At 41.6% G+C, this 144179-nt stretch overlaps 1 non-coding gene and 1 pseudogene across 1 annotated transcript; one reads left to right on the top strand and one right to left on the bottom strand.

The window, feature by feature from the left end:
• Window positions 1–34756: 34756 nt before the first annotated feature.
• LOC142447515 (U1 spliceosomal RNA) lies at window positions 34757–34920 on the bottom strand. The gene has a single exon (XR_012784212.1). It is a non-coding gene; the product is annotated as a U1 spliceosomal RNA (small nuclear RNA).
• Window positions 34921–46309: 11389 nt separating this feature from the next.
• Window positions 46310–107933, top strand: LOC142446126 (heterogeneous nuclear ribonucleoprotein C-like; annotated as a pseudogene).
• The last annotated feature ends 36246 nt before the right edge of the window (window positions 107934–144179 follow it).

Below are 144179 nucleotides of genomic sequence, written 5' to 3' on the forward strand. Positions count from 1 at the left end.
GGACAGTGGCAAGGACAGCCCTGGTTAGAAGTGCATTTTAGAAAATGCAGGTTTTCAGATAAGATACTGTTCCCATATCATGCTCAAGGCCCAACAGCAGGGGCGAGGAAAAAGATACCAGCTTCATAGAGAAAATGAAAGCCTGTAAGAAATAAGGAGGAACTGTTAGCTACACATATGTATCTTTCCTTTCAGATACTGATATGTCTCTGGATATTTGGGAATTCAACCACACACCAAAGAGACAGAAAATAGAACCACGTGTCTCACGGTTGAAAAAAAGTTGAGTCTAGCCTGGTGGAAATATAACAGAAGAAAAAAAAAGATTCCGTGTGATGACGCTGTTATCTAACAAGATTACATAAATATTTTCCTCTTTCCCCACTGATCCCTTAGCTCAGGATCTGCGCTGAAGAGCGCTAGTATTCTTGCTGTTGAAAGCACTCAGGTCGGTTCCAACCCACAGCGGAAACACTGTCGCTTTGCTGTGGGGGCTGTTGTGGCCGCCCTGTGTCGATGCATCTCCTGGAGAGTCTTCCTGGGTTTGTTTTGCTTTGTTTGCTCACCCCCCCCCCCAAGGGATTGGTGTCTCCTGAAAATAATGTCCTAAGTATGTGAGATGAAGTCACTCCATCTCCCCAAGTAGGAGCATTCGGACCACACTGCTCTCCATGCAGATTTCCATTCGCCTGGCACGGTTAATAATATTCTTTGCCAAGAGCACAATTCAAATGTATCATTTCCTATCGGGTCTTCATTATTCGCTGTCCAGCTTTCACATGCCTGTGAGGTGATCAGGTGCCCTCTGTTCATCAAAGGGATTTATTTGCTCTTTAACACTTTGACTCTGAAGATCCAAACCAAATCCACCGTCGCCAAGTCAATCCAACTCACAGCAAACTTATAGAGTGGTAGCGAATTGCCCCCGAGGGTTTCTGGCAATCTTTGCAGATGCAGAGCCTTATCTTCCTCGACTGGATTGGCTGGTGGGTTTGAACCATCGACCTTGCAGTTAGTAGTCCAGTGCTTACCCAACAGTACCATCAGGTTTCCTTATTCTGCGGATAATCTCCCACAGTAGTGCCCCAAATTACTCCATGAACCGGTTAATTAAACGATGGGAACACCGCCTAGTTAAGTGACTTGTAACTATACTATTCTCTTGATCTGGACCCCATTATGTGGAGTGACATTAGTCAACCACCGCAGGAGCCCACTGCGGTAGAGACATGCACTAGGATGGGCTCGGGCTTGCTCAGGCTCGCTGGTCATCCACTCTGCTGGGTAGAGAGCCTGACTGGTGCCAATGAGCCCTGCACCATCTTCTCTATGTGTGCAGCGTGAGGTCATGTAGGCAGAGGGGTCCTCATATCACCTTCGGTCCGACTTTTGAGAGAGGAGGATGACCACCTAGTGGCTGCTAGGCAAAGAGATGATGAGTTCCCCTGGGACTGGCAAACATGCTTATCAGAGTGATTAAGGATACTTATGGGAAAGCTTTTTTTTTTTCATATTGGGGTTTATTGGTATTGTATTTTGTCATTGTAACCTTCTTGAATCTTCGCTATGTTTTTCTATATGTTTCGACATATGAAGCCCAGGATAGATGAACCTATAGACAATTAGAACAAGGGCTCATGAAGTTCAAGAAGGAAGAAAACGTTTCGAAAATCTTAGCAATTGTACGATACTGCTTGATGTGCTTAAACCATAGAAGAGTACAGTATCTGGATTCATTCCTAATAAAAATGGTTTAAAAAAATAAAAGAAGATAAAGTGATTACATATCAAGAAAGCATCCCACACAGTCCAACTCAAGTCCGGGAGCCCGATACGAGTGTATTCGTCCTTCTTCAGACTCACACAGCCATTCTCAATGATGCAGATACAGGAAGATGACAGCTTTGTGGGTCCCGAGTCGTGTGGGTCCAAGGTCAGTGGACACATGGCAGGGCTCCAGCAGCGCTCAGGGTGGCCAAGCCAGCAGGAAGGTGAAGGGGGAGAAAGTGAGAAGGGGGTTCCACAGTCCTCCATAAGTGAAGGCCTTCTCCAGGGGACAGCATCAGGCTGTGACCTGATGGACAGGTCTAACTCTGCCCCTAGCCAAGTGTCTAGTTCACAGAAAATCATCTGCTTACCACAGTGGACAAATTTAAATCATAGTACAAATCTATTTTTAATTTTCTTAAGTGTAAGAATGAAGTTGAACTTATCTAAGAAAATGTCTATATTCTTACGTGATCCTGGCTACAGTATTTAGAAATGAAATGTCATTGTATATACAACTTAATTTCAAATGGTTCCACAAACACTTATTACTACACATATCATTTTCCTATCTATCTGAAAATATTTAGAGTAAAAACTTGGGAAACTATTAATAAGCTTGACAAGAAATTGAAGATGACTTGAAAACTCTAAGGACATGAAAGAAGTCTTAAATATAGGGGAAAGTATCCATTGTACTAGGACAAAAGACTCCAATTGTAAAGATATCTATTTTCCTTAAACCAACTTTTAAATTGAATGTACCATAATTCTAAATAAAATACCAACAGAGCTTGTTGCATTTGTTGCTATGATGCTGAGAATTTGGGAAGGCGGGTGAAGGGAGAACCTGAGCACAAAATGATACTCTGTTATAACCTGTTGGTAGAAAAATTAATTTGTTCAATCATTTAAGAAAACTATTTGTTAATATCTAGTAAAGTTGAGCCCTGGTGGTGTAGTGGTGATGTTTTGGGCTGCAATCTACATAGTCAGCAGTTTGAAACCAGCAGCAGCTACATGGGAAAATGCCTGAGCTTTCTACTGCAGAAAACAGTTACAGTTTTGGAAGCCCACAAGAGGTCACAATGAGTCAGCATTGACTGGATGGCTATGAGTGAGTGAATTTTAGAAAGCATATTGCCAACACTCTAGCAATTCCTTTTATCAGAAGCTTCTACATGAATGCAATAGAAAAACATGTTTCAAGGACATTCATACAGTAGTGAAGATAGTTAAATATTCGAAAAAGATCTGGAATGTGCATCAACAAAAAAGATAAATAAATTCTGACATATTCACCTAAAGAAATACAAACTAGTCAAATAATATAGATGAATACCATAAGCATAATATTTAGCAATTAAAAAACACTAGGTCACAATACAATTCATATAATGTAATTTTACACACACGCTTCTAAAATAAGTAATGCTAAGTAATCTATTGTAATAGATATAAATTTATAAATGTATTGAAATAGTTTTTTCATCTGGAAATTAAACCGGTAGAGGTTATATTGAAGCCTTCTAAGTATTGATGATGTTCTTTCTCTTAAGTTCACAAGGATGGTGGTGTTCATTTTATCACCTTTAGTTTGTCATACATATAATAATACATTATGTTATCAATTAAAAATCATTTTAATTATATTAAAACTCATTAGTAGATTATTATTTATATTTAACATGAAAACAATGAAAAATTTGTATAATAAAAGATCGACTGAATTAGGAAAAATATATTTATAAAGAATAGTAATTAAAAATAACTTGGTTTAGGATAAGAAATAGAAAACTCAATGGAAAAGTCTAGATAGCACATCAATGTCCTTAAAATCATAGAAGGTGTTTAGAATATGATGAAAATAACATATTTTATAAAAAATAATACTGGGAAATTGGCCTATTTATAAATAGAAGGATATTGAAATACTACTTCAAACTTCATTCCAAAATTAATTTCAGATAAATTACTAGTTTAAAACTAGTAAATGAAGTCATAAAGTTATTAGAAATATTCATAACTGATTTTTAAAAGATATTAAAGTGAAATGCCTTTGAAACTGAAGACAATGAAAAGCTGGAAAAGTAATTTAGCATGCTAGGTACTAGGCAAATATTTTAAATTATCCTTTTATTAGTAGTAATGCTTAAAAATATGTTGAATAAATCTTGTTTTTCTGATTATGAATAACGAGAAAAATACAAATACAATTGTTATTTTAAAAATCAACAGGACAATGTAAAGACAACACTCATCAGGAACACAATATCCCTGGAAACCAGACAGTCCAGAGTTAAAATAATTAAAAGCATGAATGCCCTTTGAGGAAGGCAAAGAAACATGGTCGCATCATGAGGTGATCAAAAGTGTCCATTAAAATAGGCAACGGAGTGAAGACAGCGTTTATTGAAAGAGGCTATTGTTTATTACTGAATCCATTCTGCCTGATAGGGATCCTGGAGGACAGAGCACAGCAGCCCCTCGACTGTAATCTTGAAGAGAGCAGGCTGCCAGGTGGCTTCTCCCACAGAATTCCTGGTGGGCTCTACCTCTGGACCCCTTCAGTTAACGGCCCAATGCTCAACCTTTAAACTATACTGGCTTCTTGCGTATTGCAAGATAACTCAATAAAACTCAACAATAAACTTAAAGGCAGCAAGAACAACACTACAAATTGAATCAATGACTTAAAGAATAAACCTGAGAAACTCTTCTGACATAGAGAAAAAGAACAGAAATGTAAATAAAGATCAAATATAAATTTTTAAAAAACCACTGTCATCGAGTCAATTCCAACTCAGAGTAACCTTATAAAGAGTCCCAGAGACTAAATTTGGGCTTGAAATGCCAACCTTGCAGTTAGCAACCAAGCACCTATTGCACGGTGCCACCAAGTACCTTTTCAAATCTATACAAAATACAAATGAAATAGAATAGGAGAATTCACTCAATGCCAGAATATAAATAAGTAATATCTGCAAATTTCTTAAAGGATTATGTTATAAATTTTTGGTATTAGAGTGACAATTTCATGTACATTTTCCTAAAATGGTGACAATTTCCATATACCTTTCCTAAAATGACAATGTCTCCTTTCATTTATGCACCCCTCTTTGCAATGTGGTTTTGTAGCATTTCCTTGTAAGAGGTCGGGTCTATTTACTACTCCTTCATCAGAGCTGGTAGCTTCCGCACTAGCTCTGGACACAGAAAGTGTGGGAAGACACTCTATGCCAGTTCCAAGAATGGGCCTCAAAGGGTCTATGCTCTCTCTGGAAAGCCTGTTCAGCTGCAACATGAATTCTCCTGGGCTGGTTGCTGTAGGATGAAGATCCTGGACCAGAAACAGCTCCAGAAGAGGCCCATCTTTAGCTGACCTAGCGGCTGACTACACATGTATACTAACGAACTACCCAAGCAAACAGGCCAAATTGCCAACCTGCAAAATTGTGAGCTAAATAAATGTTTTAAGCCATGAACTATTATTTCAACTTGCTAGGAAGCAATTGCTAACTGACCCATTCACTCTTGCTGTCCTTTAATGTAGGAAGGCAAAGAAAAACATTTGCAGGTGTTATAAAAATATATCTCTTTAAAAAAAGATATCTCTTTTTAAAAACTGCTTGGAGATAAACAGGAAACCATGGAAACAAAAAGCAAAATAAAAAATACAAAAAAGAATTCAAAGTATAAAACTACTAGTAGAGCATATTCATAGTAATTAATATAGTTTGGCTACGTTCTGTTAAATATGATTTTAAATATAAATATGAAGAATATGCTGAAAGAATTATATATCAAATTATTATAAAAGAAAAACTATATAAATTAGAGTAAAATATTGTATAAGGAAAATTTAGGAAATGGAATAGGAAAAAACACATGATTAAAAGACTTTCCTCCTCCAATCAGAAACACCATGCCATGGAGAGGCACCCGGAGAGGGAGCAACAGAAAACCAGAGCCCAGCCCAGAACTACAGGGGAGAGTCCAACACACTCACACATAGACATACAGACACATTCATCCAACCCAAGAAACGCGCTTCCTCTCATAAGCTGCAGAAGATCTCCTTCCAATTAGAAGCACTGGGAAGCCTAGTCTGAGCTCTTTTCAGTGTTCTCAGGCAGCACCAGCAATGACCAATCGCAGTACCAGAGGTTCAACATACATCGAATCACACTATGCCAAATGCCTTCCGAACACTAGGCTTTCAACGGAAACATGATCTACAAAATAAGCCAAGATCTGCTTGCCAAAATGCAAAGAATGACTGCCTGCTAAAATAAAATATTAAACCTTAGGACTTCTGGCAAAACAGCAATTTATCATCCCTCTACAGCAGTGGTTCTCAACCTTCCTAATGCTGCAACCCTTTCATACAATTCCTCATGTTGTGGTGAACCCACAACCATAAAATTATTTTCGTTGCAACTTCACAACTCTAATTTTGCTACTGCTATGAATCGGGCAACCCCTTGTGAAAGGTTTGTTCTACCCCCAAAGGGGTTGCAACTCACAGGTTTGAAACTGCCGCTCTGTAGCAAAGACCCAAGAAACTAAGTTACCCTGAATAGAAGACAATCCTGGAACTGTAGGTATCAAATGAAAGGACAATGAGCAAGGTCAAACACTGATGAGAAGAAGACACTGACTGAAAACAATGAACAAGAAAAGATAGAGCAGAAAGTCACTGCCAGCAGGCTCGGTACAAGGAGGCCACCTTGAGAGAATGAAGGCATCGATCTCAAGTAGAGGGTAAAGAGGGAAACTTCATGGAACCCCCCCACCACCCTACAGGACATGCAGCAACTGGTGCTGCTAGCCTGCTTTGGTATGTTGGAATGGTGGGACAAGACCTAGAGTAGACAGAGAGTCACTCCCACAAGACTGAAAAAAAGGGCCTGATAACTGACTCCAACCAATGAGAAGAACCCAGGCAACCTTGCCTAGTGACCAGAGGATGATACTCTCCCACCTTTCTCCTGGTGATTGGCAAAAACTCAAGAAACATCCCTACAACCTTGCCTGCCAGAAATCAAGGTATGAGCCTCCCTTTCCTCTCCCCGGTGTCCTGACTTCCAGTCTCCCGCATCTGACAATCCCACCAAGCAATGTCAGGCTGCTCTTGTAGGACACCAGCCTCTTGCCTCCACCATTCCCACACAGCAAACCAGGCAAGCAGCAGCAGGCCACCTGGGTATCGCACCAGCCACTTATCCTAACTCTACTACCTTCCAACCCACCTAAGCATTCGCAGATAACTCCAATGTGAAGTCAGCCACTTGGCCTTCCCTTCATGCCTACTTGCCCACCACTCCTGCCTGAAAACAATGCTCATGAGATAAGATTGCTGGTGTGAGGTGCTGTGAAGTCAATTCTAAATCATGGTGACCCTGTGCACAACACAATGCAACACTCCTGGGCCCTGTGCCATCCTTACAATGGTTCTTAGGCTTGAGCCCACTGATACAGTCATTGTGTTCACCCATCTGGTAGAAGATCTTCCTATTTTTTGCTGCTCTGCTACTTCACCAAGCATGATGTCCTTCTCTAGGGACTTCTCCCAGTAGCATGTCTAAAGTACATCAGACTAAGGGTCTCTATTCTTAGCTAGGCTTAGACAGGACAAAGGTGTGGTATATTTGGAGTCTCTATATTAACAGAGGGTGTAACTGAAGTCACTATTCTTTGTTTCTTTGATGGGTCTGGTCTGTAGAAACAAAACCCACAGCTGCATCAAAATCATTATTGAAGGAGTACAGGAATGAAGAATATATTCTGAAATTGACTGTGGTCGTGAGTTTACAGCTCTTCTTGATGTGACTGAATTGGGTGATATGTGAATTATGTCAATAAAACTATTCTAGAAGTCGTCGTGGGACCAGCCCTCCCCAACTTTGCATGCACAGGAGACCTGTGCTGCGTCATCAGTGATGACCACCAATCAGAAGCCAGTTACTCTTCAAAAAGACTGCTGGCCCAGGACAAGGACAGCCAACTTGGCGGGAATCCCAGCATGTTTTTTTGACCTAGCTAAGCAAACAAGACCTACTGTCACCACTACCGTTCAATATTGTGCTGGAATTGCTGGCCAGAATAGTAAGGTAACAAACGGAAATAAAAGGCATCCATTGCAGATGATATGAGCCTAAACATGGAAAACTCCAGAAATTCAACCAGAAAGCTACTAATACTAATAGAATTATCTAGCAAAATGGCAATGTACTAGAACAACGTCCAAAAATCAGTCAGGTTCTCTAAACGTGGTTGGTAGGATAATTTGGCCTAACACCCTTTTTCAGAAAAAAAAAGTCTCATCACGTCCCTGGAAATTAAAAACATCTGTTCTGTAGCCCATAATCCAAAATAAAGTGTAGGTATCTGCTTTTACAGCCACCTGGATTGTCTGGTGGATCCAAGAGTTACTGTTGCTCACTTTGGTAAACACGGCTTTAAGCCAACCAATAGAACTCTGGAGAAAAACATCAGGAAGACAGGAGCATCTACAACAGCCACCAAAGAGATGAAATAAACAGCAGTAAACTTAATCAGGGATGTCCTGCTAGGTACATAATCTGTTGTCAATCTGAGATTTACAAGTGAAGGGGTGGAGCTTAGCCTGCCAATCAGGTCACAGATTGATGACCTCATATGGAGGCGCTAAGATAAATAGCTCATTAGAGGCGGACCACATGCTCACTCCCTGGGAGACCTTGCAGCTGACAAGACACATGGAACTATGCTAGTGCCCTGAGCTGGAGGAGGCAGGGCGAACCCCTGCCAGTGCTGAGAAGCTTTCAACGCCACTGGAGCCATGAGACTTCCCACCCACTGGCCTGGGATCTTCCTGCATTTGGCGTCATTGCTGTGTTTCGTGAGTCTAAAGAGGACTTTATAGATTGACATCAGACTTGATCTTGACTGGGATGGGATGTTTTCTTAATGTACAATTACTCTTTATATAAAGCTTTCTTATACCCATGAGTGTTTACGAATTTGTTTTTCTCGTCTACCCAAGCTCACACAGATGTGAGCAACTTCTGCAAAGAAAACTTCAAGACAATATGACAATAAACCAGAAGAGACCTACAGCAGTGGAGGAACATACCATACCGTGGATAAAAAGACAATATTGCGACGACGCCAATTGACCCAGAGCAGTCTCTAGATATAATGTAATTCGGATCCAGATTCCATCATCATCATTTAAAGAGATGGAAAAATGCTAAACATCAAGTTTATATGAAAAAGAAAGAAAGCTCAGGTAAATGAAGCACTACTAACATAGATGAACCAAGGAGGCCTCACAAAGCAAGGGGAATAAAAATTGCCTGGTCCTGGTACAACAGCAGAAACGTAGACCAGTGCAACAGAGCTGAAACCCCAGTAGTAAATCCATACTCTGAATCTCTTCACCAAATTGCCAAGATCCATGCCATCAGAGAGAAATAGTCTCTTTAACAAAAGGTGCTAGCCAAACTAGTTATTCATTTGCAGAAACGTGAAAGAGGATCTATACCTCATATCACACACAAAAAAATTTAAGGGAAAAAATTAATTAATCAGAACTCAGTGTTTCCTAATAAAATAATCAACATGCCCTGGATACATAAACTGGAAAAATAAGTAAATAAATAACCACTATAGCAAGAAACAGGAAAGCTGCAATTTCAGTGAGAAAGGCAATCAATGCTACCACTGAGATGAATCAAGTGGTGTGGTTATTGGACAGGAATTCTAAAGAACCATCACACAAATGAGTCAACAGCCAATTATAAATTAACTTGTCAAAATGAAAAATTAGAACATTTCAGCATAGAAATAGAAATTACAAACAACAATTCCGCAGAACGAATTCAATGGTAGAATAGAATGGCTAATGAACAGAATATATGAATTTGAGGACAAATCAAACAGAATTACACAGTCTGAAACACAGAGAGGAAATATACTGTTAGGGATTGAATTGCATGGGCCCAAAAGATGTGCTGAAATTCTAGCCTGTGTACTGTGGAGGTGATCTTTTTGAGAAAAAGTTCCCTTGTGTTATCGGTTAAGTAAAATGAAGTTTTCTCAGAGTAAAGTAATCCCCTTTGAACTCTACCATCAAGTCGATGCTGACTCATATGAGACCCTGTAGGACAGGCTAGAACTGCTCCTGTGGGTTCTGAGACTTGAACCCTTCATGGGAATAGAGAGCCTCCTCCTTCCCCTGAGGAGCGGCTGGTGGTTTCTGAGCTGCTGGCCTTGCAGTTAACTGCCCAACTCATAACCACTAAGCTAGCAAGGCTCCTTTAATCTCATTGAAACTCCAAATTCACTGCCTTCGAGTCAATTCTAAATGAGAGTGACCATAGGACTGAGTAGAACTGCCCTTGTGGGTTTCCAAGACTAAACCCCGAGGCCATCAGGACTCACCATCCCTTTTGAGTGGTGTCTTTTCTTTTAACATTTTATTAGGGACTCATACAACTCATCACAATCCATGCAATTATGTAAAGCACATCTGTACATTCTTTGCCCTCATCAATTTCAAAGCATTTGCTCTCCACGTAAGCCCTTTGCATCAGGTCCTCTTTTTTCCCCTCCCTCCTCGATCCCCCCTCCCTCATGAGCCCTTGATAATTTATAAATTATTATTTTGTCATATCTTGCCCTGTCCCACGTCTCCCTTCACCCCCTTTTCTGTTGTCCGTCCCCCAGGGAGGAGGTCACATGTAGAATGGTGTCTTTTAAAAGGGAATAGTAAACCTGAAAATAGAGTCCCACACAGGGGGAAGACAGCATGTACAATCCATCCAAAAATTTTCAAGAAATATCCATGGCTACTGGAAGCTAACAGAGACAAAGAAACCTCTTCATTAGAGTCCGCAAAGAGCTCTGCCCCTCAGATTCTCAGGGGAGGTGGGGGGGAAATGCTTGCTTATGCCCTGAAATTCAACTTCTAGTCACCAGAATTGTGAGAAAATTCATTTCTATGATACAAATATACCCACATTGTAATGTCTTGTTAAGTTAGCTAGAGACTAAGACATTGATTAAAAAATTTTAGATATATTTATCATCAGTGCCTGAGACAGAAAGAAATGAAACATATTTAAAGAAATAATGCCTAAAAAATACCTGAAATTTGGCTAACAACATAAACTCACCGAGTAAAGAAAATGAACAAATCCCAAACAGGATAAACCTGAAGAAATTCATGCCAAGATACATGAAAATTAAATTTCTAAAGCAGAAGATAACTATCTCTTGAAAGAGCCAAATGAAGCACAGCATGGTCTGTGGAGGAGCAGCTCCTCAGGTGACCCTGGGTTTCTCGTCGGAAATCATACAACTCAGGAGCAAGTGGAACAACATCCTTCACGTGGTTTAGAAAAAAAGTAATTGTTTCAATGATGAAACCTACATCTGATGGAAGTGTCTTCACGGTCGAAAAATAAAGAATAAAGACATTTGCAAATGAAGCAAAGCTAAATAAAAGGTGTCCCTAACCGATTCACCCTTAACAGAATGGCTGTGACAGTCTGGGTACTTTACAGAAACAAATTCACAGAAACGCATATGTGAAGAGAGAGTTGTACATAAAGGTTAAGTGTGCATCAAGGAAACATCCCAACCCAGAGCGGTCTAAACCCACAAGTCCAACATTAACCCACATGTCCAACACCAATCCACAAAGTCCTCCTCCATCCCACAAAACAGATGCAGTGATGCTGACTGCCGGAGGAAAGCCGAGTCAGTGAATGTGTAAGCATCTCAGCGCTGGCAGGGATCTCTACATGGCTGCTCCAGCACCCGGGCTGCACTGGGGTAGGTCCATGTGGCTTCTTCTCCTTGGGGATGTCTTGCAGGAAGTGAGCCTTGTAGCTGAAGCAGGGAACTGGCTAAGGCAGCTGCACCCTGGTCCTACCAGCAGAGAGCAAGAGACGTGAGAACTAGAAAGGTGAGGCTCACTGAGCCATTTATCCCTCTACCCTTGAATTAATCCCACATGTGTTTATCAGCCAGGTTGGCACAATAAACTACCTCAATGGCTGAAGGAAGTTCTTTGAACAGAAAGGCAATAATAAAGTAAAGAATCTTTGAGTATCAAGAAGGAAGAAAGAATAATGACAAAAATGAAATGTGGGTCAATAGACTACTTTTCCTGTCATGACTTTTCTAAACCATATATATGTGATTATTAAAATAAAAATATAATACCAAGTGATACTAAAAATATTTAATGCGGAAGATAAGAAGAAGGAAAGAAAATAAGATTTCCACACTTGACTCTAATCAGTAAAACATTGATACTAATAAACTTTGATGTCACAGATGTACATTTTAGTTTCCAGAGCAATCATTAAGAAAACTATAGAAAGTAACACAGACGCCACACTACAAATAAAGTAAGTTGTGGTCTTAAAAACAGCCTAAGTAAACTGAAGAAAGGAAGATATAGGAAACAATTGAAAACAGAGGGGCAAACAGAAAACCAGTAACAAAATGACTTATGCCCTAACATATCAAAAATTACTTAAGTATAAATAATTTAAATGCACCAATTAAAAGGCCGAGAATGGCAGAGGGGATTAAAAACACACAACTCAACTATTATGTTCACAAGAAACATCCTTAAAACCCAACAACATATGTAGAATGAAGGTAAAAGGTAAAAATTGAAATTTCATGCAAACCTAACCCAAACAAACAGTAGCTATATTGTAAGATAAAGTATGTGAATTCAGCAATGTCACAGAATAAGAGGTAAATACCCTCAAATCAACCACACTGTTATCTGTAAACAATGAGCATGTGGGTCTTGTTGTTAGGTGCCACTGAATCACCAACCTATAGCGACCCTGTCTGGCCCTGCGTCACCCTGACAATGGTCCCTATGTTGAGCTCATGGTGGCCGGCACGGTGTGAATCCACCCCACTGAAGGCCTTCCTTTCTCTCACTGCTTCTACTGAAATTTGAGAAGTATAGTTGAAGACCAAGTCTGGGCAGAGAAAGTCCCTAGAAGTAGGAAGCTATAGAATGCCCATATCCTGGCCCCAGGGAAGGACGCCTGACCTGTAAACTTGACACAAAGGTGACTCAGGATCTCATGTCATCCCTGTGTTTGTTGGAAACACAGCATCTTGCATAAGTCTGCAGCCACCTTATTTTTCAGACCTTGCCTCCGTTATTTCATTCTTACAAAGTCCACTTCTCACCTTTTCACGTCCCTACAAAACATTGTAAGCTGGTAAGCAAGGAAAGAAGAAATATTTTATAATATCAAAGCAAAATAGCTTGAAACAAGCTTCAGAGGTAGACTACTGGAGAAGGGCAAAGAACCAGCCAAAATGCCTAAGAGGGAAGAGCTGTACAAGAGCTTAGTTTCAATTTTTAAAATTACCTTATTGTTGCTGTTGAAAATGTACATCGCAGAGTATACACCGATCCAACCATTTCTACATATAGGAGTCAGTGACACTAATTACATTCTTCAAGTCGCGGAACCATTTTCTTCTTTTTCTAAATTGTTCTTCACTGTGCCCTAAATTTCCTATTTGATCTTTCTCGTTGCTATTGTCGAATCTATACTGTACGGATAGATCTTAAAAAGAGCACAATGCTTAAGGCGGATGATCTTCAGTCGCTAAGCTAAAGTATTGTTTGATTGGGAAGAAGACTCCAGGGCATGTCTTTGGTTTAAGGTTTAAAGATTATCTCGGGGCAATAGTTTCAGAGGTTCATCCAGCCTCTTTGGTCCCATGAAGTATGAGTTATATATGAATTTAAACTTCTTTCCTTCTTTGATCTGGATTTTTCTATAGGATCTTTGATCAAAATGTTCAGTAGTGCTAGCCAGGTGTGACCTGGTTCTTCTGATCTCTTGGAAAAGGGGGCAGTTGTTCATAGAGTCAATTAACCACACATTTCATTTTCCCCTACACATTCCCTTCTCTCCTTGCTCTGCTCCTGCCGAGGATTAGAGTCAAATGGCTGTAGCTATGATGGATGCTTGCATGCTTTTAAAATCCCTGCTATGAAACAATGAACCAAGAGGTAAAACACAAGCACCAAGTGCAATATTAGGCCAATTAAATAGGATGTCTGATGAAACCATGACCCTAAACTTCCAAATCAAGAAGTCAAATTCCATGAGGTTTTTGATTGTGTGTAAGCTGTCTCACCTACTCTTTTTGTTATTGTTGTAAATACATATACTACACAACTGTTACCAATTCAACTTTGTAAAGTGTACAATATATTGGCAATAATTACATTAATCAGCTGCATAATACTTCCCTTCATGCAGTTTTCCCATCAGAAGCCAAAATATAGCATTCTGTCCCAAGAAATGTCCCTCTATCTTGCTGTAAAAGGTATAAATCAACCCACGAAGTCCTCAAGGCGTTATGGGGCTCTGCTGCCTACAAGAACCACGTCAGCTGCTTCTCAGAGAAAGGCCTGACAAAGAGTCCCTCTTCGCATGTTCACCAAAAAGAAAGAAGCCACCGTCCTGAATGTCCCTGTGCTTGCGAGTACTTGTTTCCTCCTTGGTTTCCAACTCCTCTCTGGAAAATCCACCCAGGAGTCCTTAGATCGGTTTCTTCCCCAAAGCAAACATCTTTCTGTGAGTCAGAAGAGAAACCTTGTGGGAAACACTCAACTTTCCAACTGTCAGTATGGGTCCAATTCCTTGTATCACATCCCAGAGCGTCAAATTCAAATGAGTGTATTAACACTAGAGAAATATTTTATAGGACATTATTGTTGTTGTTGTTGTTGTTGTTGTTAGGTGCCACTCAGTCAGTTCTGATTCATAGTGACCCTATGCATAACAGAACGACCCCCTCTCTGGTCCTGTACCATCGTCACAACCGTTGCTATGTTTGAGCCCATTGTTGCAGCCCCCCGTCCATATACCTTGTTGAGAGCCTTCCTCTTTGGTGCTGCACCTCCACTTTCCCAAGCACGATGTCCTTATCCAGAGGCAGCCTCTCCAGATTATATGTCCAAAATACCTGAGACAGAGTCTTGCCGCCTTTGTCTCTAAGGAGCGTTCTGGGTGTACTTCTTCCAAGGCAGATTTGTCTATTCTTTGGGCAGCCCATGGAATTTCAATATCCTACACCAACTCTATAGTTTAAATGCATCGGTTTTTCTTTGCTCTTTCTTATTCAATGTCCAACTTTCACATGGATATGAGGCAATGGAAAATACCATGGCTTGGGTCTGGTGCTTCTTAGGCCTCAAAGTAGCAACATTTCTTTAAAAGTGTCTTGTGCAGGTTTATACAATGCAATGTGTTCTTTGATCTCTTGACTGCTGCTTCCACGAGCACTGGCTGTGGATCCAAGCATGATGAACATTACAGAAAGCATTATGGTAGCACTTATTCATTCATTTATTTAACAAATAATTATTCAGCAATTTCAACAGGCCAGCTATTATTTGAGGCACTGGAACACAGTAGTCAAAGTAAACAAGTAAATAACCCTGCCCAAAGTAAGCTTCTGTTCAGGGTGGGAGGAAACAGAAAAACAAATACACAACGGTTGCTGGTGTTACGTGCCATCAAGTGGGCTTCAAACCTTAGTGAGGAAAACAAGAGAAGGAAACATGGCCCCATCCCATACCATCCTCAGAGTCATTCCCACCCTTGAGCCCAATCTCACAGCCCTGCTGTTGACCCATTTTCTTGAGGGCCTTCCTCCCTTTCACTGCCCCCTCTACTTTACCAAACATGATGTCCTTCTCCAGGGACTGGCCTCTGCACTTAAATAAAAAGCTAAGTGCATACTATCAAATAATTATGATAATTGGAGAAAAACGTATGTAGGTTAAAGGAAGCAGGGTCAGGAATATAAGGAATAGGCATGCTGTTGTATTTTAAAGACTTAGCGGGTTTCGTTGAAGAAGTGGTGTTTAAGTAGAGATGAAATGAATTAAAGGATACACGTGTGAAAGCAAAGTATTCTGGACAGAAAGAAGGTGACTAGAAACAAGCACATTGATGAAGGCAAGAGTAGTGAGTCCACAGGGAAGGATGGATGGAAAGAGAAGGCAAAGCTTAGGTGGACACACAGCCAGGGAAAAGAAATCTGGCCTTCACTTGGCATGCTATGGGAAGTCATGGAAGACAATGATCTAACCAATGTCTTCAAACTTCTTGCTGGTTGCTGATGCGAATAGAAGTGAAAGAGGCGAGAGCAATTAGGAGGCTACTGCAGTAATCCAGGCAAACGGTGGTGGCTGGGGTGGGGACAGTACCGGTGGTAAGGCGTCAGATTCTGAGTACATCTTGGAGTACAGCTGGCAGAATCAGCGAGGAGGGGGACATAGGAATCAAGACCAGCTTGTGATTTTGACCCCAGAAACCAACAGCATTTATCGAAAGGAAATTACACTAGGAATAAATCAAGGGTAAGCATGAGTAGAATTAAGAGCTTGATCAGGACTGTATCGAGGCTAGAGTGATGTAAGACATCCATATGGAGGTAGCAAATAGGCAGTTGGACTTACAAGTGTGGGGCTCATGGGAAAAGAGAGCGCTGGAGATGCATGTTTGAAAGTTATCACTCCAACAGATGGTGTTTAGAGCCATAAGAACTCTCTTTTTCAAGCTATTTGAATTTTGATAATTGACTGCACTTCCTCAATGGTAAACAAGATCCCAAATGGATGGAACAATCAAAATCTTCCTCCCTGGAGTCTATAAAACCAAAGTAGAAAAGCCTCCAGACTTCTAAGGCTGAAATCAGTAAGGAACCCTAGTGGTGTAGTTTCACATTGCACTGCTAACCACAAGGTCAACAGTTGGAAACCACCAGCTGCTTCACCGAAGAAAGATGAGGCTTTCAACTCCCATAGAGAGTGACAGTCTCAGAAACCCACAGGTGCAATTCTACTCTCTCCAATTGGGGCACTATGAGTCAGAATCGACTCGACAGTGAATTTTGCTTTTTCTCCATCAGTTTATTAACTCTGATGAAAGAATTCAATAGAACAAGAGCCTCCCAAAAATCCAGACCCTCTGCCATCAAGTCAGTTCTAGCTTATAGTGACTGGAGGTTTCCAAGATGGTAAATCTTTATGGAACAGAGTTTGAACTGTCAACCTCAAGGTGAGCCAACCATACCTAACCCAGAGCACCACCAGAGCTCCTTAGCAAGAAAAAACTATGACGATCAAAGAGGGGAATTTAGATCAAGATTATACCTCAAGATGATATGTTTTGCTATATATATGTGTGTGTGTGCGTATATATATATATACATGATTGTGCATACAAATCTGTTAAAGGGCATCTACTATATATATTTATATGTGAAAAGAGTTTATATGTGTATGTATATATATCTATAGTATGTGTATATAGAGACATTATACACACATATATTATAGAGAGAGATTATGCACACAGATTTTACATGTGTATGTGTATATATATATATATATATATATATATATATATATATGATTTTCAGTGGGCATGACTCCCAAATTTCCATCTATAAAACAGAGGATTAAGGTCTAGCATTTTCTTCAGTTGCTTGTCTCTTTCAGTTAGCAGCCAAATGCTTAACCTGCTGAGCCGCCAAGGCTCATATATATGTATGTAGAGAGAAATCTGACATATGTGGAGGTTATCTATGAGTTCACGTATCATTTACATATAGTTATTTTATAGACATACTATAGAAATTATACACAGGTTACGTATGTATATAATTTTTATACATTTATCGTTTTCAGTAGGCATTTACGCTTACTTAAGAATGAAATACAGAATCAAGTTCTATCATTTTCTTCAACTCTTTGTCTCTGGTCCGGCTTCATCTAGCTTCAGACTTTCAAAAGCTCCTCTCTCTTTTTCTGACCCTCCCCTCTCATTTGAAATCAAAACACCAATTTATAGAACTACTCTTGGCAGACCAAACACTTAGAATTGGGGAGAAGAGTACTTTTTATAAGCTAACTTTGGGGTCTGTTATCATTTCTCAAAGATGACACTTGATTTCTCACCTGATGTGCTAGGAAACGGCAGAGAGGAGGCCTCTGGGGAGAGGATGAGACTTTCATAGTTTAAACACTAAAAATAACAGCCTCCTGACACTGCATCTCATTACCAAGCAGCAAATGCTCTCGCCTCCTTCTTCTACTGTGGGGTTTGTGAGACGCCTTTCAGAAACCCACACATTCATTTACACTCATGCCCACCCATCACTCCACCCCTACTCCCCACACCCCCCACACCCCTCCCCACACACCCACATACCCACACACACACATACCCACACACACACGCATCACCAGCACCAGCAGCACCAGCGCCACCAGCAGCAGCAGCAGCAGCTATTCTGCTCCCTCTGTAGACCTGGAAGCTTCGTATGTGTTAGAACTAAAACCCTCTCATGTCACGTTAGCATAACTTACCGCCCAGGGAAGGAGTCTGTGGCTGCAGACTACTTTGCTCCTTGTGTGGCAGGTTAGCAGAGCCAGAGAGAGTAATGAATGCAAGTGCATGTCCAGTGTGCAGGGAGGATCAAGGTTCAGAGCCAAGGTGATTCGAGAAAGAGAAAATCCGAGCCAGAGGCACGACTGGGCTCACTTCAGCTTTGCCCGTCTCTGTTTACATCACGGTGCCCAGAAAATAGATAACGACAATATTTTTACGTATTGCTAAACTGCTACTCTCTGGGGACGTCTCAAAGTTCAAAGTAGCCTTGTAAATAGGTACCAGATCTTTAGCAGACAATGAAAGAGACACGAAACCGACATTTTACCAATCACTACATTAGACGGAGTCCGATGCTTCAGGCCATCGGCTATTTGAAAGCCTAGCTGAAGGCCGTGAGCCAAAGGGAGAGGACAGGAGTACACACAGCATAGTCTTACCTTGATCTTGTTTTCTCCTTCCATTCTATTTTATAATCTCTTAAAAGCCAGTCCCCCTAGAATGTTATCTCGGGGTATTCCAAAAGAGAAGTAATTAAACTGTGTAGCAAACCACACCATCAGACTCACATTTCTCCCTCGGTTTACCTCTCATCAAGCCAATTTTCACTGCCTTCAGGAGAGCTACATTTTCAAATCCTACCGAGTCCTTGGATGAGGAGCGTATAAGATTACCACAGTCAACTCCAGTACCACTTGAAGGACTAGGTTCCATGAAATCATGTCAACATGCGGAGAACTCTCTCGCACACACAAAACTTGTTTCCATGGGATCCGTTCTGTGGGTTTCCAAGGTGGACAATCTTAGAGGAGCAGGAAGACTCATCTTTTCCTGAGTGACAAGCGGTGGGTTCAAACTCCTCATCTTGCAATTAGCAGCCCAGGGAATAACCCATTACAGCACCAGAGCCTCCCCGGGGTATTGTATAGTGTGAGAAAGCCCTCGCATGCTTCACCCCAGTGAGCGCTTTCTTTCTACGAGGCTGTGGGATAAGCAAATGAAGGACTGGCTTCCCATTCTATCATCAAGAATATATGTGCTTCAGAGTGAAGGCAGCACAGAGGCCAAGGTCAGCCATGAAAGAGGCCAAGGTCAGTGTTGAAAACCTGGCCACAAGAACATTAACTGGGGTTCCCTGAATTGAGGTCCATCTGAGTTAACTATATTAATTTGTCTCTTTTAATAAGAAAAAAAGATTCTAGGGCCAGACAGAGCTGACTTTGCTACTCAGACGAACCTATTAATTCCTCCAAGCCAATTCACTCATCTTTAGAATTGATTTATTGTACCTGCGAAGGTTATTAAGAGTAAAGGAGACTGAGCATCAAATGCACTAGGCGCAAAACCCAGCATGAGTTCTGGGAACGAGTCCCCTTTGCACCCCTCCCTCCCTCTCTCTGCATCAGCTTCCACGCTCACCAAACTGTTATCATTCTTATCATTGTTACTCTTATTGCCATTTTACCAAACCTTCCCTCCGGTTACTATGCACCAGGCACTGTGCCAAGCATATTATAGGCATCCCTGTGTTTCATCTTCATCACAATCCAATGAAGGAACACTCGTATCTGCCTATTTTACAGAAAAGTTTTGGTCCGCATTTACCCTGATCTGCCTATAACTAGTCCATACACGGCTTCTAGGAAGTCTGGGCTCGGGTTCTTTTCTTAGAGTATTCACCTAAGGTTTTCAGATGTAGCAAGTAAAATGATAAGACACCAACTAAACTTGAATTTCAGGCAAATAAACATGTTATTGCCTATTAGAGGACATACTTACACTACAGGAACAGAAAGTTGGTTGTGGATCTGACCTTCACATGTCACTGGGTTCTTCTCTTTCACTTGGCAATGACACTTCCCAAACCCAGCAGCAACTGCCTACTTGCTGAGCCCTGTGAATGCAAACCATCTCCCTCAAATCATGCTGCATTTGGGGACTGTGTAGGAGCTGAAGAGTACAGCTCCTCCTTTTGAATCTACCACTTGCTTTGGCCAACAGAATACCATGGAAGTGATGCCGCATCAGTTCCAGACCTGAGCCCTCAGAAGTCTTGGAGGTTCTGATTTTTTTCTCTCTCGAGTGCTCTGAGCTCTCATGTATGAAGTCTCACCAACTTGTGAGAGAGTCTTCATGGGAGATTTTAGAGGGAACCTATGGGGAGAGAGAGCCCTGCACCTATAGGAATAGCCCTTGACACACAGAATCCAGTATAGATGAAGCCCTCAGGAACAGTAATGAGAGTAGTGATACCATGAGGGTAGAAGGAAGGTAGGGAAAAGGAGGCAAATCGAGGAACAGACTCTAATGATCCACGTATAACCCCACCCCACCCCCAGGGGGATGAACAACAGAAAGGTGGGCAAAGGGAGACAGCAGATGGTGTAAGATATGAAAATAATAATGCTTTATAATTTATCAGAGGTCCACAAGAGTGGGAGGGTAGGGAGAGAGGGAAAAAAGAGGAACTGATACCAAGGGCTCAAAGAAAATGTTTTTAAAATGATGATAGCAACATATGTACACATGTGCTTGATACAACTGATGTATGGATTGGTATAAGGGCTGTAAGAGCCCGCTGTAAAATGATTTATTTGAAAATATCAGCATCCAGCAATCAGGTAAGGATGGGATATAATACACTGTTGTCTTTGAAGAAAAGAGAATCCAAGAAAAGCAATCAACAGTGAGAACCAGAGCCCACACCTCTATCTCAGTGACGTCATTCCCCGCATCCCCCAGCCATTTCAACCAGCTTAGACCGGCTGTCAGTCATGGTGATGAAGACGCCAAGTTGAACCTTGCAAACGGATCGTTCTATCCCCACTGGCCCTTGTCCAGATTCCAGGCCCTCAAAACATGGGAAGCCACCAAAGCTGCTGCTGCTAAGTTTGAGGGGACGTTTGCTATGTGTCAATACCTGCGTACATCCCCAATGATCACTTTCCCTAAAGTCTTATTTAATAGCATGAAGCCTCGAGTTCACTCCATGTATTGCACTATGGGCACCTCCCAATGCTGCTGCATCCCACTCGCACACTCTGCAACTAGATGCAGAGTGCTTTGATGATGATGATGACTTCCACGACTGCTGAAGTCCAAGAGTCAGCCCCCGCATTCCTCAGTCACCATGGGGGAGTCGGACTTGACCAGGCACAGTAGGCAGTTATCTTGTGGTGCGGCAGAACAGCGCCAGCTCATACCAGCCCACACCAACCAGACATTAGGAAAGCAAGCTTCAGAGAAAACTGCCCCGCACCTGCCTGCTCACAGCTGGGGCTCCCGTCAATTCTATTAGCTTTGTGCTCACACAATCACAGCATACACCTACATATCATTCACAGGAAGAAAATTTCTAGACCCTCAGATACTTCTGAATTATTATCTGGGTTGCTGCAGTGAAGGGAAGATTAATCAAAGCACAGTGAGAAATAAAGGGCAAGCAGCCTCAACAGAAAAACACAAGGGAGTCTACTATTGATTCCTAATTTTAAAAATAATAATGCTCTCATTTGACCCTCAAAAGTGGTTCAATCCTCTCCTACCCACTTCTCATATTTGATATCCAGTATCATGGTGAGGCCTGGTCTTTGTGGAAGATTTCGGAATAGGAAATTGAGAAGAGAAATTCATAATTCCCTAGAATTAGAGTTGACCCTTAAAATATGTATAGCATCTTCTGTTAGTCTGAGTTCTCTAGAGAAACAAGTTCATACACTCATGTGTACAAGAAAGAGGTTTATATATAAGAGCAATTGGATATTAAGAAATCAGCCCAGCCCAGTCCAGATCAAGCCCACAAGTCTGATATTAGCTCATATGTCTGATACCAGTCTATAAAGCCCTCTTCAGACTCATGAAACACATGCAATGACAGCAAGATCACAGATCTGTGGATGGAAAGCCTTGTGGATCCAGTAGCGGTAGAAACATCTCAGTGCTGGCGTGGGTCTCCACATGGCTCCATGTGTTTTGTCCCCAGGGATGTCTCACAGGGAGTAAGTGAGTGTCCCACCTCCAGTGAGCTATTTATCTCCGTAGTGCCTCCAAACGAGGTCATCAAGCCGAGACCTGTTTGACATGCTAAACTTCACACCTTCACTTTTCAGTCTCAAATTGACAACAATCATGTAAGTATAACAGATCTGAAATGTATCAAAGGGCAAAAATCTTTGGACTGATTTAGTAAATTCTACTGTATAGTAGTAAATAGTACTGGAAAGAGAGACTCAGAAGACATAAACTAGACGAGAGTCCATTGGCTTGGAGTGTTGTAGTCATCTATGAAATAGGTAGAGAATAAAAAGTTAGCTCAAGGTATGCATGGCAGTTCTGAAGTGTGCATCAGGGTGATGCAAGGCTTAAAACACTCAGGTGGTAACCAAAAGGCTGGCGGTTCAAATTCATCCAGAGCTTCTTTACATGAAAGGCATGGCAATATACTTCCCCAAACCAGCCACTGAACACAGGATGGAGCACAGATCCGCTCTCACGGACATGGCAACCCCATGAGTCAGCAATCCTCTCAATGGCAACTGGTTCTTTATGGGAGTTCTTTTTTTTTTTTTTTAATAGAAGAAAGTGTTCTCTTTTTTTCCCTTTCTTTTTAAATTTTAACAAATTATTAGGGGCTCATACAATTCTTATCACAGTTCATACATATACATACATCAATTGTATAAAGCACATCTGTACAGTCCCTGCCCTAATCATTTTTTTCTCCTCTTTTCTTTTTTTACATTTTATTAGGGACCCATACAACTCTTATCACCATCCATACATATACATACATCAATTGTATAAAGCACATCCATACATTCCCTGCCCCAATCATTCTCAAAGCATTTGCTCTCCACTTAAGCCCCTTGCATCAGGTCCTCTTTTTTTTTCCCCTCCCTCCCCTTTCCCCCCTCCCTCATGTGCCCTTGGTAATTTATACCTCGTTATTTTGTCATATCTTGCCCTATCCGGAGTCTCCCTTCCCCCCTTCTCTGCTGTCCCTCTCCCAGGGAAGAGGTCACATGTGGATCCTTGTAATCAGTTCCCACCTTCCAACCCACTCACCCTCCACTCTCCCAGCATCGTCCCTCACACCCTTGGTCCCGAAGGTATCATCCACCCTGGATTCCCTGTACCTCCAGCCCTCATATGTACCAGTGTACAACCTCTGCCCTATCCAGTCCTGCAAGGTCGATTTCAGATCATGGTAGTTGGGGGGAGGAAGCATCCAGGATCTGGGGGAAAGCTGTGTTCTTCATCGGTACTACCTCGCACCCTAATTAACCCATCTCCTCTCCTAAACCCCTCTATGAGGGGATCTCCATTGGCCGACACTTGGGCCTTGGGTCTCTACTCTGCACTTCCCCCTTCATTTAATATGGTATATATATACATATACATATACACATATATACACATATATACACACACTTATATCGTTGTTGTTTTTTTTTGCATGATGCCTTATACCTGGTCCCTTGGCACCTCGTGATCGCACTGGCCGGTGTGCTTCTTCCATGTGGGCTTTTTTGCTTCTGAGCTAGATGGTCGCTTGTTCACCTTCAAGCCTTTAAGACCCCAGACACTATCTCTTTTGATAGCCGGGCACCATCAGCTTTCGTCACCACATTTGCTTATGCACCCATTTGTCTGCAGCGATCCTATCATGGAGGTGTGTCGTCAATTATATGATTTTTTGTTCTTTGATGCCTGGTAACTGATCCCTTTGGGACCACTCGATCACACAGGCTGGTGTGTTCTTCCATGTGGACTTTGTTGCTTCTGAGCTAGATGGCCGCTTGTTTATCTTCAAGCCTTTAAGACCCCAGTCACTATCTCTTTTGATAGCCGGGCACCATCAGCTTTCTTCACCACATTTACTTGTTCACCCACTTTGGCTCCAGCCGTTGTGTCGGGAGAGTGAGCATCATAGAGTTCCAATTTAATAAAAGAAGGTATTCATGCATTGAGGGAGTGTTTGAGTAGAGGCCCAAGGTCCTTCCACCACCTTAATACTTGACCTATAAATATAGACACATAGATCTATTTCCCCATCTTCCTATATATATTTGCATGTACATGTCTTTGTCTAGACCTCCATGAATGCCCTTTGACTCCTAGCTCTTTCCTCCATCTCCCTTGACTTTCCTCCTGCCCTACTACCATGCTTCATTGCCACCTGGGCTAGAGTATACCTCTTCTCTAAGCAACCTTACCCTTGATCATTTCCCACCAGGCCTGCCACTCCCCCTTCTCTACCATTTGGGGTCCCATGTTTTTCCCTTGTCCCTGGGTTTGTTAACACCACTTCCTTACCCCTCCAACCCCCCCACCCCAAGTCCCCCCGGAACTGTCGGTCCCGTTGTTTTTCCTCCAGATAGTTCATCCAGCCTGTCCTATTCAGACAGACCTGTGGAGTCACTAACATGCACGAAAACAAGACAGAGGAAAACAAAGCAACAGTATACAACCAGACAACAAAACAACAAAAACAAACCACTGACAAAGAACAGAACAAAACAGTTCACAAGAGAAAAGCTTGTAGTTAGTTCAGGGATCGTTTGCTGGCCCTTAGGAGCGTTTTCCAGTCCAGTCTGTTGGGGTACCACGCCCTGGCCCCAAAGTCCACTTTCAGCATTCCCTGGGGACCTTGCCACCCCATTCCCTTGCTGTTCCGCTGCACTCCCCCAGTGATTTGCCTCGGTGTGGTGGGATCAGGTCAGGTGCAATTCCCACACGGTGTCTCCGGTGCTGTCCCCTGTATCGCCCTTAGTCACTGAGGGGCATCATGTCTCATAGTAGGGCCAGCCATGTTGTTCTCTCTGTGGACTGGCTGCTCTACTCAGGAACATCATCATCATGGCCTGGTGGGCCAGGCTGTGCTCCACTCTCTCCTCCTGCCCCTTCATCTTCTCCTGTGTGCTCTGATCAGATATGTCCATCTCCCGGAGCTGCAGAGTCAATGTCGTCCTTTGGAACACATTCTTTTCGGGGAAGGGCAGGAATCCACTTAATTTATGGTGCTGGGGCCAGCCTCTATGGGAGTTCTTTTAAAGAACTCAAGAAACACCTATAGTTTTGCTTCAATATTCTTTGATTTCACCAGAGTGAGATCTTTTTATGGAGGGAACTCCTGTGTGGCTGGGTCCTTTCATCGATGGTGAATTTGTTCGAGTATCCATTATGCGCCAGACAACACCATAGGACCTGGAGATTTCATAATGAAGTAGCACACGGTCCCGGCTTTCAAAAACTTCCGTGGCTTATACAGAAGCCACAAGCTAAAGTAGAGCCATGGCGTAGAGCACTGATAAATGGGTACAAATGGCACTAGCTGGAGAGGGGAAGGGCATAGTCAACAGACATTTATAGAGGTACCAAGCCAACTCTGCACTGGTCTTAAGACTCCAGATTCATACAATGGCTGGGATTTAAGAGACTACATCTCTGTAAAACCTTGAGAATCTATTTGAGTCTGGGGAGACCACCTGCTAGCTTTATCTAAATACTGGTTGTTTTCCATGGCAGTGAGGGCACTGGGTACAGACAGACTGGATGTGAATCACTATGAGGCATGTTCCTACCTTTTGAGCCTCAGGATCCTCGCCCATAAAATGGGGAAAATAAACATTTAATTAACAAAGTTTTCAAAATAGGAATATGTCTTTGTTCCTTTCAAAACCCTCCACACTTGTGGCCGTCAAGTCTATTCTGCAACTCATAGTGACCCTACAGCACAGGGTAGATCTATCCTCCCTTTGGGTTTCTGAGGTTGGAAATATTCACCGGGGCGAGAAGTCATCTTTCTCCCAAGGATTGGCTGGGGGATTTAAACTGCTGATCTTGAGCTTAACAAGCCAACTCATAACCCACTATGCCAACAAAATACTGCATGGTGGTGGTTTCAGAGAGCAGAATTCCTTTGTCACAATCACGGAAGCTATAAATCCAAGCCAGATTATCTACCATGTCAACTTGCGCTGAAGGCGTTGAGAGGAAAATAATTGCATGTCTCTGTCCTGGAGGCTGCTAGCAGTCCTTGACATCCCTTTGCTGCTTTCACATGCATCTGCCCCCATTGTCATATGACATCTACCCCCCCTTGTGATGTTGGTTCCCCACTCAGAAGGAATGAGGATTAAATTCCACCCCTATCCCAGTGTGACCACTTTAAGTGAACTAATATTTAAAAAAACTCTATTTCCAAATATGTCTTTGGGGGGGGGATTCAATCCGTCCCAGGGTATTATTTTGATTAGGTCCCCCAAATGCATGGACAAGTGACTTTGGAATGAGGTGCCCCCAAGGGAGACCAGTACAGCAATAGGAGTGGGAAAGCAAGGCAGGGAGAGAAGAGAAGCCAAGGAAACATGCAGGCTCATGCAGAGTCCCTATGCTGAGTATGCTGAGCTTGATTCCCTCGGGGGAGTTCTGGGGTAGAAGTCGTGCCTCAGAATTGTACCCATTGGAGCCAGGTAAACTGAATGCTTACATTCCTGTATTTTTCAGTCACCGTTAAGAGCCTCCATGGGAGTAGAGTTTAGTGGGAACATATAAACTCCCAGATGCCGAACTCTCTGCACAAATGTGCAAAGAAATTTCAACACCGACAGAGAAGCCCTGCCAAGAAGTCTCAAGAGGAAGCTGTAGAGAAGCAAATCCCCACTGAGGCTGGAGAAGGGAGGTACAGATCTATCAAAGAGATCCAGGGGATTGGGGTAGAGTCTCAACAATACCCATGTCCGTATATAGTCCCAGGCACCTAATGGTGACTCCATAAACGGCCACTTCATCTTTTCCTCAGAACAAGGATGAAGATGTTTGTTTAATCCAAGTCTGTCACACAGTCTAGTCAAGGGAAAAAAATCTTTCTCTAACGTCTAGCTCAGACTTGTGTCATATGGCAACACACTGAGACCTGCCTTGAGGTCTGTGGAAAAGGAGAAAATAATCCATCATGTAACACTCTGTGAGCGAGCACACATGTATCCCTCGGTTCTTCTTCTCGCAGAAGCTGAGAGGGACACAGCCTAAGCACTCACGGATCGCTTGCTCCAGTGAGAGGTGTAAGGGTGCGCTGTAGTGGCCAGTCTTCCTGATGAGAGGGACAGCTCGTCTCCCTGGACAGTGACTGTCCTACCCTGCTTCTCTCACCCCTCTTAACAGCTGGTTGGGACCTGGAATGCCTTGAGAAGGGCTGATGTCTGTTATACATTAAATCGTGTTTTTAAAAATGATGCTGGAGTCCTAACCCTTGTGCCTACAAATGTGGCTTGGTTTGGGAATGGAGTCTGCAGAAGTGCTGAGGAAGCCAGCCACATCTGCCCTTTGGGAAGCAGAATCCAACTCCTCATGTGCCTGAGGATCATCCCCATGAGGCAGAAGTCATATATGCCTTCACCGTCCAACTTCCTTTACCCTATTCCAACATCAGCCATCCCTCCCATAACATTGAACACTTGGTTCAACAATTGCAGAACAGAAAAACAGAACTCACAAATAACACTCACGATTATGGGGGGTTATTAGGAAAGTTACTGGTTACCACAAGTCAGGATTAGAAAACACTAATGATACATGTTTTCCTCATGTCTACAGCGGCTCCTCTTTTCAATCATGCCAGCAGACACATCTCTTTCCAGTCCTCCATATCAGTCTGTCCCTCAACCTGTCAGCCATGTGGGACCTTGGCCTCTGCCCTGCTCAGGCAAGGGTTACAAAGTTCCTTTAGGACTAAGCACTGAAAGGGAAGCCCATTCTGTACATTATCTGCCTACCCAAAGGCACTCAGCTTTACTCATCCTACGGTCCAGGAGGTTCACTGCTCTGCCTCAGAGTCTAGGTGTAGATCTTCTATTCTGTTTCATGGTATCTATGCGGTGGCCTCTGATGACTATGCTGCTTCCACCACTGTAGGCAGGGATTATGCACACATTCCAATAGTGATGTTTCTTTGATGACGTGGGTTCCTCTGTTCCTGCTCCAAGATGGTTCACTCTTATACTCAACAAAATAGCAAAACTGAGCCATCCCCAAATTAGAATCTTTTACACCTTATTTCCATGATCCCATTCAGGTGTTCAGTGGGCATTGCAGAAATTCTGGTGGGAAGAGTCATGCCAAGCAATTTCACTTCACCACAGACAGGTCTTTGATTATGTTGGCAATTAACCAATTGAACTGGCACCCTATGAAGTGGAGTTGATACACAGAATTATGTCACAGTTGCAAGTCAGGGAAGACCTGGAGCCACCAGAATCTGAGATAGACCATAAATGGGGAGAATACAGCCTCTTTGTCAGCACCCTCAACTCAAACTACTAACCTCCAGGACTGTGACATAGCAAGTATCTATTGTTTGAAGGCCTCTGCTATGTGATACTTAATTTTGGTCATCAAAGGAACCTAATTCAATGTCCAAATGTAAGATACATTTAAAATAAATGTGTCCAGTCAAGATATAATTTAAAAGATCTCTGTATTCTCTTCAAGGATTGGGGGGAGGGTAGTACAAATTCAGAGCTGTAGTAGAGTAGCCAAAGGAAATCTAATGTCTAAGGAAAATCTGGTGTATACCACAATCTCTATACTCAGGATAAGAAAAAAAATCACTGTAATAGCTGGAACCAACCATCTTCTTATAAGAGAATGATCTTTGCTCAGGAAAATATTTTGCTTGGCTGCAGTTATTTGGAGGGTGAAAGTCCCAAAACTTGGTCTGTAAGGTGACAAAGAGGAGATAACATTCCATCTAATAAGTGTTTTGAGTTTTAGAGAAGAGAATGAATTCGGAGATGAGAGAAGAGGTCAGACACAAATGTAAGAGGGCACTCTTCTCTAAGATTAATGTTAATCCATTAGTTTCTCTATCTGCAATCTTTTCTCACCAGGATGTTTTTTTAACCTCTAAGCCTGTAAATATGATTTCTCCACTTCTAAGAAATTCCTCCCTAGCCTTGTTTTCACTCTATAGTTTGATGTTTCTTATTTGTTCCACATTTGAGTCACCCCTGAGACAGCCCAGCCTGGTTTTATCCTGTCTGCCCAAGTGCCCGAGCCCACCGTAATTCCTAAGCAGTGTCATGAACTCAAAGTCTACGGTCAGCAGAGTCAAGTGCCCACCTAGCCTCCACCTGTCATGCTTGACACCTGCAAACTTTCAGATGCCCCGATCCGCAGCAAAGAACTGCCATCTAGCGTTAACATCACACCAGGTGAAAGCAACGATAAGGCTCTTCTTGTCTTATTTTCTATAACCCTGAGACATGACCCATGTTCAAGACCTACTAGATGAACAGACTGTGACTCTTGTCGGTTGTCTAGTTTTAGTATTATTTGTCCCTTGCTTTAACATGAGGTGTTTTTTCAATGATTCTAACCCCAAAGGCTAAAATGACTTGAAGTGTATGAACTGTATGGTTGTATGTGTTGTTTTCAGCTTTGGCTTTAACACAACCTTTACTCCATTAGGGAGCAGCAATGCCTGCCCATGTAAGCCAGAGTCGCTGTCCACTCCTACATAAGAGCACTACCTTCCTAATTGACAATTCCACTTGATTGCATGTAATATCATCATTCCAATGGCAGCCAAGTGCCTAACTGTTGTATTAACAGGACTCCTTGCACAGACCTTAGAACACTAGACAATGTTTCCATATATCTTTAGTGTGAATGACTTGATTCATTTTCCCATATAAAATGCCCATGTAAATAGTATCCACACACATGGAACACCCATAATGCAATAGAAAATTAATGCATGAGGGAGTCATGTGGTTTTCAAAAAACCTTATAACAGGTGTAACATTTTAATAAAATAGAATATTTGGCAATAACTGTCAACAACCCTCATGTCCAAGCAAGAAGCCTGGTACTTCATTGCTGAACGAAAGATTACTAGTTCAAATTCATCCAGTGGCTTCACTGGCCGAAGACCCGGCAATCTGCCTCTGTCAAGCAGTCCTACTCTGTGACACATGTAGTGTCTGCAAGTCCACATTGTGTCCAGGGCACCTAACGCAAGGGTCTCTGCCCATTGGTCATATCGTCCCACTGTAGGTATGTACCTAAAGAAAACACCAATTTCATGTGGGAGGAAATCCCCATAACCAAGAATCCTAAAGTCAATTCTGACTCTTGCAAACCCCCTGTGTGAGAATAGATATTAAAAAAAATCATTTTATTGGGGGTTCGTACAACTCTTATTACAATCCATACATACATCTATTGTGTCAAGCACATTTGTACATTTGTTGTCATCATCATTCTCAAAATATTTGCTTCCTGCTTGAGCCCTTGGTATTAACTCATCATTTTCCCCTCCCTCCCCGCTCCGCCCTCCCTCATGAACCCTTGATAATTTATAAATTATTATTTTGTCATATCTGTCATATTATTTTGTTTTTACTGATGTCTCCCTTCACCCACTTTTCTGTTGTCCATCCCCCACGGAGGAGATTATATGTAGATCCTTGTAATTGGTTCCCCCTTTCCACCTCACCCTCCCTTTACTCTCCCGGTATCACCACTCTCACCACTGGTCCTGAAGGGATCATCTGTCCTGGATTCCCTGTGTTTCCAGTTCCTATCTGTACCAGTGTCCATCCTCTGGTCTAGCCAGATTTGTAAGGTAGCACCAGGATTATGATAGTTGGTGGGGGGGGGCAGGGAGGAAGCATTTAGGAACTAGAAGAAAATGTTTCATCATTGCTACATTGCGCCCTGACTGGCTCATCTCCTCCCCACGACCTTTCTGTAAGCACGATAGATTTTTCAATGATTGAATTTTTAGAACTTGATTTGCAGGCCTTTCTTCTGAGTTGCTGTTGAGTCGACTTGAACCTCCAACTTTTTGGTGAGCAATCAAGTGTGTTAACCATTGGTGTCATCCACAGACTCCACACTTATAATATTAAAACCTTGAAACAGCCTATATATCCTATAGTAGAGAATTAACTGATAATTTTATTATATATATAAAATCATGTCTTTTGTAAGCATTAAAAAACAAACATTTAAGGAATTAATTAATGGCATAAATAAATGTCTGATAGGTAAATAGAGGTGAATAATGCTTTGTTGTAGGTATCATTCAGACTCACAAAAACCCTATGGAAAACAGAACAATGCCCTACCAGGTTCTGTACCATCCTCAAAACGCTTACTCCATCTGAGCTCTTTGTCACAGCCACTGCATCATCCATCTCACTGAAAATCTTCCTCGGTTTTTGCTGACCCTCTCATTTCCTAAGCATGATGTCCTTCTTAGGGGACCGGACTCTCCTGATAACAGGCCCAAATTACATGAAGCAAAGTCGCACCACTCTCACTTCTAAGAGCTCCCTAGCTTCTCTCTAGTTAGTTCAAGACGATGCATGCTTAGAGCATGACACAAAGCAGTTGGTCAATAAGTGATGGTTGGTTAAACAGAACTAAAGGTTAACCCAAAGGGTCTTTGGAAATTGCCTCAGAGTCTTCCTTTCCCTGACTGACTTTCATGGCCACAACCAGGGAAGTGTCCACATGGGCCCATCCGCAGTCTGGATTCTCTGCTTCAGACTTGTTCCAGTAATCTTGGAACACCTGTTTTCTTTGGCAGTATGGGCTGCACCCGGCTATTCTAGTGAATATCTGAATTCTTCTCTGCTCTCCTTGCTATGAGTTATGGCTTTTGTGACAAGGAAAATGTTCAGTGTTCTCTTGAGTCCTATCAGTAGTCAGAAATGTAGGCACCTGTCAAACGCAGACAGGCCACTAGTGAAGCATTAGCTCCTGCTTAACAGGAACAGGATTCAGAAGTCGGTTTGAAAATGAGGTCAAACCCATTTATTTCCAGATGGTCTGAGAGAGCCAAGAAATACAAAAGGTAATGATTTTTTTCAGTCATCACATGGTCATTCACATCTAACCAGTGGTTTGATTTCCAAAATTCTCAATGTATCCTTCATTTAGTAACCTGTGCTGTGGTATGTATTGTTTTCAGGCTATTTCTTATTTGGACTTCATTTTTCTAAATAAAATAATAATGGGTCTTGTCCAGGGATTTAGATACCAGACTTCTATCCAAATTAAAAGAGCTCATTTTCTTTCTTTTATTATTCATTTAATAATACATATTCAAACACCCACAATAAGTATTATTGGACACAGGGATAAAATAGTGATAAAAAAGAAACACTCAAATTTCATAGGATATATATCCTAGTGAGATAAGAAATGAAGATAATATGTAAGCAACCAAGTAAAAAGAAGTGAATGTATAAGGTATCTCTGATAGTGAGGTTTCATGTCAACTTGGTTGGGCCAGGATTCTCAATGGTTTAGCAGTTAAGACCTACTAATCCCCTCATGATGTGACTTAACACAATGTATTCAGCTCCATAAGGGAATCTGCTATGAACAACCAAACAGTTGTAAAATTAGTATGGGATACAACACCCTCGTGCAATTGAAAGGAAGCTTCTTTGGGGGTGTGGACTGCTTCCAATTAAATGGATACTGTGGAAAAGCTTGCTTGATTTTTGCTAGGTCTGGATTCTTCTCCAGCTCATTAACTTTTTTGGTTCTTTGGACTTGAGCTATGGCCTCCCATAGTGCTTGCTAATCCTAGATGTCATCAGGACTCTCTCATCTTACCCGTGACCTTGGATTCATTTGCCCCTGCAGTCATAGTCGGACTGGTTATCCTTGGATTCACTCATCACTGCAGTCACTAGCCTGTAGTCTTCTTGCTGACCTTGGGCTCATCGGTCCCTACAGTCATGAGAATCAGGAGAAGCCCCCAGTCTAACATCTGACCCATGAACTTGGAACCTACCTAGATTTAGACTTGCCCACTTCTACAACCATGTGAGTCATTTTCTTTATACATACATATACATATACACACACATAAACATCACTAGTTTCATCTCTCTAGAGACCCCTAAAACAATGCATAGTGGTCATTAGGGAGAGAAATTATTCAAACGCTAGAGAAATAGCATTCCAGGAGTAGCAGAGGGGTCCTTGTGTTATATGATGCACTCATGAAAACCTCACTGAGCTAGTGACCCTAGAGCAGAAACCTAAAGGAAGTATTGCTGTAAACTTTGCAGATATCTAGGGAAAGATCATTCTGCAAAAAGAGAACTGAAAGAGATGTTTGATATGCTCCAGGATGAGACAGGAGGTCAATGTCTCTAGAGTGGAGTGAGTGAAGGGTAGAAAATAAAACAGAGAACAAAATAACAAATTTTCTGCCATCAGGTTGATTCCTAAAGGACAGATGTGACTGCTCTGTAAGATGTCCTCGTAGGCTCACATTTTTACAGAAGCAGACTGCCTCATTTGTCTTCCACCGAGCGGTTGGTGGGCTTAATCTACATATCCTGTAGTTAACAGCTCGGTGCTTAACCCACTGCACCACCAACGATCCTTTTTGAGGTCAGGGATATATTTGTAAATACTTTTTACTAGACGGTGAATTATGAAATAAAAAAGCAAGTCTCGTGACTCCTCATGCCCGCCTAGTTCTTAGCACAGCCCCTGACGCATAAGTGTTCTAATAAATGTCTATTCCAGTTGTGAGTGAATGAATGGTTTATTTTATATCACTTATACTGAAACTCTTTGGTTGCCATAACATACAGAAAAAATAAATTTGGCTTTCATATCCCTAAGGGAGGAGGTGTTGTCAGCATAGACACCACTCCCTTCCAATCCCTTGTGCATTGTACACAGTCCCATCACCTCTAAGCTGTCCACAAAGCACCCAATACAGCAATAAAAGAAGTATCTCTAAATCCTTTGTACCGAAATCAGAAACTCGAAACACAGAATCACATGCAGAGAAACAACGGAATCTAGAGACTCTAAAAACCCTCTAAAACTAGTTGCCAAATAGTTTTACTCTTTGCCAAAATATCTTTCCCTTTATTTAAATCCTTCTGAATTACAAGATAAATGTAATTAAAATCAAGCTTTCTCTTAGTATCTGCTGTTTAAGAATGGAGAAACATCTCCAAATGATACCTGTGGCTGTTTCAGCCTCGAGGGGAGGGACAGATCTCGACCTGTCCGGAATCTGTCTCCTTGGAAAATGGCCACGCATTAGGTTGTGAGCTGGCTGCTTATTAAGCTATTGTCTCTTGGCACCACCCATCCTTCTGTAGTCTGTTTTATGATCCTGACGCTGGACTCCACAGATAAAATGCCTCTTTTGCCATCTGGCTTCCTTTTAGGATATGCCAATAAAGGTTGTTAGAGGAGAGTGGAAAGAAGAAGAAACTGGTTCCTTGCCGTTTGCTTCTGGGTGCTGTCAGTGATACTCTAGCAAATGATTCTTCACCCGAGCTGTAGCAGATGGTCCCAGGTTCATCTTTGTCCTGGATCACATCTTGTTCTCACATATTCATAGAACTAGCCTCACTGGGTTTCCTTCAGAGACACCAGCACCAGCCAGGGCAGTTTCTACTCCACTGTCTGTATATTATCTCTGTGGTTCCCTTCATAAAAGATTCTACATTCTAAAACCCCTCAACCTATTCCATTTTTTTCCCCAGGGGAGAGCGCAAACGCAGTGCCCTGCTACCACAAATTATGCAGTCGAGTTTCCCACATTTGGGGAAATCGCAGGGGTCAGCACATCCGGAGTGCAATGGATGAGCCTCATCCTGGGAAAACCACCTTCGTGATCATGGTATCTCCCCTGCCAGGTAAGTATACAACATGTTCCGTTTTTCCATGGGTTAATGGACCACAATTAGAAAGCAGTCCCTGCTGCCTATAGGTATTACTTCTTTCTGGAGTTACAGTCCTATAAATACTTGTTTAATCAGTCAAATTTCCTTTATTAAATTATCTCTGCTAGAAGAAAACTATAAAATGCTAGTATAAGAAACCAAAAGGTATCTACATAAAGTATATAATATGCTCATAGATAGGAAAACCTCACACTGTAAAATATCAGTATCACCCAAAGTGATCTACAGATATATGCAATCCCAAGAAATGTAAAAGTAATCATCAGCTTTATGTGGAAAGGAAAGAAACCTCAGATAAACAAAGCACTATTAAAGAAGAAAAACAAAGCAGGAAGTTTAACACTTCAGATCTCAAACCCTACTACACAGCCAGGGTTGTAAAAACAGCCTGCTATTGCCACAGCAAACATATAGAGCAACAGAATGTGTACATTCATGTGTATTGCAGCATTGTTCACAATTGCAGAAAAGATACAAACAACCTAAGAGACCATCATTGTGTAATGGATAAAACATTGTGTAAGGGATAAAACCTATTGTTCATAATAACAATAGGTGTGATCTGCATTGTCTTTTGTCATATAAGAGCTAAAATGAGAGAGACTAGAGCAGAGAGAAAGGGACTACGATTATGGGGAGGGAGTGGGTAGAACATTGAATGGAGTACAACCTTCAGACTCAGGGTCCCAATACTGGAAATCTCCTAAACTGAGAGACAAAGAGAAAGAAAACCGTCACCTAGAGCAAGCATTCTGAATTTGGACTCTCCTAAACTGTGTGTTTTAGGCTGCATTCGCTAGAGGAACGAAGCCAGTGGTACTTCTAGAAGAGTCTATACATATAGTGAGGAACACTATTGTAGAAGTGGCACGTTCACGGAGACTCCAAGTCTGTGTGTCAGGTGTTAGTGTGGAGGCTAATGATTAGCAGGATGATGACAGGTAGCCGCTACAGAGGAGGGTGAATCTAAGGACAGCAGATCAGGCATGTAGCTACATGGGCAATGACTCGAAGGTCAGCTATTCAGATGACAGGCCACTTTAATGACTCCCAGGACCAGCCAGCAATATAGCAGACCAGCCAAAGAATTGGAGGTAGATGAATCGAATGAAAGATCTGAAGCTACTAACAATCAAGTATATTATTCCACAGTATCCACTTATATTGGAAGCAGACAACACCCCAATTTATTGCATCAAGAGTGTTGTTTTCCACCCTAATCTTATCTCAATATGGAGGCTTAGAATTGATTGATTGTGATTACACTGTGTTAGGTCAGAACATAGAAGCTTGCTAGATGCTCACTACTAAAACACTGAGAATCTTGGCCCAGCTAAGTTGACAAAAATTCTTTATATCACGCTGTGAAAAAATACACGTTTTTCTTTGTGAAAGTCATCTACTCTGTAGTACTTCTTTCAGTAGCACTAGATAACTGAGACTTCAATATCTGTTTATATATATAATTTCCCCATGCCCTGAGTATTACTGTATGCTAGGCCAATAAAATTTCAACTGCTCTCTCTTAATTTGTGTTATGTAACATAGGCTATGAATTCCACTGTGGCTTCTTTGTGACACTTATTTTGTTATATGAAGAACAATTTTGATTTATTAATAGATGACACAACCAAACAAAAGGAAGAATTGTGACACCAGTTGGACGGTGTCTAGTATAACTCCAAGAAAATGGCGGAGGAAAAAGTAGGTAAATATGAGCAGTGACTGGGCACTGATTGGAGTCTTCAGTTGAACATTATGAAATGTACTCTATTAGTGCCATCGTGGAGTCTAAGAATCGTACAAACAGATTTTCAAAGAAACTACAACTAAAGAACACCATAACCTTGGGGAAATAGTATTGCCAATGACTTTTCCTGGTAATTCATCTATATCACTATAACTCTTCCCTGAAAACACACACACACCACAACTATACTAATAACACTCTTGTTCCAAGAAATGCATGTTCCTACAGCATGAAATATATATCTATAGATCAAGTCAATGAAAGCTCAAGTATAATCCACTATATACTAGTTCATTTAAGGGCATTAATAGATGGACACAAATAAAGAGCTCAATGTATAAACCATTGAAAAATGTTACACTGAACAAAGACAGCTTTATTTACTGCAAGATGTAATTCCAAACTGAGAATTATAAAATGAAATCAGACTCTCAGATAACATTTGATTCCTCCTTACACTTATTCAACTGTATCCAATCAGATATTGAAACCCCCTTTATCCATTTCCTCTCTATTCCTTTCTTTCCCACCATTACCATCCTCATGAAAACCCCATTGCTCATCTCCAACCTGACTGTGTGACTTTTCTCCCCATTCCACCTTAAGTCCTCCACACCAGTGGCTGCAAATCTCAACATGCAGGCCAAATCCAACCAGCTACCGATTGATTTATGGCTAACAAACTAAGAATGAGTTTTACAGTTCTACTTACATATGTTTTCTTTGCACTTTCAAGGTAGTTCCCCCCCCCCCCCACAACACACACCATTTTATTCTGTTTTCAGTTTCCCACTCAACAATGCTGACAGATTCGCCCCTGACATTGTCTCCTATTGCATCCCTACAGTGTGGCTGCGCTCTCCCCGTTTACACTCCACCTTGTCTGCTTCCATCCTCCAATTTCCCTGGACTTCCTTGCTTTTTCTTCGTTGCTTTTGGACAAATGTTGCTCGTTTGGTCTCCTTCATTCGCTGTGTTGTATTTCAAGTGGCTGTGTAAGTTGCTGGAGAAGAGCCTCAATTTTGACTCTTAGCCTACACCGCCTAAAGTATGTGCAGATTCTGCTCCATACTTCGTCAGATTTATTTATCCTAAATGACCCATATTTTAGGGGGAGTTCTTCCCACAAACAGGAATAGCTCCTATGTGTTTAATCTGAATACTTACTAAACGATGAAAAAGTCAAATCCTCTCATGAAACACTCTCACCCACCAAGTGAGGAAGTGAGGTCCTTTTTCATAAGGTTTTAATAATAAGAAAATCACTGTCACCTGCTGACTGGTGAGAGTTAATAAAATGCCCCTTTCTGGGAAAGCATTTACATTCACTAGTGAAAAACATTCCCAATCCTCCTGGAATTGAGGTTTCTGGGGTTCGTGGAGTTGATCTCGAATCTTGAGCCTGGGGTGGTCTTTTGAATTTTGAGCCTTGACAGGCTGGTCTCTGAAAAGTCATTGTTAAATCAAACAATTGTTTTTGTTGCATGCTGACAGTGGATTGCTACTCACAGGCAGAGTAAAATATCCTAAAGTTCAGGTATTGTATGAAAACAGGTCTTTTCTTCCATGAGCCTCCGGTAGGGTTTGAACTGCCAACTTTTCAAACAGCGGTTAAGTATTCCACCAACTATGCCACCAGAGCTCCTTTAACCCCATCCTTTCTTGCTCATCGGTAGACATAGTTACCTGAGCACTGTGTTCTTTTGAAGAATGTCATTAGTTTTACTCCAGGTTGAGCTGGAAGGTGTGGTTGGCACGTGTGTTTTATTTGGTTCATTTGGTTCTATAAAGCAGGTCTGAAGTTATTGCTTATTGTTATGAGGAAGAACGCAAGCACATGCAAATAGCCCAAGACTGTGGAACCAGAAGGAGAGGGTCTGAAGGGAGGGATTCAGAGAACAGCAGGCACAACTGTCTATTGACTCTTTCTACTGACTAGTTCATAAGTCTTGGGGAAAGCCTCTGTATCAGACAATTAAACTATTTACTTCAGTAGGACAGTCCCTGAAAATGCTAATGGAGACAGTGGAAGACGGACAGTAAGCGGCAGCTCTTAGTACCCAGGATAAGGGGTTTGACTCTTAGAAACACATGACAGGATTTCTTCTCTGTCACTGTTAGGAAAATGGAGTCGCAGCAAAGTCAAATGATGACCCCAAGCTTACTGTGCTGCATGCATTGATCGACGACCCCAAAACAAAAGCTGGTGGCACAAACAGATTGCACTTGACTAGCAGTTGACTGGTTAGCGGTTTGAACTCACTCAGCGGTGCCTTAGAAGAAAAGGCTGGAGATCGGCTTCCATAGAAATTACAGCCAGGGTCCACGCCGGCACTTCACGGAGTCTGGTGTGGTCCCTCAGCACTGAGTCTGGGTTTGGACCCAATGAACCTCTTAAACTATACGCGGTCTCTGCTCATTTTGTTTTTTTAACAGCCTGCTTTCAACAGGAGGACAAGGCCTTCCTATTGTGGGCTCTGGGGTCCCACCCTTTTACCTGTGCAGTGCCCATGGATCCGACCTCCTTGGAGAGGACTGTGTGTCTTCCCATCCACTTACCTTGAGTCTAGGAACTGGGTCTAGGAAAGGGCAGGGATTGCAGGGCCACAGAAGCACTTTGATCCGGTTGAGCTCTCTTGGTTGGAGTCAACTTCCTCCTCCCTCTGCTGCCTCTTTTAATTGCTACCCCTGAGACCTCACAGGTTCTGCACGGTATTCTCCTCCCTGGGTCTCATCAGGGCTAGCTAGGGATATGAGGTTTAGCATCCCAGCCACAATCCCGTAATGCATGGCTTACTTATTACCAAGACTCACCACAATGTAGATCATTACACAGGTGCTAAAACCTACCATTAATAACATTAAATAAAGCAGACCCACTGGCCATGGAGTGTGCCCCCACTCTTAGTAACCCTGTGGGACTGAGAACTGTTCCCTAGATTGTCAACAGGCATTGAGGTCATCCCACAGCCGGTCCCACTTGCTGTCATTAGTGTTCAATTCATCACATCTGTTCGTGAAATGGTCCTGACCTTCAGGTGGGATTTCTCTACGGTTGTGCTTGGGCTTTTGTGCATGTGTTTTCTTTTCTTCACCTTCAATTTGCAGTTCTGTTTAAGTCACTGGTGGCCTATTTCGCAGTGGGTCCCAGCTTTGGTTTTGGCTCCTGGTTAGGGGTTTCTCCAACATCATCTCTGGGTTCGAGCTTAGATTTTGTGGCTTCCCTTGGGAGGAGGCTACAGATGGCAGGAAAAACTAAATCCATTTGCAGCGTAACCTCCTAGGATAGGCCTCACTCAATTCCTTATGAGCAGTGTGCGAGGAAGCAAGTAATCTCAAACACAAAGGGAAAATTACAGCCACAAAAACTCTGTGGGGCAGGCCTACCTTGTAACACATAAGGTCGCCATGAATTTGTTTGCTAGGGCTGACAAACAAAGTAGCACAGGCTGAGTGTCTTTTAAGAACAGAACTGTATTGGTTCACACCGTTCTGGATGCTAGGAGTTTGAACTCAGGCTGTCTGCAGGGCCATGCTCGCTCTGCAGACTAGAGAAAGATTGCTGCTCCTCTCTGAGCATAGGGTTGCAGATGCAGCATCTCCGACTTCTCAAGCATGAACTATTCTATTTTCCCCGTGTGCCTGTCTATTCTCTTCTTTTATAAGGATATCACAGGTATTAAACGGGGCTCACACCGTGTTACTATGACTTCATAGTAACTGATAACATCTTTAAAGATTCTGTTCCCCAAGAAAGACACTTTTACAAAGATAGGGGATTTAGACTTCAATGTATTTGGTGGGGAACATAATTCAAACCATAACGCTGCCATTATCTAGCAGAGCTGCTAACTGACCCCTAATGGACCCAGTCCCTAAGTGCTCATTCAGGTCACTTTACCCTATGGGTCAAATTTAGGGAAAATATACTTACAGTCTTGATCAGACCCCAAATACCTCAAAGAATTCCCAGGAGAGTATACACGATGATGTTGTGGTTAGGTGCTGTCCAGTGGATGCTGACTTAGAGGCACGGATGGGGAGACTTCGTCTTACAGATATTGTACATATTGTCAGGAGAGAATGGTCCTGGGAAAAGGACAGCATGTCTGGGAAAATGGAAGAGTGGTAAAAAAGATGAGGGTCAGAAGCAGTACATTGATCAGGAATGGTCAAGGGTGTGGGACCAGATTCATCTTTTGGGATGGAGTGATACAGTGGCTGCATCAAGGGTCTCAGGCATGGGAACAATTGTGAGGTTGGCACAGGATGATGTTGTGTTTTGTTCTGTTGTGCATGGAGTCGTTATGGGTCGGGCCCACTCAACGGCACCTAGCAACAACATGATGGTTAAGGTTTTGTGTGAAAAGTGGGGGCTAGGATTCCTAGTAGTCTGAGAGTTAGTCTTGTTGTTAAGTGCTGTTAAGTCAGTTCTGAGTCATAGCAACTCTGTGTTCAACAGAACAAAACACCGCCTGGCAACCTCACAATTCTCTTTGTGTTTGAGGTAATCGCTGCAGCCTCAGTGTCAATCCATCTTGTTGGAGACCTTCCTCATTTTCCTGCCCATCCACTTTACCGAAAACGGTGTCCATTCCAACGACTGATCTCTCCTGATTAAATGTCCCGAGTATGTGAGATGAAGTCTTGCCATCCTTGGTTGTATTTCGTCCAGGACATATTTGTTTGCTCCTTTGGCAGTCCATGATAACTTCAATATTCCTCACCGGCGCAATAACTCAAATGCATTGCTTCTTCTGTCTTCCTTCTTCAATGTACAACCTTCACATGCATAAGAAGCAATTGAAAATTCCATGGCTGACGTCAGGAGAACCAAAGTCTTCAGAGTAACATTCTTGCTTTTCAACCATTTAACAAGGTCTTCTTCAGAGCTCTACCAAAACAATGCGCTGTTGATTCAATGAGAATTGTTTGTGGATCCAAGCAAAACACAGTGCTTGACAACGTCAAACTTTCCTCCATTTATCATACTGGTTCCCATTGATCAAGTTGTAGGATTTGGATATTCTTTACATTATGTTGTAATCCATACTCAGGGCTGCATCAGTAATCTTCATCAGTAACTACCTCAGTTCCTACTCACTCTCAGCAAGCAAGGTTGTGTGATCTGCATATGGCTGGTCGATAATGTCTTCCACCAATCCTGATGCCGAATTCTTCTTCATATAACCCAGCTTCTCCAATTATTTGCTCAGTGCACAGATTGAATAAGTTTAATGAGAGGATGCATCATACCTTTTCTAATTTTAAACCATCCCCTACAGTTAGAAAACCAAGCAAAAATACATACACACACACACACACACACACAAGCTTAGCAAATATTAAACTGAAATAACTAAAGAAAAAAATTCAGTCATGACTTGCAATATTAAAAGATTCAAAGGGCATTAAAAGAAAATGTAAAGAATGCAGTCACGATACCAAAATGAAACAGGCATCATTTCACCATTTTCATAGGTAGTATATGAGCAAGAACAAATAGCACTATAGGAAGAAATTCAAACCCCACTGGAAAGGTTAGCCAAAACAAGGTTCCAGGAGTAGAAATATTTCAACAAGCTGATGGTAGAAGCTCTCACCTGTCTATGCTAGGAAATTTGGAAGACATTCATATTTTTACCTGTTCCCAAGAAAGATGACGCAACAAAATGTTTTATTAAAGTACAACATTATTAATATCAAAAGCAAGACAATTTTTTGCTGAAAATCATCCAACAACAGTGGAAGCAGTACATTGATCAGGAATGGTCAAGGGTGTGGGACCAGATTCAGGAGAGGATGTGGAACAAGGGATATTATTGCCGATGTCAGATGGATCTTGGCTGAAGCAAAGACTAGCATAAAGGAATTCAATTGTGTGAGTCATAATAAGCTATGGATAGCGTTGAGAAGAATGGGGAGTCCAGAACACTTAATTGTGCTCATGCAGAACTTGTTCCTGGATCAAGAGGCAGCTGTGCGAACAAAGCAAGAATATGCTGCACGGTTTACAATCAGGAAAGGTGTATGTCCAGGCTGTAACCTCTACCACACTTCTCTGTATGCTGAGAAAATCATCAGAGAAGTTGGCTCATATGAAGAAGAATCTGTCAGCAGGATTGGTGGGAGTTTTATTAACAACCTGTGATATGTAGATGGCACAAACTTGCTTGCTGAAAATATGGAGGATGTGAAGTCCTTATTAATGAAGATCAAGAATTGCAGCCTTCATTATAGGGTACAAGGCAATATAAAGAAGACAAAAATCCTCACAACTAGCACAGGTAAATGGAGAAAAGATGGAAGTGGCCAAGGACTTTGTCTTGCTTGAATTCACAATCACGGCTCATCGAAGCAGCTGTCGAGAGCTAAAAGGACCGGCTTCATTGAGTGAATCTGCTGCAAGAGAACTCTTTAGAATGTTGAAAAGCATGAAGGTTACTTTGTGCCTGACCCAAGCCACGGCATTTTCTTCTTCTCTTTTTAGAAATCATTTTATTGGGGGCTCATACAACTCTTATTACAATCCATACATACATCCATTATATATCAAGCATATCTGTTCATTTTTTGCCCTAATCATTCTCAAAACATTTGCTTTCTACTTGAGCCCTTGGTATCAGCTCCTCATTTTTGCCTCTGCCCCCCTCTGCCCTCCCTCATGAACCCTTGATAAATTATAAATTATTATTATTACGTCATACCTTACACTGTCCGATGTCTCCCTTCACCCACTTTTCTGTTGTCCATTACCCAGGGAGGAGATTATATGATCCTTGTAATCAGTTCCCCCTTTATACCCCACCTTCCTTCTACCTTCTGGTATTGCCACTCTCACCACTGGTCCTGAAGGGATCATCCATCCTGGATTCCCTGTGTTTCTGGTTCCTATGTGTTTCAGTGTACATCCTCTGTCTAGCTGGATTTTTCAGGTAGAATTGAGATCATGATAGTTGGGCTTGGGGTGGGGAGATAAAGCATTTAAGAACTAGAGGAAAGTTGTTTGTTTCATTGTTACTACACTGCACCTTGACTGGTTCGTCTTTTCCCATGGCCCTTCTGTAAGGGGATGTCCAGTTGTTTACAGATAGGCTTTGAGGTCCCCAATCTACACTCCCCCTCATTCACAATGATAAGATTTTTTTATTCTTTTATACCTGATCCCTTTGACACCTCGTGGTCACACAGACTGGTGTGCTTCTTCCATGTAGGTTGATCACTGAAGACAAAGCAGGTGCATAAGCAAATGTGGGGAAGAGAACCAATGGTTCCCAGCTATCAAAAGATGTAGCATCTGGGGTCTTAAAGGCTTGAACCAAACAAGTGGCCATGGTATTTTCAATTGTCTCCTTTACATGTGAAAGTTGGACATTAAGCTAGAAAGACTGAAGAAAATTGATATGTTTGAATCATGGTGCTGATGAAGATAATTGGATGTACCATGGACTGCCAAAAGAACAAACATATCTGTCTCATAAAAAGTACACCAATACATACATACTTTGAGTTTCTTGCCTGGAGAGACCAGTCCCTGGAGAAGGACATCATGCTTAGTAAATCAGAGGGGCAGTGAAAAGGAGGAAGGCCTTCAACAAGATGGATTGACACAGTGGATGCAACAATGAGGTCACGCATAGGAACAAGTAGGAGGATGGCACAGGGCCAAGCAGTGTTTTGTTCTAGGGTCGTATGAGTCAGCATCGACCGGATGGCCCCGAACAACAACGTGTAGGACGAGGGGCTATTATGGCAGTCAATTTCAAGTGAAAACAATTAAAACTGCTTCTACCTAGTAAAATTGTAAACAAAATTAATGCCACATTCCTATAACCATCAAAAACTTGAAGAATAGAGGTGGTTTTTCTTACCATATTCCCATTTGCTTGAATATTAGGTATGTGCAAAAAACAGAATGATTGTGGAAAATGACAATGTATTCCTATAAACTTAATCAGGTCGTGACTCCACTTGCAGCTTCTGTTCTAGATGTGGTTTTATGACTTATGGAAATGAATATTCTTCCAGCACCTGGTAAGCAGATATGGTTGTTTCCTTTTCAGTGTCTTTTATTTCCCTAATAGTGTTCTTCGATGCACAGAAGCGTTTCCTTTTTATTTCAGTCTCTCTTTTTTTTCATTTTATTTATTTAAACCTTTTATTAGGGGCTCCTACAACTCTTATCACAATCCATACATATACATAGATCAATTGTATAAAGCGCATCTGTACATTCTTTGCCCTCATCATTTTTGAAGCATTTGCTCACCACTGAAGCCCTTTGCATCAGGTCCTCTTTTTTCCCCTCCCTCCCTGCTCCCCACTCCCTCATGAGCCCTTGATAATTTATAGATTATTATTTTGTCATATCTTGCCCTATCTGGCGTCTACCTTCACCCCCTCTTCTGTTGTCCGTCCCCCAGGGAGGAGGTCACATGCAGATCCTTGTAATCAGTTCCCCCTTTCCAACCCACTCACCCTCCACTCTCCCAGTATCGCCCCTCACACCCCTGGTCCTGAAGGTATCATCCACCCTGGATTCCCTGTGCCTCCAGCTCCTATATGCACCAGTGTACAATCTCTGCTCTATCCAGACTTGCAAGGTAGAATTCGGATCATGGAAGGGGGGGTGGGGGGAGGAAGCATTTAGGAACTGGAGGAAAGCTGTATTCTTCATCTGTGCTACATCGCACCCTGACTGACTCATCTCCTCCCCTAGACCCCTCTGTGAGGGGATCTCCAGTGGCCGACAAACGGACTTTGGGTCTCCACTCTGCACTTCCCCCTTCATTCACTATGGTAAGATTGTTCTTATTTCCAACTCTGAAAGATCACCACACGCATTTGTTTTCAGCTGGCAAGGTCAACACTATATTTGCACCATCCTTCCTTAAGATTATATCACTCTCCAACACTATGTTATAATTTTAGTTTGCAGGGACCTTCCTTGATCAACTTTCCCTTCCAAAAAAAAGTAACAATGGTCTAATACACTTATGACATTATGCTGGTTGAAACTGGTATGGAAGAATGCATCAATGACTTTAGACTTGTTTGTAAACATCTTCATGCTAGAGGGTGGAAAATTAATCAGAAAAAAATTTAGGTGGTTTCCATATCAGCGAAATTTCTAGAAATCCAGTGGTGTGGGCTATATCAAGCTATTCCTACCAAAGTAAAAGATAAGTTGTTGCATTTGGTCCCTTCCATAGTTTAAAAGGAGGTATAAAGCTAGTGGGACTCTTTGAACTGGGGGGGGGGCAACACACCCTTAATTTGGTTATGCACCTCTGGCCTAGTTATCAAGTGACTTGAAAAACGGCTAGTCTGAGTAGGCCTCAAATCAAACAAACAAACAAAGGCTCTACAATAGGTTTAGGCTGCCAAGCAAGTGTCCCTACCACTTGGGCCAGTTGAGTGAAGTGTTAGTGGCAGATAAAGATGCATTTTAAGGTCTTTGGCAGGCCCCTATTGATGAATTCAATGCAGATCCTTAGGATTTTCGAGCAAAATCTTACCACCCTACTCACTTTTGAGAAGGAACTTTTGGCTTGTTACTAGGCCCTCCTAGATACCAAACACGGGGCCACCCAGTCACCATGCAGCCTGAACTTCCCATCTTGAATAAGGTGTTATTTAAGCCACAGAGTTGTAGACATTACCATGTACAGGAGCATGTTTCATTAACTGGAAGTAACAAATACGAGATTGAGCTCGAGTAAGACCTGATGACAGGAGTTGCAAGAGGAAGTGTCCCAAATGCCCATGATCTCTTTCTCCATCCTATTACCTTCCCCTCCCAGCACTCACCTCTGACATCATGAGGGGTTCCTTGTCATCAATTGACGGAGGTAGTAAGCTTATAGATGGTCCTGCTTGATCGGTGAGCACCGCTCGGACGTGAGCAGCAACAGCACTACAGCCCCTGGAAGAACAGAGATGGAGAGAAATCCTCCCGATGGAAATACCTTCAAACAGTGTATCTGGTTGTTGATTTTTCTTGTAAAAAAAATGGCCAGGTGTTTGATTGTATATTCATTTATGAACTGTAGCTACATGATCAGGCACTTGGAAAGAGCATGATTGGAAACATGGTGATAAAAAGGTGGAGGAAAAGAGACAGATGCTTTTCTAAATGTGCCTAAAGCATAAAAATATCTGTGCCTCCTATGAATGTTCCAAGAAGTTGTATCTACAGGGAAGAATTATAACAATCAAGTGGATAGGGGGACATGTTCACAAAACTCAGTCATCTTTCCCCGAGCCACTGCTGCCACTGCCCAATGGGCTCATGAACAAAGCATCAATGGTGGCAGACCTGGAGGATATACAGGAGCTCAGCAACGTGGACTTCCATTCACCAAGGCTGATTTGGCTACTGTCACTCTTGAGTGTCCCATCTGTCAGCAGCAGAGTCTGACACTGAGACCAAGATATGGAAAAATTCTCCAGAGATATCAACCAGCAATGTGGTGGCATTTTGATCACATTAGATCATTTCCTTCATGAAATGGGCAGCATTTTGCTCATACTGGAATAGACACTCTGTATACAGAGTTGCCTTCCTCGCGTGCAAAGCATCAGCCAAAATTACCATCTGCGGATTTACAGACTGGCTTATCCATTGGCATGTTACTCCTCGCAGCATCGCCTCACATCAAGGGACTCACACCACAATAAATAAAGTACAGCAATGGGCCCTGCTCATGGAATTCACTGGCCTTACCATATCCCCCCTCAGCTCCATCAAGCAGCTAGATGTATAGAACAATGGAATGGCCTTCTGAAGATACAATTACCATGCCAGCTAAATGGCAATTCCCTGCAAGACTGGAGTAATATTCTCCAGAATGATGTGTATGTTCTAAACTAGCATTCAATATATGGCAGTGTTTCTCCAATAGTCAGGATTCATAGGTCCAGGAATCAAGGGTGGAACTCAGAATGGCAACACCCTTTACTTCCAGTGACTCACACATTTTGCTTTCTGTGTTTGTGAACCTACATTCTTTGAATCTGAAGGTCTTCATTGCAAAGGTAGGTGTACTCCTACCTGGAGACACAACACTGATTCCATCCATCTGGGAGTTAAGAATGTCCCCAGCCATTTGGGCTCCTCATGCTTCTAATCAACAGACAACCGAGCTGATTCCAGGAACCCAAGTGGAAGGTGAATTATAAGAATGACGAGTGCAACGAATGTATAAGGGTGCTTTGCTCAATTGATGTATGTACAGATTGTGATAAGAGCTTTATGAACCCCAATAAAAAGATTTTTTAAAAAAAGAAAGGACATTATTGTGTTGAGTAATGTGGTTGATCTTAATTGCCAAGGGGAAATGGTATTCATAATATACATGGAGGTATAAAACAATAAACCTGGAATCCAGGAGATTCCTTAGCACAGCTCTTAGTACTACCATACTGGGACTAAAGTAAATGGTATATTGTAACAACTCAATTCAAACAAGATTTATTAATGTATAAGGCCCTTCAGAAATATAGATTTGGGTCACCTAGTCAGGCAAAGAACAGGACCAGATGAGGTGCTTGCTGATGGCAAAGGGAATATTGAATGGGTGGTGGACAAAGGTAACTCTAAATAGCAGCTAAATCCACCAGGCCAGTTGCAGAAACGAGGGCTGTAATTGTCATATTTTCCCCATGTATATATGCATCAAGGAGTCCTGGTGGGATGTCAGGTAAGCGTTGGACTAGTAACCACAAGGTCAGCAGTTCAAGCTGCTACATGGGAAAAAGATGAGACAACCTACTCCCTCAAGACTTGTGGCTTCACCTCAGAAACTCTGCATAGGGACATTAGGAATTTGAATTGACCCTGTAGCTATAGGTTTGGAGTTTGGGATATCCGCATAAAATAGTTTTGTTTTGTTCACTTATGAATTATAAGACGTACATGAGTTTAGTGCATTACCAGTTGTGTTTGTTAGTTGTATTGTGTTAGGCGTAGGTATAAGTTTATAGTTAAAGTTTTCTAATGGTTTGGCAGTTAAGACCTAGTATTACCCATGATGAGATTTCTTCCAGAGTATAGCTTGCTTCTTCTAATAGATGTGGACCCTGCAGGAAATTTTGATTGATTTTGCTGAGTCTGGATCCTAGATCTAGTTCAGTGGTGGGACTCAGCCAGTTCATACCAATTCGGCAGAACCAATACCTAATTTTTTGTTGAGTTTGGCAAACCGGTTGTTAAAATAGCACTTGTAATCAGGGTTCTCTCTAAGGTGGGCTGCCCAGCCACTCAATGTGGGAATCATAAATTTACATTCTTCACTCTTTTTAAATATTCATCTGTACAACAGCATATTCTAAGCACCTGTGGTAATGTTCAGTCCATCCATTGGAATAAAAAATAGATGGAAACATACTTGTAATTTTTTTATTTATTTCATAAACCTTGCTATTCTTTTGATGAAATACTACATGTTTATTCACTTGAATAAACAAACATAGCATGTAAAAAGAAAAAGTACCAAATAACCAGAGGGTAACACACTGTCATTCATTTAATCTTTGTGTTATGCCACACATTCCCATGAGATATGATGAAAGAAGCAATACCTGAAGCATTCAAAGAGCCAAAACTATTGCCAGAAAAATAAGCTCAGCAGAAGGGGAAAGGGGTTATTCAAAGATGAACATAATGTGCTCAGAGGAGAGAAGTTTCTGTTTATAAAATATGAAACACAATAACTATTGTCTAATTGGTCTACCTCTAGAAGGAATGGGATCCCATTTCTAGAGTGGAAAGATGTTCAAGGATGAATCACACAGCTGATGATGCTCAGATCAGAGCAAAGAATCATGCAAATGAAGACTCGAATCAAGAAGCAATATGGAAATCACTTTACTAACAGTTTTATTGTTTTGTCAGGTATTATTTAATCTTTTTCATTAATATTTTAGGACTTTTTAATAATACAATCTAGTTTGTGTGTCTCTTTTATTGTTTTCATTTAAGTATTGGTTGTATGAAATAATAAATTATCTTTTGTTATGTCATTTTTTATCCTTAAAATGATCATTAAATTAACCACTTACTTGGTTAATTAACTTCTGGTTCTTTGGACATGTGCCAGCTGGCTGCCAATCCTGGAAGTTGTCAGCAGCCTCTCCTTTACCTGCTGATCTTAGATTCATTCATCTCTGCAGTCAGAAGCCTGTCCTCTGACTTGCCGACCTTTTCTTTCAGACCCACAAGTATGGGAAACAGGAAAATATTTGACTCTCCAGTCTCACATCTGACCCACAGACTTATAATTTTCCCGCCTCAACATCTATGGGAGCCATTTTCTTGATAGAAACTTCTCGAATATGTGTATGGATGTATACATAGGGGGCTCTGGTAGAGTAATGGTTATGGGTCGGGCTGCTCACCAATTGCTCCTTGGGAGAAACCTGTGGGTTTAACCTCCAGTACAAGGTTACAGTCTCAGAAAACCACACAGACAGCTCTGCTCTATCCCCCAGCATCACTATGAGTCAGAATTGACCCAATGGCAGTGGGTTTGTTTGTTTGTTTGGGTTTATTTGGGGGGGGTGTTTTGCTATGTATACATCTATCTGTTTCACTGATTTTGCTTCTCCAGAAAGTACAGCCCCCCTACTCTGTGTTTGAGAACAAGTTTCTTCGTATCTGAGTGTGAACCTCTCTGAAATGAAAATACCCGTCTGCCTCACATGGCTGTCATGAGTGCCCAAGAAAATGTTCTTTGTTTAAATTCATATCAACTGTAACATAACATACGTGTGCAAAATAACTGTCTGCCACCACAGGGAAAAAAGTGGAGTTAGCTAACTAGCTCTTACAGGAAAGAAAGCTGGGCCCTGGACCTCTCTGGCACCATTTCTATCTCACTGATAATGTGTGCAAATTAACCTGCTTACCTAAAAAAATCTAAGTGTGAAGCATACAACTTTCCTCTAGGTCCTAAATGCTTCCTTCACCCACTGTCATGATCACAATTCTACCTTACACATCTGGCTAGACCAGAGGATGTACACTGGTAAAGATAGGAACTGGAAACACAGGGAATCCAGGGCAGATGCTCTCTTCAGGACCACTGGTGTGAGTGGCAATACTGGGAGGGTGGGGCAAGGGTGGGGTGGAAAGGGGGAACTGATTACAAGGATCTACATATAACCTCCTCCCTGGGGGATGGACAACACAAAAGTAGGTGAAGGGAGACAAGGGACAGTGCAAGATGTGACAAAATGATCATTTGTAAATTATCAAGGGTTCATGAAGAAGGGAGGAGAAATAATGAGGAAATGATGCCAGGGGCTTGGGTGGAGAGCAGATGTTTTGAGAATGATGAGGGCAATGAATGTACAAATGTGCTTTACACAACTGATGTATGTATGGATTGTGATAAGAGTTGTATGAGCCCCTAATAAAATGATTAAAATGAATTTTAAAAATAAAAACTCTAAGTGTGTGATTTATATCCCAATCCCTCTAAAAATTCTCATTTAAACATTGTTTCAAAATGCCACACTATCTGTAGCCAGTCATCCAAGCTGACACCTTCCCAGGGTCCTGGCTAAGGCTCAGTCCCCTTGCTTTGTCCTTGGGGGCTTGGGCAGAACATTGCTTTGATTCTAAGGATATCCTGAACCAATTTTCTTCCTAATAATGATATTTAAATCAAACTCACATTGAGTAGTTGGCTGAGCTGTCTCCTTCATGAAGGAAAAAATCCCCAGCATATATCATAAACCCCTCATAAGCCAAGTGATTTTAGAGCTTCAGATCATAGGTGACTTATCTCCAAATAAAAATTTCTTGTAGAGGTATAATAATGGTGCTTAGGAGTTTTTCCAAAATTATGTCTTAAACAGATATTCTCTAGGCCAGAAAAAAAATTATTACAAATTCATCCCAGAAAATCGAGAGAAATTCAGGGATTTACTCTAAGAAAATACTTTTATTGTTTATGGATGATGGCATTTGAGAGGATATTGGGCTCTGCAGTACTTAGGGTTGGGCATTAAGAGGTACTTGCTAGCAGAACCAAAATAGTGCTAAGAACGGTGAGAGAGATGACCTTTGTCAGATCTCAAAAATGCCATTCTCCCCATATAGAACTTCATTCACCTACGCCAATTCTCATTGGGTCAGATCACATCATATATTTTATCATCATCAATTTCCAGCCAGCCAAGGAGTTGACTCTCACAAAATCCTAAATGTCTTCCCTTCCATCTTCCATGCTTCAAGTCCAAGTTCTTCTTCCTCCTTATATATGTCCCATCCCAAGCTAGAGTAATTGATCTTAATTATGTAGTCAACAACTATCTTCAAACTCCCACTGTGTATCTGACATTCTTACCCAAAAAATGAGATTAAAATAAAATATAAAATAAGGTTCTCACGATTGAAAAGACTGGTTCAGGAGATCAAGCATTAAACAAATCATTATAATCTGATGTGAAATAAAGGAAAGAAGTAGGCGTTATAGAGATCCAGAGGGAAGAAGGTCAAATCCAACTGAGTCGGAGGCTCGGGAAAAGGCTGCCCGGAGAGGATGACACTTGAATTGCTCCTGGAGGTTGAGAGGTACCTTCCAGCTACACCTGACAAGGAGTATTCACTACATGCGCTCAATTAGGCCAAGTGCTGTATGTGCATTAAGAATGAAAGATAATAATCTCCATTTAGAGGTTTAGAGCAGATGCACAGCTTGCTTATAAAGTATCACAATAATATGAGGTGATTATGTGGAAAGTCCGCTGTGAACATCTCAGAACAAGACTGGTGTAGAGAAAGTCAGAACTAGTATGGAAACTTGATAAGAAAAAATAATTTGGTTGAAGTTGTTTCTAAATAAAAAAATTGTTCACAATTTTTCTCCTAGGGAAAGAATGTAAGATGAGATTGTGAAAAGAAGAAAGGATCATTTTAAAGTTCTAATTTGAACACAATACTCTTTGCCAGAGTATCTTGCTTGGAGAAATTTCCACATTTCATTGACTGGGTGGGGTTATCACTATGTAAACAGTTGAGGAAAATATTTAAAATTGTCCACTGTCCTCTAAAATCTTCTGGATAGATAAGCCATCTCTAAGAAGATGGCTGATACAAGAGATTTTCTTTTAAAAAGCAGACATACCTTGCAGTATCTTCAAACCCTCTATTATCTCCGGTAATCCTTAAGTCACTTCAAGGAATCATATACTTTAAGTAGAAATAGCATACTTGCTATAAGCAAAGTTTTAAATCATATCTTCCTTCACACTTTCTAATTATATTGCCACTCAGTCCAAGACAAGTCCGTCTAGGAAGTAAAGCCTAGCAATCTTTTTCTCAAAGGTCACGGCTTTGAAATTCCTGCAGAGTTTGTACCAAATCAACAATGAACAACAACAAAGTTGACATCATAGAAAAATCTGAAACCAACAGTTCTAGTCAACTGTAATTCCAATACGCATGGCAATATCCTGGTAAAGAGAGAACTGAAGGCAGGCCTGCAGTATTGCCCCCAGTAGCTTATCAAATGCTATTGAAGTCCAAACAATCACAAAATTCAAAAGGGAATGATCCCACATTAGCCTTGAATACAGGAGACAAAGCAGGTGCACGTGCACACGCGTGCACACACACGTCAAACCGTTACAACAGAGTCGATGCCAACTCATGGTAACCCCACAAGGTACAGACAGAAATGTGCTCCATAGTGTTTCTTGGCCATAATCTTTATGAAAGCATATCTCCAAGCGTTTTTCCCACAAGAACCAAACTGCCAACATTCAGGCTCATTGCCCAGAGCAGTCAGTCTGTGGCCCCCAGGGACGTTAGAAGGAACTAAAAATAAAAAAACCACCTCCCTGACATTAAGTCACTTCCACCTCACAGTGTCCATGTACAATGGGGTAGACCTGCCCCCTGTGAGTTTCCAAGACTGCCCTCCTTACAGGAGTAGAAAGTCTTTCTTCTACAGAGGGACTGATAGTTTCGAAATGAGGACCTTGCTGTTAGCAGGCCAATGCATAACCATTACACCAACAGGGCTCCTCTTACAAAGGTCAGCAACAGCTATAAAATTATAATATGGTTCTCATACGGAGAAAGCACATGGAATCATACTGATCAACACATCAGGAGGGAGAGAGCTACATTGAGAGAGCAGCTTTGCTCAGCGACGTTCCCACCCTCATGCTCCTAAAAGAAGCCAGGTGTTTGTCATGCCCAACCCAAGGGTCAGCCAGCAAGACAAACGAAGGAGTGTTTCCCGAACTAGTACAAATTTTGAGGCTATACGTCTCCACTGGAGACTGAACAACATGCCCTTCACATCTGGGACTGAACGCCTTTCCATATTGGAATAATAAACGTTTCGAGATTTAAAAAGGTGGCATTTGCCCCAGGACAAAATTCAGCGGGTTAAAAAAGAAGGTAGAATGGACCAGGAAACAGAGGGAGGGTGTAGAATAGTCAATAGCTCTTTGAAGGGACAGTAGTGACTAACAGAATCAGAATGTGCATGAATTCAAAAGATGACCTGCTCTACAAGCCTTCAGCTAATTCACACACACACACACACACAAAGTTTAAGAAAAGAAAGAAAAAGAAACTTGGCCATGTGCTGGGTGATGTGCTGGAGTTTTAAAGAGCAGTTGACACAGCTTCTAGCATTATGGCAACCTGCAAACTACCACAGCACAACCCACAGAAAGGCAATGGCCAAGGGGTGGGGCAGAGCTACATCTGTTGTTGCTGTTGTTGTTGTTCTTAGGTGTCACAGACTTGTTCCCAACCCACAGGGGCTTCATGCACAGCAGAACAAAACACTGCCTGGTCCTTTGCCAGGCCACAATTGTTCTTCACTTGAGCCCATTGAAGAAAGGCCTGGGATTCACTTTCAAACATCAGCCAATGAAAATCCTATGACACACATGATCCTGTCCACAGTGGATCACTGGGATGTCAGAGGATCAGGCACTATTTTGTTCCATTGCTCATGGGATTCTCATGAATTGAGGACCAAATTGTAACAACTAACAACAACATTAAATAAAGTTCATTTTACAGTTAAGGCTTCCTCTTTGTGATAGAATCCTATGCATTTTGTCAAATTCATAATGATCCAAGTCCACCACCACAATTTACTTTCATATCCCCGTGAAAACATAGCCATATGTGTTAGTCTGGGTAGACTAGAGAAACAAATCCACGACACACATGTGTGAATGAGAAAGGAGATTTATATACAAGAGCAATTGAACGTTGAAAGAACAGCCCAGCCCAGTCCAGATCAAGCCCTTAAGTCTGATATTAGCCCATATTTCTGCTATCAATCTATAAAGTCCTTTTCAGACTCACAAAGCACATGCAATGAAGCTAAATGCTGGATGATCACAGGTCAGTGGGTAGAAAGTCTTTGAATCCAGTTTGGAAAGATGTTTGGAAACATCTGAGCGCGAGCAGGGGTCTCTCTGGGGCTTCTCCGGCTTCCGAGATCTGGTTGTGCCCATGTGACTTGTCTTCTGCAATGTTTCCCAGGGAGTAGCAGAGAGAGAGAGGTGGCTTCCACCTCCAAGGAGGAAGTACCAGATTTCTCAGAATTCTCAGGAGAAGGCCATGCCCACAAAAGTCTCATTGGCTATCTCCAGATTGACAGCCGAGACTCCACCCCTACACTCTTAATCCTTAAATTGACACCAGATTAGGGGACTGCCACAGCATACTTCGGGGATACCTTGTGTTCTAGTTCCAGACCACTGCAAGAAAGCAGTTATCATAATGAAGGAAGTCACAGAATTTTTGGTTTCCTGGTACAGGTGATGCCTGACACCTGATCCCTTCAAAACCTCATGAGCACACAGGCTGGTGTGCTTCTCCCATGTGGGCTTTGTTGCTTCTCAGCTAGATGGCCGCTTGTTTACCTTCAAGCCTTTAAGACCCCACATGCTATATCTTTTGATAGCCGGGCACCATCAGCTTTCTTCACCACATTTGCTTATGCACCTGCTTTGTCTTCAGCGATTGTGTCATGAAGGTGAGCATCATGGAATGCCAGTTTCATAGAACAAAGTGTCCTTGCATTCAGGCAGTACTTGAGTGGAGACCCAATGTCCATCTGCTATCTTAATACTAAGCCTATAAATATATACACGTAGATCTATTTCCCTGTCATCATATATAAATATATTTACATATATACATTGCCTCCTAGTTCTTTCCTCTATTTGCTTTTACTTTCCTCTTGTCCCACTATCATGCTCAGCCTTCATTTGGGTTTCATTCATTCCTCTCAGTTACATGGCACTTGATCAAGCCCTACCAGGCCTCTTACACCTTCCTCACCACTCATTTTGGATCACTGGTTCCCTTGTCCCTGGGTTTCTTAACACCACTTACTTTCCCTCTCCTCCCCTTCTCCCATGCCTTCCCCCCCCACCCCCGCCAAAACCATTGGTTCCCCTGTTTTCTCCTTCAGATTGCTTATCCAGCCAATCTTATCTAGATAGACCTTCAGAGATGATAATAGCACAAAACAAGACAAAGCCAAACAAAGCAACAAAAGAAAACAACTACCAATGACTAAAAAAAGAAAATCCTGTAAATAGTTCAAGGTCTGTTTGTAGACCTTTAGGAGTATTTACCGGTTGAGTCTGAAGGGGTGCCATGCCCCGGCCCCAAAGTCTATTTTTTGCATACCTTCAGGATGTCATTGTTCTGTTACTCTTGCTGTTCTGTTGCACACCCTTAGTGTTTTGCCTCAGTGTGATGGGGTCAGATCAGGCGCAATTCCCACACTGTGCCTCCAGTGTTGTACTCTGTAGGGCTATGAGTCAGTGAGGGATGCCGGTCTCTTCTGTGCATTGGCTGCTTTGAGCAGGGATATCGTCCTCAAGGTTTGGTGGGCCAAGATGTGCTCTACTCTCTCTTCCTCCCCCTTCATTTGCTCCTGTGTGCTCTGATCAGACATGTCCCTCTCCCTAAGCTGTAGCTTCAGTGCTGTCCTCTGAAGTCAATTCTTCCAAGGGGAGAGGGGGCTGTCTACATAGCTGGGATTGGAGCCGGCCCCTCAGATCTCTCTACTGGTTCCCTGAAGAAGCATAGATTTTAAAGACAATTTCATTCTTTAACTCATCAGAAGTCAGAGTGGAATCCTTAAAATTCCCTTAGCAGCAAATTATGAATACCTAAGCATTTTTTCTTGGATTGGACATCTGAAAGGTATGGGGCAAGCCCATCACTCATTTGGACCTCAGAGTCTTCATCTGCAAAGGGGTCTAAATTTTTTTAATGTATTTGGCCCAAGAAAGGATGAGTCTGGAAGGCTATCTGGTCTGGTTTAACATCTTAACAGCTCCTGAGTTATTGGCCCATAATTGAAAAGTTCAGCTCAGTAGTCCAAGAAAGCACACATATTTTCAACTCCTACATTTCCTGATTTTTCCTGAATCTGACCCAAAGACACCATGCGTGTGCTCCTGATCAGTTATCTCATGAGTCCTAGACATGCTCTTCCTCTGCTTCCCTGCACTCTATCCCTCAGGCCCTCCCCTCCTGCTTAGCCACTTCGGCCCAGAGTAGGAGCACTGGCTCTCCTTCACCCATCCCCACTGTCTTGTGCCAGCTGCTAGGTCAACTCCACAAGGAAGGGAAGTCCCGCAGGGTCAACAATTAAAGCTATTTTTCAAGCAACGAGAGTTCTACTAAAATTCCCATCTAAGGAAACTTATGAGTGATATGTTCAATGCATAATTAATATTATCATTAAAGGTCAAATATTAGTTGTCAGTGAAGAATGGGGCAATTATGTGAAACTAAATCTTCACCAGTCAATAAGGACCAGAAAGAAATGTCTGGCATACCACCAGGGGAGCATTTGGCCTAGCGAGCTCGCTGCCCTGGAAAATGAGAATTAGACTCTAATTATCTCATTGGCAGGTTTCAAAAAATGTTTAAATACATTCTCGACAACTGTCACAGTGTCAAAACAATTATTTGCCTGCTTGAGCAGGTGTCAGGTATTGTAAATGTATATGTCCTTGGGAAATTAAATGAGAAAGTTTTGAAATCTGAGGTGTAATCTGGACCCCTAATTATAGCATGTACAGATACCTCTTGTCAGGAGGCAAAGAAGGGGGACCACTGATTTTCCGGCCCCCCTTTTCCCCTGAGGCACTAATTCTGAACACAGAGAGAAGTGAAAATACAATGCACTGCCCCCTGAACATCCAGGGATTCAAAGTTATTTTCCTGCTCTGCTTGCCTTTGAACTAGCATTGGTCCTCACACATGCACTAACATTCTCTGCACATTCTATTGTTCTCACCCATATTGTCTCCTTTGATTCTCTAAAACAGTACTTTAAGTTTGTTTTTTAATCATTTTATTAGGGGCTCTTACTACTCTTATCACAATCCATGCAGCCATTGTGTCAAGCACATTTGTACATTTATTGCCACCATCATTTTCAAAACACTTCCTTTCTACTTGAGCCTTTGGTATCAGCTCCTCATTTTTCCCCTCCCTCTTCCACCCTCCCTCCATCATGAACCCTTGATAACTTATACATGTTTTTCATTTCTTACACTGACTGATGTCTCCCTTCACCCACTTTTCTGTTGACTATCCCCCTGGGAGGGGGTTATATACTGATCATTGTGATCAGTTCTCCCTTTCTCCCCCACCTTCTCCTTCCACTCCTGGTATCGCTACTCTCATTATTGGTCCTGAGGGGTTTCTCTGTCCTGGAGCCCTTTAAATTTTGAAAGGCACCACCTTTGTCCTAGTTATATACGGAGAAGGTGACTAATGGAGGTTTTCCAAATGCCGATTCAGAGATCTCTCTCTTACATGCCCCTTTGTGTAATCACCTTCCTTCCTAGTCCAGTAACTAATGCGTGGCTAGGATTACTTCGATGCTCCACCTCCTGCTGCCGTTTTATGACTTGGAGACTGATGGACAAGTGAGGACTAAGTGAAACAGGCAGCCACCAACATGGCGCCCCTCGGACAATTCCCAAGTAACAAGCATGACATTAATGTTGAGTGACTGGTGGACTGGCTGAATAACACCAAAAAGAATGCTTCAAATTCAAGGGCATACCACTCAATCGTTGCTAAGAAGCTGGCTTTGGACAAGGTACAAGATTTCTTTATTTCTTCTTGAGTCAAAGAGACAAATTTGTCCATCTTTTTGGAATATGACTTCAACCTTCATAAATGTTCAAAGTTCTCAGAAAGCAAAGGTAAGAAGATAAAAAACCAGTGTCGAGTCAAGGGAATGTTCATGGGGAACAGAGAATATAAGATAGTCTTTGAAAAAGACAAGGAGAATGTTGACAGGTGGCGATGGGGGAAAGAATATTGAACTAGGGGAGGGCCCCAGTAGCCTGAGAGGGTCTTATGGTTCCATAACCTAATGTTCTCCAGAGCTTTTATTGACAGCGCTATGTGGTGCAGGCTCCAGTCAAAGCCAGCAACATTTGAAGGCTTCTTTCTGAAACTCAGTATGCTGAGGACTGAACCACAGAGTAAAGGGGTATGGATTCAGACACTCATCACACACATTTATGGAAGATTGTGAGGGAGGGGGGGAGACCATCACATGTCAAGTGCTAACAAAGGAGTCCTTACTAGGGCAGGGGTCAGCTCAGGACTTGTCTTCTCTTCCCTTTGTTGTTCCTCACAGTCCAATGAGAGGGCACCGTGGGCTAATATGATTACTAACCCTGCTGGACAGATGATTACGATCACAATAAGGAGTCCTTGGGGCACTACAAATGAAACATTTTGTTGCTTGCCACAAGGTCAGTGGTTTAAGCTCACCGGCTGTTCCAAGACAGAGAGATAAGGCTGTCTGCTCGAGTAAAGATATACAGAAACCCTAAGGAGCAGGCCCACTCTGTCCTAGATGGGGTCTGTATGAACCACAATGTACTTCATGGCAGTGGGTTGGAGTTTTGTTTGTTTTTTTTAGCATCAAAATAATAACAAAAGTATCCCTGACTCAAGGGCAGTTGATTTTAATGCCTTGTGCAGTCTAGGCAACCACAATTGTCACGTATCACTTGTGCATTGCATGTTTTGTACATGTTTGTTATAATCCTCACATTTTCCACTATGGTGTGACCTAGTCCTAGCTCCCAAAAAGTCATCTCCAGTTTCCAAAAAGAAGTACTATGGATTAGTTCCCATGGTGGTTGCTGTTGATGTCTGACCAGACATCAAACATCTGACCTGGCCCCGCCCTACCAGATTGGTATCACCTAGAAACGATGAGTGCTGGTTGCCATGGGCCCCCAATCTAACTTCCTTCCAATTTTAACATTGGTAAAGTGGGACACCAGCAGGACACCATTGATAAAACTCATATCCTGGCAGCCAAAAATCGTACACCCTAGCTTGTTGTGCATCCTTTCCAAAAATCAGGACTTTTAAAAAACACCATGGGATGCAGGAAAAATTGTTAAAAATCAGGGCTGCCCCGCCAAAAGCAGGATATCTGGTCACCTTACCAAGTCTTGGGGAATTTTCCTTGGCTTATGAAAGCCTCTTTTCAATCACCCCTCAGGAGAGTTAACATCAAAGGCCTCACAGGGGTTGTGTCTCAAGGTGGGAACAATTCCACAGAATCCCTCAGGCCAAAATTGAGTTTCCTGAGATCATATCCTTACCTGCCTCTTCCCTTCAAGTTTTACCTGAAAACACCTATCAATAAAGACCATGTACCAAAATCTCTATCTCAGGCTCTGTTCTAAAACCAAAAAAGTCACCTACTCTTTCAGGACCCCCATTTCCTCACCTGTGAAGTCCTGACAATATACCAAAGGTGGTTGTGAAAACTAGATGAGTTGATGTAAATCGTGCTCCTTGTGAAAGTCCTGGGCTTAGTAAATCGACAAGGATTTTTTTTTCCATCTTTATTTATCTTTTGAGGATGTTTTTGTTCTCTGGGAAATCGTGCAACATGACTCCAGGTGGCAGGAGTAACAGCAATAAACCGCAGCATCCTGAGGCCGCCACCAATTTTTAAATGCCGGAGGAGCCAGCCAACCCTCACATCGGACTGGTCATAACTCGTGCCACCCAAAAGCATCTTCTATCCACTCACAACAAAGGGTGGGGCGGGGACAGGTGGCAGGGCAATAGGGGGCCATTGGAGAAGGTTCTTTTTGTTTGTTTTAGCATTTAACTTCTTTTTTTAAATCATTTTATTGGGGGCTCATACAACTCTTATCACAATCTATACAACCATCCATTGTGTCAAGCACATTTGTACATGTGTTGCCATCATCATTCTCAAAACATTTGTTTTCTACTTGAGCCCTTGGTATCAGCTCCTCATTTTCCCCTCCCTTTCCGCCACCCCTCCCCCATGAACCATTGATAATTTATAATTATTATTTGTCATGTCTTACACTGTCCGACATCTTCCTTCACCCACTTTTCTGTTGTCTGTTCCCCAGGGAGGAGGTTATATGTAGATCCTTGTAATTGGTTCCCCTTTCTACCCCACCTTCCCTCCATCCTCCCATTATCGCCACTCTCATCACTGGTCCTGAGAGGTTCATCTCTCCTGAATTCCCTGTGATTCCAGGTCCTATCTGTACCAATGTACATTCTCTGGTCTAGCCGGATTTGTAATGTAGAATTGGGATCATGATAGTGGGGGTGTGGGGAGGAAGCATTTAAGAACTAGAGGAAAGTTGTATATTTCATGGTGGCTACACTGCACACTGACTGGCTCGTCTCCTCCCCAAGACCCTTCTGTAAGGGGATGTCCAGTTGCCTACAGATAGGCTTTGGGTCCCCACTCCACACTCCCCCTCATTCACAATGATACATTTTTTTGTTCTTTGATGCCTGATACCTGATCTCATCAACACCTCCTGTTCACACGTCTGGTGTGCTTCTTCCATGTGAGCTTTGTTGCTTCTGAGCTAGATGGCTGCTTGTTTATCTTCAAGCCTTTAATACCCCATATGCTATAGCTTTTTATACCCAGGCACCATCAGCTTTCTTCACCACATTTGCTTATGCACCCGCTTTGTCTTCAGCGATTGTGTCGTGAAGGTGAGTATCCTGGAATGCCAGGTTAGTAAAACAAAGTGTTCTTTCATTGAGGGAGTACTTGAGTGGAGGCCCAATGTCCATCTGCTACCTTAATATTAAACCCATAAATGTATGCACATAGATCTATTTACCATAATCATATATAAATATATTTACATATGTACATGCCTGTATTTAGACCTCTATCAATATCCTTTGCCTCCTAGTTCTTTCCTCTATTTCCTTTTACTTTCCTCTTGTCCCATTATCCTGCTCAGCCTTCATTAGGGTTTCAGTAATTCCTCTCACTTACATTGCCCTTGATCAAGCCCTACCAGTCCTCTTACACCCTCCTCTCCACTGATTTTGGATAACTTGTTGTTCCCTTGTCCCTGGGTTTGTTCACACCACTTCCTTTCCCGCACCTTCCCCTCTCCCCTGTCCCCCCCAAACCATTGGTCCCATTGTTTTCTCCTCCAGAATGTTTATCCCACCTATCTTTCCAGATAGACCTGCAGAGATAATAATATTCACAAAACAAGACAGAGCAAAACAAAGCAACAAAAGAAAACAAAACAACAAAAAAATGACAAGCAAAGAAAAACCTGTAAATAGTTCAAGGTCTGTTTGTTGACCTTTAGGAGTGTTTTTCAGTCCAGTCTGATAGGGGATCACGCCCTGGCCCCAAAGCCTATTTTTGGTATTCCCTCGGGACTTATTTGCTCTGCTCCCCTTGCTGTTCTGTTATACGCCCTTAGTGTTTTGCTGTGGTGGTGGGGTCAGATCTGACGCGATTCCCACACTGTGCCTCCAGTGTTGTCCCCTGTAGGGCTATGGGTCAGTGAGAGAAGTTTCCAATTCGTACATTTGTAGGTTAACTTTGCTCTTCGCCTTTTAAGCCGAAAGGCCAACAGATTTCACACTGGATAAAACGTCTGTCTGAAATATTGCTTCCTGGTGCCACTGTTTCATCTCCGCTGGCCTCCACCGCGCTCTCCCCGCACCTCGCAGGCTGACTTCCCACCATCACTGCAGGGCGCCCCAGAGCTGATGAGAGCACCTGGCTTCCGTGGCAGCCCTTCAAAGCTGGAGGTCAGGTGTGTTTCTAGGATTTAATTAAGCAGGAAATAAAACCCAGCCCTGGAGTGGCTCGGCGTCTTTATTATCACATTTCTTACCTCTTGTCAGGCCACGGTGGCTCCAGATCTTCAAAAGGAAGACTTCGATTGCTTCCTAGGCAGCGCCCGGTGAATCTATTCCACAGGGCATCGCAGGTGCATCCCTCCATCTTAGCGGGATGGGGAAAAGACCGGACTCGCAGAGGGCTCTCCAAGAGAAGGAACTGCTGACAAATGAAGAAAGGAGAATATATTTTGAAATCAGATATTGTTTCAAAATCTATTTCCTTGTTATGGAAGATGCATGCATGCTATAAAAACATATATCATATAAAACAATTAAAAATCATTTGACTTCTCACCAGCTAGGGATAGCTACTGTTCTCCTTCCTGCCAATTTATGGGTGTGTGTACTGTTGAGGCGTACGTAAACATGGACAGTGATAGAGAAGGAAAGAGAATGCTCATCCTGTGGGAGCTTGTGATTTCGTGGATAAACCATTTTCGTTTGGCTTTTACAGAGAGCAGGCGGTTTCAGGAAAAGCTGTGTTGCCTTTCCTTTCCATTTTGCCATAAACGTTTTAAAGCCCCACATCTCCTCAACTGGTGTTTCCTCCTTTCAAGCAATCGGGACCTCTGACAAGAGCAGGACCTAAAAGCATCACCATGCTCAGTAATACTACAGACTTATCGCTTTGCAGACATGTCTCTGCACCTAATAGCACATGCTATAGACTCTCCATTAATCAGGGGAGATGCAGGGATTTAGAGACTGCTGTGCCCTGAGAAGGGGCTCACCAGTATCCCAGTGTTGGCACGTGACATCCAGAGCTATTAGACCGCAAGTGCAGAGGGTATTCCTTTTGGATCCTAATTTGTGTTCAGCAGGTGACAGCCCTCTCCATGTCCCCTACGCCTGGTGAGGTCTGGCAGCTCCAGGGCACTGACCTTTCACACTGCATGCCCAGAAACACTTAGCAAATCTCCCACGGTTCGCTCCATCCCACACCAGCGAGGCTGGCTTTTTATGACTGTCATGTGCATTAGCTAACTGAAAACTCACTATGATGGGGAGGAAGCTGTGCCAAATTAGTAACTTCTAAGGTCGTCATTTTGTCAGTTTCCTTGCCACGAATAAGTACCACTTTGGTCAATGACAAAAGTCACAAAATTAGACATTGTTGAAGATGGAAAGGGACCTCGGAGACTGAGGCCCAAAGAGAACAGAGGTTTTTCCCCAAGGTCGCAAAACTATGCTAGTTCTGCTTACCACCTCACATGTTGACGGTAGCATCAGGTTATAAATGGAATCCTTCACATATTACAGCAAACAGTCTTTAAAACATCTGAGAAGGAAGCCCCGTGACGGTAGCAGGAAGAGCCTCAACCGGTGGTTCTCAACCTGTGGGTCACGACCCCTTTGGGGGTCAAACAACCTTTTCACAGGGGTTTCGTGATTCATAACTGTAGCAAGACTACAGTGGATGAAGTAGCAATGAACATGATTTTATGGTTGGGGGGGTCCCACAAAGTGAGGAACTGTATTAAAGGGTATCGGCATTAGGAAGGTTGGGAACCACTGTCCTAAACCTTACCCCATTATCATCGATCTCAGTTCTGAGAAGTCTTGGGGAAGCTCTGTAACTCCAGTGAGCCCAGACCCAAGCCACCTCTTTCTAGCCATAGTAAACACAGAACTTGATGTTGTCTCCTTAGGGTGTCATCCCCAAACAGTGGTTTCAGAGGGGATCTGGTCGGCCAATTGAATTCAAGGCAGAGAGTTTAACTCAGTAGGTTATGGTAGCTCCTTTCTGGGATTCCTATGGAATAACCTTGACAGATTTTCGTAAAGGATCCAGGATGATCACTGGATCTTAGTTTTAAGAATCTTTAAGAAGATGAAAAACTGCACTGGTAGCAGGAAACTTGCACTAAGACATGTTTCCCACCAGGACAAAGAGCACATCTGCTCATTCGCTCAGTCATAAGGGATTGTTATTCTGAGGATGTAATTGGGAAACCTCACCTCATCCACGCTACAACCCCGAACTTGCTCCTTCAGACTTCTGCTTGTTTACAAACTCAAAAAACATTCCAAAGGAACGCAATCTGAATCACTCTCAACAATTCCAAAACTGCCAGCCACATAGGGTGTACATTCAAGAGCCCAGAATTCAGTGGAGCCCTGGTGGTATAGTGGTTACATGTTGGGCTACAATCCACATGGCTGTCAGTTCGATACTACCAGCAGCTCCTCAGGAGAAAGATTGGGCTTTCCAGTCCCATAAACAGTTTCACTCTCAGAAACCCACGGGGGGTCACTATGAGTCAGCACGGACTTGATTGCAGTGAGAGAGTTCCTCAGGCAAGCTTAGAGAGGTGGAAACTCAGAAGTATATAAACCTAGATATAGGCTAAGTCATTTTGATATTTTGGTTTAATAAAGATACCTCTAGTTTATATGGAGATTTGGTGGCACAGTGGGCTAAGCCCTGAGTGTTAACCAAAAGGTTGGCAGTTCGAACACACCAGCAGCTCTGCAGGATAAAGGTGAGGCCAGCTGCTTCTGTAATGATTGACAGCCTCAGAAGCCCTAGGGAGCAGATCTACCCGGCTTGGGGTGGGGTGGGGGCACTATTCGTTAGTCATTGACTCATTGGCAGTGAGACTGAATTTATGATTTTATAGTGCTACTTTCTGACTTACCTTCATAGTACATAACATAGGAGTATGACCCAGTACAAAACAGTGAAAATAGGACATAAGCCCTGTTGCCTTTAAGTTGATTCAGACTCAGCAACCCTACAGGCCAAGGGTCGAATGGCTGCACAGGGTTTCTGAGGCTGCATCTCTTTTATGGAAGCAAATTGCCACATGGTTCTCCCGCAGAGCAGCGGTGGACTTGAAGCACGGAGCTTTTGCTGAGCAGCTGAGCACTTACTTAACCAGTATGCCACTCGGGCTCATTTGGGCATACCGGTAGCTCTATTTATTATCATCAGCCTTCCCAGAGAAACCCCGCCTGGTCCAGTGGATCACTGAATTACAAGGATCAGTTAACCAGGTATCTCTAGATGTCAGGTCAAGACGACCCTACATCAGCAATGGGGTTCTTTCTTCAGTATAGTTTTACCCCATGGCCACAGTGATTGAGTCCAAGATAGATATGTGACATAGTTAGTTCAATCAAAGAACCAAAAAATAAAATAAAATAAAATAAAGAAAAGATCAGGATTTTTATTTCCTGGTTTAGCTAGAAGCCTTGTCCTGCAGAGATCTAAGTAAGTCAGCAGGGACTTGTGCTTCCTAGTGGTGGAGTGTTTTCTAGAGCCTCAAAGGAAGACCAACCTTGTGAGGAGGCTGGCTCCATGGAAGGATGCACAGGGAAACATAAACAAGTTCCATCTTGCCTGGGGGACAAGTCAGTATCTAAAAGGCCAATACAATTTCTTTATTGGTTAACCCAGATTGACATGGATTTTTTCATATATATATATATATATATATATATATATATATATATATATATATACACACACACAAACACACTTAGAGGAGAGGAGTTATTATTAACATAGTATTATAGAAGTGACCTTCAAAAAGTCCACAGACAAATGGAATTTAAAGATAATGGGATTTTTCCATTAACTTTTGGAAGCCCGCTTGTATGATGGTTTCTTAAAGGCAAGGAAAACTGAGACTTTGCGTGGCATTTAATGTTAACCAATGGTTGCTAAACCATTCTTTATGGGGAGTAACATGTTATCATTGAGAGTAGCAATGAGTGTTCAAGGTTCTAGAAATCAAAAAACCTCCTTTATTTAATCAAAGTAGGCCGGAGCCGACTCTGTGGAGGACACTGATTATCGTGGAATATGTTAACATTGTTCCAAGGTGATTAGAAGTTCTGATTTTCAGTTAAAAATGAGAAAACAGATCCAAAACTAAATGTTGAGTTATCATTGATTTTTAAGGAGCCCTGGTGCATAGTGGTTACACATTGGGCTGCGAACCACAGGCTCAGCGATTTGAAACCACCAGACACTCTTTGGAAGAAAGATAAGGCTTCCTACTCCTGTTGACTTACAGCCTCAGAAACAACAAGGAGAGCTCTACCCTATAGGGGTCACCATGAGTCTGCATCAACTCTATGGTGAAGTGATTTTTTTTTAGCGTCTATGGTTTTTTTTTATGGTAGGTAATCTTCCGATATAGAATTTGTTAAAAAGAAAGAAAGAAAAAGAGCAAGAAAGGAAAGAAAAAAGACATCATAAGCTGAGAAGGAGCGACGACTGACTATAATTCCATCACGGTTCACATTTCCCAAGGTGCACAAGCTGCAGGCTTCTGAACGACTTCATTTCAACTTCAGGCAACTTTCAAGAAAAGTGGCCTTTGAAAGCACGCAGAAACAAGATGCTAATGAGGATGAACAAATAGCCTCTTCTTCCCTTTACATAACAACACCCCACAGAAAGCACATCCTGAGCTCTCCAAAGCAGCCCAGACCAATTAGGTGTTGGCAGCCTCCTGAATTTGATACCTTATTTCTAACAAGTGCCTGAGGAAACCACCACCCCAACCAACTCCAGCACATTAACAACAGCCTGCCAGAGACGGAGTTCTTCCTCCTGAAGTGTGCTGCTTTCCTGGGCCTCCTGGTATTAATGTTCTCTTTCCATCGCTTGCCCCACTCTGCTTCATACTTTACATTTCTCTGGCAGCCATCTTCTCCTTCCCTATGAAGCACTTGCAATTCTTCCCATGCGTTGGTCCCACAGCTGGCCTCCCTGCGCCTGACTTGACCATCCCCACCTCTAATCATTCCTCACCACGGACAAGTGACAGGCTTTCCAGCATCCTTCCCCATGACCTCCTGACAAACACCACCCTGACTTTAAAGCCAGTCGGATGGCACCCTCATCGAGAAGCTCGCTACTCCTTCTAAACAGCCGTTTGCTCCTCCTACTTATGATAAGATGATGTGGTCCTCTTCCATATTATACTATTTCATAATTGTCGCTTTAAGAAATCTACAGTTCTTATAGAAGTTAGAATTAGAATTTTCTCTGCATCCAGCTGTGGACATAGCTGAGTGGCTTCCTGGTCACCTGCTGAGGTTTTCTTTCAGTCCCACATCTCTGAACAGTGCTGCTCCCTCATAAGTAAGTGGTGACCCCAAGAAACTCCACCTTTTCACCCCCCTATTGCTATTAGGGATTGTACCCAGGGGAAAAAATGTTGGACCCATCAGATACTTATTCTTGGACTTGAAAATCTAAGGTGTGAGATTTCAGTTCCTTGGGGGACTACTAAATTGAACCAAAAAGGAATTTCTCTTCATTAATGTTCACACTAATGTGTTTGATGAATTATTTGTTATTAGTCCACCACAAATAAGTACAGAAATTAAAAGTAAGCACTTGGAAACTTTATTGCAACTTGTCAGAAGAATTGTATGTCTGTTGACAGTAATAATTTTAAAAGTAGAGATTATTTGTATGTATTTTATCTCCATTGCCAGTAATCTATTTCAATAACTTTGGGGAAATAGGTTAATACTCTAAGAAAATTTTAAAATAGTATAGAGAATTGCCAGATGCCCTTCACCCAGCTTCTCTCAAGGATCACACCTTACATAACCATAGCACATTGCCCAAATCAGAAAATTAACACAGATCCAAATCTAATAATTCTCTTAGAATTGTATTTCACAAAAGAATTCATCTGTAATGCATTAGAATGTTGTTTAGGCTATTCACCACAGATTGGATTGGAAAGAGCTAGTTTGCATAACCTTATTCTAAAACTAATGAACGTCTCCACAAAAATGAACAAGATGGAAATCCACCAGCTTGGGACTACAGCTGACTTGATTGAACCTCTGTCCCTACATCCCTCCAGAATGGTTGTGAGAAAATTCCAGGTCCTAGATATGGGGTTAACAATGATTAATTGGAAATTTAAAAATCAGTTATTCTTTATAACTATAGGAATCACATGGTATAATATTGTAAAAAGCTGGAGGCACAGGGAATCCAGGGTAGATGATACCTTCAGGACCAAGGGTGTGAGGGGCGATGCTGGGAGAGTGGAAGGTGAGTGGGTTGGAAAGGGGGAACTGATTACAAGGATCCACATGTGGCCTCCTCCCTGGGAGAGGGATGGCAGAGAAGGGGGGGAAGAGAGACTCCGGATAGGGCAAGATATGACAAAATAACAATGTATAAATTACCAAGGGCACATGAGGGAGGGGGAAGCAGGGCGGGAGGGGGAAAAAAAGAGAACCTGATGCAAAGGGCTTAAGTGGAGAGCAAATGCTTTGAGAATGATTGGGGCAGGAAATGTGCAGATGTGCTTTATACAATTGATGTATGTATATGCATGGATTGTGATAAGAGTTGTATGAGCCCCTAACAAAATGTAAAAAAAGAAAAGAGGAGAGGAAAAAAAAAGAAAATGATGAGGGCAATGAATGTACAGATGTGCTTTATATAATTGATGTATGTATATGTATGGATTGTGATAAGAGTTGTGTGAGCCCCTAATAAAATGTTTTAAAAATATATATTGTAAAAAGCACCTGGAAATGTGGTTTCAAACATAAGCCAGTATTCTGTCTATGCTAATAAAATGCTATCTTTTCTGTCCAACTTCCATGTCCATTGTACACAGGCCATGTCTCATTATCGAAAAATAAGAAGAACTTCTTATTTAATATAGCAATTAACAATTTTCCTTGCACATATATTATAGCCTATTAATCTTCGCCAGAATGATTTCCCCAGATTTAGCTCTGAAGCTCGCAAAGGTTAAGTGTTCTGTAAAGTTAAACAACCAGGATGTGTCAGAGTTGAGATAAGGCTTCTTTTTTCTGACTACAGCTACACTTTTCTTCCCCACATCTACATGCATTTTTCAGAATGGTAACATTTATCTGGACCTTCAATAATCTAACAACTCTAGGGAATAAAAAGATAAACGGTGCAGATTCTCTGCAGCACAGTGCTAACTTAAAGACTAGTTGGGGGCGGGGCATAATACTGTTGTGTGATGGTTGGCCCTTGTTACATATGGTTTTCTTTCATTTGTGGGTCATTCTGTCCTTTTCTTTCTCCTTTACCAGAAGTGGCACTATAGAGGTTGCTAAGCAATTGTCCTTGACAAGGTCTCAGCGTCTACCCATAAAATGAAACATTCTCCCATTCTCTGTTCCCTTTTAGTGCCGAGGAGGAGGTCAATCAAAGAACAACAGTAAAAGCTGACTTCTGGGAGCAGGAAGAGAGGCCCTGACAGGCAGGAAATAAAAGATGACTATTTGAAAATAACAAGTCCTTTCTTAAAGTAAGGAAAGTTGAGTAAGAGAGAGACCAATTTCACTATTCTACTTTTCTGAGAGATGAAAGGACTCCTTCAGGGCAAGCAGTCATCTTCATGTGAGAGGGCTGTATGGTTTCTCCAGAGAAGTTTCCAATGATTTGTTATTGCTCTTTGGAAATCAAAGAGAAAAACTCCTCAACCAATAAATACCTGAAAATAACATTTTTTTTGGCAAAGATTTAAAAATTCAGAAGACTCTCAAAAACTTGCCTATCATGTTTAATGAAAATAAAATGCTCAGAAAATGGAGAATTGACATTCAAACAAAATGTAAATAAATAGCATTAAGCCTATCAACTCATATTTTTACATTTCAATAAATACAGTCCAGGTTATTATGTACATACCTACACAATGGCTGCTAGATCAGAGGACAGGATTAGTCTAAGCAAAGGCAAGTACACAGAGTAAGATAAAGAGACATGTGTTCCACTACAATATGTACAACTGGTTTGATATGGAATTGGCATCTGGGCATAGATCTTCAAGTAGATTTTAAACAAATTACAATGATGCCCACCACCTCCCCGAAAGGGAATCCTCAAATTGTTGCCTGAAACCGACCTAGTTCTTCTCAGAACATACAGCTCTGTTACATTGAAATGTACAAAGTTCCTCTTGGGCCCACACCTGAATCATATTCTGAATAGACTCATTAACCTTTGCTCAAACATATGCATATGTTCCTAGCAGGCGGCAGCCTTCTTCAATCCCTGGTAATATCAAGATGATTCTAGCGCAAACACAGAAATGTCAGTGTTGCTAAACTTTTTTATTACACTGCCATATGACTTTCATGGGACATAGGAAATGACACACACCAAAGTGCTCCTTCCAACAGCCTGCTCTGAAAGCACATGCCTGTGAGGAAGAGGGCGCAATGGAATGCAAGCCAACCGCCTTCGAGGGATAAGTGGTCCAGCAACACAGGGGTGACATCATGGGAATGTAAGAGGGGAATGAAAGCAGACACTAATCAGTGTCACTTGTCAATGATATGTGCTGGATTCTCCACCAAAGTGATGGAGGAAGAAAGCCTTCTTTCTACCGCTCTATGCCAAGCCGAGTCACCTTGCAGACTGCGGTATATCTGACACAAGCCAAGGTATTTCCAGATGTCTCATATTCACGAGGAAGCTGGGCAATGAATAGAGAAGTTTCTTAATCAATGCATTTCAATTATGGTGTTGGTGATTAATGTTATATATACTAGGGAACCCTAGACGAATGAGCACATCCTTCTCATAAGAAGTATCAGATGCTCCTCGTGGGTGAGGATGATACAGTTTTACCTCAGATACGTTAGATGCGTTATCAGGTCCCTGGAGAAGGACACAATGCTTGATCGAGCAGTGGGTCAGTGAACAAGAGAAAAGCTGTGGATGAGATGGATTGATACAGTGGCTTCAGTAAGAGGCTCAAGCATTGCGACAATTGTGAGGGTTTCACGGGACAAGCCAAGGTTTTGTTCTGTTGTACTTAGTGTCGTGAAGGGTCAGCACAGAATCGACAGTCTGTAATAAGAAAACAAGCATATTGCTAAGCAGTAAGTAGTGCTGTCTCAGTCACATTTCTCTTTGATTGATTTTTAATCTTCCTGGCATCAAAAACTGTGTGAACAATTGTCTTTTAGTCTAGTTATAGGTTTTGCATGAGCACAATGAAGGGCTCTTGAATTCCCATTCCTAGCTTGCTGGCTATAGTTTGCTATGATCCACACAGTTGGATATTTTTGCATAGTTAATAAAAATGCAGACAACCTTCTGTTAGTCCTTGCTTTCAGCCAAGATCCAACAGACATTTTGTGATGAAATCTCTCATTTGGTCACCTGTCCTGAATCTGGCATGTATTTCTGATGGTGCCTGTTGACGTATTGCTACTACTGTTTTAAAATGATCTTCAGCAAAAGTTTACTTGTGTGAGATTTTAATGACAGTATTCCATACTTTTCACATAACACTGGACTACCTTTCCTTAGGTTGGGAACCTATAGGGATCTCTTTAGCACTCTTCCAAATGTCTTGGCCTACACAAGTGAATGACCAGCTTTGCACCCATGTGTGGAAACATCTCAATCAGTATGCTGCCAATTATTGGAGCCTTGTTTTTCACCAACTTTACTGCACTTGAACGTCTTCCTTCAATATCATCAATTCTTGATCATATGCTACTTCCTGAAATGGCTGAATGTCCACCAGTTCTTTTTGGTACAGTGACTCTATGTATTCCTTACATTTTCTATTGATGCTTCCTGCATCCTTTGATACTTTGCCCATAGAATCTTTCCATAATGCAAATAGGACGGCAACTCAAGAATCAGATATTTGCTATTTCCATATTCCCTTTTGTTTTTCCATCAAATCCCTTGATCTAGCAGGTGTAGTTTTGCCCTGGTAAATGAGAGCTACTGAAAGTTTGCCCTTTCCCCAACTCTTACTGTCCACATAGTGCATGGTCACTTAAGTTTTGTTAATTTGTTTTATTTTCCCCCAACCTCCCCTGCCGTGCCTCTTGGTAATTATTAATCCAATTACTGTCACTATAGATTTATATCTCCTGGATTTAATGTATAGAGAAATCATACAAAACACAAACAGAAAGAAAACAAACAAATCAACAATGATTTGAAAAAAAAACACAGAAAAATCTCCATCAAAAACCTGTAAAATAGCAGATGTCATTCTTTCTTCATAACACTTTGTTGTATCGCACACTTTGATAGCCGAGCACCAAGTGGTTTTGCTATATCACACTCATGTATGGAGTGAGCTCTTTATAAGAGTGAATATTGAGTGGGACCAAGTAATAAAGACTAATTTTTCTTGGATTGGGGCTAGCATCAAGTGTGACACTGAAATCCATTCAGTGAGCTATGGTTTATAAGCATCTTTTGTTCACTTTAGAGAAATTATTATTAATTTATGATAGAGAACATTAATCATCTCTTGGGTCATACCATAATTCTATTGATAGTATCATTAATTCAGCCAATTTAAAACACTGCTGAGAAAAGGAAAGTCTATATGTATATGCTACCTTTTCAGACCACTACACATGAATTGTTGACTGCTAGAGTAAACTATTACATGATTGGACACTACACACATGGACAATGGGGGTTGATAGGCTAAAACCTTCCACAGCACCTGTTCACAAAAACAGAACCATGCCCATAAAACCAATACATGTCGTAGAAGAACACGAAGACAGCAAATACATGGTAGTCCTGGGCCACCATTCATTGGGCACTTTCTTTTATTTTAATAAATCCGTTTATTGGGGGTTCTTATAGCTCTTATAATAATCCATACATCAATTGTATCAAGCGCATTTGCACATATGTTGCCATCATCATTTTCAAAATATTTTCTTCTGTTTGAGCCCCTGGTATTTGCTCCTCTTTTTTCCCTCCCTTTGCCATCCTCCCACCCTCATGAACCCCTGACAAATTGTAAATTATTATTATTTTTATATCTTACACCACCCACTGTCTCCCTTCTCCCACATTACTGTTGTGTGTTGCCCTGTGGAGGGGGATCAGTCATTGTAGTAGGTTGCCTGTTTCTCCCCTTCTCCCCCTACATTCCTCCTACCCTCATGGTATCGCTACTCCCAGTACTGTTTCTGAGGAGGTTATCTATCCTGGATTCCGTGTGTCCAGAGCTATTATTTGTACCAGTGTACATGCTCTGGTCTAGCTGGATTTAGAAGGTAGAACTGGGGTCATGATAGTGGGAAAGCAGTGTGTTAGTCTGGGTACATTAGAGAAACAAATCCACAGAAACTCATATGTATAAAAGAAAGTTTTATTTAAAGGGTAAGTGCACATCAAGAAAACACCCCGACCCAGTGCTTCCCAAGCCCACAAGCCCAACATTAACCCATATGTCTGATACCAATCCACAAAGTCCTCCTCCATCTCACAAAACACATGCAGTGATGCCGATTGCAGGAGGAAAACTGAGTCAGTAAATGTGTAAGCATCTCAGTGCCGGCAGGGGTCTCCACACGGCTTCTCCAACACCCAGGGCTGCATCAGGGTAGGTCTATGGGGCTTCTCCTTGGGGCTATCTTGCAGGAAGCGAGCCTTGCCAGCTGAAGCAGAGAATTGGCTAAGGCAGCTGCACACTGGTCCATCACAAAGCAAGAGACCCCAGAACTAGAAAGGCAAGGCTCACTGAGTCATTTATCCCTCCACCCTTCAATTAACTCCAAATGTGTTTATCAGCCAGGTTGGCACAATAAACTTTAACTATATCAAGCGGGTAGGCATTAAAGAACTAGAGGAATGTTGTGCTCCCTTGGGACCCTTCTGTGAGGGAATGTCCAATCATCTACAGATGGGCTTTGAGTCGCCACTTCAACCCCCATCATTTGCATCAATATATTTGTTTATTTGGGATCTTCTGATACCTGATCCCATTGACACCTTATGATCACACAAGCTGGTGTGCTTCTTCCATGTGGGTTTTGTTGCTTCCCTGCTAGATGGCCACTTGTTTGACTTCAAATCTTTAAGATCCCAGATGCTATATCTTTTAATATTCAGGCACCATCAGCTTTCTCCACCATATTTGCTTATGAACCCATTTTGACTTCAGCGATCATGTTGGGAAGGTGAGCATCACAGAATACCATGTTATTAGAACAAAGTGTTCTTGATTTGAGGGAATACTTTAGAGTCCCTCATTGGGTACTTTCAAAGCAAAAATATCCAAGCCAAAGTAGAATAACCATCAATTCCATATTGTGATATGAGTCATCTGCTTCTTCTCACATACGGCGTTTCAGCCTTAAGCCAAAGGGAGTATGCTGGTTCCTTAAATCTATCTCCCACAAGTGAGTTTGAGATACAGCCCAGTTCGCTTAATGGGGTTTTCACATCAAATCCTTCTGGTATGGTTTATGAAAGATGTTTTACACCTCTGACATCAAAAGGACAAAGTCTAAAGTTCCAGTATTCTATAGCACATGTCCTGGATCACCAAAATTCAAAAACCAATCTCACTGCCATCTAGTCCATGCTGATTCAGCAATCCCTGTGGATTTCTGAGACTGTAACTGTTTTCAGGGTTAGAAGCCCAGTCTTTCTCCCTCCCCTAGGAGCTGCTTGTAGTTTTAAACAGCAGAACATGTGGATCAGAGCCCAATGCTCAACCACTACACCACCAGGGCTCCCAAGAGCTGTATAAAAAAATACAAAAATACAGACCAAAAGTGTCCAATTAGGAACATACTACAGGATGTATCCTCCCTTTGGGTTCTATATAGTATTGTTTAAAAAAAAATTTCCCCATGAGAGGGCGTGCCACCTGGTTTACCCACCAACCTAAATGTTAATCACCTTCTCCAAGACATACACCCTGCCCCGCCATCTTGACTTGGATTTCAGTAAGGTTCACTTATCACTCTTGTAGGAGTGTCTGTTGATTTGGGGTGAGCTTATCACGGTGTTTTTGGCAGCAACTGAATGGTCTTCTCCCTCTCTCCCCATCTTGAGAAGCTGACACCGGTCAAAGTGAAGTCTCCTCTGCCTAAGTGGTTTTTAACAAGTGGTGTGTGAAACCATTCTTATACTCCCATTCTGCACTGTTCTTCCCTTAGTAATATCAACTGACTGCGTCCGAAGTTTCCTATGCAATCTTTTGAGTGGCTGCAGTCAACTTGATGTCAGATTGGTAGATCTTAAAATAATACAATGATCAAGGCAGACATTATATACTGGTTAAACTAAACTAAAATAAATTTCAAAAGAAATTGCTGGCTTAAGATTTAAAGATAATACCAGGGAAATAGTGTCCGGTGTTCATCTAACCTCAATAGCTTCAAAAAATATGGCACCCAAGAGAACTTGAAATGCTGTCCTATATTTCCCTACTTTTGATCAGGATTCATTTATACAATCTTTGATCAAAATTTTCCATTAGAGTAGACAGCAGGGTACCATCCAGTTATTCTGGTCCCATGACAAAGGAGGTAGCTAATCATGGAGCCAATTAGCCAAGCTTCATATTTTCTCTTTTTATCCCTGACTCTCTGTCTTATGCTATTGATCCAAGCAAATGGAGACAAATTGTTGTATCTTGGATGATCACTTGCAAGTTTTTAGGACTCGGGCACCATGTAGCAAAGTAGGAGGTAGACCAAAGCACCACACATAATATTAGGTCAATGTACTGGTCTACTCATTGAAACCGTGGCCCTAAACTTCCAAACCATGAAGCCAAACCACACCAGGTGGTTGATTATACATTAGCAGCTTTAACAGCTATACTCTCACTGTTGTAGTTATTGTTAATGAAAATAATTAACTAAATCTCTCCTGCAATGAGGATCAAAATGCAAAACATCCCGATGAGCTCTCTGTAAGAAAATTGCTAAGATACAAATACATCACACAGTAGAAACAGGGAAACATTTAGTAGTACAAAGGAAACATTTTCTTGATTTTATTGACTAAAGGAGCAGCATTTTGATGAAGAACATCCAATGAGAACTGCAGAAGCATGTTGACAGAGAATTTCCAGAAGTTCAAGCAGGATTCAGAAGAGGAAGTGGAACAAGAGACATCATTGCTGATGTCAGATGGACCTTGGCTCAAAGCAGAGAAAACCAGAAAGATGTTTTCATGTGTTTTATTGACTATGCCAAGGCATTTGACTCAGTGGACCATCAAAAACTATGGATAATCTTCAGAAGAATGGGAATACCAGAACACTTCATTGTGCTCATTAGGAATTTGTACATAGATAAAGAGGCAGTTATGTGAACACCACAAGGAAATAATGCATGGTTTTAAATCAGGAAAGGTGTGTGTCAGGGCTGTATTCTCTCACCAGATTTGTTCAATCTGTATACTGAGCAAATAATCAGAAAAAAAAACTACCTTGTATGTAGAAGAATGTGGCATCAAGGTTGAAGGATGTCTTATTAACAGCCTATAATATTCAGATGACACAATCTTGCTTGCTGAAAGTAGAGGCCTTAAATCACTTCCTGATGAAGATGAAGGATTGCAGCCTTCAGGAAAAATTACAACTCAATGTAAAGAAGACTAAAATCCTCACGACTGGACCAATAGGTCACATCATGATAAAGGTTGGCATTATCAAGGATTTTGTCTTGCTGGATATACAATCAATGCTCATGGAAGCAGCTGTCAAGAGCTCAAGAGATGAGTTGCATTAGAAAAATCTGCTTCACAAGACCTCTTAGTGTATCAAAAAGCAAGGATGCTGCTTTGAAGACTAAGGTGTGCCTGACTCAAGTCACAGTATTTTCCATTGCCTCATATGCTTGTGAAAACTGGACATTGAATAAGGAAGACCAAAGAAGGATCAATGAATTTGAATGAAAGTACTGGAGAAGAATATTGGAAGTGCCACGGTCTGCTAAGAGGACAAACTGATCTGTCTTGGAAGAAGTATGGCCAGAGTGCTCCTTAGAGGCAAGGATGACAAGACTTTGTCTTACATACTTTGGTCATATTGTCGGGAGAGACCAGACCCAGGGAGAAGAACATCATACTTGGTAAAGTGGAGGAGGAGCAAAAATAAGGAAGGTCCTCAACAATATGAATTGACACTGTGGCTGCAAAGATGGGCTCAAATATACAAACAATTGTGAGGATAGTACAGGGTATGCAGTGTTTCATTCTGTTGTGCATAGGGTTGCTATGGATCAAATCCGACTTCATGGCAGCTAACCCCAACAAAGGAGCACAGGTGGCACTGTGGATTAGGAATTTCATTGTTCACCTCAAGGTCAGCAGTTCAAATGCACCAGTTGCTCCTCACAAGAAAGATGAGGCTGTCTTCTTGCATAAAGATGTAAAGGCTTGGAAACATTCTATATTATCACAATGAGATGGAAGCTATTCAGTGGCATTTAGTAACATCAGATTTTAATGAAAAGGAAGAGAATATTTTAAGAAACAGAATAATGCTCATTTAAGTTATATATTGGAGAATAATTGATGCCTAAAATTAATGTAAAATGTCATAGAAAATTATAATTATGGAAATTAGCATTAAAACAAAAACTCAATAAGATAAGATAAAATAATAATTTATAAATTATTAAGGATTCATGAGGGAGGGGGAAACAGCGAGGGTGGGGGAGGGAAAATAGGAAAATGGAGAGCTGATTCCAGGAACCCATGCGGAAGGTGAATTTTGAGAATAATGAGGGCAACAAATGCATAAGTGTGCTTTACACAATTGATGTATGTATGGACTGTGATACGTTGTATGACCCCAATAAAGTGATTTAACAAAAAACTGAAATACTTCTAAATCTTAAAACTATAAGCACATGAACATATAAAATGAAAAATCATAAGCAAGAAAGAACCAACAACCTTACTTTCTTTTTTTTAAGTAAAAAGAGGGAAAGAGGAAATAAAATAATATGGGAGAGAATCCAAAAAGTTCATGGAAAACTCCATCATCCACACACTTTTTAAAACTTTCTCAAATAAGAAGAAAGAAAATGTTTTGAAGCTGATTATGGTAGCAATCATACAATACTGCTCGATGTGATTCAACTATGGAATGTTATAATATCTGTAAGAGCTCTCAATAAAATGACTTTTAAAAAATCAATTCAATAAATGCATTTGTCATAACAAAAAGAGAAAATATGTTTAGCTCATGAAGATTTTTTAATTGTCTCACAAAGTAAAACCCAACTTTAACCGAAAATAAAATAGACTACTTTTTAAAATTGATTCAGTTAAATATAAAGCTGAGCAAATCACAGATCATAAATGAATTAAGACCCCAAAGGAATAGATGAAAATAAAAGATGCTTAATTTACTATTCAAATCAAAGGTTATGTAGCTATAAACATCTGTGCACCAAATAATTTAGCAGCAATATAAACAGAAGACTGATGAAAAGGGAGAAATAAGCTTTGATGCCATAGTAATAGGAGACGAGGTTATTTCTCTCATTACTTGACAGGACAAGATCCAAATAATAGAACCAATAAGGTGTCCTTATTAGGTTACATATATCAAATTTGATTCAGCTTATACTGTAATGCTAAACTGTTCCAGAACAAAGAGAAGGAAGAAAACATATCAATATGAAGTAAATGTAATATGATACCAAAATTTCTCAAAGACTGCATCAAAAGGAAAATGGTCTGTGACAAAGCTGGCCTATCCTACCAGTGAAGGAAAGATAATATAGTCAATAAATAGTATGGCCCAAGTAAACTATCATTATTTTTTTTAAATAAAATAAAACTTGAACCATAAACCACATCACCTGAAGTAAATTCCAAAATGGATCAGAAATTTAAATTTAAAATTTAAATCAGAAAGTGTTCAAAGATAATGGGAGAAAATTATGATGTTAAAGAGGAAGAGAGGCCTGCTTACTTATATTCATAATGCAAAAACCATAAAAGAAGATAAATATGCACACACAAAAAGGTTTTATACATATTTGAAAGACATACTATATCATATAAGTCAAAGCACAGAGACCTGGGAGAAAATATACACAACTTATTTCATAGATATGTGATCATGCAACATTAAGGAACTCCTTAAAAATGGGAGAAAATCAGAACACTGTAGGGAAAAAATGAGCCAAGAATATGAACAGACAGTTGGCAGAGACAGAAATACAAATAACTCTAAGCTTCCAAACATGAACTTTCTACATACCTAATTGTAAAACAGAGTTTAGTAACACACATTAGGTAATGCTAAGATGGTGCCGGAGTGACACATACCTGAGGTACTCCGCAGAATTAGCCCAGGAGAGTTACTTAGAGGGAAATTCAACACTGCTGGAATGCAGGAGGAGCATCATACAGATAAGTAGACAAAGACCCCCAGGGTTTTGAGGGGCTGGGGGTGTTTGGCTTATCTCAGTGGAAGCCAGCTGGGGCTTGATCTTGGCCCCACCACTGTCTCTGTCAGAACTTGGACCATTTGAAGCCCACAGGGGGGCTTGGTCTCAACCAGTCACAGTTTGCCGCCTGCCTTGGGGAAGGGACTGGACCCTTGTAGCTCCACGGGCAGGGATCAAGGTTCAGCTACATTGTTACTTTTATTTCCACCACTTCTCTCTGTCCACCCACAGTCTTGGAGGTCTGCACAGGGCCTTTTTCTCAACACAGCCACAGCTCACTGCCTCCTCGGGTGGGGACTAAACTCTTGCAGCTCCATGGGCAAGGATCGGGGTTCAGTTACATTGAAGCTTTTGGTCCCAACTCTTCTCTCTATCTGCCCATAGTCAGAGGGCTGAGCAGGGGATTTTTTCTCAGCACAGCCACAGCTTGTTGCTGCCGCCTTGGGGCAGGGACTAAACACTTGCAGCTTCACAGTGAGGATGGGGACTCAACTACATTATTGCTTTTGTTTCCCTCTCTTCACTATATCCCCACACAATTCTCAGCAGGTTTACTTTTCTTTTTTTTTTCCCTCCACTTTGTCTCTTTCCTGTTCTCTAAAACTCCACTGCTGACCTCCCGACCACTCGCCTTACCCTAGGGCATTTATGCCTGTGCCACACCCAGCTAGGTGAGCTCGACCCTGTGTAGCTAGCCTGAAGCTAGGAAAGGCCTGCCTACCTCCACCACTGCCCAACATCTTATTGGGGAATTCCTGCCTGTGTGCCTGGGGCCCTAAGGTAGCTAGGCCAACACTCATGAACATTCCAAGCTGCTGAAGGAACCTCTGCCTAACCTCCGCAAAACCAAAGAGGCAAACCACCAGCATTTTGGGGCACCCCCATGAGACGGAAGACACAGGAGGATAAAGTGGTACGTTAATTCCATAGTGAAATTAGCTATAGGAAGTTCGAAGACGCATTCCTACAAGTCTCCAGAGAGAGCCAATGCTCTTCAACTCCCTGGAAAATTGCACCTGGCACCTCTAAAACAATGAAACGCAAACAGCCATCAGCCCCAATGACCTCAACGAGAAAACAGGAGGAACAAAAAGCAATGGCAGAAGATGTTCCAAACATAATGACATGCATAGAAGAAGCAGGCATTTAGCTGCCACAGAAATAAATTTTCAAAATGCTGCTTGAAATCATACAGTATATGAGGGAAACAATACAGAAAAAAAAAGATGAAACGATAGGGGAGATCAATGGCACATACCAAGGGAAATACAGGACCTTAGGGAGGAAATAACAAAAACCAGTTGCTGAAATAGGGACCTTGAGAATTGACTGGAGGAAGCATAGAACCACATCAGTGACTTGGAGGACAACCAAGCAGACTTTAACAAACACAAACAAAAATCTAATAAGATCATCAAAGAAGCTGAAGAAAACTTAAGAGCTATATCTGATGCTATAAAATGGAACATTAGAATTATCGGCTTACTGGAGGAAGACACAACAAAGAAGTCATCTGCAACAATAGCGAGAGATAATTCTTGGAGGAAAATATCCCCAGCTTAATGAATGAAAACCAGGCAACCATTCAGGAGGCTGAAAGAGCACCTGTTAGACTGAATCCCAAGAAGAAACCACCAAGGCACATAAGAGTTAAACTATCCAACTTTGAGGAAAAGGAGAAAATCATGAGAGCAGCTAGGGTAAAACAAGCAATCACATATAATGGTTCCAAAATAAGACTATGCTGAGACCTATCAGCAGAAACTATGAAGAAGAGGAGAGAGTGGAGTAACATATTACAAAAATTGAAGGAAAACAATAAAAACCCAAGAATACTCTACCCAGTCAAATTATCAATCAAGATAGAAGGAGAAGTAAGAGTCTTCCCAGACAAGGAAAAACTCAAAGAATACGTTAGAAGAAACCCAGCCCTACAAAAGATCCTTGCCGACCCAGTATGGGCAGAAGAACAACACTCACCAAGCATAAATAAAAGACCAACACACAGAACAACCTCACCCAGAGGGCAACAAAGAGAAAACAGACCTCAAGATACCATTGGCTTAAGGATGGAAAGAAATCAAGAATGATGCGTGCGCGCACACACACACACACACACATGCACAACACACTAATGAGAAAGGAAAGTAGGAAAACAACCAACACTCAAGGAATAAGATGACATCACAGAGGCCACAGATGGAGATAATAACCCCGAATATCAATAACCTGAACTCAGGCATTAAAAGACTGAGATTAGCAGACTAGCTTAGAAAATACAACCCACCAATCTGCTTCCTACAGGAGACACATCTCAAGGCTACAGACAAAAATAGGCTGACAACCAAAGGCCTATCAAGCAAACAACAATTCAAAACAAGCAGGGGTTGCAATCCTAATCTCAGATAAAATTGACCTCAAAGTTCAAACCATAAAAAGAGATAAGGAGGGACAGTGTATAATGCTCAAGGGAATATTAAAAAATACAACACTAAACATTGTAGACATATATATCCCAAATAAGAGACCCACTGAATATATCAAACATACACTCCAAAAGAGAATAAAGAAATCACAGCCTCAATAATTATAGTGGGTGACTTCAATACACCGCTCTCTGAGAAACATAGATCACAGGAAAAGAAACTCAACAAGGAGGCTAGAGATCTAAACACTACAATAAGACAATTTGACCTGATAGATATTTACAGAGCTTTTCATCCAAATACCAAAAAATCAGGTTCTTCTCAAGCACACATGGCACATATTTGAAGATAGATCACATGCTGGGGCATAAGGCAAATTTAAGCACATTGATATCATACAGACCTCTCTCTCTGATCACTGTGCCAAAAGGCTAGAAATCAACAAAAGGAAGACAAAGAAAGCAAGAGCAAACAATTGGTGGATGAATAACTCTCTACTGTAAAAGGAAGGCATTTTGGCACAGATCAGAGATGAAATTAGGAAAGCTCTAGAAACCAAAAATGAGCACACAACTTACCAAGACTTATGGGACACAGCAAAGGCAGTTATCAGAGGAAGTTTCGTAGCAATACATGTATACCAGATAAAGGAAAAGAGACTCATGATTGATATGCTGGCACAAAATTTATAGCAACTAGAGCAGAGTCAGCAGGAAAATCCTACTAACATCAAAATAAAAGAAATAATAAAACTCAGGGTTGAGATTTAGGAGGGGGAAAATTAGAAAACTATGGGGAAAATTAATGCTGCTAAGAATAAGGGATGAAAGAGGGGACATTACCACAGACCCTAATGAAATCAAAATGATAATTGTACACTACTACAATGGATTGTACTCCAATGAATTAAAAAAATTGGAAGACATAGACAAACTCTTGGAAAAACAATCCCTCTCTAGACTATCCTCGATGGATATCAAGAATCTCAACAGACCAAAAGCAATAGAAGAAATAGACAAGGCGATCAAGTGATTACCAACAAAAAAAATCCCCTGGGCCAGATGGCTTCACCGGAGAATTTTAACAAGCATTTAGGGAAGAACTGACACTAATCCTACACAAACTCTTCCAGAACATAGAAAAAGACAGAAAATGCCAGAACTCCTTCTAAGAAGCTAGTATAACTCTGATACCAAAACTGGGCAAGGATCCCACAAGAATTGAGAACTACAGACCAATAACCCTAATGAACATCAATGCAAAAATCCTTATCAAAATACTAGTCAACAGAATACAAAATATATAAAACAAATAATACACCATGACCAAATGGGAGTCATACCAGAGATGCAGGGATGGTTCAACATATGAAAGACCATTAGTATCATTCACCACATTGACATGAAAACTATAAGAACCACATGATAATATCGATAGATACATAAAAAGCATTCAACAACATCCACCACTACTTCCTGTTTAAGACTCTTGAGAAGATACGAATGGAAGGAAAATTCCTAAAAATAATACAGCTATATATGAAAAACCAAGAGCCAACGTGGTAGCCAATGGAGAAAAGACTAACACAATCCCACTGAAAAGGGGGACCAGACAAGGATGCCCCTTATCTCTTATTTAATATCTTGCTGGAGGTTTTAGATAACAGCATAAGGTAAAGAAAGGATATCAAATGTATTCATTTGGGGAAGGAAGAGGTGAAAATATCATTATTTGCAGGTGATATGATTTTATATATGGAAGTCCCAAGAGCTCCACAGGGGAAGTTCTAGAAGCAATAGAGGAATTTGGCAGAGTAGCAAGATACAAGATCAACAAACAGAAGTCCATTGGACTGTTATACACATCGGATAAGACCACAGAAGAGGAGATCATAAAGGTGGTACACTTCACAATAGACAAATACAAATTGAAATATCTAGGGATATACCTGACTAAAAGAACAGAAGATCTATATGGGGAAAACTACACAACACTATTACAAAAAACCTAGAGCGACCTCAACAAAGGAAGAATATCCCATGCTCATGGATTGGAAGACTCAATATAGTCAAGATGTCAGTTCTGCCAAAGGCACAACATAAGTTTAATGCAATCCCATTACAATTACCCTCGTATCTCTTCAAGGAAATGGAAAAACTGATTACCAACTTCATATGGAGAGGGAAGAAGCCCAGAATTAGCAGAGAACTCATCAGTGGGAGGACTTGCTTTACCTGACTTAAGCAAATATTATACAGTCACAGTTGTCAAAACTGCAGGGCTTGCTTTACCTGACTTTAGCAAATATTATACAGTCACAGTTGTCAAAACTGCATGGTATTGTTACAATGACAGATACTCAGACCAATGGAAAAGAACTGAAACTCCAGAAATAAAATCATCAGCATACAGACAACTGATCTTTGATAAGGGCCCAACAATTGTCCAATGGGAAACAGATGCCCTCTTTAACAAATGGTGCTGGAAAAAATGGATATTTACCTGCAGAAAAATGAAGCAAGACCTTTATCTCACTCCATGCACAAGAATAAACTCAAGGTGGATAACAGATCTTAAAGTTAAACCCCAAACTATTAGGGCCATCAATGAGGGAATTGGGATCAACTTGAGAACTTTGGCACAGGGAATACAGAGGCTATCAGAAATAGGGAAGGACACAAACACAGAGGAAGCACAAATTGACAAATGGGATATACTGAAGATAAAACACCTGTATACATCGGAAGAATTCACCAAGAGAGTAATAAGAGAGTCCACGAACTTGGAAAACATCTTTAGCAATGACACATCAGACAAAGGCCTTATTACTAAAATCTACAATACTTTGCTAGCTTCCCAAAAGAAAAAACTCATTGCTCTCTGAGGAGGTGGGCAAAGGACCTGAATAGAGGTTTCACAGGGGCAGAATTCCAAATGGCCAACAAACATATGAGAAAATGTTCCTGATCTTTAGCCATAAGAGAAATGCAACTTCAAACAACAATGAGGTACCACCTAACACCCTCAAAGATAGCCCAATTGAAAAAATCAGAAAGCAACAAGTGTTGGAGGGGCTGTGGGGAGACAGAAACTCTCAGCCACTCCATGTGGACCTGTAATTATGTACAGCCACTGTGGGAATCGATCTGGTGATAACTAAAACAGATGGAATTTGACTTATCATACAACCCAGCAATTAACCTACTGGGCATATACCCAGAAGAGGCAACAAACAAACCAAGGCCAGACATCTGTGCTCCAATGTTCATTGCGGCACAGTTCACAATTGCAATGAGTTGGAAACAACCTAAATTTCCATCAACTGACACTTGGATTAAAAAGCTGTGGTATATACGTACAATGGAGTACTATGCATCACTAAAAAGCAGTGATGGACATATGAAACACATTGCTGCATGGGAAGAACTGAAAGAAATCATGCTAAGCGAAGTAAGCCAAGCACAAAAGGACAAGTACAACATGAGTCCACTGAGGTAAGCTTTAAAAAAAAAAAAGAAAGAAAGCTGAAAAGGGGGCATAGGGAATAGCTTCTGTGTACAAATATTCCTGGGGCGAGGACCAGGCAATATGGCAGGACCAAAACAAATACAGGGATACACATGGTAGGCAACTCAAAAGGAGGTGGGGAAAGGAGGAAAAATAATAAAAAAGAAATGGGTAGCAGAGGGAACAGGGCACTAACCCACCCAAGGGGAGGGTATTGTTTATATCTCCACAGGGAAAGAGGGACCAGACTTCAACCCAGTGCTCCAAGATGTGAATGCAACAAGCTGGCATGGAGTAGGGAACCAGTGGAGAGGCCTGGGGGCCAACCCCAATCCCAACTACTAAGTGGACACCTGCCCCTCACCCCGGAAAAATGTATCTCAAAGGACGGCATTGAATTTGGAGCTCTGGGAGAGGGACCTATCTGATCAGAGCACAAAGGAGCAGATGAAGGGGCAGGAGGAGAGAGTGGAGCACATTATGGCCCACCAGGCCATGAGGACAATGTTCCCAATTAGAGCAGCCAGTCCACAGAGAAGACCACATGGCTGGCCCCACTATGAGACATGACGCCCCTCACTGACCCATAGCCCTACAGGGGACAACACCGGAGACACAGTGGAGGAATTGCACCCAATCTGATCCCGCCACACCGAGGCAAAACACTAAGGGGGTGCAATAGAACAGCAAGGGAATGGAGCGGCAAGGTCCCCAAGGAATGCTGAAGATGGACTTTGGGGCCAGGGCTGGGTACCCCAACAGAATGGACTGGAAAATACTCCTAAACGCCAACAAACAATCCTTGAACTAACTACAAGCTTTTCTTTCTTGTGTTTTGCTTTGTTTTTTGTCATTGATTTGTTGTTGTTGTTGTTTTGTTGTATATTGTTGCTTGGTTTTGCTCTGTCTTGTTTTGGGGCATGTTATTATCTCCGCAGCTCTGTCTAAATAAGATAGGCTGGATGAACAATCTGGAGGAGAAAACAATGGGACCGACAGTTCTGGGGGACATGGGAGAGGGGTGGGTGGGGGGAAAGGTAGTGTTGTTAACAAACCCAGCGACAAGGGAACAACAAGTGATCCAAATTGGTGGTGAGGAGGGTGTGGGAGGCCTGATAGGACCCAAATTGGTGGTGAGGAGGGTGTGGGAGGCCTGATAGGGCATTATGTAACCAAGAGGAATTGCTGAAACCCTGGTGGGGACGGAGCATGATAGTGGGACAGGAGGAAAGTCAGCGGAAATTGAAGAAAGAGCTATGAAGCAAAGGACATTTATAGAGGTCTAGATAAAGACATGTACATATGCAAATATATTTATATATGAGGATGGGGAAATAGATCTATGTGCATATAAGTATAGGTTTAGTATTAAGGTAGCAGAAGGACATTGGACCTCCACTCAAGTACTCTCTCAATGCACGAATACTTTCTTCTATTAAATTGGCATTCTATGATGCTCACCTTCCCGACACAACAGCTGAAGACAAAGCGGGTAAATAAGCAAATATAGTGAAGAAAGCTGATGGTGCCTGACTATCAAAAGATACAGCATCTGGGGTCTTAAATGCTTGAAGGTAAACAAGCAGCCATCTTGCTCAGAAGCAACAAAGCCCACATGGAAGAAGCACACCAGCCTGTGCAATCATGAGGTGTCAAAAGGATCAGGTATCAGGCATCCTCAGAACAAAAAAATCTTACCATAGTAAATGAGCAGGGGAGCGTGGATTGGAGACCCAAAGTCCATTTGTGGGCCACTGGACATCCCCTTACAGAAGGGTTTCAGGGAGGAGATGAGCCACTCAGGGTGCGATGTAGCAACGATGGAAAATACAACTTTCCTCTAGTTCCTAAATGCTCCTTCTCCCCTCCCTCCCCCCGCTCCCGTATCTGCCTTGCAAGTGTGGCTAGACCAGAGGATGTACACTGGTACAGATAGGAACTGGAAATACAGGGAATCCAGGGTGGATGATCCCTTCAGGACAGTAATGTGAGTGACAATTTGGGAGGGTAGAGGGAGTGTGGGTTGGAAAGGGAGAACCGATCACAAGGATCTACATGTGGCCTCCTCCCTGGGGGATGGACAACAGAAAAGTGGGTGAAGGGAGACATTGGACAGGACAAGATATGACAAAATAATAATTTATAAATTATCAAGGGTTCATGGGGGAGGGGGTAGTAAGGAGGGAGGGGAGAAAATGAGGAGCTGATGCCAGGGGCTTAAATGGAGAGCAAATGTTTTGAGAATGATAAGGGTAACGAATGCACAAATGTGCTTTATACAATTGATATATGTATGGATTGTAATGAGTTGTATGAGCCCCCAATAAAATGATTAAAATAATAATAACATACTTATTGTTGAGTTCATGCAGAAATGGGCACTACTGTACCTTGACAGGGAGAAATTAATCCCTTTGGAGAATAATTTTACAATATATGTTTAAATTTTTAAATACATGTAGATGTTTGACTTCCAATGAATCTTCTCAAAAATTATCTAACATAAAAAGGATGGAACAAAACTAAACATCATAAATTATGTCTGGCATACTGGTCAAATAAAGACTGGTAAACCCTGAAGATTATGGTCCTTCCTCACCCTACTCATCTGACACTGACCTTGAACCCATGACTGAATTTTCAATCATATAAAAGACAATCTAGAGGGCAATAATCAATTAGTAAAGTCTGCAAACTGTACACTAATCAACCATTTGAGATTGAAAAGGGCAACCTTGACCCAAGGACAAAGTTCAGAGGACCTAAGGAAGGAATGGCAATGGAAACCGGGAACAAGGGGAAAGAGCGGGATAAGTGGTGTTCCATGCAGGAGGTCGCAGTGAATGAGAGGAAATAAAGTAGGTGTGAATTATTGGATTCAAAGACATGATCTGCTCAGTAAACCTTCACCCAATTTACAATAAACATTTCATTTTGTTTTTTAATTATCTCACAGTTTTACTTGGACAATGTAAGAAATGATATGTGCAATAATAAAGATTGGGTAAGAACTCAAATGTCCTTCAATAAACAATTAGCTAAGTCAATTATTATTCTCCTTAACAGAATATCTGTACAGGTACAAAAGAAGTAAGGACGTTTTCTAGAAACCAATATGGAAACCATGACTCAGACATAACTGCGAAGTGAATCAATAGAATACATGATTTTATTTGTTTAAATAAGCATAAACTCTGGAAGAAGATAAATAAGAGCAATGTTTATCTCTTTAGGGAAAAGGGTGAAGAACTGAAACAGGAGAACAGAGATGAGAAAAAATTTCAGTTTACCTTATAATTTTTTAATAAAGAAAACACATTGAAATTAGAAAAAAAAATTTGGATCTCCCATAAAATTAATAACATTGGGTCATATAGTTTAAAGTCTCAGAGCACTAAAATAAATAACTCCAATAAAAAAACATTTTAAGTTCCCACTATCATGTAAGTCTAGATTTTCTACATTGCTTCTCATCATAGACTTGTATTCGTTCCAAAACACAGAGCAACTTTTCCACCAACTTATTGAAATAAATAATACTAGGGATATTTTAATAGACTTGAACACATTTTCATATCTTTTTCTAAGGTACTTTTCTCCCAAATCATAGAAATTTTACCTACATATACCTTCATTAAACATGTCATTTGTAAAAATGTTTATCATAAACTTTTATCTTTTTACAACAACACTTTGAATTATTTCCTGGCAGCATAGTCCCTGCAAAAGAAATCTTATGGACTTGCGTTGAACATCTGCTAAGTTAAGGCGGTGGAACTGTGAAAAATAACTGGACTTGGAATTAAAAAACATGAGCTTGAATTTCAAGTAGTCAGTGAAAATTCCTTAACTCTCTCTTAGAAGTCAGCCTCAATTAAATGATGCTCCAACTTCTCTGGTCATTATCGCTCCTCCTCCAAAGATTTCTCAACTTCTGCACTGTCAATATTTGGGACTTAAAAAAATCATAGGGGGCTACCCTGTGCAGTATTACATTTAGAAGAATTTCTGACTTTTATCCCAGACACTGAGGAGACCTGGTGGCATAGTGGGTTACACATTGAGCTGCTAATGGAAAGGTCAAAATCACCAGCCACCCTGTGGAAGAAAGATGCAGCTTTCTTGCCTAAAGATTTACAGTCCAGAACCTCACAGGGGCAGTTCTATCCTGCACTGTAGCATCACGATGAGTGAGAATCCATCCAATGGCAGTGATTGAACACTTCAATGCCAATAGCATTACCTCTACAGTGATCGTCAAAAACATCTCCAAATACCCCCAAAGTGTCCCCAGGAGGACATCACCTTCCTGGTGGAGAACCCTCTGCAGACGATGGAAGAGATCTAACCTCTCATAGGCAGTTTCATGGACAATAAGAGATTCCTCACCAACCTTCAGGGTAACAGAGCACCCTGGAGAGCCTGGAGCTGTTAATGTCTGAGTTGGGCATGCGTAGGGTTTGCTAGGTGCCAATTCCAAGCTCTTACGACAGACTCCTTTTTCTCATCAGTTTTCATCATGCGAGCAAGTAGCCCATCTAGAGCCACATTCCCTGCCTTGAGAAATTTCTTTCTTTAAGAACTCAATTCTGCTCTTATACGTAGTCTTTTTACCCAGGACCTTTTTTCTTTCGTTACTGCATGAGGGCTCTCGCTCTGTCTCTGTTTGTCTCTCACAATCTTACTCTAAAGAGCCTTGGTGGCATAGTGGTTCATCCCTCAGCAGTCAGGTGGAGCCTCAGCCTCTCTGAGGGAAAATGATCACAGAATTGGAACCCCTATAAGGCTGTAGTTATTGTACTCAATGCATTTATTTTCTTAATATATGTAGATATGATCTTAATATTTTCATAACATGGCATATAGTATTACCATATAAGTAGCTTGTAAGTAAATATATGCAAATAATATACAGAGATACATATATTTATTAATAATTCCTACTCTATAAATTGATATATAGCATAAATAGTATTTCCATAGCGTTCCCATTCGGGCATCTACAAAGTGAGTAAGACTCTGAGGAGTGAATGCCTTCCCCCAAGTCCCGCTCTAACACAGATGAGCTGAAATCAAGTGCCAGCTCTGCCATTTACTAGGAAAATAACCTTGGACAGATTACTCACTCCCTCCCAAGCACGCTTTTCTCAACTGTAAAATGATTGTAATGGTGTCTACCTCCTAAGGGTAAGAAGTAAATTGTACAATCCATGCATAAAGAACGCCTGTCCCAAAATAACCTATCCATAAAGTAAAATGTAGCTGCAACTTCTCTTATTATTTTTCTTCTTCTGACACTATCTGAGAAATGAGATGATCAATGAGCTCTCCCCACCTCGTGGAATTGCTATTTGAATGATGGAGTTACTGTGTAAGAAAGCAAATCTTGACACCAGAGGCTACACAAATGTATGCTGTTCATAATGGCCCTTATCAGTTCACTGGAGAAGTCTCCTTATATGCATAAGCATTTGACACATTAAGATTATTTTTCTCATTGTTTAAAGGTTAAAGTGACAATGGTTTTAATAAAGGGAAGCAGGGTACTTGGGATGTTGTCTTACGATATCATCATCTGTCTGAGGATCATTATATAGTATTAGCCTCGCCTTCATTTTCTTTTTTGAGATTACAAATTGCATGAAATGGCTGTGCTTATCTCTCTTTCTGTCTACTAGAACAATGAAATTAAAGAGAAGGAATTATAATGCCAGTTCATTAAAATCAGTCGGTTAACTGCTAGCCACAACACAGACAGTTGAAAACCATCAGCTGCTCCATAGGAGGAAGGTGAAGCTTTTGCTCCCAGGAAGGTTTCCAGCCTGAGAACCCCACAGAACCAGTTCTATTCTGTCCTGTAAGTCTGTTATGAGTAAGCATCGACTTAATGGCAATGTGCATCATGATTCGCACATCACACCTTAGGTCCCTTCAGTTCTAGTACCGATGTCCACATTTTACAGATGACCAAATGAATGTTCAATGTATAACATTAAGTTACAGGCACATGTACATGAGTAAGCGTTTGAACCAGGAGCGCAAGTCGAGTTGATTTCATGGTGTGCTAGCTCTCCTTAAATAGGCTGCTAATTTTGTGGGAATGAATTACTTAAAAAATTAAGGAAACTTCCTGCCTGCATGAAGATTTTCATACAAATTCAACATACAACTCTTTTTACAGGTGATTTAACCATTGAGGTGTATGGTTGTGAATACCATATCAATAAAACCACTAAAAATAATGTTGATATAATATGAAAATGCAGCGTTCAACAATAAATTTTAAAAATTCAATAAAATATAAAATTAAAAATCATTCACATTTCCACTCTAACCCTGGAAATTTCTGCAAAATTAGGGCTGTAAAGTTCTACGCTCCTATGTCGTTGTTGTGAAGTGCATCCAGTCCTTTCATAGCCCTAGAAACCCTCTGTATCCCCAAACCCTGCCTGGTCCACGTCACCCTCACAATCGTTCCTGTGATTGGGCTCATTGTAGCAGCCACTGTGTCAGTCCCTCTTGTTGAAGGGCTTCCTCTACGTCACCGCCTTTCTACTTCACCAGGATGATGTCCCTCGCCAGGGACTGGTCTCTCCTGCCAACATGTCCAGAATATGGAAGACAAAGGCTTGCCATCCTTACCTCTGAGGAACACTCTGGCTGTACTCCTGCCAAGACAAATGTGGTTGTCCTTTTGGGAGTCTGTGGTACTTTTAATATCCTTTACAAGCACCGCAATTCAAATGCATCCATTCTTCTTTGGTTGACTTTATTCAATGCCCAACTTTCACATGTATACTGAGGCAGTTGAAAATACCATGCCTTGGGTCAGGTCCTCAAAGTAGCCTCATTGATTTTCAACACTCTAAAGAGGTCTTGTGCAGCAGAATTATCCAGTGTAATACATCTTTTGATCCCTTGATTGTTGATTCCATGAGCACTGATTGTAGATTCAAAGAAGAAATTCTTGACATCAATCTTTTCTCCATTTATCATGATGTTACCTATTGGTCTAGTTGTGAGGATCTGGGTCTTCTTTAAATTACATTGTGATCCATATTGAAGGCTGACATTCTAGATCTTTATCCACAAGTGTTTCAAGTCCTCCTCGCTTTCATTTAGCAAACAGGTGGTGTCAACTGCATGTGAAAGGTTCTCAAGAATCCTTCCTCTAATACCAAATTCTTCCTCCGATAATCCAGTTTTTCTGATTATTCGCTCAGCAAACAGATTAAGTATGGTGGAAGGATACAACCCATACTCCTTTCCTGATTTTTAAAATATGCATCTTTGCCTTGTTTTGCTCTTTGTCTTTGTACAAGTTCCTAATGAGCAAGATGAAGTGTTCTGGAATTATCATTCTTCTCAAGGCTATCCATAGTTTGTTATGATCCACACAGTCTAATGCCTTTGCATAGTCAATAAAACACATGTAAACATCCTTCTGGTGTTCTCTGCTTTGAGCCAAGATCCATCTGACATCAGCAATAATATCCCATGTTCCATGTCCTCTCCTGAATCTGGCCTGAATTTCTGGCAACTCCCTGTCAATATACTGCTACAATGTACTTTTTTTTTTCATAGAAAACCTAAATAATTTATTTAAAATTCTTTTATTGTCAGGTGACTTGTCAAAATCAAATCACTGCTAAAGAGGTGATTTTTAACTCATGGGAACCCTTTAGGGCAGAGTAGGATTGTCCATAATGATAGGTCTTTTCATCACAAAGAGGTCGGGTGGTGTAGTGGGTTATATTACACATCGGGCTATTAACCTGAAGGTCAGCAGTTTGAAACCATCAGCTGCTCCAGGGGAGAAAGATGAGGTTTTCTACTCCTGAAAAGAGTTACCAAACCAAACCAAACTCACTACCATCAAGTAAATTCCAACTCACAGCAACCCTATAAACCAGCAGTTCTCAACCTGTGGGTCTCGACCCCTTTGGGGGTCGAACAACACTTTCACAGGGGTCGCCTAAGACCATTGGAAAACACATGTTTCTGATGATCTTAGGAACCAAGACACCGCTCCTCTATCCGTCTCCAGGCAGATCCACCTACATGCAGATACGCCCACATATGAGTACCCGGCGTGAACACTGTTACCCATGCTACACCATGCCTCAAGACAAAATTTCATTTATTTGTCATTAGAAACAAATATTTCACAATATATAATTACATATTATTTTTTGTGATTCAGCATGCTGCTTTAATGATGTTCAATTTGTAAAATGAAAATACATCCTGCATATCAGAAATTTACACGATGATTCATCACAGTAACAAAATGACAGAGATGAAGTAGCAACGAAAGTAGTGATATGGTTGGGGGGTCACCACAGCATGAGGAACTGTATGAAAGGGTCGAGGCACGAGGAAGGTTGAGAACCACTGCAGAGATGCCTCCAGGGTTTTCTGAGACTAGAACTCTTCACGAGTAGGAAACCGAGTCTTTCTGAGACTAATTCTTTTTTCTTTTTAAAATCATTTTATTGGGGGTTCATACAACTCTTATCACAATCCATACATACATCAATTGTATAAAGCACATCTGTACATTCATTGCCCTCATCATTCTCAAAACACCCACCCTCCACATAAGCCCCTGGCATCAGCTCCTCATTTTACCCCCTTCCTCCCCGCTACCCCCTCCCTCATGAACCCATGATAATTTATGAATTATTATTTTGTCATATTTTACACTATCCAGTGTCTCCCTTCACCCACTTTTCTGTTGTCCGTTCCCCAGGGAGGGAGCTATATGTAGATCCCTGTAATCTGTTCCCCCTATCTACCCCACCCTCCCTAAAACTAATTATATTTCTTTAAAAAATAATTTTATTAGGGGCTCATACGACTCTTATCTCAACCCATACTTATATCAATTGCATAAAGCGCATTTGTGCATTCATTGTCCTCATCATTCTCAAAATATTTGCTCTCCACTTAAGCCCCTGGCATCAGCTCCTCACAATGTACTATTGTTGGATGGATTTCAACAAAATTTTACTTGTTTGTGATATTAATGATATAATTTGCTTTATAATTTGCACTGTCTGTTGGGTCACCTTTCTTTGGAATGAGCACAAATACAGATCTCTGTTAGTCCGTTGGCTTCCAAATTTCTTGCCATAAATGAGTGAGTGTTTACAGTGCTTTATCACCTTGTTGAAACATTTCACTTGGTGTTCTGTCAATTTCCGGAGTCCTGTTTTTGACAAATGCTTTCCTGTGTGGCCGGGACTTCTTCCTTCCGTACCACTGTCTCATGATCATATGCTACCTCTTGAAATGGTTCAATGTCCACTGGTGCTTTTTGGTACAGTGACTCTGTATTCTTTGCATCTTCTATGAATGCTTCCTGTATCAGTCAATATTTTTCCCATAGAATCTTTAGATCTTGCTACTGGGATCTTGATTTTTTTTCCCCTTTAGTTCTTTATGATATGCTGAGAATGTTCTTCCTATTTGACTTTCCAACTCTAGGCCTTTGCACCTTTCATTATAAGATTTTACAATACCATAATTTATTCTGTACGCTTGAGCTGCCCTTTGAAATTTTCCTTTCAGCGTTTTTACTTCACCATTTCTTCCATTTACCTTCACTACTCTATGATTAAAAGCAAGTTTCAGAGTCTCTTCTGACATCCACTTTGATCTTTTCTTTATTTCCTGCTTTTTTCATGACCCTTTGCTTTCTTCATGTATGATTTGGTGCCATCCCACAGCTCATCAGGTCGCCTTGTAATTAGTGTTCAATGCATCAAATCTGATCTTGAGATTTCTCAAAATTCATGTGAGACAGACTCAAAATCATATTTTTGCTCTCATTGATTTATTTTCTTCAGCTTCAACCTGAACCTACATATAAGCAATTGATGATATGTTCCACATTTGAACCCCACTTCATTTTAGCTGCTGATATTAAGCTTCTCCATCATCTCTTCCTACAGAGGTTGTCCATTTAATTCCTGTGTATTCCACCTGGAGAACTCCACACATATAGTCACCTTTTGTGTTGTTTGGGGAAAAAATGTTATGAACAAGTCATTGGTCTTGCAAAATTCTTTCATGCAATCTCCAGCCGTAATATTTCCAAAGTCGTATTTTCCAACTACTGTTTCTTCCTATTTTGTATTCCAATTACCAATAATTATTAATGCACCTTGATGGCATTGTTTGATCAATTTCAGACTGAGGTCTTTGGCAAATTTGACTAATTGTACTGATTAGATAAATTTCTAATTTATGTTTTGTTACTATCAACAGTGAGTCCATGAACATTTTTGCATGTTTCTAGAAGCAACAACAACTCTTGCTAAAGATTTTCTGTGCCTATACTGAGGAGATATAGTAAGTTACAAAATATTAAATTAAATTAGAAAATTTCTTCAACAGGATACAAGACACAAGAATGAAAAGATTTGAAGACCAGTCACAAACTGGGACAAGATAGTCACAAAAAAGAACTATAATTCAGAACATAAGCTCTTAAACAAGAAAAACAGACAAATGGCCCAATAAAACCACGGAGAAAGCATATCACCAGCCTTTCACAGAAGAAAGATAAGCAACAATTTAGATTAGTAAGTACATCTCTAATCTCAAATTTTACCAAGAACATTCAAATTCAAATGAATAATATTTCATAGTACCCAGAGTGGCGACAACAACAAAAACAGTTACTTCTGCCAAAACCACGGATTGACAGTGTTGTAAGGCAACAGCACTCTTACCCACTGGGGGTGAAATGACAGTCTGGTACAATCGGTTAGGAAATCTGCTTGGTGTTATCTGTTGTTGTTGGGTGCCATCTAGTTGGTTCTAACACACAGTGACCTTGTGCGCAACAGAAATAACCCCTGCCTGATCCTGTGTCGTCCTAAGATGGTTCTCATTCTTGAGCCAATGTTGCTGCCACTGTGTCAACACATCTCATTGAAAGCATTATCCAATAGAGTTAAAAGTCAGCACACGCTACAACCTACTCAATCTCCTAGGTGTACACACAGAGAATCTCTAGCAAATGTGCTGTTGTTGTTGTTTAGGGGGCCAGGCAAAAATGTTCATGGACATATTGTTCAGAGTGACAAAAGCTTAACATTCTCTAAATATTCATTAACAGTAGAATTAATAAATAAATGGTAGCTTGTTCATGCAACATAATTCTAAAACTAAGGTATCAATGTGGGGATATGTAAAAACAATAGCTTTGAGTATAAGAAACAAATCAATCAAGTATACATTTAGTATGATTACACTTATATAAAATTAAAAACAGACAATACTAAATAATAAATTATTGTAGGCCATACTTGGGCTTTGTAAAACATCAAGAAAAGAAAAGCAAAAATAAATCAAGATCCAGGAGCATAGGTTCTCAGAGAGAAGGGAGAAGATGTGTTCAGGAAACGTCATAAGAAATTAAGTTTCTAAAAAGGACTGCTTCTTAAGCCAGATAATAGCCATATTTTGTTTTTGTTTTGCATTTCTACAAACACATGCTTTTCACAAATTATCAGAAAAGTAGTACCACTTCATGGAGACCCCCATTGGACTTCTCCCGACTCAGCACACTAAAAACCTAAAGGAACAATGCCCATGGAAACGTAAAATGAAGTAGATTTAAGAACAACAGGCGTTGCCAGATGGTGCAAACAGTTAGCACACTTGGTTGCTAACCCAAAAATTTGGAGGTGTAAGTCCACTTAGAGATGCTTTGAAGAAAGACATAACAAAAAAAACGAGTCATTGAAAATCCTATATAGCACAATTTTACTCTGGTATACATGGGATCCCCATGACTGGGAATCAATGCAATAATACCACAATAATAATAATAGATTGGTGCTTATGGCAAAGTAGCACCAATTTGTTTTTATGAGCCATTGTATCTATTTTGAACTTTTAATATAATAGGTCTTATGGAGCTTGGTTTATAGCTAAAATTTTATGTAAATCAGACATGTGTAACTCAGGGACTGCCTGTAATGGAAAATACATGATGCTTGGATAAACGAGAAGTTTGGATTTTAATCTCAGCACTGCCATGTATTAGTTCTGTGACCCTGAGGAAGTGAAATCTGTCTCTGGACTTGCTTCTTCAACTCTGACATCCAGATAACAAGATCTGCCTCGTTGTGTTCAGAGAATTAAACAAGCGAATAACGGCATAATAATAGGCTCAGAGTCCATAGACAACCAACGTCTCTCTTTATCTGTGTGATCCTGTCTGCTTGCTCCTGTCTTTTTCTGTTTCTCTTCATCTCTCTTCAGTTTATTTTTAGAAAGCATTACAGCTCACTTTTATCTGAAATAACAGGATTTTAAAACTCAAAGTTATTTTTAAATAGTTCCTAATTTCATTCCCTTTCCATAATTCATAACAGATATGCTTTTATAAAAAATCCTAATATTCAGCAAGGCCAAGAATAGAAAGAAAAATTTATTTCTATAAATATGAGGCCATACATTTGTTTAAAAATTACCATATTTTAAAATATTTAAGTGTTACCCATTTTTGCCAGCCCCAAAGAAAGCACTAATAATATAGCTGTGTGAACAAAGCAAGAAGGGGTGAAAACACACTACTTGATACAGTGCTATAGAAAACACACTACTGCCTTCTCTGCTTGGATCACTCTCTCCTCGTCATTCTACAGGCTACGGCTATCCAATAGAATTGTCTCTCCATGTGTCATCCAACGTAGTAGCCAAAGAGCCGCATGTGATTACTGAGCCCTGGAAATGTGACTAGTTTCACTAAAGGAACAATGTTTTATTTTACTTTAATTAATTTAAATGTAAATAGTCAAATGTGTCTAGTGGGTGCCATATTGACTCACACAGCTCTAGGCTAATGAAGTCATATTCTCTGGTAAGTGGAAATCATTGCATCTGGCCTCATTTTCTCCAACTTAACAAGTATTTTCTCATTAAAAGAGTGATTATGTCCCCTCTCCTGGTAACAACCAACTCACAGCAGTGATGATCCCGGTTTCAATTCCTCTCTCTGTGTCTGCCCAGAGAAGGGCAAGTAACGCTAAAATGGCCAACGATGGGGGTGTTACCCATGAGTGACCATAGATCCTCCACTGATTATCTCACCCAGGAGAGTTTAATGTCGCCTATGCTGCAAAATAAAATACATTCTCAGAAACATCCTGTCAATGCACTCAACAAGGTGTTTCCTAAGGCGGTTTCTCATCCGTTCCTCTACCTAGACTCATGACTTAAGTTAGAGTACAGATCTTTGGGGTTCATTGTTATTCAATTCAAATTCACAGTTCTCTTGGGCCTTATTGGAAATATCAGCATTTCAAAGGAAAGAATTAAGTGTAGCTCCTGAAGTTCCTTTCTTTTTTTTTCTTTAACCACTTTTTAAAATAACCTTGGGACCGCTGAAAACTCCAGAATATGCTAGTGACAAATCCCTGAGCATAGAGATCACACTGCCGTGTAAGTGTAGAGCCATGACGCGACAAAGGCTGTCAAACTGGAACTAAGAACTGTGATCCCTAAGGAACATATCTAAAAGGAATGAGTTCTACGATCCCTAAGGATATAATCCCTAAGGAACAGAACTCGTGTCTGAAAGGAATGACTTCTCGAACCCTAACTCTTCTAGGGCGCCAGCAACATTGACTAACTCCCTAACCTGAGTTAATGCTACCTTATTCTTGACTCTCAAGATTTAATATTATCCCTTCCCAGCAATGGTATCGGTATGTGCCATCCACAACTCATACTGGCCTTGGTACATCATCCTTATGTGAGGGGCTCTTCCATCATGAAATTTCCGGATTCCATTTCCGTGCTTAATGTCACCGAGAGTCACTTACTGACTCTTCAATCATGGAATTTAAAGCAAATGCTCCATTAAGGAAGACATAATCTTGTTCTGTTTATTCTTATGTCTAGCCCATCATGTCTGTGTCCCTTGTACACAGTAGTCATTGGTTATATTTATAAAGCCAAACAAACCATAATTGAGATAAATAGAACCCCAACTATGCCATACTATTCTTGAATAATTTGAAAGATTATTTTAGTATGTTTTAAAGGTAATAATTAAATGTGCATGGGTCTTTCAAATTATGGCCACACTTAATGAAAATGAGATACCAAAATCATAGCTTCTCTCCTAGGAAATATTTCTGCTAGATTATTTTTCTTTACTAAACTAAAATACTATGTTGTTTAAACTAGTCTAATAAAAATATTGGCTCAACCCCTTAATTTGACATAAATAAGGGGGCTTCAAAAAGTTCTTGAGAAAATAGATTAAAAGATAATGGGAAATGTGCTTGACAAATGTGGATGGATATATGGATTGTGATAAGAGTTGTATGAACCCCCAATAAAATGAATTTTTAAAAATAATAATAATGGGATTTTCCCACAAAATTGTGAAGCCACCTCATATACACAGATATTATATAGGAATATTATGTTGTTGTTGCTGTTAGTTGCCACCAAGTTGATTCCAGCTTGTGTTGACCCTATGGGTACAGAGCAGAACAGCCCCATAGGCTTCCCATCAGACCACCAGGCTTGCTGTCCAAGGCTTCTAGAGGTGGCTTCAAACTGACCACCATTCAGTTAGCAGCAGAGAACTTAACTGTTTGAACCACCACGAAATAATATTATAGCTTAGTCCTAATGCTAATATATGTAAATATTTCTCAAAATGCGCTTCACATTAACTTTCTTTCCCTATAAGCTGATCTCTAATAAATGGCTCTCTTGATTCCTTAATATCAAGTAAGTCTCCATCAGCTCTATGGAAATGTGTCTATAGATGGTCAATTGGATAGCCACAGGAAGTTAATAGCAGACTTTGAGATAATTGCTACATCTCAGATTTATGGGGGATGAGTTGCAAAGTTTTACTCCTATGGTTGCAGGGTCTACATGCCCAGGCTCACTCCAAGCAAACTGTGTTGCCCCCAGCTTCCCCTAAGCTCAGTGGACGGCTTCAGAGAAGCGCTCCCAGTAAGGTACTTGGTCTATCTCACAAAGGTATCTTTTTAAAAAGTGGCCCAATCAAAACAGTCATCTGTGAGGGATCTACTGGAACAGCTTAACTCAAAGCAGAGAGATCAGCTAAGACAGTGTGGCAACTGTTATTGGATTCCAAATGCCAAAAGGATAATCTTGACATATTGTCTCTAAAGTCTTAGGATGATCAGGAGGGCTTATTTGGAAGCAGTTTTAAGGAAATGGAAAACGGCATGGGCGCGAAAAGAGCCAGGATGTTGCAACAAGAACAAAATCTTCCTGGGAAACTAGACGCAATTCATCCTTCAGCGCCATTTCAGATTTCTTTATGTTCCCCCAAACGCAAGGACGATGTTATAGAAACATAAGTTGGGTGTCCTGAGGATATCATTTTGGCATGGCATAAATCAAAGCATGCGAATGTCTTCTGGGAGAAGTTAGAGTCTGGAAACACCATCGTGAGAGGTGTATAGACCTACAGGGAAGATGGGTCAGGAAATAATAGCTTCATATTTTTGTTATTTTGAGTTTAATAAAGGTGTTCATTATTTAGTAACAATACTTTTTTACTTACTTCCTGCACAAACAACACAAAGGCCCTACCTGATCTCCCTCTTGCCATGCAGTAGAGTCATGCCCCCACACCACTCTATTGCTATGTGGGGTTCGATAATTTATTGAAAAGGCCATAATGCACTCACAGACAATACTGACAATTAAAAGGGTTCCTAAGGGAACTTCACAGCTCACCACACACTAGGATCAGTAAGGACAGACCCAGTCACTAGCCCATAGCAACCCCTTGCCGCAACAAGTAGCCAAGTCTCTCCAGGTCCCAGCCTCTTCACCTGCGGTCCCTTGGTCTCTGTTTCCTGGACCAGGAATCTGACCCATTTCTCTGCCTCACAGTCCCCTAAGCTTGTGTGACTCCTTTGCTCTGTCCCATGGTCTCCATGCCTCAGCCTCTGGTATCTTTGGACTTGGCTTCCACCACTTCCAACAGATATCTCAAGCATGCTTTATTGGTGGCTCTCCTTCCAATGGTCCTGGCCCTTCTTGTTTGTGTGACTGCCTCTGAGATGGCTTGCTTTTCTATGAAGATGTGGTTTTTGTCTTTCAGCAAGATCCCAAAGGAAACAAAAACTAGCAACTTCAGTCATATACCCTTAACTTAGGTGGAGGCTCAGAATCCCCCACCTTTGAAGAGTGAAAATGCTTTGGGGGATTTTAGAGGGGGAGTCCCTGGTCGTATGTACCAGATGGGCCAGACTGACCCGGACTTCTGGGTGCATCCTGGGATCTGAGGCCGGGTGCCAGGGAATGTTGTAATGTTAAGTCCTGGCTCTTCAAGGCGCATGGCATGCCCCAGAGGCAGCATCAATGAGATCTACGCAGAAACTCCACTGGGTGAACTGGACTCTCCTTCAGACACACTTATAGCCTGAGGACTCAGGTAAAAAAACACGTGGTGTCTGAAGAAGTGAAGCTGTACCAAGATGGTTGAACTGTTGGTGGGCAGACAAACCTGGTCTTGCTACATCAAGGCCCTATATGTCCTATATATGTATTATTCCAGCAAACCTATGACTAACACTCTGAGGGATTATTATCGTAAATTTCCCTGACAATTAACCCCCATTGTTTGTGTAAACAGTGTCCACCCATGAAAGGATGGATTCTGTTCAAGTGAACAATTCAGGTGCTGTGATACGGCATTAGCCTACATTGGCCCAATATCCCTCTCTCTACACGGCTTTAAAAATTAGTACCACTGGGGACTACTAAAGACAATATTAATGGAAGATTGTTATGCCCCAGGAGGATGATTGCTAAAACTCTCTACCATATTTTAACAGGAGGTTTTGAGAGCGAACCAAAGGCAGATTGAAAAAAATACAGATCCAGGTGTTTTGGGGTCACACTAAATCCTAGCTCCAACTTAAGAACAATTACTTCTTACATCACGGCCCTGCTCGATTCTCACCCTCAGAACGAAAACACAGAAGATATGGGTACTATAGAAAAATGTGGTGAAGAAATCAGATAAAATAGTGTCTGGGGTCTTAAAGGTTTGTCTCCAAACAAGCAGCCCTCTGAGTGAGATGTCAACCAAGTCCACATGGAAAAAGCACAGCATCATCAGTCACCGAAGGATTGCTAATCATATAACCTGAAGTCGAAGGAGGGATTAGTATCAGAGCTTAAACTGTAAGAATCCGGTTTGCAGAAGGTAATGGATGACAGTGGGAGTCCAAGATACATTTGTGGGAAATAAGCCTCTGGTGATCTCCCTCTGTCCATAACTGAGCATTAGGAGGACAGTGGCTACTAAACAGAGTGAGTATAGACGATCAAAGGCATAAACTTCACATGAACAGTTAAAACCTTGTCAGTTAATCACCCCTCTGATGCACACTGGACCTGATCTGGTATTTAACATTTTCTGTATTTTGGGGTTTTTTTGTTCATATTAGAATGTGTATCAAATGGGGTATGGCATTGAGGGGGGGTTATCCTCGTGAAGCTGTATTATGTGTTTTTCCATTTTTTCAGTATATGAAACACAGAATGAATGAACCGATAGGGAAAGCAAGTAGATAAGGGTTTCAGATGGTGGTGGTGGGTGGTGCTGTTAAAGTGGTGTGGGGCAGGCTCAAAGAGAGATGATGCCAAGGAGCTCAGGAAGGAAAGCAATGTTGGGATCTGCAGTAGCAATTGTACAATACTGCTCGACGTGGTTGAACTGTGGAATTATATGATATATGCATAAACTCCCATTAAAAATAAATCAATAAATTTAATTTTTAAAGAATATCCTACCTTAATGCTAACAGAAAATTCCTTCCAAAATGGAATTATGGCCACAGACATACAGGCAATCATTTACAACACCTCTCAAAAGGGATCATGGCTAAAAGAGCACATTAAAGAATTGATTGCGTCTCACCCTCATATATCAATGAGGGAAATTGGTAATAAACAGAAGGCTCTAATGGAATCAGGTTTTCACCTTCAATCAAGAGACAATAGGCTTCTGTGGGACTCCTATTAAAGGAGTAATGTATATTTTTATAACACAAGTTTGAACTATTGAATAAATCCAAAGAAAGGCGTTTGCCATCTATGGAGTCTAGGAAACGTGGCCTTAAAGTACAAGAATGGCCGATTAGTAACCTGGCAGATGGGAATGTTCGGCTCACTAAAAGGGCCTGCCCTGCTATGCAGCAAAAATAGACTGCAGGTTTTTCTGTGGCCAGGATAAAATACCCCTGCAGGAGAGTGAGCCATAGCTGTGTAGTGGTTACAAGTTGGACTGCAATCCACAAGGTCAGCTGTTTGAAACCATCATCAACTCTACAGAAGAAAGTCAAGGCTTTCTACTCCAATAAAGAGTTACAGTCTCAGAAACACAGCAGCAGTTCTGCTCTTTCCTATCGGGCCACTCTGAGTTGGCATCAACTCTACGGCAGTGACTTGAGTTCTTCCAGCCATAGTCTCTGTAACTCCCATCATACAATGACCTTTTCCTTAGGAATGTGGGTAAGAGACATTAGAATAAAGCACAGGATTCAGTTGTGAGTGCTTGCTAATAGGGTTCATTTTGATGGTCATTCTGCTGCATATACACTGAGTCATCTCAGAAGCAGAAGGAGGAATCTCACTACCAGCAAGAATCAGGAGTGAAGTGCATCCTCTTGACCATGAGATCACTGTGCATGGAACTTCCTTGTTCCAGGAAGGTAACTCTGACACCATAAAGTGACAGAGGACCAGCAGCTGCAGAGCCAAGAGGCAGAGCAGGAGACAAGAGCAGTAGACTTCCACACACACAGCAAGTGAAGCTGCGTGCTCTGGCGAAGGAAGTTGACTTGGGAGTGGGCTGTCTCTGGGCCCTGAATTTGGGAAGCTAGGTTTGCTGACCCAAAGAGCAGGACCCGAGTGCCTTCAAGTTGAAGATTACAGTCGAGAAGTATGCCCTTTGGGCAATTATTATAATCCCCCAAAGAGCTTAGTAATAAGTGATAACCTAATAGCTCTATCCTGAGCTGTCACATTATTGCCACTTGAATTGCCATTTGTTAACTTCCACCATAAATGCTATAATCACGAACATTGTCTGAAAGTTCTGTGTGGAACTCAGCAACAAAAGTAGAGGTATTTTGTGAGACAATACCTCTTCCTGGTTCTCACCATAATCAAATTCTGTATACCTGCTAACTAATGCCAGTACGAAATTCCTTGGGTGGTAATCACAGTTACTATGATTATAGAAAATGAAGGTTTAGTTTATAAAATAATGAATCAATTCTCTGCTCTAAATAGAAATCAATGTCTCAAACCCCATCAAATCTGGGACACTGACAAACCAAGTTCTTGAACTCAGAATACCAAAAATCAAACCTGACGTAGCTTGCTCCAGTTGTGACATGGAAAACTCTCCCTAAAAAGTCAGTCAACCTCCCAGTAATTTTTGCAACTCATTATCTTTCTCACAACATTCTGCGTCTACAACCATTCTGCCTAAATTTGTGGAAGTATGCTTTTCACTCTAAGAAGCTAAAGAAGCACTAGAAGATGGATTGCTACTATAAATAAGTATAAAATTGAAATGTCCTGTTTTTTTGATTTTGTAGATAATGCTATTGGGGTTTGAAGCCAAAGTCTTATGAATCAGATGCCTTAACCTTATAGAGACCCATATGATAAGTAGTGACTATACTGAAGGACTAAACAGAAAGAGTTCAACTTCTAGATTCACCATTTAAATTCATTAGCCATATGAGTTTAGACAAATATTTCAATGTCTTTCTCTGAAAAAAAAAAGAATAATGTCACATGATTATTATGAGACTTCAAGGAGATGATATATAAGTATCTGGCACTTAATGGCCATTCAGAATCATCCCTTTCCTTTCATCATACTCTTCTCTGGCTAAGAGCTTTGGCATTCAGTAGCATTTACAGGACTTGTAAAATATCTTACTGAAAGGATGTCTTGCAGTCACTAAATCTGAAATTGCAAACTGTAAGTTTATGGTCCTAGGTTCAATAATATTATGTCCTTACTTTTCATTGTAACTCTTAAAAGCATACATTTTATTCTTATTTATAATGAAACCTTTAAAAAATAAAATAATGAAACCTTTTCCGGACAATTCTGTAAGGGACACTTCTTATGAACTGTTATAGATTCAATTGCATCCCCAGAAAAAAATGTGTTGAAAACCTAATACCTATACTGGTAAACATAAACCTGTTTATAAATTGAGATTATCTTTGTTGTGCTAATTTGATCCTACCCTTGTAGAGTCAGTCCCAATCTTAATCACTTCTGAGTTATATCAGACAAGAATAGACATAGACACACAAAGAAATTCGAGTTACCAAAGAATGCTAAGGAGCTCCTGGGATACCAACAAGGAAGAATCCTCCCTTAGAGACCAAGATCCTAATTAAAGCTTTGTGTCCCTAGAATGGTGAGAAAATTAATCCACCCATTTTGGGTATTTTTTGTTATTCCATCACTAAGTAGTTAAACACATACTATGTTTAGACACCAAATACAGAGGTAAACACTCTTTACAATACTTGCCCTAATAAAATGGTTACCATCAGGATAGTCCACATGTAGCTGAATGTGTGTGTATATATAGTTAAGTCAAAGAAGCAATTGTTTTTTGTAGTCATGAAAAATGCCAGCCAACAGACCTAGGAAACAAAAGATTCCATTGTGGGAAGAGAGGGAAACTGAGCAGTTGCGGCCGAGTTGCTGTCCTTGAGCGAGTCAGCTTCTTCATGTAGAACCTGGGAGTGGAAGGGTCACAATCAACTCTCTTCTCCCTTCTCCTTCTTGGTTACGATTGATTTGTAATATATGTTTGTGGAACTTTGCTTGAGTGAGGTTTTGTGATCCTCAGCTTTATTTTCAGCTGTGTGGCCAACCTCGTCAGAACACCATGGCCAGCAAGGTGGCTGAAAAGACAGACTGAACTGCCGTGCATTTATTGGGATTCCCAACACTCGTGTGGACAAGAAGTCTGATGTAGAGGCAATCTTCTCAAAGTATGACAAAACCGTGGCTGCACTGTTCATAATGGTTCTGCCTTTGTTCAGTAGGTTAACAAGAGGAATGCCCGAGCTGCCGTGGCAGGAGAGGAGCATGGAATGCGTTCAGGCCAAGTTTTAGATGGGAATCAGGCTGCAGAGCCAAAAGTGAACCAAGGAAAGCAGGTGTGAAACAGTCTGCTGCGGAGCTGTTCCCATGGGTCAGTACCAGAACACCCTTCTTCGTCCCCTCTACTCAACTCTTCTTTTGATTTGGACTAATGCCTTTCAACAGGATTATTGTGACAGGATGTACAGCTACCCAGAAAGAGTATCCCCTCCTCCTCTTCCTCCTCCTCCTCCTCCTCTTCTTCCTCCTCCTCCTCCTCTTCCTCTTCCTCTTCCTGCTGCTCGCCCTGTAGTGCCCTCAAAACTCCAGCATGTATCAGGAAATCCCTCAAGAAGGGGCAAAAGTGCTTTCAATTCCAAGAGTTGACAGTGCGGATCTTCTTCCAAGTCTGGAAAATTGAAAGGAGATGACCTTCAAACTATTAAACAGGAGTGGAGGCAGATTAAACAAAAAGTGGGTTCTCTACTGGAAGCCGGGGGAAACTTGACAAGGAACAGAGCAAACAAGGAGTTGAGAGGAAGACTGAAGAAGGATGAGATTAATGTGAAGATGGAGGGGGCGGATGATTCAGTGAAGAAGGGGGCCTACTGGATGATAAATACAAGGAAGAAGGGGGTACAGATGACCATCTGGGATTTATCAAGACTGAAGAAAAAGAGTCTGAGGAAGTAGAGAATGTCAGGAACGGCGCCATTGGCCAGGATGACTCTTAAGCACATAGTAGGGTTTAGAAAGCATATCCCATTATTTCTTTACCTCGGCGCTGGTCTAAGATGAGATTTTCCACCAGATCCTCTCCCCCAGTATTATCTCCAGCACATGCTCACTGTTCTCCCCGCTCCTTGTCCTTTCCATGTTCATTAATTCACATTGCCCCGCACCTAGTCCCATTTTGCTTCCATTGATGCTCCTAGTAGTTACCTAAGTCTTACTATAGATATACATTGCTTTTCATCTTGATACCTCTTTGACTTAACGATAAAAAGGATGCATGGTTTTAAAAGAAAACAAAACATTTTACCATCTGTCTATATTTATAACAATCGTTCCCCATTCTGATTGGTTCCACCGGTAACCTGTCCTCTAGCCTTGATCCTGGATGGTCAATGCCAAGCTCTTGATTCGCAGCCCAGATCATTGTACAGAAAAGATTGTAGAGAGCAAAATAAAAATGCTGATATGCAGATAAGCACAAGCCCAAGATCTGAGAAAAAAATAGTTCAGAATGGAAAGAAAGAGTATTCTGAGCAAGTAAGAACTTCCCTTGCATTAATTTTATATTTCATCAGGCCTTGTCTATCCCCGCAGCTGGCTGTGTTATTGCTGAGTAAAGCACTAGGATTTGTGGAGAAAGCTATTAAACATTTTACAAGGTAATAGAAGTGTTGGCAGCCCGAAGTATTCTTTACCCTGTCTGTGAAGCAGGAGAGTCAGACTCCATGGTTTTATTTAAGAGTGATTTCACCAAATCAGTCTCATGCATCCAAAAGAAATGGAAATGGAAACATTAATCACAGAAGATGCATAACCTTAAAGAAAAATACTAACCCAGAGGTTTAACTCAGTTCAACTTGTCCTGACTCCCAATTCCATTGCCCATAATAGTCAAAAGCATTTCCCACAAAATCTACAAGCTTGAAGATCCATTTGCTCCTGTTTCTCTCCGCCTCTGAAGCCCTGGCTCTCTTTAATTCCAGAAGACCATGAATCCTTTTAGCAGTGTCCAAAGAAATCCACCACTCAAATCAAGCCTGAATATTTTGGTGTGAAATATGAGTATATAGAGAGAGGGTCTCACAGAGCTCACATGCTTCCAGAATCTCCTAGTTTCGCTTTCAATGTCTCTGTAGCAACCAACAGAAATTTGTTCCATCATACACACAAAACTGATTCAGGATATCCGTTAGTCCATTTAAGGGGATAGGGATGTCCTAAGTGTTACCCTAAGTACTTATGAAACATCTTTTTTGGGGCGTGGGGGAGAGCTTCAAAAGAAGGTCAGCAAGTGTTTTCTCTGGCTTCTTCCATTGTGACATTCAACATGGTGATCTTGGCTGCTGTGGGTTCCCAGCACGTGTTGCTGTTCCTTATGTGACAACTTTAGGTTGACCTCCTTCATTGCTCACAAGGCCTCCTGCTCCTCCCAAGTGTACACTATGTCAGATGGACTCCAAAACTGACTTTCACAGGGGTGTAACAACATGTTGGGCCTCAGTGCTAGTAGGTGCCGGACCTGGAGCTTTAACTTCACTCTGAGGGATGGTAACACCTAAGACTACCTTCCACCTTCCAACTGCCTGCACACTTACCTTTTTACTAAAGACCATCAAGAACCCAGTTCAGGGATTATTCCTCCAGCTGTGGAATCCACTGAGGGGCTGGAAAGGAAACAGAGAGTTCCGGTCATAGCAAGAGAAAACCCTTTTTCCCCTCTCCGTAGAGAAAACCCAAAGCCCACGTGGTCTCTTGTAGGAACACTGCTTTTGTTCTGTGCACAGTTGGCAGGTTACTGCTCCAAGAGTGTTGGGCAAAGCCTATCTTCCATCGATCTTGCAGCTAACAAAAGGCAAGGAAGTCAGTTTGGGTCTTTACCCTGGAAGCAAAAATTAAAATAAAAATGAGTTACAAATTCAAATCTCCAATTTATTCCATCATTTTTGAGAACCTACACCAATGGGAAAATCAGCCTATTTCAATTCCACGTTTATGCTGACATTTCCCATTTGCAAAAGCCATAGGGGACATATTTACAAATGCAATATCGAAAGGGAAGGAAGACTTTTCATGTTCGAGCTAACCTACCTCCCATACCGTCTTTAAATCTCTCTTTTTGCAGAGGAGCAGATGTTTGTTGCAACCTTGCACAGAGGTTGAGAAGGCAAATGATTATTGCCTTTTCAAAGTGTCTAATCTCAATGTTCCACAGCTACATACTTTGGAATTTCCATGTGTGTGTAGAGGAGAGAAGGAAACAGAGAAGGAAAAAACATCATCTGTTAAAGAAAAAGAGTCTCCTCATGGCTAGGATGTGTGAAACACAGGAAATCACATCAACCAGCAGCAAGCCCGATTCCTCTAAGCACTGTTTCTAGAAGGCTGTGTGCAACAAAACAGGATTTGTGCAACAAAAATATGAAAAAGTGTAATGTCCATCGACAAAGAGAGTAACTGATTATAGAGTGCAATCATGCAATGAGTCCTATGCATGTAACATACAAAAAATTAAGTTGTATACGCAGGCATTAAACAACGTTAAGAATATTTTGTTTCAAAAAAGCATAGAGTCATATGGGAAGCATAAACCCATTAAATTAAAAAGCATCTATGATATACAAGGGTAAATAATAAAGCATTGTTACAATATCATTGTAACCTCTTCTAAATGAAACATCATATGTGAACCTGTTGTCTCTTGGTGCATCATCCTTGTATGTCTATGTACTTCTCAAGGTGGTGTTTCCATATCGCTAACCCTACCCCCCAAAATTTACACTCTTCCATGGACCCCATGCTAGCACAGCAGTCTGGGCATCCTGTGGGGACTAAATTTGTATTTCTTTTTAATATTCTTTGTGGTTGGTGGGGTGGGGTGTGGAATCTGAAAGGGTACGATCGGAGCCGTAGGATGGATGGGGTGAGGTTTCCCAAGGAAATGACAGAGGACAGCCCTTGTTACCCTTGAAGAATGAGCAGGTACATTGTCCCACTGGGAAAAGAATGCCTCAGTACAACTTTCCTGCCCTTCTTTTCCCAACCAATGCAGTCTTCTATTTTCTTAAAACTTCTTCATAATAAGCCCTTATGATTGTCCTGTGTCCTTCAAGAAAAGCCATCAAGATTACCCACTGTGAGATCCCCAACTGTCACCGTCATCTTCCGAGCTGACGTCTCTGCCTTGATGGAACTGGCCCAGCACATCGCTTCGGAAGTCGCTGCTGGGATCGGACCCTCATTCTGAAGACCCCTAACACTAAGATGAGCATAATACTGAGAGAACTTGTCCACAGCCGTGCGCCGACCGCAGGGATATTTGTTTAAACGGGTTGTGCTGAGAGTAAATCCAAGCACGTGTGAACTAGCACCCCAGTCTCAATCCTTGCTTACTCACCTTGGCGCATGTTTACCAATTTTTGTTATAATGAACATGCATCACATTATTCGGGGAGAAAAGGGTCTTTACTATCGCGTCTATTCCAAGGCAAGCTGACCTCCTGTGTCAGAGTAGCACCTGTCCCGAGGAAAAGATGGCAAATCCTTTCTCCCACAGCCCTGCTGAGTGGGTTTCATTCGTAGTTAAGTGCAGACACTTGCTTCAACCAACGACTTGACATGACATTGTATTACATAGAATGAGTCATGTGATTTACTCCAAATATGAAGATTTGGAAGGGGTTTATGAGTGGGTAGGATTGTAGATGTCTTTTTAGTTTGCTTCTTTGGGCTTGTCTACAGTTTTTCATGCTATAATAAATATGTATTGCTCCTTGAAAATCATTTTAGTTGTTTTAAATGAAAAGATATGTACCCACAGACTCAAGACATACATGCAAAGGAGGCTTAGTAACAGTACTGAAGCTTCTCAAAGTCAATTTGAGAGCACCTTCTTTAAAGGGTGACTGACAAAATTGAATATAACCAGGCTGAGATTCCCACACTAGGCAGAAACATTTTTCTCAGACTACCCAGCCAATTAGGGCCAGTATCACTTTGGCATTCACGTGGCTTGTGTATCTGCGGTGTCATGGCCAGGGGTAGCAGTAGTCTCAAATTTTGGGGTACCCACTTGCGTCTTGTACCTGACTTTCACTGAGGCTTTAGGAAAGGACACTTAACCTTAGCTGCCCTGTGACTATGGGAGCCAGGCAACATGGGATCCTAAACAGAAGCCAGGCACCATGAGAATGCACTCCAGCTTCCTAAACAAGAAGAAGACATACTTCCTACATTGTTTTATTTGCCTATTGTTACATAACACGCCACTCCAAAAACAGTGCCCCCAAACAGCAAGTATCTTTTGTTGCTCCTAGATGCCATGTGCTTTGTGCCAGGAATTTGAGCAGGGCATGATGAGGATTTTTTTTTTTTCTATTCAATGATATCGAGTCAGCTGGAATGACTCCCTGGGGGATGACATCATCTAGAAGTTCCTTTATGCACATGTCTGGAGCTTAGGCTGGGATGACCGAAAGGCTGGGCTCCACTAGGATTGAAAAGGGCATCCTTGTATGTGGGCTTCTCCCTGTGACCTGAGTGGTGTTGTCACTGTGTCAGTCCATTTCCTTGGGGAGTTTCCTCTTTTCCACTCACTCCCTACGCTAGCAAGCAGGATGTCCTCCTGAGGGACTGATCCCTCCTGATGTCATGTCCGAGGGACGGCAGCCTTGCTTCTGAAGAGCACTGAGACTTTTTCCAAAAGAGAATGGTTTGTTCTTCTGAAAGTCCATAGTAACGCCGATATTCTTCACCAGCACTGTAGGTCCAATGTCGGGAAGCTTCTCCGGTCTGCCTACTCACTCATTGCCCAGCTCTCATGGGCAGAGGAAGCAATTGAAAATACCAAGGCTCAGGTCAACCACACCTGAGTTCTCCAAGTCATCTCTTTGTTCTTTAGAAATTTAAAGAGATCTATTGTTGAAGATTTTTCCAATGCACTAGTTCATGTGTTTTTTTCTTTCTACCACTGCTTCCATGGCTGTTGATTGTGGACCCAAGTAAAAAGATGTTCTTGACAGCTTCAGTCTTTTCTCTGTTTAGCACCATGTTGTTTACTGGTCTAGTAATGAGTATTTTTGTTGTTTTTACCTTGAGATACCATCTATACTGAAGATTCTGTTTTATTTTTTTCTGTGAGGGCATCAAATCTTCTTTGCTTTCAGCAAGCCAGGGTATGTAGTCTGCATATAATCAGTTTGTAATGAGCCTTCCTCCAATCCGGAAGCCGAGTTCTTCTTCATATAGTCCAATCACTCAGACTATTTGTTCAGCATTCAGTTCGAGTAAGTGTGATGAAAGGATCCAACTTGTGTAACGTTCCCAATATTAAATCATTCAATACCCCCTTGTTCTCTATGAATGACTGTGTATTGGTCTATATATACAGGTTCTGCATGAGCACAATTCAGTGTGCTGAGAGTTCTATTTCTCACATGGTTATCCATACTTTTTATGAAAGACACAATCAAATGCCTTTACATAATAAAAACAAGCAAACATCTTTCTCGCTTCTCTGTTTTCAGCCAAGATCTACATGGTCTGCAGTGATGTCCCTCATGCCATATCCTCTTCTAAATGCAATCTGAATTTTTTAGCTCTCTCTTGATGTGCTACTATAACCATTTTTTAGTTATTATCAGCAAAATGTTAATTGCATGTGCTATGAATGATTTTATTTTATCATCTCGGTATTAAGTTCTTTTGAATGAGCACAAATATGAGTTTCTCCTTCTTGGCTGATCAGATAGCTTCTCCCAAATTTCATGGCATGGAAGAGTGAGCACTTCTCATGCTTCATCAGTTCACTGAAGGGTTTAGCTTCTATTCTGTCAATTCTCATAGCCTGTTTCTCACCAGTGCATTTAATGCCACCAGTTCATGATGATATGCTACCTCTTGAAATGGTTACATATACAAAATAACCAATGCCTAAATAAAGCAATTAAAACAGTACATGTTTACAGGGCAGCTGTGAGGAACAAGAACCAAGTCCTTAGATCTGAAGATCCAGATTTGAGTGACCAATTTGACCCATTTTGCCTGGACTGTCCTGGTTTTAAGATGAAAAGCCCCACATCCCAGGAATTCCCACCCTCTCAAGAAAACAGGGCAGTTTGTCAGCCCACTTAGTAGGAAACCTTAGGTGAACCATTTTTCTTATATCAAGTTCAGTTTTTCAGCTATAAAATGATAACTATAAAACTTATTGTACATGCTTGCTGTGGAAATGATGTTTTAAAGCACAGTAGTCAATGTCTACAAGCCTTTGGTTTCCTGACTCGAGGGCACCTGGACACCTGCCCAGACCCCTGGTGATCCTGTGGTCTTGATCACTAGCCTTTTAGTATAGAAGTTCACCGTGAGAGAAACACATTGTTGCACCTCTTTTCCAGAATGGCCCTGATCGCTGTCTAACATGAGAGAGAGACGTCAGACTCAGATTTCAGAATGAGTAAGTTGAAGGAGTCTCACATTTTCAGAAGTTCCCCTTGTTTCCAAAGAGGACTAGCTTATTGCTCATTAGCCAATCTTCATTCTAGAGGCTGAATCTCCTTTTGCCCGCCTCTAAGAAAAAAGCAACAGGAGGAGGGTACAGAGAAGAAGCATGGAAGCTCTGTATCCTTCAAACTTGGGAAATATTTTCCTTCCATGAGTTATCAGATACATTTCTTTTCCCTAATGCAAATCAACAATCGGTGAAGAAAGAAAATGCTCTCACACTATTAATCAATAAAGAAGACATTAAGCTGCTACAGTCAGAAAGCTGAACAATAGTAATGATGGACTTTTTCCAGCCTATTGTATAATTAAAAGTTGCCAAAATTAGCATCTGTGCCCTTCTTGAGGTTCCCTAGCAGTTGAGCCGTCCCTAATTTTCCCCTTCATTTCACCCTTTCTCCTCTCCCATTGTCCCCTTCCTCTTCTTCACACCAGTACCCCAACCACACCCCAGCTTCTCCCCAGTGCCTCTCTCACACCTGGAGACAGTAATGATATGCAGCTCCAAATGAGCTGAGAAAATGAAAATTACCTTCCTCAAGGCAGGAGCGTGCATTTGACATCCCCCTTGTTCTAGGACTTGAGAGACTCTGATATAATTACCTCGGAGAGGCTGCAGGCAGATGGCAAACTCGGCAGCCCCGTGTCCTCAGTCAGCAGGACACTGCCGAGAGGCTCTCCGTGACATTTTGTTCAAGATGTTTCCAGCACACAAAGCTGAGAGTTGGCAACCAGCAAAGGAACCCATGGTGCCTCCGTTAGCTTGAAATTATGGGCATCTCACACTTCTCCTGCTCTGTGGGTCCGTGTTCCAGGACATCTGCTCAGTTCCATCAGCAGAGATCAGGGACACGATCAATGGCAACATAGCTTATGAACGTGCTGATTATGAGCAATGGCTATGGGTCTAGAAGAGTGAGTAGACAGGTGCCCCGCAGACACAATGGGGAGCAGTGTGCTGTGCTTTACTTGGGTCTGTCGGGGACAGCAGGCTCCACCTTCACCTTGAGCGTCATCTGAGGAAGTCCGTTATGCTGCTGACCTAAAGTCTAGGTAGAGAGTTAGGCGTAATGCAGGGCATAACAGAGGACTGAAGAGAGGACTGAAAGGAGCTCTGGTAGTACAGTGCTTAACCTGCTGGCTGCTCATCAAAAGATTGGTGGTTCCACCCCAGGGAGAGAAAGAAGTGGCACTCTGTTCCCATAAGAATTACAGCCTTGGCATTGGGGTAGTTCCCCTCTGTCCTCTGGGTCTCCATGAGTCAGAATTACCTCTATGGCAGTAGGTTGGTTTGGCAGTTGAAGAAAGAGAAAGTGGGGGAGAGTAACCCCACCAAAATGCCTTCTTCCCTTGAATTGCCATACCCTCCAGATCCTGTTTCTCAGGAAGTTACCATTCACGGTAATTGAACACAGTCACTGTAACAAAAAGGGGGACTTGGTGGTGTAGCGGGTTACGATTTGGGCTGCTAACCACGTGGTCTGCAGTTTGAAACCAACAGCCACACCTTGAAAGGAAGATGAGGTTTTCTACACGTATAAAGAGTGACAGTCACAGAAATCTACAGAATCAGATCTACCCTGTTCTATAGGGTCACTATAAGTCTGAATTGACTCATTGGCGGTGAGTTTTTGATGAGAGCGCTCATAAATAGCCCATGAATCTCACTGATGAAATAAAGGTTTATTTCTTGCAGTTGGTACAGCCTCGTGGAGTGGTCATCTCTCCTTGGTGCCTCTTTCCTGAGAGGATACAAGCTCCTCCTACCTCAAACCTGTAAGTATATCCCCTGAGGTTTGAGGTCACTGTTGGATGGGGAGAAGAGTGCGCAATTGGACAAAAACACACACACAGCTGGGTCTGAAAATGTCCTAACTGGGCCTCTAACTAGGTCATCCTTTTTTGACCCACTAATCTACCTCAGATATACTGAATCAGAATCTACTTTTTCACAAGATCCCCAGATGGTTTGTCTAGATCCCCAGGTGAGTCTTATGTCTGTATAACCATTTAGGGGATCTCATGAAAATGTTGATTCTGATGTCATGCGTCTGGTATAGAAATGCAAATTTTCAAATGGCTATCAAATGGGATTGAATGGAATCATGGCCTGGTCCTTTAGATGTGACAATGTCAGGATACTCTTGGCTTCAGTGAGGTCACAGCAGTAGAAGCCAGATGGCCATGCGCCAAATCTTCATAATTAGTACTTTTAAAGGACAGCTAAAGGCTCATTAATTTGTTCTCTACAACTGAGGAATTTCCAGTAATTGAGACAAAACGGTGCTTGCTATTGTCAGCAAGTCTCCTTCTAAAAGCAAATTAGAGGGTAAATAGTGCAGTGCAGGGGACACACATGAATGTCTAAGGACCAGGCCATTTTTAGCCGACTTTAGGATTTCTCAGACAGAAGAATTTCTGAGCCCTGCTCTCAGTCACAGTGAAGGCATCTCTTCTTAGGAAGAATCCAGTTGAAGTGTAGAGTTAGGCTGAGTTGGTCTTGAAAGGTGCAAGAAGGCCCTCCAGGTGGAGCTGCAGCAGCCCCGGAAGGGTGCTGCCTGGGAAAGTGAGAGGGCTGGCAGCTGTGAACCTGGGTATCCATAGACTGACTTCACAAGGGCACCTTGGGTTTTTAACCACCCCAGCTCAGAGTCCGCCTTCTCTGGAAGGAGCCCATGGGAAGTGGAGTTAGAACCCAAGGAGGGGCGTTGACTGGGGAAATGGAAGGTTTGTTCTGCCTTCAGGCATCTCAGAAGTACCTACTTGTATATCAGAAATTAATAAATCCACTTAAAATCTCCTGCAGTCATAAATTAAACAATCTCCTTTAATATTATTATTCGTTGATGTAATATTCACTAAGTGCACATAAACCAAGCTCTGTGCTAGGTTCTAGGGTTCCTTCCAAAAGTTGACAGGCTGCGAGCTTATTGCAGACAGCAGTGAGTATCTTCTTAAGCTGAAAGGCCAGGGACCCAGGGGAGATGTGCTGCCTCTGATTGCGGTAGAAGAAGCGAGCACAATCAGTCCCTGTGCTCGGAGAGGGACAGCACGCTCCCAAGGCTGCACAGCTGAAAAGCGACAGGGACAAAATTCCAATGGCAAGTAGAACTAAAGTTCCTGAAATGTATTTAATGTTAGAGTTTGTATGACCTCGGACACATCTTTTCATAAAGGGTCCCCCAGAAAGATTCTGTTGTTGATTTGGCTGTATTTGGTTCTTGGTCTCTGGAGTTCTTTATGCTATCCCTTTGGGTCCGTACGTCCTCCGACACACACAGCCATACAATGAAACCTCCAACACACACAGTCATACATTGAAACACAGCCATACATTGAAACACAGTCATACATTGAAACACAGCCACACATTGAAACACAGTCATACATTGAAACACAGCCATACACTGAAACCTGCACTTGCTAGAATGGCAGGAAAGCTAACAAGACTGTGTCTTTAACTGTTGGATCATCTAGAAGACAAACTCAAGCAGAAGTTCATATTGTTGTAGTGATTATAGTGATTGTGATGAACACTAGACAACATAGTGATAAGAACAAGCTGGATTTATAGCGCCTAATTAAAGCCATTTGATCATTATTTTCTTCCGAGGCCGAATGATCAGGATCGTCATTATTCATAATGATCATAACCACAGGAAGACAGTGACAACAATGATGACAAACTGAACAGTGCCAGTTCTGTGTGCTGTGGGGAAGAATGTTCCTCCAATAGGATCTCGCTGGTCGGGATGACTCTGTTGTAAAGTGAGAGTCTTATTATAAATGACAAGCAATGTTACCCTACAGGGGAGAAAAAGGGTAGCTCAAGCCATCAACACATCACTGGGGCAATACCCACTACTACCACCAACAGAGAACAATTAATATGCAAATAAATGCACAGATATCACCTCTGGCCCAGCATCCAGACAGGTACTAAGATTCATCTCCCATCAAAACCAAAAGCTGTTCTGTTAGGAAAGGCTAGGTCTGAAGCATATTCTCCTCCAGAGGAGCTGGTTCGTGGGGCCACCAAGATGCTATTCTACTTCCATATAGACTATAGGCTCCCAAATTTATTGGTCTACCATTCCCTTCAGACGGAGAAAAAAAAAAGTACTCAGTGCCCTCCAGGCAACACACTTTTGTACTATAGCCCATAAGCCAGACTACAGTATAGGTATCTGCTTTTGCCGCCCCTCTGTATCATCCCAATGCCCCCACAGAGGGTGGTATCACCCATTTGGGGAAACACGGACTAGACTGTAGCAAGACCCAGTATACTTTAGGCACCTAATGAAAGAGGCACTTACGGCGGCATGGCTGAGATTGGGGCTGAGTCAGGAAAATGCTGGTTAAGGATGGGTGTCTTCACTGATGCACACCCCAACTCCATGAGGTTTTCAGGTCACCCAAAGAAGAAGACAACAGCATTCTTTTGCTAGTGAACGCTGCATCAACTATGCAATCTGAGCGACACTGAGACCACATAGTAGCATTCATTACTTAAAAGACTTTCTGCTAGTGCCTCACCCCACAGGTGCCTCACATCTGTTGCTAGGAGCCTCCCCCAACCCTAATTGAACAATCAAATACCCTCACCTGCACTGAAGAGGCAGGGTGGTGTAAACATCAACAAATTTTGTTGTTTGTTGTCATCATTACTCGCCATCACCTTGATGGCAACTCATGGTGACCTCATGTACAATAGAACCACGTGTTACCCAGTTCTGTGCCACCTCCATGACAGTTGGTACGTTTGAGCCATTGTGTCTATCTCATTGAGGATTCCCCTAAGGTACATTGGCACTCCAGCAAACATGATGTTCTTTTCTGGAAATTCTCCTTTGTGGTAGTTACATAATCTGCTGTCAATTTGAGAGGATTATGAGTGAAGGGGTGGAGTTTGGCTTGTCAATCAAGATATAACCAAAGAGGCATCTCTGTCAGCATGGCCTTCTTCTGAGAATTCTGAGAACCCCGGTATTTCCTCCTTGGAGGTGAGAGATCTCTCTCTCCTCACTCCCTGGGAGACCTTGCAGCTGACAAGACACATGGAACTATGCTAGTGCCCTGAGCTGGAGAAGCCACATGGACCTACTCTGATGTAACCAGGCCTTTGAAGCCAAAGGAGCCACGTAGAGACCCCTGCCAGCACTGAGATGCTTACAGCGCCACTGGATCCAAATACTTTCTACCCATTGGCCTCTGATCCACCGTCATTGCATGTGTTTAGTGAGTCTGAAGAGGACTTAATAGATTGGTATCAGACAGATGGATTAATATTGGATTTATGGACTTGATCTGCACTGGACTGGGATGCTTTCTTAATGTATAATTACCCTTTATGTTAAACTCTCTCTTATACACATATGAGTCTCTCTGGATTTGTTTTTCTAGTCTACCCAGACTAACACATCCTTTCTCAATGACATATCAGAAACAAAAGTGAGTTGAAATCTTGCTGTCCTTGTTTCTAAGGAGCATCCTGGCTATATTTGTTTGTTTTTCTAGAATTATTTGGTATATTTAATAATCTTCACCAATATCACAATTTCAAGGCATCGATTCTTCTTCAGTCTGCCTTTTAAAAGGAAATCTGTGCAGCATATGAAACCATTAATAGACCAGAGCTGGGGCAAAACACACTTTAGCCATCCAAGTGACACCTTTGCTTTAAAAAATTATGAAAGAGTTCTTCGGTAGCAGATCTGCCCATTGCAATACAATGTTTAATTACTTCACTGCTATCCAGCTTTGAGCCCTCCCAGTGTCATTATTACAGAAGATAGGAAAACCATCAACCTGAGCATTTCTCACTGGCATTACAACTTGTTAACTTCCTTAATAAACCCTTTAATCGTGAAAAAAAAGGAGAAGCAGAGGGTAGGAGAGAGAAAATGGAAGCCATGCCCTAGTGAAAAAAGGGGATGCCACAGAAAGACAGAGAGCTGATGGTGCCCGGCTATCAAAAGAGATAGCATCTGGGGTCTTAAAGGCTTGAAGGTAAACAAGCAGCTATCTAGCTCAGAAGCAACAAAGCCCACATGGAAGAAGCACACCAGCCTGTGTGATCACGAGGTGTTGAAGGGATCAGTTATCAGGCATCAAAGAACAAAATATCATATCATTGTGTGCTCACCTCCATGATATGATCGCTGAAGACAAATGGGTGCATAAGCAAATGTGGCAAAGAAAGCTGATGATGCCTGGCTATCAAAAGATATAGCATCTGGGGTCTTACAGGCTTGAAGGTAAACAAGCGGCCATCAAGCTCAGAAGCAACAAAGCCCACATGGAAGAAGTACACCAGCCTGTGTGATCACGAGGTGTTGAAGGGATCAGGTATCAGGCATCATCAGAACAAAAAAATATTACCATAATGAATGAGGTGGGGATTGAGGAGTGGAGACCCAAAGCCCATTTGTAGGCCACTGAACATCCCCTTGCACAGGGGTCTCTGGGAGGAGATGAGCCAGACAGGGTGCAATGTAGCAACGATGAAAAATACAACTTTCCTCTAGTTCCTAAATGCTTCCTTCTCCCTCTAACCCTCCCCCCCACCTCCACCACCACTATCACGATCCCAGTTCTACCTTGCAAGTCTCACTAGACCAGGGGATGTACACTGGTACAGATAGGAACCAGAAACACAGGGAATCCAGGGTGGATGATCTCTTCAGGACCAATGGTGTGAGTGGCGATACTGGGAATGTAGAGGGTGTGGGTTGGAAAGGGGAACCCAATTACAAGGTTCTACATGTGACCTCCTCCCTGGGGGATGAACAACAGAAAAGTGGGCGAAGGGAGACGTCGGACAAGGCAAGATAAGACAAAATAATAATTTATAAATTATCAAGGGTTCATGAGGGAGGAGGGAGTGGGGAGGGAAGGGGAAAAAATGAGGACCTGATGCCAGGGGCTTAAGTGGAGAGCAAATGTTTTTAGAATGATGAAGGCAATGAATATACAAATGTGCTTTACACAATTGATATATGTATGGATTGTGATGAGTTGTATGAGCCCCTAATAAAACGATTGAAAAAAAAGAAAGACAGAGAGTCTTATTCCTACTGTTTGAAACATTCCAAATTCAAAGCTGTGGCCTCATAAATACTAAAGGCAAGCGCACATTAAATAATCCATACTCAGGGACTCAGAGAAGTGTCATTTGAGATTCACTCACTCATTCCACAAATATGCATTGACAGACCCAGACACTGTGCCAACCAATGAGACAAGCAACCCGACTCCCAAGATACTCACAGCCCAGAGAAATAAATAAATAAGCAAGTTATAAATTGTGATACGTGCTCTAAGGGAAAAAACCAAGGCCAACACTGGAGAACAATTTGGGATCTAAGTGTTAAGGATATAACTAGTCTGAAGTCCAGCATGCATCAGTGACCGACACTTGAACCCAAATACAAACAGCAAGTCATCTATGCACAACTTTTGAAGCAAATACTAGGCTCTACTCAAAGAGCCAAAACAGCTATAACAGTCACAGTGAGTACAAAGCTGCCCTCAAAATCTTGGGTTTGGGTATGAGTTTTTCAGTTTAATCAGGGCTCTTAATGCCCAGACTCAAGACGGAAAGGGCTTAATTCTTTTGTAAGCTGAAACACCAGGACATTTTCTGCCTTGGGGGTTTTTTTGAGAAGCTTTTCCCAGCTTTTCCCACATATAGTATATGTCAGGAGTCCTGGTGGGGTAATGAGTTAGATGTTGAGCTGCTAACGAGTCAGCAGTTCAAACTCATGGGCCGCTCCACAGGAGAGAAATTATGATGTTTGCACCAATAAAGATTAACCATCTCCGAAACTCAAAGGAGTAGATTGACTTTGTTGCAGAGTCCCTATGAGCTGGAGTCGACTTGAGGACGGGCAGTGGGATTCTGGGATACTACTAGTGGGCATGAGGGTGGGGATTGAGTGACTACATGAAACAGAAGGAATTTGGTCAGAGACATTTTGCTGTGTGGAGACATAGTGAACCTTAGGGGAGTAGTTATATACAATGTTTAACTCTAGGTTTCAGTACAGTGAGATAAGGCTTATGAATGCATTACATTGTGTTGGGGGATTGTCCTATTTAAGTGGAGATTTTTTTTCCTTGCCTCCTAGTACCTATTCTGCCACCAGAGTCCATTGAAACGCAAGAGTCTCAAATGATATTTATCAAATCCATCATAGGTAACAAAAAGGTTAAAGCACTCAATGGCTCGACATGCATTCTGTTATCAATAATAATAAGAATATCTACAAAATCATACAAAGAATAATGCAGTCATTAATGAAAAGTTACTCAGAAAACAGGATTTACCCAAGAATAGTCTTATGCTTTGAAGGAAGCCAATGAAGGAGCCAAACACTATGCCAGTCAGCACACTCATGCAATACCAGCACAGCCCTCACTAAGGCTAACCCCACAGCTTTGCTGACTGTGTTGGAGAGGCACATGGGCAGAATCCACTAGGGAGGAGACAGCCAAGAACAAGCCCAGAACTCAGGAGACAGGCAAGGCACAGCACAACTTTTTCTTCAAGTTGCCCTTAATCCTACACACATTCAACCTTCTAAGACCAGCCAGTCTTTCTCCTCCTCTCTCTCATCTCCCTCCTATCCTTCCAGATCAGAGGTAAGTGCTTATTACCATTTATAAGAAACCAACTCAAACTCAGTGTCATCTAGTCTACTCTGACTCACTGACTCCCTGACCTTATAGTTCAGAGAGCAGCTTCCCTTTGGGGTTTCTGAGGCTATAAATCTTTATAAAAGCAGACAGCCTTGTTTTTCTCCCACCTGGTGGCTGGTGAGTTCTAACTGCTGACTGTGTAGTTCAAAGGCCAAACCATAAACCACAACACCACCAGGGCTCTCTCCATTTGCAACAGGAAGGATAGTTTCCAGAATATTCCAAATAGAGTCTCTATAAACTCTTCCTCAAGGTACCATTGGCATCTTCTTTAGTATAGCTTAGATGTGTCATTACAAGTCTCTACCTCTTTTCCTTGTCTTTCAAAAACTAAGAACAAAGGAGGACAGAAAGAAACTCACTCTGCTACACTTGGTTGAAAGAGATAGATGATATATATTGATTCATAATCATATATATAGAAAATCAATTCATAGCCACTCAGTCAGGAAGTGACTCTCCCATCTGGGAGACTCAGCCCTTTCCGCTTCCTTGAAGGTTGGAAGAACTAAAGCCCACCTCTTCATCGCTTTGCAGTATCAATAGTCCCGGCTCTGAGCTCGAGCTGTGCCATTCTGAAAGTAAGAGGTCCATTGACTGACTTTAACTCCTCTGAGTGTCAAAGTTCAAATTCCATTTCAGGCAGGAAAGCAAACCTGTGGAGACTTGAGAGGTATGATTCTACATCCTTATTAAAAAAAAACCTAGAAAGGTACTTACCACGTTCTTGGCTGTAACAAACTGCCCAGTATTCAAGAGGGAAAGAGGGGAGAGGTTACCAGAAGACCAGGAAGTGCCTGTCTCTCCAACTCATTGTTCATTGTCCATCGGGTTATTTCATCACTGATGGTCCTTCTGCTTGGAATAAGCTCAGACCTTCCCTTTGAAATACTTAGCTATAGTTTTAGACTGAATTGAAGTATTGTTTAAAAAAACTGCTTGATATTTACCTCACAAAGAACTGACATATAGCATTAATATTCATTATATCAAAACCTACTCCATGACCTATATAGTGTTTCCAAGACTATAAAGCTTTATACAAGCAAACTTCCTCTTTCTCCCTCAGAGCAGCTGGTGGGTTTGAACTGCCAGCCTTCAAGTTTGCAGCTCAATACCCAACCCACAGCACCATCATAATAATGAAATAATTTAATAAAAAAACACTGCCATTAAATCAGTTCCATCTCATAGTGCTCCCTAAGCTATCTAAGGCTATAAATCTTTACTAATGAAGAAAACGTCATCTTTCTCCCTTGGAGCAACCAGTGGATTTAAACCTCACCTTATGGTTAGTAACCCAATGTGTAAAACACTATGCCACCAATATTCCTCCTCAATAATATTATTCCTCACCAATATTATTCCTCAAAATAGCTAATATACATATCGTGACCTTCATTCAATAGTCAGAGATTTTGCTGCAAACCAGAGGATCTTCAGTTCAAATTCACCAGCCCCCTTGAACAAAAAGGCCCTAGTTTCCTGCTCCTGTGAAGTCGCCATTCTTGGAAACACTAGAGGGCGATTCTATTCTCTGGTACAGGGTCTTTATGAGTAGGAATCAACTAATTCCACAGATTAAAATTCAGTGTAAAGAAAACAAACAGCACCACACTGGACCAATAAACAAGACCATGTTAATATGGGAAAGGGAGTGAAGTTGCCAAGTGTCCTTTGGCTAGGATCTACAATCAATGCTTCTGGAAGCAGCAGTCATGAGTTCAAATGGCCGACTGCACTGGGTAAATCTGCTGCACAGCGCCTCTTTAACGTGTTGAAAATCAGAAGTGTCACTGTGAGGTGCTTTTCAAGTATGACTTCAAGTATGCCTTGAAGTAGTCTTCAAGGGTGCCTTCGTCAAGCCATGCTGTCTTCTGTTGTCTCACGCGCTTGGGCAATTGGACAGTGACTGAAGAGGACCAAAGAAGAATTGATGCATTTGCATTGTGGTGTTGGAGAATAGTGAAGGTACCATGAACTTGCGTGAAGCACAGCAACTCTGTCTTGAAAGAAGTACAACCAGGATGCTCCTTCGAAGCACAGAGGGCAAGACTTGGTCTCACATACTTTGGACATGCTGTCAGGTGGGCCCGGCTCTGGGAAAAGACATCCTTTTTGGTAAGGTGGAGGTGCAGTGCAAAAGAAGAAAGTCCTTCATGAGAAGGATTGACCGTGGCTGTGGCAATGGTCTCAAAAATAGCAATGATTGTAAGGATGCCCCAAGACAGGGCAAGGTTTTGTTTGGGGCACCTGGAGTCGCTGGGCGTCAGTACCAACTTGAGGGCATCTACCAACAAAAACAACATAATATTTGACGACCTGTCCCGTGTAATAGTCACTAGACTAGATGTCTATTTTAACATACACTTTTGAAAGTTTCTCAAAGATAAAGACCATCTGCCCCTGGATTCTTTCCCCCACCTTACCACCACGAGCACCACCGCTTCTTTCCTTCACCCTCAATGGAAGCCTCTAATTCTGATTATGTTCCACAGACGATCTAAACTCGAGCTGTGTAAGAAGGAGCAGTGTACTTAGGACAAGAAGGTGGGTGGAGCCCACCATGAGATTAATCATTGCCTTAAAAACGCAGTCTGAAGTGATTCACATTATTTCAGCTGTTCCACTGAAAAGATACATAATTGTGGATGCATAGGAAGAAATTTGAGGACCAAGGGCTAAGCCGTACGAGTTGTCAGTGCTATGCAGAAATTTTCAGGCATCTAAAAAACCTTAGATGGACATCTGGCTGGCTATAGAAATGTGGGCGTGACACAAGCACTGATGAACATAGCCACCAGAATGGCAAATGCACCAGCATTGCTCTAGTCACTTCTCTGAGAATAAACTTATTTAATACTTTTCTATCGTCCTATAAGAAATTACCACACACTCCGTCTCTTTAAACCATACTTCTTTCCTCACACTTCCTCTGGGTTCAGAGTCAAACATGTTTTGGGTGGTTCTTCTGCTCAGAGCCTCACAAAATTGAAGTCAAGGTGATGGCTGGGATCTCATCTGAAAACATCACGAGGGACAAACGCACACTCATGTTCCCTTGACTTGGTGGCAGAATGCATTCCCTCCGGGCTATAGAACTCACAGCACCTTGCGCCCGCGCAGCCAGCGATGGAGAGCGCGAGTCTCTGATCAGCTTCAGAGAAGGCCTAGGACCTCTTTTAAAGGGCTCACCTGATGGCATCAAGCCCACCCAGAGACGTCTCCCTTTTGATCAACTCGTAGTCAACTTATTAGGAACATCAATATCATTTGTAAACACCTTTCACCTTTGCTATATAATGTAACATATAACACAAGAAAGACGATTAGTAAAAAACAATACTGCCCACAATGAAAGAGAGAGGGTTATATAGGGCAAGAGACAAAGTAAGGACTACTCACCTCACAATGGTCAAGGAGAGAAGATCAAAAGGCCCATCATGGGGCTTTGTCTACAACACCCTCGGTCCCCCCACCTCGCCTATGCCTCCCAGATCCTCTCCCAGCACAGCTTCTATTGCCTCCATGTAAGAGACTTCGATTCAAATCTGAGTCCATCTAACATGACCTTGTCTCCTTTAAAAAAAAGTCAAGTTCTGAATTAAGGCCTCTTCTCAATGATTGGTTTTATCCCCCAAGACACTCACTCATCCCATTCTTAACCATCCAGGCACATAATTGTTTACTTGGAGTCTTTACATTTGCCTTCCTTTGAAGATGTTCCCACTCTTTCCAGTAATGATTCAGGTCATACTCCGGGTTCCGTTCCCTCCCTCCTGTCGCTCCTAACACAATAACATTAATGACAATGACAGTACTGGTGATAACAGTGTCAGACAGTTCTGACAGAAGGGAACGGTCTCCCCCATCCCTTTAAAGACTTCCACATTTGCACATCTGTCAGGGGCTGATGGGGAAACAAACCAAATTAAGTTTAATGTCAAGTTGTATCACTTCCTATTTGTGAACTCTCTCCAATTCTTTGTCTCAGAATCTGTTGAAGTTGATGGACAGCAGCAAACCCTCGATTAGCATATTTCCCATTGCCATTTCAGGTAAATGAATCTTCTCTCACCAGGATTTGAGATTCCAGTCAGATTCTCAATTCCATCTGGCTAGTCATTCTCATTATTATGCAAATGTCAGCTTTACCCAAAGGCAAGAGCTTTCTTCTTAATATTTAAATTCCATCTCGTTTTCATTGATCTCTAAACAACAGCCCATCTTTGAACTTTCCTTGGAGAACTTTTTGGGGACGAAATGTCCCCGGAGATTGTTTGGTTTCCTTTTTAAAAATAGATTGGAATGATTTGGAAAGAGGACGAGTAGAGGCAGTAGGGAGGGCTATTATGCCCTCCTCTGTGTTCAGAACAGGATTTGGGGGTGACTGTCTTCTCTGCTGCTTCGGAAAGGCACTCAGGGGAGAAATCAACTGGCAGAGTCAATATGGCAGGCAGACCCCTCTTTGAAGAGCCCCCAGGAGCCAACTAACCGAAACTATGTGACTGGCAGCAGCAAATGGAGCTTAATGCTGGGAACCCAGACCAGCAAGAGAGCAGTTCGGGGGACTGGATTGGGGACTGGAGACAGAACTATCAAGGCTAAATATTCCCAGGCGCTGAGAATCTACAGCATAGAGTGCATCATCACAACGGGGTCCCAGTCACCAGAGCTGAGACCTGGCAATGTAGTTTGAGTCAGAATTGACTCCAGGGAAACAGGTTATGGTCATGTATTGGCCAAGAGAAGTCATTCAGTCTCTCCACCAATTATCCCACCCTCCCCAGAAGATCTGGGCCTCTGTGGGTATTTCATTAACCACCTTTGATTATACAAGCTTGGGGCTTGTTCTAAGACACCCCGCTTTATTAAGTCTTAAAGGCGACAAAGACAATGCAGAGATACAGACACATCATCCAGATGGCAGAGACCATTAGCACGAGGTCAAAATGGCATCTGAGAATTCAAAGTCAAGACTCTAGTTAAATAAGGCATAGGACCAAGGAAACCACCACAAAGTCTTGATTGGTAGCAGATCACTACATCACAGTGCCAGGTGAGACTATAGAAGCAGGAGCAGGACCGTGATTGGGACACATGCATGATATTAGATAGAAGAGCTTACAAGATTGCTCCAGGGTCTTCCAACCAAAGCAGCCATGATAGGACCGATGGGGCATGACTCATGACTATGTGACCCCCAGTACTGTCCCCAGCATGGTGATGCACATCAAGAACATACCCAGGCAAGCCTGTAAGAGAGGCTGTCCCTCCGGTAGAGGTGATTCACTTTCCAATACACTCTACCTGAAGGCAAACCTATAATGATCTGAAGGAATTCAATGGAGGCTTAATCTAAGAGAGGAATTCTTCAAATGGATTTTGGGCTTTCACTGTGATCCATAGCTTTCTGCAAATGAGGTACTGATAATTTTAAGCTCTAATACAGGCTTGAGGTACATTACCATTTTAATCCTCTTAGTATCCACATTAGGTACATACTGAGAACTGGAAAGCTTATCGCCCAGTGGACAAGCAAAGGCTCTGAGAGCAGATGGGCCAGGTTTGAGTCTGGCCTCTGCCATTTATTAACCCACTTTCTAAATGCCCTCATCTGTAAAACAGGAACGACGACAATGGGTGAGACTTAAATGAGGGAGGTCATTTAACAGTCTTGGAGCAATGCCTTGCATAGAGTACTTTAGTTTAGGAATTGAACTACCAGGAATTGAATATATCCTCTGCCCCTTACTAGATTTGTGAGCTAAAGTAGTTCACCTAGCCTCTCTGAGCACCAGTTTCAGCAGCCATAAGATCAGGACACCTAGCAGGGCTGCTATCTAAGTGGTTGTTGTTGTTGTTGTTGTTGTTGTTGTTCAGTGCCATCAGTCAGCTCTGACCCATAGTGACCCTATGCCCAGTCCTGTGCCACCCTCAAAGTGTCATACACTTGAGCCTATTGGTGCAGCCATGGGGTCGATCCATCTTTTTGTGGGCCTTCCTCTTTCACTGCCCTCTACTTTCCAAGCATACCATCCTCCTCTAGAAATTGATCTCTCCTGACACCCTGTTCAAAGTAGGGGACACAAAGTCTTACCCTCTGCCTCAAAAGAGCATTGTGGCCATCCTTTTTCCAAGGTGGATTGGTTTATTCTCTTGACAATCTGTGGTACTTTCAAGATTCTTCACAAACACCACAATTCAAATGCATCAATTCTTCTTTGGCCTTCCTGATTCAATATCTGACTTTCACATACCCATGAGGCAATTGAAATGCCGTGGCTTGGGTCAGGCACACCTTAGGCCTCAAAGTAACCTCTTTTCAATATTCTATGAAGAGGACTTGTGTCGCAGATTGGCCTAAGCCAATTTCTCTTTAGATCTCCTGACCACGGCTTCCCTGAGCACACTTGTCATAATGTGACCAAGGGGCCCAGTTGTGAGTATTTCAGTCGTCTTTACATTGAGTTATATCATTCATACTGAAGGCTGTAATCCTCGATCTTCATCAGCAAGTGCTTTAAATTCTCCCCACTTTCAACAAGTAAAGTGTGTCATCTGCATATCCCAGGTTGTTAACAAGCCTTCTTCCAAACCCAATGCCACATTCTTCTCCAGCTTCTCTGATTATTTTCTCAACATACAGAGGTGAAAAGTATGATGAGAGGATACAGCCTAGATGCGCAACTTTCCTGACTGACAGCCACGTGGTGGTCCCTTGTTCTATTCATACTACTGCCTCTCAACCCAAGTCCATATTCCACAGGAGCAAAGGGAGTTTCTGGGATTCTCATTCTTCTCAAAGGTACCCATTGTTTGATTCACACAGCTGAGTGCTCTGACAGAGTCAATAAAACACAAGTAAACATATTTCTGGTACTCTTTGCTTCCAGCCAAGATTCATTGGACTTCAGCAATAATATCCCTTGTTCCATGTCCCCTTCTGAATCCAGCCTAAATTGCCGGCAGCTCCCTACCAGTGTATTGCTGCATTCATTCTTGTCTGATCTTCATCAACATTTTACTTCCATGTGATACCAATAATATTATTCTATAATTTACACATTCTCTTGGATCACCTTTCTTTGGAGTGGGTATAACTATGGATCTCTTCCAGTCAGTTGGTCCATTGCTATCTTCCAAATTTCCTGGCATAGACAAGTAAGTGCTTCCAGTGCTTTATTGGAACATTTCAATTGGTATTCCATCAATTCCTGGAGTCTTGTTTGTGGCTAAAGTTTTTAATGCAGCCTGAGCTCCTTCCTTTAGTACCATGGTTCTTGCTCAGATGCTACCTCCTGAAATGGTGCAAAGTCGACTATTCTTTTTGGTACAGTGACTCTGTGAATTCTTCCCACCTTCTTTTGATACTCCCTGCATCATTCAATATTTTTCCCGTCAAATCTTTCAAAACTGAAACTGATGGCTGAATGCTATTCATGAATTAACAAATCTGTTCGTGAAATGTTCTCAAATTTCAGGTGGGATTTTCTAAGTTACCTAATTTCTGAAGTTTCTTTCTATGATAAGCTAATGATCACGAATGTAAGTGTGTAGTGCAGTGTCTGACAGGGAACAAATGGTCAGTAAATGATGGCTGCTGGGTTATCACTAACGTGCCCAAAGCTTCCCCAGAAGCCCACCTGCTGAATGGGAGCGATAAATCTCATTTCCTCTCAGATCACAGCACTGCCAGTTGGGCATCACAGAAAGGCATAAGATAACAGGATGGCAAGCCTGTTTTGCTCTGCATGGTTTATCCCACAGCCCACAGTCCAGTGTGTTCTAATAAAAGACTACACACACACACACACACATGTCCCTAGACACTCCCTCCAAGATCCCTGATGCCGGTGTGTCCTAGTGATCACAAAGTCCAAAGTCCAAGAGGGATTCAAAAAGTTTGTGGAAAAGTAGAATGAAAAGATAATAAAATTTTCCCACAAACTTTGTGACGCCCCTTTGTGTGTGGCCAGCAGCTTTCATGCACCTCATGGATTCATCTTTGCAAGGACACAAAATGCAGGTGGCCTCTCTGGGAAAGGGCTTCTCATTAAATCATCCCCCTCAGTGCAATCTGCCTCTTATCGGTCCACGTTCACGAAGACCTATTACCTCCACCTGCCCATGAAAACGTTCCTTTCCAGACAGCTCTCTGATGTCTAGTCTGCAGCCTGGATGATGGTCTTGCAAATAAACACAAGCAGAAATGTTCACCCAACAAAGTAAAGGTTATTCAAATGCTTTCTAACTGAAAAAACCAATTATCTTTTCTGAACTGCAGTTTCTTGGTCTGTTTGCAAATGAATAAATATATGGATGAATAATGACATTGTATTTGAGGCATGGATAATAAGAATAACTAGCATTTATTGATTGCTTGCCATAAAATAAGTGTTATACATAATTTATTGCAGTGCCTCTCCCCAAAAGTGTTACAGGCTACAAGGGATCTCATCCTAGTAAGTACATTTGGGGAAACTGAGGCTTAAAGCCTTATCCCCACGTAACCTGCAAGCAGATCATGCATTCTATTGATGACAAAGCCCAATCCTACTACATATTCCAGGGTGCAAATAGAATGCTGTGAGCCTGTCTCCTATTCCTCAAACCACGGTTCAGAAGTCTACTTAGCAATCTCTCTATATTTTCTCAGGAATTCTAAGAGTAAACTATAAAAGCTATGCCCCTAGGCATGGGCAAGGTTTGGGACCAATTGTGAACAAACTCTAGGATTGAGGTGGGTATGCCCCTTCTAATTTGAAAAGGTCATTCCTAAATAAAGGAAACATGAACATGGCAGTGCCCAAGAAAAAAACATAGTCAGATACAAAACATCAGAGAAAACTAAAACGCATGCCAAAACAAGGCCATTCTCTTCTCACCTCCACATAGATACAGTAGTGATTCCACACATGGATATTTTGATTCTCATTTCCCCCACCATCATTTTCTTTTTAAAAAATGTTTTTCCTTGAGTCTCTATGTAAGGAAGCTTACAGCTTGACTGCTACTGCTACCCATGTTCAAAACTTAGGAGGAAGTCAGGCAGCCTGCTGGCACAGCCATCTGCTGCATCTGGTACCTCTGAGTTCTGATCTGGCCTGGAAGCTGAGGCCTTGGCTCAGTGCGCCCTGGGCCACTCCCTCTGACCCTCTTCCTGGTAAAACATGCGATGATATAGCCAGTTTTTAAAATCCAAGTTTTCCCTTTTCTTCTCCAAGGGCTCTGAGGGGATGTCCTCATCTGAAGTACACTTCTGAGATTTCCCACTCTCTCCAGTCTCCATTGCGCCCAGGCTGCAGCCCAGGGCACCCAGCCAGCCTGTGCTGTGAGGCTCTGTGTTCTCCTACTACCATTGAAGCTTCCTGTGTGCCTGTGCCAGCGCGGTCTCCTGACTTTCAAGAGCACTAACAAGCTTCTCCTCACGCACATCCCACTGAACAGCCCGGCTTGATTTAGGACCCTTAAATCCAACATATCAGTTCATTTAGGTACGTTCTCTAATCTTGAAGTGAATGTCATCATACAAAGGAGGGCCCACATAGATCACCAGTCGGCGCTGAAGAGAAGCCAGACTCACGGCAAGCCCATGTGTTTCTGAGAACTGGGCTCCCAGAGAGTGTGCAAGGTCACCATTCGGAGGCAGAAGACTAGGCATTTCCTTCTTCTGAGATACTGCTGGGGAGTTTCAAACTGACGGTCTTCTCTTACCAGCCTGGTGCTTAGCCATTCCCCTACCCAGGGACATTTATTATTTACTATGTTGTCAGGAGAAACCAATCCCTGGAGAAAGACATCATGCTTGATAAAATAGGTCACTGACAAAGAGGAAGGCCCTTGATGAATTAACACAGTGGCTGCAACAATGTGATCAGATATAGGAACAATTGTGAGGATGGGGCAGGACCAGGCAGTTTTGCTCTGTTGTACAGAGTAGGGTCGATATGGATTAGAACCGAATCAGTGACAGCTAACAACAACCACAGGGGCATTTAATAAGTACCAAACAGCTAAGTATACTATGCACATATCTCATAGAATCTTTGCAGGAAAAAAAAGACGAGGCTCAAATAGATTAAGTCACTCTTTCAAGCCCTAAGAGCTAGTAAATTAGAGAGCTGGGATTCTAAACCAAGTCTATTTAATTTCTACTTCTTAGACAACAATAATATATCTACATTACATAAAAAAAATGTTCCTCTTGACGTCCAATCTGTCCCTGAAAAGAGAATTCCATTGAAAAAGTTCTGTTTTCCTAAATATGTGGAGCTCTCTTCATCACTTGGCAAATTGGTCTCTCAGAACTAATTTCCTCAACTCGGCAAATCAATAGCCAGGCATGTACCATACCAGTATCATTGATGTCCTACCATTCTAAAATCAGAATTAACTATCTCCATGTCTGAATTTCAAAGATTCTGACACCTTGAGATGAACGTTCACCGAAGCTGGTTCGTGAAAGCTCTTCATCAACGTGTGTGGCTGTTGCCACAATGGCAAAACTACCCACACGACACGCTCCGGAGGCCCGACAGACGCCTGGCCCACACTGTGGCTAAGCCCAGAAAATGGTTAGGAATGACCTGATGCCTCGGACACTAGCAAGCTATGCTCTTAGCCACAGACATGAGCACTTCCATTCAGCAATGTCTGCGTGATTCCTTAAACAAAGAGAATATCAAATAAAAAGGAGAAAACTAGCATTTTCAGAAGTTCTACCTACTTCTGTGTGTGTTGCTACCTGTGTTAGTCTGGGTACTTTAGAGAAACAAATCCACAGAGACTTATGCATAAGAGAGAGTTTTATATAAAGGGTAAGTGCACATCGAGAAAATATCCCAACCCACCGCTGCCCAAGCCCACAAGTCCAACATTAACCCATATGTTCAACACCAGTCCACAAAGTCCTCCTCTATCTCACAAAACAGACACAATGATGCTGACTGCAGGAGGAAAGCCGAATCAGTGAACGTGTAAGCATCTCGGCACTGGCAGGGGTCTCCACACGGCTGCTCCAACACCCAGGACTGCATCGGGGTATCCATGTAGCTTCTCCTCAGGGATGTCTTGCAGAAATGAGCCTTGCCAGCTGAAGCAGGGAACTGGCTAAGGCAGCTGCACCCTGGTCACACCATCAGAAAGCAAGAGACCTGAGAACCAGAAGGGTGAGGTTCACGGAGCCATTTATCTCCCCGCTTTTCAATTAATCCCACATATGTTTATCGGCCAGGTTGGCACAATAAACTAACTACCTTACTACCTCCCACCCACCCACACCCCATGATACCTTACCAACAATGTGAATGGAGAATTTCAACAAGATCTTGAAGAAGTGATTGCCTTGGCAAGACAAATCTATCTAGACCTTATTGGGTACGAAAGATGGCCTCAAGTTGACTCTACAGGACAGAGTAGAATTGTCACTTAGTTTCTAAGACTGTAACTGTTTGCAGGAATATGAGTTGGAATAGACTCAATGGCAGAGACTTTGGGTTTCAGTTTTGGAAAGACGCCCTGTTCGTTTCTCCTCTTGGTGTGGGGAGCAAAGGCCTCCTGGCAAGGGTCTAATATCAAGAGACTAACGTGTTTGTAATCCTATCAAAGGAGGAGTTGGGTAAGCTGATGAATGGGGTTGACAAGTGGCTTAAATTGTCAACTACCAATAGGGATGATCTGAAATGTAACTCCACCTAAATAATAATAAAATTAAAAAGTCATGTTCGCCTAGAGTCAGACCTTAACAAAAAAAAAAATTTTTTTAATGCCAAATCCCATCATCACTACTTAAAACAAAATTCTGGGACTTCTCAAGGACATGTAAGCTAAAGATGAGAATGAGCTCAAAGAGTAAGAGCCCATTCCTAGGTGAGAAGGGTCACACCCAAAACCTCTTTTGATCTTTACCTCAGAATCAATGTAAAAAGGAGGGGCCAGCAGGAACTGAAATGACTGATACCTTGTTTCTCCTTCAAATGGATTTTTCTCTTTGAAACCTCTCTATCAGCTTATAGACTGATAGCTCTCCCCCATCCCCCTCTGGTTACAAATAAGGAGCCTAGCCAAATCAAATGCTCAGCAGAGGCTGGAGCAGGGCTCCCAGTTCAATACCCAACCAGGAGCTCCTTTGCGCCATGAGCCAACTTTCAACACAAACCCCGGACGGTTCGAAGGATCTCAAAGTGCAACCTGCCGAAGTAGAAACTAATCAATCATTTGGAGAGCGGGGTTGCAGAGGGTCCCTAATCAAAGCTTTGCCTCTCAACCCCAGGCCCATATGCCACTTTCCTTTGCCAAGGCAGCTCCTGGGCTGCTGGGGGTCCTTCTGCTCGGGACATGGAGCAAACTAGGTCAAATGTACTATTCAGCAACCTCTCTTAAGCTGTTGAAGGTCACCCCAGTGTTCAGCATTTTTGCTTCGTTTCCAACAAATAAAGAAAAATGGATTTGTTCTCAAGATGGCATAGCCGGCCTGATTCCCTGGGAGCTGTGTTCACATGGAGGCACACATGGCCATCGTATGTCTCTCCTTTGGAGGAGATGGCAAATTGAGAGCACATTAGGGAATAGATTTTCATGAAGACTTAAGAATAACAAGTGATAATTTGTTAGAGAAATATACTGGGACGGAGTATGGGCAAAGAGAAGTCACTTTCACAACAGCGACAAGACACATATTCATTTAAAGAGTCTAATTAATGAGGCAGGGCCCTTAAAGCCCCCAGCAAACTCTTCCAAAGTCACCAGGTGATCAACATGAAAATTGAGTCACACCTTACTTTTGGATGGGCACGTGAAATGCTGTACAACTGCTAATTCTGCAGAGACCAGGTAACATGTATTTAACAGATTCAGAAAAAATAAAATTCTGATGCTACCATTGGCAAGCAAAATAACATCCCCACCTCAAAGATGTCGCTCCCCTAACCCTGGGATCGCATGGCTATGCCACTTGACATGGGAAAGGAGAGGGGGCTGGTGATTATCCTGAATTATCCGGATAATCTCGCCCCATGGATCCTTACAGTCAGTCTTTCCTGGCTGTGCTCACAAGGAGATGTGACTGAGGTGGAATAATGTCAGAGGGATGTAACATTGCTGGCTTCACAGATGAAGGGGGCCCACGAGCCAAGGAATGCAGGCCTGTAGCAGCTGAAAAGGGCTAGTAAGCCATCTTCTCTGGAGCCTCCAGGAAGCAGACATCTCGATGTTAGCCCAATGAGCACACTGTTGGATTTCCAACTTAAAGAGCAATTCATGTTGTGTTAGGTCACTAAATTTGTACTAATTTTTTTTCCACACAAGAGGAAACTAAAAAACTATTTTCATCTTTAGTTTCCAATGAGCTAACTTTGATTCATGGCAGCCCATGTACAGCAGAATAAAATAATGCCCAGTGCTGTGCCACTTTGTAGTCATGGGTAAGCTTAAGTGCATGGCTATGCCCACAATCTAAGGGACTTATCTTCCAGCACTGTGTCAGATAATATCCTGTTGTTATTCATAGCTTTTCATTGACTAATTATTTTTAAAAGTAGAGTCTCGGGCCTTTCTTCCTAGTCTGCCTTAATCTGGAAACTATCTACCCGCCCACCTGGGTGAGTTACTAATGTAAGAAATATCTGTGATATAGCTTCTTGTATCGCAGAAGCATACAAGCACCACCGTATATGAAACTGACAAACAGGCATTCGACACTCTGCTTAAGCTTGAGCTTCATGAAATTTTACAATGATGAAATTGTAAAATATTATGAGATTAATCCAAAAGGCAAACAATTTTCAGTAGTCTCAACTTTTAAAAGCACTGGAGGAGATCACCCAGTTAAGTATAACATCTGGCACACACACAAAAAGTGAAACTAAAATAAATGATCCAGAAATAGCCACTATTATGTTAAACATTTTAACTCTCCTGGAGGAAGCATCACTGAACAGCAGAGAAAGAACAATTTATTTAAGAAATAATTTGAAGGTATCTGGTTAGCAAATTGAAAACAAAATTAGTTTATATCCTGTTTGTATCATAAATCAAAATAAATTTGAGCTCACTGAAAAAGTAAATATTTTGAAACCTTATTAAATGTGGCAAAGAATAAACTTTAGCATATTTAAATACATGCAGAAACTAACATTGTTTAAACTTTAATTAATGAAAGGAAGTCCCAGCTTTAATCCTTCAAAAGATTTATTTTGTAACTTTAACATAATATAAATAAAATTAAGAAAAATAAGATTGATGAAAATGCTGTTAAAAGAAGATAAAGATGTAATATCTGTGTTATGGAAAATGCATCCATTACTATATAAAAATAAGATGTCCAATGGATGAATGAGCAAAGAATATAATCTGATCATCTATGCAAGGGGAATTTAAATCAGTAAACAAGTATATGCAAAAATGTTCCACCTTACTGTGATCAAAGAAAAACAAATTAAAATATTCATTAGGTACCATTTTACACCTACTATATTAGCAAAAATAGTGATAATATTCAAGGCTAACCAGGTTCTGATGATTAGTACATTTATATATTGAGGACGGAATTTTAAATAGATTCTATCTATAAATTAATATAATCATACATATCAAATGTTATAAAAATATTAATATTCTTTGGTCTACTAATTCTATTACTGGAAATTTATCCTGAAATACCCAAAAGAAAGTGGAAGATTCTATATTTGAAGATGTTATTGTTGTTGTTAATAGCACTTTAAAAGGTGCTATGGAGTCAGCTCTGCCTCACACCAGCCCTCTGTATAACACAAGGAAATGTTATCCAAATTTGTGATTTGAAGTACTACCCAAACACTACCTCAAAATTACACTGTTTGAACCCAATATTGGAGCCAATGTGCCAATCTGCCAGTCATTAAGGAACTGCCTCTTTTACACTGACCCTCTACTTTACCAACCATGTCCTTCTCCGGGACTGGTCTCTCCTGACAACATGTCCACAGACCCTGAGATGAAATCTTGCTGTCCTCCATTAGAAGGCGCATCCTGATTGTGCCCCCTCCAAGGTAGATCTGATGTTCTCTTGTTAGTCCCAGAGCTTCAATATTCCTCACCAACACCATAGTTCATATGCATCAATCCTTCTTTGGTCGTCTTCATTCATTGTCCAACTTGCACATGCGTATGAGAAGATTATAACTACATGGCTTGAGTCAAATGCACCTTACTTTTCAGAGTAACATATTTGTTAATTAACACGTTAAATAGGTCTGGTGCAGCAGACTCATATGTAACAGGTCCTTTGATTTCGCAACTGCCCCAAGGAACCACCTCACTCAAGTCATGCTCCCTCCAGAGAGTGGCCCACAACCCTTGACTCCCTTACACGAGGATATACAATCTGTGCCTCAATTTAGGGAGAAAGTTGAAGTGTTCCAGAGTTCCCTAAGGACCCCTGGTAACCCTGTTGGGCAAGTGTTGGGCTGCTAACTTCAAGGTAAGAAGTTCAAGCCCCCAAGCTTCTCCACGCAAAATAAGATGGCGGTCTACTTTCATAAAGATTTCCAAGCTCATTTTCATTGAGCCTATTCTGACTCGTAGCAGCATTTCAAGAAAGAGTGCTGCTGCCCATTTGGCTTTCTGAGATTGTAACTCATTGCGGGAGTAGAAAGCAACATCTTTCTCAATTGAAGCAGGCAGTGGTTTTGAACTGCTGGCCTTGCTATTAGCAGCCCAACACTTAACCACTATGACACCAAGGCTCTCCCTTAAAGATTTGCAGTCACAGAAAGATAGGGTCACTATGAGTCAGAATCAAATTGATGGGCACAGGGTCGGCATAGAGCTCCCTATGGGGCACTGTGATGCTGCAATCATAATCCTATCCGCGTCGCCCCTCTCTGACCAATTATAAATTTCTAGCTGCCTCTCACGAGCTCTCGCCAGCCAACCTTCTTCATGCACAGTCTATTTTCTGGGAACCCAAACTAAGACAGCCTGCACAAGAAAGGTGCCGATCTCACACACAGACAAGAAACGGAGAGATCTAATAATGCCATTTGGACACGTTGATGCCTCAAGTCAGCCAACCCACTCTTTGACCTTCCCACTTACTTAAATCCACGAATACCATTTTTCAATTTAGCCAGCTAACATTTAGTCTCTTGCGAGAGAAAAAATTTTTGAATAGTACACAAATGCTTTCTCTGTCTCCTATTGTAGCGTAACAATGTGCTCTGTACTTAAACAGGACTTAACAAGAATTTGTTGAACTAAATTGGTGCATGGGATGTAGAGAGGAGCTGCCTTTTATGATGGTCTGCTAAACAGGAAGAACATAAATTGCCTATAGGAAATGAAAGAAAGGATGGCCTAAAAGAGCGGAACAGTAGACGTAGAGCTTAAGAAATTGTGAGGGGGAGTGAACAACATGCTCACCATATCTCAAAATAAAATGAACTGAAGGAAAATAGCAAGCCTCACATTGCAATATTGAAAGATTCTATGGGCAAAAATATTGAACCATGCAGGAAACATCAAAAGGTTAAAAGAGTACACCAAGTCACTGTACCAAAAAGAATTGCTCAATATTCAACCATTTTAACAGGTAGCATATGATCCAGAACTCATGGAAGGAAGAAGTTCAAGCTACACTGAAGGCAGTACTGAAAGACGAGGTTTCAGAAATTGATGGAATATTCATGGAAATGTTGGAACACGCAGATGCATTGGAAGCACATACTCATCCATGCCAAGACATTTGGAAAACAGATACCTGGATAACAGCCTGGAACAGAAATATGTTTGTACCCATTCCAAAGAAAGGTGATCCAACAGAATATGGAGATTATCAAACAATACCATTAATATCACATGCAAGTAAACTTTTACCCCAAATCATGCAAAAACAGTTGTAGCGGTACATCTACAGGGAGATACCAGAAATGCGAGCCTGATGCAGAAAAGGAGGAGACACGCGCAATGCCTATGCTGATGTCAGATGGCTCTTAGCTGAAAGCAGAAAATATCTGAAAGATGTTTACTTGGGCTTCATTGACTATGCAAAGGTGTGCCACTGTGTGAATCATGGCACTGAGTAACCTTGCAAAGGAAGAGAACTTAGAGCATATCATTGTGATCCTGTAGAACCTGTACACACGAACCAAGAAGGAAAACAAAAGAAAAACAGGGGGATACTACAGGATTTCAAATAAGGAAAGGTGTGTGTGTGTCCTTTCACCATACTATTCAACCTGTATCCTGAGCAAATAATCCAAGAAGAAGGTGGCACCTGGATTGGAGGAAGACTTATTAACAATCTGTGATATGCAGAAGGCACAACCTTGCTTTGCTGAAATCAAGGAGGCCTTGAAGCTCTTGCTGATGAAAATCGCAGGTTCCAGCCTTCAGTCTAGATAGCACACGCCTGCCGGTAAAGCAAACAAAAAGTCTCAAAACCATCCAATAGGCAACATCAAATGAACAGGGAGAGAAATAAAGTTGTCCAAGATTTCACTTTACTTGGATCCATAATCAGTGTTCATGGAAACATCAGTCAAGAAAACAAATGATGTCTCGATAGTACACAAGTGAACTTCCAGCAAACCAACCAAAAGGAAATCAAATGACGTAGTCCAATGGGCACTTTAAAATTTCGAAGAGCAAATATATCACTTTGAAGAATGAGATGCACCTGATCCAAGTCACAGTGTTTTCATATGCGTGTGAAGGCTTGAAAATGAACAAGGAAGACTGGCATGCATTGATGCACTTGAATGCTGGTGTTAGAGAGGAATATTGAACGTCCCACGGACTTTCAGAAAAACAAACAAATCTATCATAAAAGAAGTACAGCCAGAATGCCCCTTGGAACTGTGGGATGCCAAGACTTGTTCTCAAGTACTTTGGACATGTTCTCAGGATAAACCAGGTTCAGGGAAAGGACCTGGTAAAGAACCAGTGAAAAGAAGACCGTCCTTAAAGAGGATTGACACAGTGGTGCAACAGTGACGTGGAGCATAACAATTGGGAGACTGTTACAAGGACCCAACACTGTTTCTTTCTATTATACATAGTTTCATATGAACTTCAGATTGCTACTCCAGAAGACACATGTGAAATGTCTTTCCTTTATATTGGACTTGACTAACCAGAAGATGTTTCTCCTAAAAGACTTTAATTATACCTTCCTAGTTGGTGCCGTGTGAGTCGGAACTAACTGGGTGACAACTGACAACAGTATCGGCAATAACAGTTTGTTTTTCAACAATAGTCTCTTGTTACCTTCATTTGTTCTCAGTTAATTCCTCCCTAGCCTGTTTGATGGATACTATGGTGCCTTTTCTCTTCTCTGTTCATCAGGCTAGGGGGACAGCTGTCAATATCTTACAGCTTCTTCTTTTTTAAATCATTTTATTGGGGGCTCATACAACTCTTATCACAATCCATACATATATCCATGTGTCAAGCACATTTGTACATTTGTTGCCATCATTGTTCTCAAAACATTTTCTTTCTACTTGAGCCCTTGGTATTAGCTCCATATTTCCCCCTCCCTCCCCTACCCTCCCTTACCCTTCATAATTTATAAATTATTATTATTTTCCATGACTTACACCATCCGATGTCTCCCTTCACCCACTTTTCTGTTGTCCGTCCCCCAGGGATGGGGTCATATGTAGATCATTGTGATCAGTTCCCCCTTTCTACCCCACCTTCCCTTACCCTCCTGGTATCTCTACTCTCATTTTTGGTCCTGAGGGGGTTATCAGTCCTGGATTCCCTGTGTTTTCCAGCTCTAATCTGTACCAGTGTACATCCTCTGGTATAGCTGGATTTGTAAGGTAGAATTGGGCTAGTGGGGGTTGGAGAAGCATTTGAGAACTAGAGGAAAGTTGTATGTTTCATCATTACTACATCACACCCTGACTGGCTGTTCTCCTCACCACAACCCTTCTGTAAGGGAATGTCCAGTTGCCTACAGATGGGCTTTGGGTCTCCACTCCACACTCCCCCTCATTCACAATGATATGATTATTTTTTGTTCTTTGATGTCTGATACCTGATCCTATGGACACCTCATGATCACACAGGCTGGTGTACTTCGTCCATGCGGGCTTTGTTGCTTCTCAGTTAGATGGCCACTTGTTTATCTTCAACCCTTTAAAACCTCAGACACTATATCTTTTGATAGCCGGCACCATCAACTTTCTTCATCACATTTGCTTATGCACCCACTTTGTCTTCAGCAATTGAGTCACAAAGGTGAGCATCATGAACTCCCAGGTTAATAGAACAAAGTGTTCTTGCATTGAGGGAGCCGGCCCAAAGGGTACCTATCTCATTTGGGACAGTTGACTGATTGACATGGGGGACAAAATACTGGCCTTTTGCCTCAAGGTGGTGTAATTGTGTGGGTCCATTTAGGGTCCAGAGTTCCCTTCAAAAACAAGCTGATGTTCAATCCATCTATGGTCACATCCTCATTTAGCTCCTCCCCTTGTCTCGCATCCCTTCCCGCATTCCTCTCCTGAAAACACCTGCTCAATAAAGCGTGTGAACTTGAATCCCTCCCTCAGTTTCTTTTCCAATAGAAAAACTCATGGCTTAACCTAGCCCACTTGCTTTCTATCCTTAGCTTTCACTCAGAGCATCTCGTATTTGTACTTAGCCTTTGAGACTCATGCATTTCCTTTGTTTTCTATTTGTCTCTTCTGTTCTTCCCCTTGGTTTATTTTGTTTCCCTCTAAACCCCCATCTTTTGTTTGCTTGCACATCTCAGATTTCTGCCCCCTGAAGATACACATGAGATAGATACATCTTTGCTTTGTATGGACAGACTTTAACTGTAATCTTCTTAGTGCCTCCTAGGTCTAGATGCTACTTCGAATGAACGTCCCCTTTGGAAAGGCTTAGGATTGTAAAGCATATTGCGACCCTGTCTTCCTTCTCCACCATCTGTTAACCTGTAAGAAGTGGGAGGCCTCCAGGGATTGCTGAAGAGAGAGGATGACCTTTCTCAAAGACATAGTTTCACTATCATGTGTTACAGCCTCCTTTTTCCAGAGCCCATCTTTACTAATAAATACAGTGTCTTGTGCAAGCTGTGCCAGCTTTCCCAGGGTACTATAGAGAGCAAGTGAACAAACTGAATGAGAATTAGATAATTCAGTAGTCTCTAACAGGTGAGCCAAATTAAGTGAGTGCTGCATAACCACACTGCCAGGACCGGCAATGTTCTTGGGTCAAATAGGTAGAATAAAACTCTGCCTAAAATAGAGTTATATTTAATTTTCATGTTTAAATTATAAGGCTTCTCAGTGTGTGTAATGTGGTAGTACACTAAATCTTTAAGACCATAAAAGATGAAGCTTTCCCCACGTTTACGATAGAACAAATTTCAGAGTCTCTTCTGACATCAAGTTTGATACTTGTTTTCTTACCTGTCTTTTTAATTACCTTTTGCTTTCTTCATGTATGATGTTCTTCATGTCATCCCAACTTGTCAGGCCTTTGGTCATCAGTCAAATCTATTCTTGAGATGGTCTCCACATTTAAGTGGAATATATTCAAAGGACTATTTTGGCTCTTGTGGACTTGTCTTAATTTTCTTCAGCTTTCAATCTACATGAGTAATTGATGAACTATTCCATAGTGGCTCCGTGGCCTTGTTTTGATTGATATAGTGAGCTTCACCACGGTCTCTTGCCACAGATATACTTGATTTCATTCATGGGTGTCCCCTCTGGCGTGATCCATAGATATAGTTTCCATTTGTGTTGTTGTAAAAGGGTATTTGCAATGGAGATTTTATTGGGCTTACAAAAGTCGAATTATTATGAGATCGCCAGCATTATTTATATCACTAAAGATAATTTTCCATCTACTGATCATTCCTCTTTGTTTACAACTCTCAAATTAAAACTCATTAATTATCTATGCATCTTGATTGCATGCATACTTGATAATTTCTGATGGAGGAATTTGGTAGAATTCAATTTCTTCATCACCAGCTTCAGTAGTTGGTGCATAAACTTGAATAATAGTTGAATTAACTGAATTTCCTTGTAGGAGTATAGTTGTTA

Source organism: Tenrec ecaudatus, chromosome 4, assembly GCF_050624435.1.
Source record: "Tenrec ecaudatus isolate mTenEca1 chromosome 4, mTenEca1.hap1, whole genome shotgun sequence".
Classification (NCBI taxonomy): domain Eukaryota; kingdom Metazoa; phylum Chordata; class Mammalia; order Afrosoricida; family Tenrecidae; genus Tenrec; species Tenrec ecaudatus.